This window comes from Amblyomma mixtum, chromosome 3 (genome assembly GCF_055824585.1).
Source record: "Amblyomma mixtum isolate Tamu chromosome 3, ASM5582458v1, whole genome shotgun sequence".
In the NCBI taxonomy this organism is placed as follows: Eukaryota; Metazoa; Arthropoda; class Arachnida; order Ixodida; family Ixodidae; genus Amblyomma; species Amblyomma mixtum.
This window is the reverse complement of record NC_143014.1, coordinates 271555102-271686101: the sequence shown is the minus strand read 5'-3', so window position 1 is coordinate 271686101 and position 131000 is coordinate 271555102. Positions and strand designations below refer to the sequence as shown.

General features: G+C 45.9%; 1 protein-coding gene across 2 annotated transcripts; it reads left to right on the top strand.

Moving 5' to 3' along the window:
* Positions 1–53673: 53673 nt before the first annotated feature.
* LOC149354757 (uncharacterized) lies at positions 53674–130212 on the top strand. 2 transcript variants are annotated; one of them, XM_089577549.1, is made up of 7 exons: positions 53674–53848; positions 73508–73623; positions 75492–75628; positions 77051–77284; positions 97364–97499; positions 109781–110063; positions 130132–130212. In XM_089577549.1, the coding sequence occupies exons 4-6, from the start codon at positions 77085–77087 to the stop codon at positions 110006–110008; spliced, it is 564 nt and encodes a 187-aa protein (XP_089433675.1). In that variant the 5' UTR covers positions 53674–53848; positions 73508–73623; positions 75492–75628; positions 77051–77084; the 3' UTR covers positions 110009–110063; positions 130132–130212. The 2 variants fall into 2 exon arrangements, with proteins under 2 accessions (XP_089433675.1, XP_089433674.1); XM_089577548.1 differs by lacking the exon at positions 73508–73623.
* The last annotated feature ends 788 nt before the right edge of the window (positions 130213–131000 follow it).

Genomic DNA, 131000 nt, shown 5'->3' with positions numbered 1-131000 from the left:
AATACCAGTGGGTATTAGAAGCACAATTCAGCTCAAGCCTGCGTTTGTAGGCGACAATAACCTGAAAAGTAAAAAATGAAAAGAGGGGAAGCGAAGGCAGGAAGTTTTGCTGTAGAAAAGAAGGGACAGAAAATACCATAGCTTTGTTTAAAAGGAGCAAGCATTTGGAAACACACTGTGCATTGCGTTTCATCGCAGAGCGCAGTTTACTCTTAATATGCATATAACCACAAGAAGTTATACTTACGGTGCAGCCAAACGAGGCGTGCCACACACACTAGTGGCAAGTGCGCTGTTTTGAAGAATGAAAAGAAAGGGCCATTCGCGAAGGCAGCGAGACAGTATAGCAGCATCCCGGATGGGGATGCTGCAATAATGCAGTGAACTGCAGACGCAGTGTCCAAGCCACTATTGTCATGGCTACGAGCACAAGCTTACAAACACAGCACAGATACACAACGTGCTTTATTTGGAAAACAGCTTAGCGCAGGCCCGGAAGCGCTGGCTCCACTTACGAGGGGTACCCAAAAGAAACCAAACGTATTTTTTTTTAACCTATTAATTCACATTTTAAATATAGACCTTCAATCTCCTTCAAAGTACTCTCCACTTGCTCTAAATCTAAGCTTTCATTCCACTTTTCAAAACATTGTTTAAATTCATCTTTTTTGATGCTTGACAGCGCCTCCGTCGTTTTTTTCTTTACCTCTGCAACATCAGGAAAACGCTTTCCTTTCATGTGTTTTTTCATTCTGGGGAACAAAAAAAAGTCACACGGGACAAGGACCGGTGAGTATGGGGGGTGAGGAACAGCAGTCATACCATTTTTGGTCAACTATTGTCGCACAGACAAGGCTGTGTGAGCAGGGGCATTGTCATGATGGAGAAACCAGTCACCCGACTGCCACAAATCAGGCCGCTTCTGCCCCACACTGTTGCGCAATCTTTTCAAAACTTCCAAGTAGAACGCCTGGTTAACTGTCTGACCCTGCGGAACAAACTCTGAATGGACGGCTCCTCTCACGTCGAAAAACAAACCAGCATTGTTTTGAGGTTTGATTTCACCTGACGAGCTTTCTTGGGGCGAGGCGAACTTGAAGTTTTCCACTGGCTTGATTGTTGCTTTGATTCAGGATCGTAAGCAAGGCACCAGGTTTCGTCACCTGTGATAATTTTTGAAAAAAAGTTTGGATCATTTCGGGACTCTTCTTTCAAAGCACAGCATGCTTCCACACGACCTTGTTTTTTTTTCAGGAGTCAGCAGTCGTGGCACGAATTTGGCAGCCACCTTTTTCATTCCCAAATATTCTGTCAAAATTCGCTGCACGGAATTCCAAGTCACTCCCGACAGCTCCACAACTTTTTCAATCGTCCGTCGTCGATCTTCGTTGATGATTGCACGAATTTTTTCAACATTTTCAAGTGTTCGGGCCATGGAAGGACGACCAAAACGAGGTTGACCATCAATTGACATTTCACCATTTTTGAAACGGGAAAACCAATCAAACACTTGAATTTTCCCCATAGCATCATCCTTGGACGCTGTTTTTAACATTTCAGAAGTTTCTGTTTCATTGTTTCCGAGCAGAAAGCAGAATTTCAGCGCCGCACGCTGTTCACGAAAATCAGTCATTGCAAAAACGACACTCCCAGAAAACAGTTGTCATTGTAAACTCTGCCGAAGCTAGTACGTCTGACCTTCAGCGACGCCACTCTGCTGACTGACTCTGGAATGTTCACTCTATTCGCTCCTGGCGGCAAAACACGGTACTACGAAACGCTGCCCACCAAAAGATTAGTTCGGTTTCTTTTGGGTACCCCCTCTAAAAGCGAGGATCTGTTTTGCTACATCCGATAAAGCTCGGTAGGACATCTGATAGGCTGCGCTCGGATTTGGCTTTGTCGCTGGTAGGAAGCTCACGCCGAGCCGCCGTTCTAGCTGCTCTTGGGTCCGTCGTGCCGGAAGCTTTCTATGCAAGCAAGCGCATGCACCGTGGCATCTGTCACGGTCTTCGTCTGCTCTGTAGCTCTCCACTGGCGCGTTGCTTGCGTCTCCTGCGTTGTTGGTCACCACCAGAGCTCTTTAATCTTACCACCTGGGACACTTTACTCAAGGTTCAGGTATCAAAAAACGGCGCACCGAGTTGGCCAAAATTCAAGTGTTTATGGACAACAGGGGCCTGTCCTCAAGAATGCAAACTGCGTTCAAGTTGCAAACTGCGAGGTTGTTGGTAAACGCGCAACCGCCCGTCAGTAAAATCAGTGAAACAGATACATTAACAAAAATGTACAGACATAACAGTTTGGCACGTAAATTAAGACCTAACTGAAGGAAAAAAAATGCAGGACGCTGAAGCTGAGTGGAACGCGACAGCGCGTCGCAGCGCTGCCAGGATATTACTAATGTACGCGTCAGTAGACAAAGACACTTCACGAAGTCAAAGACCACGACGCATTCACTAGGCCCACTTTTAATCAGTTCGACCAAACGAGCATTGGTATCGGCACCCGCTGCTCGCTCCTGCTATTCATAGTTCGGGCCTACTAGCTAACTTCACAGTTCTTATAATATCTTTATATCATACTAGCTAACTCTACAGCTCTATACCATTATCAGATGACGAGTGTGCTATTATCAATGGCCCCGTCACGTTGGAAGAAATATAATAAGCAATTGATCAATGACCTCTCACCAAAACCCTAGGTCCTAATGGCATCTCATGCGAGTTTTAAAAAGCTTTTAAATCTATGCTGACCTTAGTCCTCCTCAAGATTTTCGCTCTAAGTTTAGAGGTAGAGGTCCTTCCTCAGCCGTTTACTAGGAATCCCATAGTCTTAATTCCAAAGAGCAAAGGAAAGTTGCGCTCTGTGGACGGCTGCAGGCCTATCACGTTGGCAAATTCGGACTGTAAAATTTTCGCGACAGCTATATCAAATCGTCTGCAACCCGAGATGCCACTTCTCACTGGGCCTCATCAGACGTGCGCTTTGAGAGGCCGCTCCGTAGAAAGTCATACATATTGTACGTACAATTCTCGAATCTCACTCCGGCTCTTATGAGCAGCTTGCTTTACTGCAGATTCACTTTGCGAAGGCGTTTGACCGTGTCCGGCATTCGTTTGTTTTCTCTTTTCGAGCGTGCCAATGATGAATCAACTGTATTAAAAGGGGTGAAACTTTATTGCGAGTACTGTTCCACTCGCTTGATTGTTACCGGTCACCTTTCAGAGCCTGTACCAATTCGGTCATCCGTGAAGCAGGCTGTCCTATGTCACCGCTACTCTTTGCCCTCTACCTAGAGCCATTACGTTTGAGAGTGCTTTGAAACAGCAGTATCCATGGTTTTGTTGTCTTTGGCAATAAAGTCAAAGTGCTTGCGTACGCCGATGATTTGGTGTTTTTCTGCATTGATAAACCCAGTATTGACAAAACTTAACCACTATTGGGCAGTTTGACATTTTCTCTGGCGCTCAAATGTATAGCTCTAAATGTTCGTGTCTACGGTTCGTTTCATGGGGATCAATGCTGACTCATTACACTAGAATTGAATAGTCTCATGTCCCTCCCCCAAATATTCTGGAGTTCCACTTCATGCGTTCAAGTTTAGTGGGCACTACTGGAGGAAGCGGGTCCCGGCCCTTAAGAGCGATGCTCAGACTTTTAACCGCCTTTTAACTTTTGGTCGAGCGCAGACCCACTGCCAGGTATTACTCATTGCTGTGAAATATTTTTGGAACGTCCTCACTCCGCTGTTTTGTGAGGCCTCTATAACGACCTCCGAATGGCTGGCGCGCGCACTTCAAATGCGATTGCCTGAGCCTTGTGTTTCTTGCCAACGTGACTAGCCTTAGGAAAGTTTTTAGTGCCTTTTTATGGCGCAATTTCAATTAATCGCGTAACATTCAATTTAAAAAGAACTGAACTACAGAGCTGTGCTGTTTTTGTTTGACTGAGTCATACATTTCAGGTTTTGTGAACCATAATGTAAGCTAACTATACTTCATAAATATATATGTTTGGACAAAATTTAACGTTTTATATTATGATATACTTTAACAACAATATAATTAGCATAGCTCCAGATAGCGGCTGTTTGGCTACAGCCCCATTTCAATCGAAACCAAAATTGTTTAATAGAAAGGGCCTTAAAGACCCGTAAGAACGTAACTAATTAGACATCAGAGAATTAGACATTCGGAGGTCGTGGGTTCGGATCCCACCGGCGGCATGTGGTTGTTTTTTCTTCTGCTTTTCTAATCAATTAGCTTTAAGCGACAGTAATATTCTTACTTGATCAACACCACAAAAAAAGAAAAATAATAATAATAAATTAATTAAAACATCCCCTGTGCTCCTTGGTTTCTGTGGCTGTTGGCTTCTCTCATATTTATAACGAGCCCCTCATTCCCCTTCCCTTGTTTGCTTAATTAGACATCAGTTATGGGAACTGATTGAGATATACTGAAACTAATTATATTTTTGGAAACATGACGAAGAAACACATATATACACCTAATTTAATTTCGATCTCTTTAATAATAAAAATTTTTATTTCAAGACCCACATCTCCCCTTAACCAAGGCCAAAAAACTTGGCTATTGAAGCCTTAGCAAGAATCGCGTTTTTGAAGAGACATCACCTTTGTGTGCTCGGGCGTACTTTAGTTCAACTACATGAGTTAGAAAGGATTAGCCGAGGTGCCTTTGTAGATGATATCACTACCCTAAAAGCACAGCTCGAACAGTTTCAAACTGAAAGATAAAAAGGCTTGATAAGGTCCAGGTCCCGTAGGTTTCTGGATCAGCAACCTTCTCTTCGGGCCCTCACTGATAAAAAGAGACTGCGCTTGGGAAAGAAATATTGGAAATTCAGTATTGAGGTTGCACTTACAGCGATGCTCCGTGTATTCTTGATGCTTTCTTTTACTATTATCGTAAGCTGTTTGAAGGTTGGGGGAGGGGGAGGGCGAGGGCAAAAATGTGGGAGGAGATTATATGCTGCCTCGAAGCCTTTCCTCGACTTGACGATGAGCAGCGTTCTGTAGTGAAGGGACCTAAGACATTGGACGAAATTAAGTGTGCAATTTCTGACCTTACGGCTCACAGATCTCCTGGGCCAGGTGGTATTACTAGCCAGTTCTATAAAGCATTTTCCCTTTGCCTTGCCTCTGCTATGATAGAGGTTTTCCAGGCTTCTTATGATTTCATTTCATTTCATTTCATTTTATTACTCTCAAGGCCGGTCATTCGTTACTGAGAAGAGTAGGGAATAAAAAAAAAATAAAAAATAAGGAATAAAAAGAAGCAAACAAATAAACAGTTACAATTCATAAGCATTAACAGTATCCTTGAATTTCTCAGAATCCTTGATGACGACGACGGTGGAGGGCAGGTGATTCCAGTCCGAGGCAGTTCTGGGGACGAAGGCATTAATATATTCGACAGCCCTGCACTGTAGAATGTGCACCTTTAGGTGGTGATCTCTGCCGGACGATATGTGCACTGGAGGAGTAAACAGGGACTGCGATAAGTTTTCGTTGCCGTAATATATTTTATGAAATGTTCAGAGGCGCGAAATGCGGCGCCATATGGCCAGATCCGGAAGATTAAGCGTTCTTTTCATTTCTGAAACACTCGCATGGCGGGAGTAATTAGACATTATGAACCTTGAAGAGCAATTTTGGATGGATTCAAGCAACACAATGAGAGAGTTAGTGTATGGGTCCCACACTGGAGCAGCCTACTCAATTTTTGAACGGACGAGTGTTTTGTAGGGCAGTACTTTCACAGGGATGGGGGCAAGGGAAAAGTTGCGGCAGATGAAGCCGAGCATGCGGTTGGCATCGTTAGTAACATATTCAGTGTGAGCCTTCCAGGACAGATCATCTGCTATTTGAACACTTAGATACTTATACTTGTTAACTTGGGTCAGTGGGGTGTCATCGAGAGAGTATGAGCACGGAATGTTGTGATTAGTCGTGCGCGTAATTCTCATGAATTTACATTTGTTAACGTTTATTTTCATAAGCCAGGTATTACACCAAGTTCCAATTATGTTCAGATAATTTTGAAGAGCGCATGCATAATCTTGGTTAGTAACTTCTCTGTATAAAACACAGTCATCAGCGAAAAGTCTTATTTTGGAAGTAACTTAGGAAGGAAGATCATTAACATAGATAAGGAAAAGAAAAGGTCCTAGAGCTGATCCTTGTGGAACGCCAGAGGTTACGGGGGAAATGGGGGAGTCATGATCGTTAGCATTTACATACTGACTTCGATTACTTAAAAAACACTCAATCCACTTTAAACCATTATCAATATTCAATTTACTTAACTTACAAAATAACAGTTGGTCTGACACAGTGTCAAAAGCCTTTGCAAAGTCGATATATATATACAATCAATGAGAGAAGAGTGGTCCAGTGCGAAAATCAAGTCATTAGTGAATGCAATTAATTGAGTTTCACGTGAATGATGCTTACGAAAACCATGCTGTGAATCTGTAAAAAACGAATTAGATTCCAGGTAGCCAGCAAGGTGTTAATAGATAATATGTTCAAGGAGCTTGCATGGAATAGATGTTACGGAAATAGGCCTGTAGTTATTAGGATTATGAACGTCACCAGACTTGTGGACTGGAACCACCTTGGCGATCCTCCAGTCGTCAGGTAGTGATGCGCTGCGGATGGACTGCGTAAAAATTTCGGACAACATCATGGATGAATATCTCTTCAAGATATTCAAGAACTCTTCAAGAACTTATAACTAATACCGTCGACCCCTGCAGCTGAAGCAAGCTTTTCTTTCTGAAAAAGCCTGGCAACACCTTCATCATTAATAGTTATAGGCTCCATCTGAACCGATTCTGAAACCGCAATATTGGGTAAGGTGGAAACCACGGAATTAGTAAAGGATGAGAAAAATGTATTGTTCAAAGGAATGCAGCACTTGTGAGGGGGAACCGGGATATTATTTATGGAGCGAAGTCGGACCTCTTTTTTTTTGCGCATATTAACAACGCTCCAAAATGTTTGCGGTTTTTTGTTGTTTTTTTGCCTCCCAGTTTCTATTTCAGGCATACTATATTATTTCCAAAAAGGGCAGATGCAACTCGGTTTAAAACTGTTGAAGGATGTCGTCCAATTTTCCTCTGTAATGTAGATTGCAAACATTTTGCCAATATTCTTTGTAATCGTCTGCAGCTAGCTGTCGCTGATTAATAGGCTCGCATCAGGTCTGTGGTATCAGAGGCCGCAACATCCAAACCCACATGCATATTGCACGTACGGTATTGCAGACAGTGTCAGATGATACCAGCCAAGTAGCTCTTATTCAGATTGACTTGCAAAGGCATTTGATAAACATGGTCACGATTTCTTGTTTGTTTGCGGTCTTATATTATGCAAATATTAGAGACGTTTTGCTCAGGGGCATAAGACTGCTCTATAAGGAGTCATGTACAAGGCTATTTTTAACCAAGAGCTAACCAAACCTATGCCACTAAAATTATCTGTTCGCCAAGGCTGTCCATTATCCCCTTCGCTGTTTGCCCTATACATTGATCCCGTTTTCCTCAGTACTGTTAATTCAACCCAACTATCAATGGTTTCTGTCTGGCACAATGTGAAATTAAGCTTTTAGCCTATGCTGATGACGTCGCCCTCTTTTGTTCCGACAAAAAGAGTGTACTTGAGGCATTACATTTGACTAAACAGTTTTGGGAGGCATCAGGTGCGGCTCTTAATTTAGGCGAACCCAAGGGATATTGGTTGGCTCATTGGGGTGCGAGGCCAAGTCATTTTGGTGGCATAAGCTGAGACTGCGGCGCCCTTCAGTACCTAGGGGCTCCTCTGCACCAAATTCGCAACAGTGGAGGCTACTATGATTAACTGATAATGTCCATCAAGAGATACACAGAGGCTTAGATGTGCAGGCTTGGAAATGTCGGTGTTTGCTCAGGCTCAAGCCTGTAAAAATTTTTTATTTGCAAACCTTGCCTATGTGCAGCAGGTTTTCCACTGTGCGAGGAAGAAAGCGCAGGTCACGCACAGAATATAAGCTACCTTCGTATGGCATTCCCAATGGGAACCCATGCTTCGTGCAACCCATTTGTTTTCCTATAGTAGGGTGTAATAGGCCTTGTTCACTTATTCGTGAATCAGCTTGTTTCAGGTATTTTTTTCCGTTTCAAATTGGCAAACAACCCTTTTTAGTAGCTGTGCGTATTAGGAGTCTTAGTGCTGATTTGCCTTTCCTATTCGCACCGATTGGACACACTCGTGAGGGGATTACTTATTGAGAACGTTGCTGACACCTTCAATTTCCTCACTGAGCGCTTTTCTTTAAACTACGTGTACAGCCTTTCCAGAATGCAGATGACTCAAGTACTTACGGAGTTTTGTTTCCTATATCGTTGTACCGACCACCTTTTCTGGAGTTTCTTGACACCAGTGTTTTAAAACATTTAAGCGAATGAGCAGCTCTTCTGCTACAAAAAACGTTCTTCACATCGACGCTGCGTGCCAAGGCATAGCTTCATACTAAGGAGATGTTTGTGCCATGGGCAGTGAAATGTCGCCTGTGCAATACGCAAGAGACCACTGACCATTGATTTATTATGTGAAGTGATGCTATGTTTTCCTGGGACATATTACAGCGAACACTTAAGAAGGACAATGAAGTCACACCCTACAGTATCCGTTTTCGGCCTGTTGAGGAGAACTGTGTTGTGCCATGTGAACTATTTGTGTTGATGGGACTGTTTAGTCTCGAGAACAGCCGATTGATGGACCGCCACGCCGGATTACCGCGGTCATCGAAATCTTTGTTCTGCGAGCAGTGGGCTTTGGTACGGGGAGTATATGCCGCCCCGGAAGAGCCGCCTATAAGTGGGTCCCCTATCTAGATTCATATGTGTTCTCCCAGAATTTTGATGTTTGGGAAGGGGGGTACGTGCAGCGGTATGGTGGAATCGTATTAAGGCGGAAGCCTTTAATGCCCCATCATTGTCGACAGAAGGTTGTCAGCAGAGGTGTCAAGCTTTTCTAGTCAGACCAGAAAAAAATCTTTGTGCACCACCACCCTTACGTTCCGCAGCCGAGCGTGCTAATGACTACGCTACTTCCTGCCAACGCATATGTAGTTCTCCTTGTCTAGGACGCTAGAGTGTGTTTGCAGAAAGGCGTCGAATCAGACGGATGCCTCCAAAACGCAAAGTCTTTCGCCTCACCGAACTTTAGGTCAACAAAGTGCCCCCCTGAACTTTTCTGCTTGTGTCAGTGATGTCGCGGCTGCGACAACTACGCTGGAGCTTGGTTTTGTGCTCGTGACCTTCCAAACTGCGAGGAGTGCAGCGAGGTACGCGTGGATGCGACGGGAACCGCTACCTGCGCTCGCTTTCTCAGCAGCCACCACTATTTCGACACCGTGTATTGTGAACAATGATTTAGTCACTGGTGTTGACGAAGCATTCATCGGATTTGCGTGCAAAGGGTCAGCACATCGTGGGAACCGATTGTGCGACTGTACGTTAACTGAATTTTATTGGTGTCGCATATGTCAGCATGGACAGCATGGACAGCATGGACAGCATGGACAGCATGGACAGCCTTTGGGTGATAGTTGTTAACGCGTACAGACAAATACTAAACAATTTTTTTGCAATTATCTACGATTGTACGGTACATCATGCATGCATTGTACTGCGTGCATTCACTGTCCACAGAGTGATCCTTCTTTAATGTGTGAACATTTGTACGAATGATCGCACATGTATTGAGTGAATGATGCATGAAATGATGTACTGAAAATGTCAGCCGCGCCATTTGAGATAAGCTTAACACCTCAGGTGAGCCTACACACATTATCCGTATTGCACGGAATCATGTGACGTAGACATGTAGAGTATTTTGAGAAAAAATGGCAGTGGTTTAGCTCAGCTAGGCCAGGATACACGCAGCGAAAGCAATTGCGTCTACTGACATTTCGGTAGCGACACGCCGCCGCTGTCGTTCCTCTCGTTCTTCGGGCGTATCGGCCGCCCGCTTAGCCTTTCTCGCCTCGTTTTCACGCTGTCGGCCGGCCCTGTACCATGCGACGGCTTCCCTATCGGAAGACTCAATTTCACGCAGCCTGTGCTGCTGTCGTGACGAGCACGGCCGGTCTCCTTCTTCCATGGTGCGCGTCTGAGGAGCAAGCGCATCGCTTCCGCAGCGCAGGGGCTGCGGCGCCATGGTTGCCATGGTAACGGCGCAGGCGCAGTAGTGGCCGGCACCGCGAAATGCACTTCTGCTAGCCTAGTGTAGCTTTCGCTGCAATATCTCTTTTAAGCTGAAAGTAACGGGAAGACTATATGCGTCCATAAAACCATAAAAAAAAACATGTTCTCTGTTCTACATACATTGGCCCAGCGCTGCGGTTAAAAGTGTTGACCAGCAGCGCACCCTGTTTGAACAATACACGGCCCGATTTTGGACCAGCCCATGCGTGAAGCAAATGCCATGCGACCCTCCGCCCCCGCGTATTTCGCTCGTCTGTGGTCATGGAGATGACTCGTACACCATTCGTTATGAACGTAACTGAAGTAGGAATTGTCCCTGCCGTCTGTAATTCATGGCCTCTGGGAGGTATAGGTAGTTCCCCCCCCCCCTCCTAATGATGCGCAGCGTCGTTGTTGATGGTGAAGCAACAGTATAAGTAACTGATTATTTCCACTGCAAATAAAATGTTTATTTCTTTTTACGTTAGCACTGGAAGGGTCTGTGCAGGCGAAAATGGCGACTGCCGTGACGCGTGACGCGGTGCCAACCTTGTGACGTCACCACAACCTGCCCACCGGGGCAGGTGGCGACTTGCCTACTGGGTTGTGAGGAAACTTTCCACTGTGGTTGACGGACGGCAGTTAAAGGTAATGATTGGTAGCGAGAGGTTGGTCGGGTTGCTCACAAGCCCCCAGAGGTGGCTGTGTTTGAAACAGCCATTTGATGGGGCAGTGGCACATCGCTTAACCGCTGCACCTCTGCGCCAGGAGTAATATGAGGACTCCCAGCGACCTATGAATGTAAAGTAGAGAATGACCAATTTCGCATGTGTGGGCATTAAGCCATTAACTCTATCGTGGAGCTGGTGGAGCTACAACAGATTCAGTAGCGCAGAAAATGGTAAGAGATTCAAACGATCCACAGAGAATCGTTTGCAGCCGTTGCCTTGTCGTTTCAGCATCTGCCTCGCATTCGGAAGGTACGGGGTTCGATCCCCAGTGCCGCCGGGTACCCACCGGTGATAGAATGGGTACAAGATTTTCACTGCCTGGTGCTCGGCTTCCTTAGGGTGAAATGCTAGGGAAATGGGTCTTTGACCTCACTTTGAGAAGAAAAAAAAACCTTGTGCCACGGCGTTCTTTGGCCGCAGATGCCCTTGTGCCATAAAAATTCATCATCACCATCATCATCGTCAGAGGATCGTCTAATAGTTTTTATCGTGAATGAACTGCAGCATGGTTTGGGGGGATTCTTTGTATGCTTGGGGAGGAATTTTGGTGTCGCGAAACTTGGATGTTACGAAGATGTTTCGGTGTCAGAACATCCCCCCCCCCCCCCCCCACCCCCCCCTGACGATTTTACGGCTACGGAGGCCAACGGACGATTTTAAATAATGTCCAGCTTGTAGAGGAACTCACAGAAGTTTCATGCATTCCAGCGACCATATTTTAATAGCGCTCTTTTACCTCGCCTACAGTTCCGTGTTGAATTTCAAACAGTGGCCCTTATTTTGAAGCGAAAAGCTGCGCTAGGCTCGTCAACACCGCGCTTCGCGTGAGCCGTATCCCCCGGACTGACGTCACGCACGGCGCAGGCTACAGAGCATGTGCGCCGCCGCTTATCCTCCTCGCCACCGTTTGACCTTTCGCCGCAGCCGTGCGAGTGCGCATTTGAAAGGAGGGGTATAGACCGTTTACAGAGAGCAGTTTGCTCTGTCCACGACAGATGGTGCCATAGGATGTCTGCCACTTCTGGCCTTCAAAGCCGGCGTCAGAATCATCACCGCGCATTGCGAAACGCTGTTGCGGAGCTTGTGTACGAACGTCAAGTGACTCTTAAACAACCCAGCTGTGATACGGATGTCATGCGTATTGTTGAATTAATTTAGCTGTTTGTTGAATTAATATCTGGATCTAATATCCCTGTGGTGTAGAGTCGGAAAAATAGGCGCGCTTGTTACAAAACAGAAACCGCGAAACAATTACCGCCGTTTTTGGAGGAGCTGTCTTGCGAGTTCATGCTGCTTCCAAGCAGAACGGAACGTTAATGTGTTGTTCCACGAAAAAATAAACATATCGGAAACGCCGCGCGCCAGTTTATTTCAACGAAAGCAGTACCTGCGGGAATGGCAGAACGAGCGTACCTATGCCTGTAACCTTTCTGACCATCGACAAACACTGACTCAATACATCGAATGATCGGTGCGTTTTAGACCTTTGCAATAAGTGCTTCCTCGGCGCCGGCACAGTGCTCACTAAACTGTCGTGCGTACTTAACACTAGCACGGTGGAAGCAGCAACTGAGAGTTTGCAAAAGTCCTCAAAGGAGGCGCTTCAGCATGCAATTCTGTCGCCCAGTGCAAAGCTCTACAGAAGTGCGCTAATGCACAGGACAACGGTCAAATTTATCATTACAGGGCTTCGAACATTCCAGCTTATTTCGTTTGCTTACATCTGCGGGTGCTGAACTCCGAGCAGTTTTCAGTTTTACTTCACGGTCGAACGTCGCTGAGCTTCTTCACGGTCGAACGTCGCTGAGCTCACGGTCGAACGTCGCGAGCACGGTCGAACGTCGCTGAGCTTCTGAGGGGGTCCTTGAAAAAGATCCATACTCTTCCTTTGGAAACCGGAATGTTAACGGAGGACAAAGTAAATATCTGGACAATCGGCCGGCGATCACACGCGCGCGGACGTTCGGCTGTAAGACGTGTGCACAGTGCTGAGCAGCGAACGTTCTTGATAGCTGTGAACACATATTCCTCCATTCGGCAAAAATATCGAGCTCTACAAAGCACGCTTTGAGGCATTGGCCCACTTTTGATCTGCAGTTCGACAACAAGTTATGCGGTCCACAAATATCGTTACGTGGTGAATTGATTGAATAAATATGAACGCGCAGGTAGCTGACCGCGGTATGTTGACACATTCGAGCCGATGCCGGCAGTCTGAAGGAGACGAGATAATCAGCTGGTTGAAGCAAACATTTTACAGCACCAAAACGTTCTATGCGCACTCACAAGAAATTTTTGCGCCGTGCGGCACCTCGTTATCCACAGCGAGAGCCGGAGAAGCGTCTTGCAGCCTGGCACCAGCGCGCCGGCAGCCGTCGAAACGAGAAGGCCCGAAGGACAGCGATGGCGGAATGGTCATGTGACCAAATATGGCGGCGCCCATGCTCCCGCGCTGTAAAGCGTCTATATAAGGCGCGCTTGCCCATAGAACAGGCGCAGACAGTCGCCATGGAAGCAGAACAAGAAGCAACAGACAGTGCGCCAGGAAACTGTCATATCTCGGTGGACACCCGAACCGCGCCGTAAGGGAAGGAAAATGAAATGAAAACTGGTTTTAAGGAAAACAAATGTCTGTCTCTCATACCTTGGTGTACTCCCGAAAGGAGTGACGTCACATGCGGCACAAATAAAAAAAGAAATAAATGACAAGCAGTGTGCCAGGATACCTCCGTGGACATCCGAACCGCGCCGTAAGGGAAGGAAAGTGAAAACAAAATTGTTTTTAAGCAAAGGAAATGACGCCTTTCTCTCTCATATCTCGGTGGATACCCGAACCGCGCCGTAACGGCCTTAAGGAAAATGAAAGGAATGCACACCAAGGAATGCACAAAGGGAAAAGGAATGCACACCACAGTACATGTCTCTAAAGCAACCTTCTAAGACAGCTCCGTATTCACTACACGTGCGGCTCCTCCTCCGCCTAGCCGCAGCTTCTCGCTTCCAGATATACAGGCTTAACCTTAGCTAAGCCACAGGCAATTTTTTGTGTTTCAGTAATTATTCAGGAATGTTCGGATGCATTTGCGTTCTAAGTTTTTTATTCTTGAAAAGAATGACACGCAGTCATTGCTCTACAATAGGAAGCGGAAGTTATGGCAGAAAAGAGTCACTCTTCTTAGCCATCGCACGCCGTATTTCACTCATTTTAACTGTCACAGTTCACCCCATTAAACATAGCTTTTCACATCAGCCGACTTTTTAAACCTTTGCATTCTCCTTGAATGATCCTAAACTATCGGGAAACTAAAAAGTGCTTTTTTTAAAGCGACTTAGCGGCCGGGCGCAGGTTCACATGCTTGAGGTAGAAGTTTTGACAAATGCTATTCGTTCGCAGTTGCTGACTTTATTGCAGAGCGGCAAAAGAGATAATAAATGATCTTTGCGAATCAAGTGGTCAGAGCCCTGCATGCACTAGAACTTTTGGGTACATATTACGGTGAACGAAACGACTAACCCTTCGGCTTCATTAAAGCAGAAGAATGACCATGATATTGTTTGGGCGCAGGCTCTCTTTCTTTTATTACTACTTTTTTTTACCGGCGGCGTATAACCCCCCCCCCCCCCCCCCCCGAAAAGTATTTCTGGCTACTCCACTGTCTTCCAGTCCTTTTACAGAGCTTTCCAGGCAACGCGCCTCATCAGCGCCGATTTTGGGAAGGATAGAGCTGCGGACGGTGAACGGCGGCATGGCCTAATACGCCGATGCTCATGCCCTCCAGTGAGCTTACTCGACACTATGTTCGTCAGCCTCGGCTATACTACTCCAGATGACGCGACGAGAAGTGCGCTCGCCGACCGTGCTCGCCACCATGGAGGAAGGAAAATTTAGGGACATGGAGGAAGGAAAAAAAGAGAAGCCCTTTCCACACGACGCCCTGGGAGAAAAGTGTGGAGGAGATCACGTGGTTTTTCAACGATCGGGAGGCCTTTTTGTCCGGGCAGCTTAGCAACGGCGTCGTAATTGCTGCTTGGAAACCGGGCGATAGCAGACGGCCGCGGCGTAGCATTTGCGATGGGGCGTAGGCGTACTTTTCTCAACTGCTCGAGTTTGTTTTTGATCGTGCTCACAGGCTGACGTTGGTGCCGTTCACTCATATCTCAGGTGGAATTCGCTGCAAAACTCTCGCGGTTGCGTGCATTGATTTCAACGTGCTCGGCGACCACGATCGCACGGGCATTTCGTCTACTGCGTCACTGCTCGGAGCCGTCGGGAGACTACCGCTGCTCACCGAGGAGCACTCGCGCTGTTCGTTCACCAGTGATTCAATACACCGTGCGCTAGAGAGGTCGTCGGCGTATTGTGCGGACGTTTCGCGTCCTGTGCGTGCAGTGTGCGTGCGCCATTCGCGCTCCCGTTTCCATCGACAGTGAAACCTCGTTGCTATTAGACGTGTTCTTGCAACGCTCCAGTGATCGTCACTGGTGTTAGTGTAACTGTCATTTTCATTTTTAGGGATTGCGATTGTGTGAGCGGTGGGGGCCATGACATGGGCGGAGGGCGATATTTTAAAGGAAGCAGCTGCGCTCGCTGTGCTCTTAGTATACTGCAGAAACTTTGTTACACGCCCGTTTCAAGCGTGTAACGTTTGAAGCGTCTAGCGGGCTCTAGCTTCTGGGTCGTGCCGGGCTCAAGTATATTCCTTCATATCGTGGCCAAGTCTGTTCCTGGTCGCGCGCTATGTTTAGACCGGTTTCCTGTTGCAGGTTTGCAATTGCTTTTCTATCTGATGTCATGGTCAAGAAGTGCGGAAAAGGCGAAGCTCTAACTGAATTAGGAGGCCTTTTCTCACGTGTTTATTGTGCTCATGTCCTGCGATAGTGTTATTTGGGGTAAGAAGTACTTAGTGAAATGAGGATCCACATGTGCGCTGAATTTCATTGATGCCTGTGGTTATGTTGAAGAAAAATAATTGGATGCATTCATTACGTACAATATATCGACTTTCATTTTATGTATTGTCGGTCACAAGTAAAGTGTGCTACTATGCAGTGACATTACACGCTAGTATTCCATCAAGTAGCAAAAAGTGGTGCGTACAGCTGCAGCTCTGCACATTAAACATGAAACACATCATTGAAATGATGCACAACACCGTGAAACTTATACTGCAGCCACTGGATACTCCTAAACTTCTAGAAGTCTGAAAAGCTACGGTAATATATATTATGCACAATACTAGATCTGTGGATATGTGAAACATGCTATGTTGCCATGCTACAAAGGGTGGAGTTATGGAGGGGGGCAGTCACATTTTAAACATGTATTTCTTGGACTTTTTTCATTCAGAAAAAGATGTTCACAATGGTTATCCTGTGTAAAATTTCAGATAAATCCTCCCCTGCCGTCTACTATATGCACTTTGGCCCTCTCCGTTTCTGTCACCTGTGTGAATGGCTCTTGGAGTTGTGAATCAAAAGTCATTGCTGGCACGGCCACCATTACAACACGTTATGATATTACAGTTTGCGTTCAGGGTCAAGAACTCAAACTTTTTATTATACTTGCTCATCCTCACTGCTGTATGCGAGAAAGCATTCCTTGCATCACCAGCCACACGAAAACATGCTTTGAAGATAAATATAGTATTTAAGACCAACAACAAAGTACTGCAGAATTTTTCTTACCCCCACTTCTGCAGCAGAAGGCACTGTTGACACAGCCAGCTTCCCAAACATATGCAATGGAAGCAGATTGCAACATTCAGCAACAAGTGCTGCATTAAAAGGCAGGTTGAACACTAAGGTGGGGTGTGACCATGCATGGCAGCATTGTTCACGACTCAGCCGAAAGCAGACAAGTGCACACTCATTCAGCATAAAACTGAGAGGTTTGTGCTATCCACCAGAGAGTGCAGTTAAAGTGTGGCCAGTATATGGAACACTTTTATGCGAGCATAGCCTGCAAACAACCCAATATCAATAACCTTGCTCAGAGATCTCATGCATGAACCTCTAAACTCATTCTAGCAAAGAAGGAATTTTTTTACAACCTCATGAGCACATTTGACAGCTATCCACTCAAAAATCATTATGCTCTCAAATAGAAAGTGTTGCAGAGTACCATTCAAATATAAGCCTCGTGCCAGCAAGCTGGACATGAAAGGCCTCCAGGGTAGCAATATACGAAAACATTTCAGGAAGCTTAAGTTCAAAAGGCAGTACTTTACACTGCATTAAGGTGGGACAGTGTGTTCGGAAGCTTCATGAAATACACTCTGAGATCCAAGACACACAGCATAAAAAAGAAAGAAAGAAAAAAAAAGAAAGTGCTTTCAGGCAATCGGTATGTGAAATCTCTTAATTGTAGAACGTTCCCCAAAGCTCTTATAAAATTTGATAAAATATTTTTTTCAGAAATGAGTAAAAAAACCTGAGCTACCGGTGACTATTGCATGCAATGCTCAGTAAAGAATGCAGGGGCTCGTTCGGTCGAATGTGAAATTTACCGTTGATTTTATATGCGACTATTGTTGCGTATACCTTTATGCACTCGCTGTAGTTTCTACCGGCATCTTGGTTATACCTGCGATTAATTCGATCCCGACTTAAAGTATTCATTGATCACACGAGCCCTTAGGTTAGTCTAAACTTAAGGTAGACACATGCACCAAAGCAGATAAGTAAATTTTTATTCTTTTCACAATACAGCCACTACCAGTGGTGTAGGCAGAAATATTTTTCGGGCAGTGTTATACGACGCCGGTAAAAAGAAAAAAGACCCTGCGCTTAAACAATACCTTAGAGATTTTTCTTCTTTAATAAAGGCGAAGGGTTAGTTTGGTTCACTGTAATATCTACATAAAGATACGAATGCACACAGGATACGGAGAACTCCATTCATAAAAAAACATTGATTTTCTCACAAAAAACAACTCATACGAAAAAACGTGGCTATTTACAATATTTTCGCATCATATACAACAACACAAAAGCTTCTGCTCTACAACAAAGTCATCAACTGCAAACAAATGACAGTTGTCAAAACTTCTACCCCATACATGCAAACCTGCGGGGGCCTGTGCCCATGTGGTAGCACGCTCCTTCGTTGGCTTTGAAACGCGCGCGCAATCGGCACGGCGGCATGACGTCAGCCCGGACCAGATGGCGCCGAGCTTGTTTCCGGCTTCACAAAATGTCACGTGACGGCCTCTCCTCTATTTTTCCTTCCTCCAAGTTTAGGGAAGAGGCAGTCACGTGACATTTTGGAAGCCGGAAACGAGTTCGGCGCCTTGTCATCCGGGCGCGCTCTCGTTTAGTTTTCTCCGCGCGCGCATTTCAAAGCCAGCGAAAGAGCCGGCCCAAAGAGGCTCCAGTGCTAGTGGCGCTGGGTTTCTGGCCATTGTTCATGTACGGGACACTTCGGAAATATTCGTACGAGGGCATTCGGCTGCCTCCAGTTATTGCTTTGAGCCGCGTCGTCTCGTCATCCCCGCTCTCTTATTTTAACGAAACAGTCCGGCCTTGCATGGCCATAATCAAGTAGTATTCAGCGAAGGGGCTTATCGCAGCTGCGGTAAGGCTGGGAAGGAACTTTCACTTATTGCGGTGGCTCACCTTCGTACGCACTGTCTTTCGCCGCTTTTGCCTGCGTCGTTTTGCGGCGCCAGAGGTTCATGTTAATCGCAGGGCTATAAGGTTCGTTTCACTAGATGAGGTGAAGGGCACAGAATTTTAGTTTTATGAAATTGTGTATAAGTGCGCAGCTGCTGCGAAAATATAGCAGAACAAACGAAAACCAAACCTAGCATACACTTTGAAGAGCATGCTTGTTTGAATTCTCTCTTTTTTTATGTATAAACTGTTGCACATTGTGCCACTGAAACAAAACTTCTTACTCTGTGCCGTGTATCATCTTTCATTCGTTTTTTTTTCATACGTGTGTCTTGGATCGTGCTGTGTATTTCATGATGCTCCCGAACCAACTATCCCACCTTAATGCAAAGTACTGCCTTTAAACTTCCTGAACAGTTTTAGTACATGGTTACCTTGGAAGTTTTCCATGACCAGCTTGCTGGTCCGAGGCTTATATTTCAATGGCCCTGTGCAACATTCGTATTTGAGGGAATAATGATTTCTGAGTGCATAGCTGTCAAATGCGCTCATGAGACTGTAAAAATAATCTTTCTTTGCTAGAATAAATTTAGAGCTTCATGCATGAACTCTCTTAGCAAGGTGTTTGATGCCGGGTTATTTGCATCCTATGCTCGCATAAAAGTGGCCCACATACTGACCAAACTTTAATCACACTCTCTGGTGGATAGCAACACCCTCTCAGTTTTATGCTTGATGAGTGTGCACGTGTCTACTTTCGGCTGAGTCGTGGACAATGCTGCCAAGCATGTTCCCACCCAAGCTTAGTGTTCAACCTGCATTTTAATGGTTCTCTTGTTGTTGAATGTTGCAATCTGCCTACATTGCGTATGGTTGGAAAGCTAGCTGTGTCAACAGTACCTACTGCTGCAGCAATGAAGATAAGAAAAATTGTGCAGTATTTTGTTTGTTTTTTGTCTTAAATACTATATTTATCTTCATAGCGTGTTTTCGTGCAGCTGGCCATGCCAGGAGTTCTTTCCCATACAGCAGTGAGGATGGCAAAATGTACTAAAAAGTTTGAGTTCTTGACCCTGGATACAAGATGTAGTATCATAACGTGTTCATAATGATGGCCGTGCCAACAATGAGTTTTGGTTCATAACTCCAAGAGCCGCTCATAGAGGTAACAGAAACTGAGAGGCCAAAGTGCCTACAGTAGCACAGCAAGGGGGTGTTTATGGGGGTGGGGGTGTCCCCCCACTCCTAAACCCTGAGGTTTTACATAGGAAAACCATTGTCAACCCCGTTTTCTCAGCGAAAAAAGTCCAATAAATACATGTCTCAAATGTTACCACCCCCTTTAAGAATGATCCACAAATCCACCCTTTGTGGCACAGCAACATAATATGTTTCACATCCACAGATCTAGTATTGTGCATAATATATATGACTGTAGCTTTTCAGACTCCTTCTAGAAGTTTAGGAGTACCCTATGACTGCGTACTATTGCGCACTGCGTTGTGCATTATTTCAATGCTGTGTTTCATGTTTAACGTGCAGAGCTGCTGCTGTATGCGCCAATTTTTTCTTCTTGATGAAATACTAGCATGCAATGTCACTGCATATTAGCACACTTTTCTTGTTATCGACAGTACAGACAATGAAAGTTTATTTATTGTACGTAATGAATGTATCGAATAATTTTTCTTCAATATAGCCATGGGCATAACTTAAATTCACTGAACACGTCGATCCTCATTTCACTAAGTACCTTTTACCCCAAATACCGCTATCACAGGAGATGGGCACAGTAAACAATTGCGAGATAAGGCTTCCGAATTCAGTTAGAGCTTCGCCTTTTTCGCAATTCTTGATCATGACATCAGCCAGAAAGGCAACTACAAAACCTACTACAGGAAACGGGTCCCAACATAGCGCGCGATCAAAAATACAGAGTTGACCTCGATATGAACGAATACACTTGAACCCGGCATTGCCCAGAGGCAAATACCTCGCCAGACGCTTCAAACGGGCATGCAACAAAGTTTATGTATGCACTAGGAACAAAGCGAGCGCAGCTGCTTCCTTTACAATATCACTCTCCGCCCATATCATGGCCCCCGCCGCTAACACAAGCACAATAACCGAAAAACAAAAAAATGACAGTTGTATTATAATAAACACCAGTGGTAATCGCTGGAGCGTTGCAAGAACACGCATTAGTAGCAACGAGGTTTCACTGCCGATGGAAACGGGATCGCGGATAGCACTCGCACACTGCATGCGCAAGACACGAAACGTTAGCACAATACCCCGACGACCGCTCTGCAGCGCACGCCATATTGAATCACTGGTGAACGAACAGCGCGAATGCCCCTCAATGAGCAGCGGCGGCGGTTTCCCGACGGCTCCGAAAAGTGTTGCTGTAGACAAAATGCCCGTGCGATCGTTGTAGCCGAGCACGCTTCAATCCGTGCACGCAACAACGAGAGTTTTGCACTAAATTCCACCTTGAGATATGAGTGAATGGCGCCAACGCCAGCCTGCGAGCACGATAAAAAACAAACAAAAAAAACTCGAGCAGTCGAGGAAAGTACGCTTACGCCGCACCGCGAATGCTACGCCGCGGCCGTCTGGTACCGACCGGTTTGTAATTAGCAACTACGACGCCGTTGCTAAGCTGCGCCCGAACAAAATGGCTTCCCGATCGAGAAAAACAACGTGATTTCCTCCACACTTTTCTCCAAGGGTATTGTATGGGAAGGGCCTCTTCTCATGCTCGCCGCTATGTTCATCATCACATTTCTGTCTGGCTAAGTGGGGGAGAGGCTTTCGTCACTTAATCTCACCCCCAAAGCTCTCTATGCATGTGCAGCGCACGCGGTTATGCGCATCGTCTGCTTTCTGCTTCCCACTACTTCCCGCGGACTTACGGAGCCACCACAAAAGCACCGCGGCCCCAAAGCCATTCGCGGAGCTGGCGCGCGCTCCAATGCACCTTCATGAAGATGCGCACTGAAATTTGTGGTTGGCGTTATGGATATATATTATTGCAAACTTCGTCCGTTACCTGAACTGCGCCTCGACATGGCGAACGTTAATTGACGGGGGTTCCATGGCAGCGTTAACTGAGTATGCACGTAGGTTGTGGTCGCTGCCGGATCGCATGGATGGCTTTGCAAACCCAGGAGCAATGACGAGGATCTACGCAGAGTCGTACGCGCTGCTCTGCGCTTCGGCGCGCGCACTTGTCTTGTTTTAATTTACATTTTCTTTCAATTTGCATTTCTTTGCCATGGGCAGGCATATACACCATTACGCTTCAGCACCGGGCTATTAGTAGCGGTTTATTGAAAGACAAATACAAGAAAAGAACGAAAGGACGTTGCCCGCCGCGGCAAATTGCTGACTAATATCTTAAGCACCGGGGCTCCTGCCGGCGGAAGTGAAAGGAGCAGGGAGACGGCAGCGAATACAATTATACAATGGGGAGTGACAGCGAGAAAGGATAGGACAGAGCTATGTGCAGTATTAAGGAAATTCAAAAGCTGGACAAGACTGCGCCGTTCCCATGCGAGAGTCCGGGCATTCTCCGAAGTATAGCAGTGCGCGAGCCACCGGCACCCATGTTTACACAACATGAAAATGCACTGAATATACAAAGCCACGAGCACATAGTTCCCTGTCACTAATTAATCGCTCGCGCGGCACACTGAACAAGTGCGTCCCCTCCACACATCCTCTGAAGTAGCACACACGGAGAGCTCTCGTTCACGTCACACACGCACCTAGCAATGAGTAAGCGGGACGTCAAGCACGCCTGCTTGATGAATGGACAGAGGCTGACCACTGTTATGTCATGGGTGTGCGCACTGCCGCTGTGCCATATTGCCACGTATCATTGCAGTGTGTGTTCGTTCACGCTCAAGGCAGCAGGAAAGGGTCGTTATCACTTTTGTTCGTGGCGCGAGAAGCGACCAGACTAATCTCGATTGTTCGCAGCCTTGAAAGGCTGCATCTAGGTTTTTCCAGATTACCGTAGATGATCTTGACCTGTTATCTGGAAGTTTCCTTGGCGGCTTTAAATTGAGCGATGCCGCGAGCGGCGGACATTCGTAGTTCGACGACCGCCGAGCACGCCTGTTGCTTACGCCGCCGCCGAGTGATTCAGTTCTTTTGAGGGCGCAAGTCAGCCCAAATAAAGAGCTTCGTTTGAAAGTCTTCGTTGGTGTCTTCCTGACCGCTTGACTGCCGTCACTACAACGTGACATCTGGTGGAGGTGCTGGGTAGCGTTCCATGTACCGGCCACCCCCAGCAAGCCGCGACGCCAGCCCTTCGACTCATTCACCGGAGGACTTGACTCCAGTCTACCACGCAGCCTCTTGAAGCCTCCAGCCATGACTTACGCCGCAGCAGTGCGCCGTCCTGCACCTCGACGACGGCACCTAAGCCCCTATCGCCATTAGCCAGCTGCGCTGGAGCGCCGCCCTCTCGCCCCAACTCGCCCGTCCTACGAGCGTCGCACACGGCCTAGGAAATGCGACGAGTGGAAAACACCCGACCAGCGCCGCCAACTATGCTTCCACTGCGGAGAAGCCGGTGACATTCTCCGGTACTGCCCATACAGGAGAATGGGCATCCGAGGGTTCTCTTACGGCGCCCCACGACCCCGACCCGGCCAAAGACCAGCCGAAACAGAAGATTTTTTGCGTCGGGAAGAATGCTCATCGCCGAGCCGCCTGAGCGCAAGAACTAAGGTCCTCCATCGACGAAAACACAAGACTATGCCTCAACTACGACGAGAACTACGACGAGAACTACGACGAGAACTACGACGACGACCCTACGACGACGACGACGACGACGACGACGACGACGACGACAACTACGACGACGACGAGTGATTCAGTTCTTTTGAGGGCGCAAGTCAGCCCAAATAAAGAGCTTCGTTTGAAAGTCTTCGTTGGTGTCTTCCTGACCGCTTGACTGCCGTCACTACAACGTGACATCTGCCACGTATCTGTGTAATGCCACGTATCATTGCAGTGTGTGTTCGTTCACGCTCAAGGCAGCAGGAAAGGGTCGTTATCACTTTTGTTCGTGGCGCGAGAAGCGACCAGACTAATCTCGATTGTTCGCAGCCTTGAAAGGCTGCATCTAGGTTTTTCCAGATTACCGTAGATGATCTTGACCTGTTATCTGGAAGTTTCCTTGGCGGCTTTAAATTGAGCGATGCCGCGAGCGGCGGACATTCGTAGTTCGACGACCGCCGAGCACGCCTGTTGCTTACGCCGCCGCCGAGTGATTCAGTTCTTTTGAGGGCGCAAGTCAGCCCAAATAAAGAACTGAATCACTCGGCGGCGGCGTAAGCAACAGGCGTGCTCGGCGGTCGTCGAACTACGAATGTCCGCCGCTCGCGGCATCGCTCAATTTAAAGCCGCCAAGGAAACTTCCAGATAACAGGTCAAGATCATCTACGGTAATCTGGAAAAACCTAGATGCAGCCTTTCAAGGCTGCGAACAATCGAGATTAGTCTGGTCGCTTCTCGCGCCACGAACAAAAGTGATAACGACCCTTTCCTGCTGCCTTGAGCGTGAACGAACACACACTGCAATGATACGTGGCAATATGATCGTTTTGAGTCCGGGAGGAGGCTCAGCGCCTTTTTCAGGTGCCAAGAATTTATTTGTAAGATGCAGTTGACTCAACGCCCGCCATGAAGAGGCGCAGGGCTGGTAACGGACGAAGCTCGCAACGATTTATATCCGTGCCGCCGCCCGCTACTTCGCCGCGAATGATCGAGCACGCGAATTGAACTTGCAATGTGCCTAATTCACCGCGAACGGCTTTGGCGCCACGGCGCCGTGGGAAGCAGACGAAGCGCGTAACGGCGTCTGCGTTGCCATAACAACGCTTCCCATGCGCAGAGAGCAGTGGGGGTACGATCTAGTGATGAAAACCTCTTCCCCCATTAAGCGCGTTGCAAGTTCAAGCCACGTGCTTGATCATTCGCGGCAAATTTTAGGGTGGCGGTACGGATATATGGCGTTGCAAGCTTCGTCCGTTACTAGCACTGCCTCTCACTACGGCGGGAGTAGTGTGAACGGCATCCTAAAAAGAAGGTCTTAAAAGAAATCTGTTGAATTTAAAAGTTAAGGGAACATGTGGACAGAACATGCACCATATCGCGAGGCGTTTGTGAATCTTTAACGGGACCTCGCCTCCAACAACATAGCTTTCCGAATTGAGATCACTCTGTCTAAAGAGTTCGTGTCTGCGAACTATCATGGCTGCATTTCTCTTGACATCGTCCTTGCGTCGTGGAGCCAGCTTCTAGCTCGCCAGACGAAAAAAGCATACCGCGTGCACTGCGAAAGGTTTTGACGATATCAAGTTACTGTCAAACAAGGATACTATCGCCATGAAAAAAAAAAGTGAGAACATGGAGCGCCTGTCTTGCAGCCCAATCGGCGCAGCCACAAATAGCTGGTCCGAGATTAAGAGACTGCGCGCCTCGCAGAGCGTGGATTCAGTATTTGTGCCCAGTGGGTGCGCGGCCATGCGGCATCGCAGGCAACGAGGAGGTCAACGATCTCGCCAGCGCCGCACATCAGCTTCCTCCTATATAGCGACGTTCCGTCCGCCCTGGGGGACGTCCGCGTGATGATCCACGACACGCGTGTCAACAACACCCAAACCAGCGCATGACGGAAGTAGAGCACATCTCCGTCTTCGGCGCACACTCATTATTGTACTACCTCCAGCGCGCGATGATCTTTCGAATTCACGTCGGCTGCGCGTGGCCCAAGGTAAGACGGGTGCGCCAAGTACTTTCGCTCAGCGATGCATGCGGTGTGCTTGCGGTGCAGTGTGCTGCTTTCGCAGAGCCGCGTCGCGAGATCCTCGGGGCGTACAGGCCACTGGGTATCATCCCGGACAGTCTGAAAACGCCCCTGTGGCCGCGCGGTCATGCTCATTCACGTGACATAAGAGTGGTCAGTCTCTGTGCATTCATCGAACAGGCGTGCTTTACGTCCCGCTTGCTCATCGCCAGGTAGTGCTCGTGTGACGTGAACGCTCCGCGTGTGCTACTTCGGACGGTATGCGGGTGGGCCGCTTATTCACTGTGCCGCGTACATGATTACCTAATCAGCGACAGGGCACTATGTGCGCGCGGCTTTGTATATACAGTGAATTTGATGTTGTGTAAATATGGACAGCGGTCTCTGGCGCATGGTTATACTTCAGAGACACTCGCGTGAGAGCGGCAAACCTTTCTTCAGCTTGCGCATTTCGTTAATACTGTGAATAGCTCTGCCCTATCCTTGCTCGCTGTCACTCCCCATTGTATACTTGTCTTCGCTGTCCTCTCCCTGTCCCTTTAACTTCCGCCGACAGCAGCTCTGGTGGTCAAGTTATTAATCACCAATTTACCGCGGCGGGCAACGCCCTTTTGTTGTTTTTTTGTATTTTTCTTTCAATAAAAAACTACTACTAGCGCGCGGTGCTGGAGCGGACCGGTGGCTCTGCTTGTCCTTCACAAAGAAATGCAAATTAAAAGTTCTCTTTTAGAAGTTTAAACTCTCAAAGCAACTCGGGCTATGAGGGAAGGCGTATTGAAGGGATGCGGAAATTTCGATCACCGAGAGTTCTTCAATGTGCTCTGGCATCGCATAGTACAGGGGCCTCTAGAATTTTGGCTGCATGGAAATTGGCCCCGCGTTTGTCGGTTCAGCAGTCGAGAGTTATAACCACTGAGCCACCGCGGCAGCTAACAAATGAAAAGAAAACGCATATGAAAACAAGACAAGTGCGCGCGCCGAGCAGCGCGGGGGACTCTGCGTAGAAGTTTGTCTTTGCTGTTGCGTTTGCAAAGCCATCCATGCGATCCGGCAACGACCACCACCTACGTGCATATTCAGTTAACGTTGCCATGGAACGCCTGCCAGTTAACGCCGGCCATGCCGAGGCGCAGTCACGTAACTGACGAAGCTTGCAAACCTATACAAACATTCCCAATCCAAGCCTCGGAACACCTACTGTAAAAAGCGGTGAATAGCATTGGCGAGATCATGTCTCTCTGCCTGATACCCTGCCTTAATGGAATTTTATTGCGCCCTTTATGGAGTGCTATGGTAGCTCCGCAGTCAGTACAGATTTCTTTCAGTATTTTCACACAACACTCTTCAACACCCTGATCAAGCAATGCCTGCATGACTGCTGAGGTTGCCACTGAGTCAAATGCTTTCTCGTAATCAATGAACGCTATATATAGGAGCTGGTTATATTCTGCGCATTTCTCTATCACATGATTGTTAGTGTGAATATCGTCTATTGTTGAGAATCCTTCACAAGAGCCTGTCTGATCATTTGGCTGATTGAAGTATAAGGGGGTACTGATTCTATTTCCGTTTACCTTAGTGAATACTTTGTACGAAAGAAACAGTAAACTGACTGGCCTGTAATTTTTGAAGTCCTTGACGTCTCCTTTCTAATGAATTGAGATAATGTTGGCGTTCTTTCAAGCTTCTGGTACACTGGAGCTCATAAGGCATTGCGTATACAGGGTGGCTAGCCTTTCTAGCACAATCTCCCCACCCTCTTTCAAGAGATCTGCTGTTACCTTATCCTCCCCAGCTGCTTTGCCCATTTGCATTGCTCTTAAGGCTTTATTTACTTCCTCTTTCGTTACTGGAGGTATGTCCCATTGCTGCACTCTGCTGTCTCTCTCATTGACGTTCTGATTACATTGGCTACTGTATAGATTCGGCCACTTTAACTATCTTATCCATATTACTAATGGCATTGCCCTCTTTGCCTCTTAGCGCATAGATCCGGTTTTTACCTATGCTCAGTTTTTTCTTCACTGCTTTCAGGCTACCCCCATTCTTTAGAGCATGCTCGATTTTCTCCACGTTAAGCTTTCTTATGTCGGCTACCTTGCGCTTATTTATTAACTTTGACAGCTCTACCAGCTCTATTCTGTCCGTAGGGTTATACGGTTCCATGCTTTGGCGTTTCCTAATCAGGTTTTTTGTCTCGTGAGATAGCTTGCCGGTATCCTGTCGAATAATCCTACCGCCTACTTCTACTGTACACTCCCTAATGATAGCTGTGAGATCATCGTTCATTCTTTGAACATTCAGATAGTCTTCCTCAGTTAGAGCCGAATATCTGTTCTGCAGCGATATCCTGAATCCCTCTACTTTCCTTCTTAGCGCTAACTCACTAATTGGCTTCCGTTTCACTAATTTCTTCCGTTCCCTTCTCAGGTCCACGCTAATTCAAGACCTTACCATTCTGTGGTGGCTACAACGCACCTTTCCGAGGACCTCCGCATCTTGCACGATACCAGTGAGCGCATGCAGTAGGGGATTAGAGTTAATAGAGAATACCTGAGTAATTTGCGATTAGCTGATGACATTGCCTTGCTAAGTCACTCAGGAGATGAGCTGCAAAGGTTGATCAATGAGTTAGACAAGGAGAGCAGAACGGTAGGTCTTAAAATTAATATGCAGAAAACAAAGTAATGTTTAACAGCCTCGCAAATGAACAGCGGTTGACAATTGGTAGTGAATTGCTGGAAACGGTAAGGGAATACGTCTCCTTAGGGCACGTAGTGGCCGCTGATCCGGATCATGAGAGGGAAATAACTAAAAGAATAAGAATGGGGTGGAGCACATATGGCAGGTTCTCTCAGATCATGAACAGCAGTTTGCCAATATCCCTCAAGAGAAAAGTATGCAACAGCTGTATCTTACCGGTATACTTAACCATGGGGCAGAAACCTGGAGGCTGAAGAAAAGGGTTAAGCTTATGGTAAGGATAACGTAGCGAGCTATGGAAAGAAAAATGATAGGTGTAACATTAAGAGAACGGAAGCGGGCAAAGTGGGTGAGGGAACAAACGCGGATTAGTGACATCCTAGTCGAAAACAAGAGGAAGAAATAGGCTTGGGCAGGGCATGTAATGCGAAGGCAAGATAACCACTGGTCCGTAAGTGTGATGGAGTGGGTTCCAAGAGAAGGCAAGCATAGCAGGGGGCGGCAGAAAGTTAGGGGGGCCGATGAGATTAAGAAGTTTTGCGGCGATACGGTGGCTGCAGCTGGCAAAGGACAGGGTTAATTGAAGAGACATGGGAGAGGACTTTGCCCTGCAGTGGGCGCAGTCAGGCTGCTGATAATATCAATTCTGTCGTCCGCAAATTCGGCGGGAATGTCCGGGAACCTAACTTGAACTTGCATCGCTTGCTTACACTGCGAACAACTTCAGGGCCGCGCCGCCGTGGGAAGCAGACGACGCACGTAACTGCCTCACCATCGCCATAACAACGGTGCGCATTCGCAGAGGGCAGCTGGGGGTAGACCATGTCATGGAGGAAAAACCGATGGTGAAACCTCTCCCATCTAAGGGCTCTTAATCTGCCAGGAAGGCGCCCACTTCGGTGCGCGCTCCGGTGCGGGCTCAGCTATTTTTGCTTGCAGAGCCATTGACCCTCAGATTTATTCAGAGGCAGCAATGGATTTTCGTTGCGTTGAAAATAAGGAAACACTTACTTCGTGATAATGAAGCTACAATAAATACTATGGACGCGATGTCGTGAAAAGTAAAATACTTTGTTGCCTCGAGCATTTCGTAGTAGTGAAGTTTGTTACATCGAGGTTTAACTGCAATAAGTCACATGTTTCGCTGTGATTATTAAATATCTTTAATTACCGCATGTGTTGGAACAAACTTCAGTTAGTCTCAGGGCTTTTTTTCTGTGACGAAATTAACTTTGTAAAATTTTGGGCTCGCTTGATAGACGGCTGACTTAGGTGTTTCGAGACAAAGTGGTTTCAAAAATATAAGCAAATTTACGTTGTTACCTGCTATATTTCATTATTGCGGAAACGTATGTGAAAATTAAAACATAGAGGCTCGCTTGTTGCTGTAGATATTGGATATATTTAGTTTCTTTAGTATTTAAGTGCCTTATTAACCTTGAAACATGCGGACAACGAGTTCATGTAATTATTTACATCGTACCCAAAAGCATAAAATGATGTGCCTGAAAAAGGTAGATTAATATCACCTGCATACACAATTAATTTTGAAGAATTTCATACACTGCGTAAATTATTGCTGTAGAGATTGAGTAATATCTATCCATGAATAGAGCCTTGCGACACAACAAGAAGTATATTTTTGTACTGACGAAGATGCATTATTTAGGTGAACGTGCTGTGATTGAGCAGTTAATTTACTTCCATTTCTTGATGGCAGCTGGAAGAAGCTCTCTGGAGGGCGAGCCTTGTTACTGTTCTTTAAGGAACGCAGACCGAGAGTCATCAAAACCAAGCATTTTGATGTCTGAGTTCATATTTTTATACCTTGGCGAGCAAGGCATTTTATTTTGTTTCACTGCATGAAGCGGTCAGTTACGTTGAATTCATTGTTGTGCGAGGGCTGTGAGTCCTCTCTAGCTCAGCGTGGCGACGCGAACCGTGAGGTTGGCGCTCGGATGACCCTGCGTGCGTTCACCTTGGCGCAGGTAGTCCTCTATTTCTATAAACTTCCTTCAATGCTCCTCTAGCGTTTCTATAACGTATAAGACGGTGCTATTGCGCGTTTGCTTACGCTGCTGCCAAAGGTTTTAGTATTGTTTACTGCTGCTGTTCGCGTTACTCTGTTGGGTTTATAGCATTGTTCTGTCGTATAGAATCATTTATCGCGCCGCGCTCCATCCTGAGACAGGAATTGCACGCTTTTTAAGCTTAATCTTTAGGTGTTTCCACATTTTATTTCGCACATTTGAAATACGCATTGCATAGAAATCAGCCATTCCACAGGGTACGGCGCCACAGTTAGGAATGGATGATGAATTCAACCCCTGTCACCCTGCAGTCAACAGTTGTCCGTTAAGTCACCTAGCACAGCGAGTGAGCTTGTAAAAGCTTTGGTCGCCCTTGCACTTGTACTTGACAATGACTGATTAACCAAAAATGCGTTTAATCCACTTTGTTGCGGCTGCAGGCGCTGTGGCAAAGGGAACGGGCTTATATACGGGAAGGTGGGATGCTGTTCATGGCGACAGGCGCCGCCGGGTCCAGGATCAGAAGATCCCGCCAGAGGCTCTTCGCCTGCTCACAATGGGCTCTAGAAAGAACCAGGTCGTGAATGAGTTGGGCCAGGCTTCCAACCGCACAGCGCTGAGGGCGCCGAGGAACTGTGCACCTGAGGAAATCCCAGAGAAATTGGTCCTGGTCAGCCCCTATGGGGCAGGCGGTGCACACGACCGGAATATCCGGCAGTGCTCTGCCGCGATGAAAGCAGTAGAGCCGGAATGGAATCAGCAGGATTAGCGGCATCAGCCGTAGGTTTGACAAGAAATCGCCGATCCAAGGAGGAACAGAACCATCGCGAAGTAGACGGTTGAACTTGCGAAACAGTTTAACGGGGGAAACGGAGAAAGAATGCTTTTGTAAAATTAATAAAAATGACTATGTTTAATTGGTAGTTTATGCTTTGGGTTACGCCGTGAAGAGCAGGGTGACAGCTGACAGACCATTTCGAAAACCGTACTGATTTGGATGCAGAAGAATATTTGATTCTATGAATTCTCGTGTTTCAAAACAATGTGTTCGAGAGTTCAGAAACACGCACAAGTTCCCCAAAAATAAAAAAGGAACACAAGAGCGCAGTAAAACTTGAACCTTGGTGAGTGCTAGCAGCGGACGCACAAGTACGCAGCAGGGGGCTAGTAACACATTCGGACAAGCGGTACTACACTTTTGAAGTCCATTTTATCAACGGCGCGGGCGAGCAGCCCAGCGCGTGCGCCGTTTTACTTCTGGGGCACCTCTACGTGATAAAGAGGAGGGCCGGCAGTTAGATAGAGAAGGTGAATCACCTGATTTTAGTTTCGGAATAATTTGTGCAACCTTCCACTCAGCTGGAAGGTGGCTTCGCAACTTACTTTGCGTACCTTTTTAACACGATATATGTTTGAAATTAGATGTGGGCTACTGCTTTTCTTTCCACCCAGACTGAAGAAAAAGAATATAATTCCAGAATGCGATTTTGTTTCAAGTGCTCCTAGCTGCTTGTGGCTATGCGGCGGTCAAATAACCGTCGAAAACGGCCAAAACAGACCAGCAATAGCGATTGAAAGAATTCATTTTTTCTTTAGCATCCTGAGCTGGGCGGAGCTAGAACTTTCGGCGCTTAAATACCGCTAGAATTTCTAAGGCGAATTCGTGACGAAGCTGTGCAGTGAATATTTTGTAAAATTATTTTTTGCAATACTTTTTAGTTTAAATGATCCTGTTAAAAGTGTTATTTGAAAATCAGGTTTCCTACACGGACCTGGTTTTGTTATATTATTAATTTATGCTTGACGTGATTATGGGTCAACATATACCCGAGGACTGTACTGCAGTGATCTCTTTAACTTGCAGAATAAAGTTTTCTATAAAATGCATCACTACAAATTTGAATGCAGTCCACACTGCGGTTCAGTGTCCGTCGGAAGAGAGGTTAAAAAGCCATTTTTATAAGTAAGATAGGTCATTTCAGCAGCGCTATCTGATTCGTTAAATACGGTCACTTCATAAGACCGACTGGTCATAAAGGATTACGAAATTGAAAGAGTACGAGGTAATCATGTAATCAGATAAGCCTTCTATATGTACAACGTGCGCGGTACATTCGAGGAAAGTGGTCTCAGAGGGAGCTGCAGCAGTCGACAACCCTTACAGGCGAGTCGACAATTTGCGTCAGGTTTAATGTAAAAAGAAAGCATATACGATACCGCATGTCCCGTTTCCGCGGTGTTAATCTCCTTCTCCTACCACAAGTTATATGCTTTTACTTTTTCATGCAACGTTGTTGTTGTTGTTAGTGGCTATTTAATGTTAAGAAAATAAAAAAAATAAAAATAAATATGGAAGGAACAGTTGTTGCTAGCCGCGGGATCTGCCATCGAAACCTGAAGTACCTGAGCTGCGGCTAGCGCGAATAAAAGACCAACCGTATCTAAGCAGCCGTACGGCATTAATGGACAGACAAAAGACGGCGCAGGGAGTCCTGGGAGGGCATCCGTGCCTCCCTAGTTGTAGCGAGGGACACTGCAAGGGCCTGGCGTCTGTTCCAGCCGCTGCTCCAGCCCGCCATCCAGCGTGTCCCATGTCTGGTCTCATCGCAGTAGTCACGCGCATCAGCTACCAGCAGCTGGCAGAGAGACTGGCCGAGGCCTCCTTCCCGGCTGAGCACCCACCTGCTGACCTATGCCCCCACCGGGTCGCCCCACCACCGAGTGCCTCCCCATATGCCGACGACGTCAAGGCTGCGTACGACGTCAAAGCCCCGTACGCCCTTCACAACCACCAGAAATCACTGCGATTTCTCCTTCGTACTTCACTCCACGCACGTAACCCTAACGACTAGCGGACAACCGACAACAGGCCCATTTGTTTCCTCTGCCACCGCATTGGCCTTATCTCCCGTCATTGTCGCAACTATTGGTCCCGTCGTAGCATATACAGTACTCTAAGTGCTCACCGCAACGACAAACAGCGTGGCCACTTCACGCCCCCTGCACCCCAGCACAGCGCCACCGCCGGCGGCCGGATTCCCCGCTCCAGCCGCTACCCGTCCCCCCTACGTCGGCAGTCCCGTTCACCCCAACGCCGTCGCTCCTCTCCAGGCCCCTACGGACGCTCCCAAACGGAAAACTAGATGCTGCAGTGTCTGGAGGTGATGCTGCAGTGTCTGGAGGTGATGCTGCACTATAGCCCCAGTCCCGAAATCCTCGCTTAGCCCTTCGCGCACACCATAATTTGCTCGCCATTCATGTCGATGGAATCCCTGTGAGAGCCCTGATCGATACGGGCGCTCACGTATACGCCATGAGTTCTACCCTACGACGCCGCCTCCGAAAAGTACTGACCCCTGCACCCACAGCCGTTCTCCGCGTTGCAGACGGCGTAACGCCTCCTGTGGTTGGACTATGCCCAGCCCGTGTGACCTTATCCGGCCGCCGTACATCCATTCTGTTCGGTGTTCTGGTACCCTCGCGACATCATTCTTGGCCTCGACTTCCTGTCTGAGCATACAGCCCTCATCAACGGGGCAACCAGTGTTGTTCAGCTTGACCTCCGGTTTCTGCTGAGTCGCCGTCCTCAGTTATACCTCGTTTTTGTGCTGTCGACTTTGTCCGCCTGTCGCTTCAAGTCTAGCGATGGAAAACTATCGATAGTATCGATAGTCCTTTCGAAACTATCGATAGTGCTAGTATCGATAGACTATCGATAGTATTATCGGTAATCTACTATCGATAGTAATACTATTGATTCAACTGTCGATAGTATTACTATTGATAGTAGATTCGATAGTATTACTAGCGGTAGTACCGCTATCGATAGCAAGGCTATCGATAGTGAAACTGCCGATGGTAAGACTATTGATAGTAACAATATTGTGGTTATGCATTTGTTGGTCAGCGATATAACCTAAACATTTGCAATACCTGATTGGTTGCATGGTCTCATGAGACTGAACGTCCCAAATAGGCTCAAGCTATGAGGGATGCCGTAGTGGAGGTCTGCGGGTAAATTTTGACCAGCTGGGGTTCTTTAACATACACTGCGACAGTTCGGAAAAATACCTGGAACTGCATCCGATGAAAGAACAAACAGCACAAGTTGTGCTGGCTTACAAGATACTATCGTGCACTGCAGACGTCGTCTTGCTGACGTAACCGCTGCAAAAATGCTTTTCGCATACATGCTTCGCAACTAGGACATTCGCACGCTAACATTTTATCCAGCAACTTTACGTAGGGAACGTCTGCAGAGCTCGGTGACGCGTAGGTCGCGAAAACGGACGAGTCCTGTGAGTTACTCATACCATCACCTCCATACCACACACTCGGGAAACCAAGTTTAGGATGCAGTGGGTACGCGTGGTTGCTTTTATCGAATCGATAGTACTATCAAGTAGTATCGATACGGCTATCGATAGTACTATCAATAGAACTTTTAAAAGTACTATCGATAGTACTATCGATACTACTATCGAAAGTACTAACTATCGATACTACTATCGAAAGTACTGACTATCGATAGTACTATAGATAGTCAGTACTTTCGATAGTCAGTACTTTCGATAGTACTATCGATAGTCCTTTTTACCATCGATAGTTCGATAGTGACTCAACTATCGATAGTATCGACAGCACTATCGATAGTTTTGCATCACTACTCAAGCCGCAACTTACATTTCATTCTCATCTGTTCCCCCTGTCCCTGATGGTCACTGCATAGTCACTCCAAAACATGACATCGCCCTCATGCGAAGCATTCCGCTTGCGCACACCGTCTTGACAATGTCGGCAAACCGAGCGTACCTTCCGGTCCTGAACTTTAGCTCGTCCTTTCAATCGCTCCAGCAAGGCATCTCACTCGCCACGCTGTGCCCTGCTGCAGAATGTGTCATATCAGTGGTGGACAGCTGTGTACAGCCGGCCAAATCTTTTACCGGCGTGCGTGTCCGCCGCTTTTTCTGCGCTCCTGCGCTTTGCTACGAAAACTTGCGGAAAGCTGAATATTACGCATGGGCTTAGTGAGCCTGTGCTTAGATTTCATATTTTCGCAAGTTTGCCACGTCATAAGCTGTAGGAGCACGGAAAACGCGGCCGTCAAGCACGCCAGCTAAAGATTTGGCCGGCTGTACCTTCGACTCATCAATGCATCAAGTAAGAAACCAACGGAAGAATACGCCAGCATGACCGCTTCTGACCTACCACCGACACAAGCTCACGAACTTAGGTGCCTATCATTTTTTCGCGACATCTTCGACTTTGGTGCCTGTGTTTTGGCTCGTACGTCTGTGGTGACGCATCGCATAAACACTGGTGATGCCGCTTCTCTCCACAGATGTCTTTACGGAGTGTCCAGCGCTGAGCACACAGTCATAAATCAACAGGTGGACAAGATGCTCGCAAAAAACATCATGGAGCCCTCGTCAAGCCGTAGGGCTTTACCAGTCGTCCTGGTAAAAAGAAGGACGGCAGCTGGCGCTTCTGCGTTCATGACCGGCACCTAAACCACATCACCAAAAAAGGACATATATGCTTTCCTAAGGATGGATGATGCATTAGATTGCCTCCACGGCACAAAATATTTCTCCTCAATCGATCTTCGGTCGGGATACTGGCAAATTGCCGTTGATAAAAAGGACCGCGAAAAATTTGCCTTCGTGACGCCTGATGGCCTATATCATTTTAGTCATGCCATTCGGACTCTGTAACGCACCGGCTACCTTCGAATGAATGATGGACTCGCTTCTTCGCGGCTTTAAATGGTCCACCTGCCTCTGTTACCTAGACGATGTTGTGGTTTTCTCGCCTACTTTTGCCATGCACCTCGAACGCCTCACCAGTATTCTGACAGTGTTCCGTAACGCCGGACTCCAGCTCAGCTCATCGAAATGCAAATTCGGTCGCCGCCAACTGACTGTTCTCGGACACCTTGTTGACGCTTCTGGTGTACGCCTAGATCCAGTCAAAATTCAAACCGTCAAAGATGTGCGTGCGTCTTCCAAGGGCGTCCGCAGAATTTTTTTCAGGGGGGGGCCCATTGGTTGTTGGCGCCGGAGGGGGGGGGGGTATATTCGTAGCGAAAAGGCACTATTTGCGGAGTAAATTTATTTATTTATATATAAATAAAAAATAAGTAAAATACACACATGAAAGAAAATTACAAGCAGCAAATTAAAGCGCGGATTGTAGAGATACATTGGAGTTTATCAACAAAGAAACAATTAAAATTAATAAAAATGCAAAAAGATACTATCAATACTCGAAGTGCTCTGTCTTACTGCATACGGGTTCTCGACTCACCCGAATTGATGACCAGCACACAGCGCAATATGTTCACAAACACGCAACTACAGTCACTCAGTCAGTCTTCCTTGAACAGCAACTGTAGGCGCCTCGGATTTTTCTGGGCGAATTGCGTAGTTACACGGGTGATAAATTCATTTCTGTGCTTCATTACACGCTCTCAGTGCACAGTCATCATATATATTGATTGGAAAAATGGTTGAACGAGTACGTTGAAAACAAAAGATGACTATATACAACGAAAACTTATTTACAAGATAAATGCACGCTCGCAGCTTCATACACCTCGCTCCATCTTGCTCGCGCATCCGCACAGTCGAGCAACGGCACACACACTGCTCGTCGCTCGTCGTTTTCTCGTCCGCTGTCTTGGTTGTTCTCACCTTCGTTGACAACCCGCCACTAAAAACACCGAAGCACAAACACAGAGGCGCGCACATGTGCAAGGGCTTACTTGCCACAATATCCACGAATGCGCACTTTTGGGGTGTAAGGAACGCCGCGCGACTTCCGAGGGGAAGGGACACCCGCAACTAATTCGGTCGGAAAATTTGTTTTTGTGTTTTTATGGGGTTCAGAGCCCCAAAACGACTCAGGCTATAAGGGACGGAGTAGTACAGAGTTTCGGATAATGTCGACCACCTGGGTCTCTTTACCATGCACTGACACGCACAGTACATGGGCGCTGTTGTGATTTGAGGCCCAGCCAGAGGTGACAGGCGAGCCAGGCAGGCGCCATCGGGCTGCGTTGACCAAAGGCGCTGGTTTTCGGAGAAGACGCAAGGAACGCTGGTGTGGGGGCGCCTCTGGAGACTGCGTCGCCGTGAACAAAAGCAGCTAATCCCCTTTGCCGAAGGTTCTGAAAGCGGCGCTTCTACCGCACTGAGCTCTCCCGTGGATCGGAGGAGACAGCGAGCGGCGGCGGCGCCAACTCGTCGCCCGCTTGCCCCTGAGCAGCCCGACAAAGCGGGGGTGGACACGGCTGATTTGTCCTTCCCCCCTCAAGAATTCATCGGTGGCCGGCGTACGAACGTATCCTGATTCTAGCGAGCGACCTGTGCCCTCTTAGCGCGCGAGCGGCGCGAACTTGATTACTTTTGTATTTTGTAAATAGTGTACAAAGCTCTCCCCTGTCCTTTCTCGCTGTCGCTCCCCTCTATACTTCTCCTCACTATCCTCTCCCTTTCCCTTTCGTTTCCGCCGGCTGCAGCTCGGGTGCTTAAGATATTAGCAATTGCCGCGGCCGGCAACACTCTTTTGCTTCACTTTTTATTTTTATTTATTTTTTTAAAAATAAACCACTACCACCACCACCACCTGTGCCCTGTGCACTGTCTGCCTCCGTGTCGCTATCTCTCTAGAGATCAAAGAAACAGACACCCATCTCGAAACACATGCTCGCCGGTGCCGCTGCATGTCTGCAACAGGTCGTCCTTCAGCAGAGCTGGCGGTGGCGTGGTTTGAAAACGGCGGAACGACGCGGCATTTCGCAGATGTGACCAAGCGTCGAAGCGGGGCTGCTTTTACCCTTTTGGCTGAGCGCACCACCGCCCCTGGCGTGCGGCCATCACTCACGGTTCGAGTGAGTGATTTTCCAGGGGGGTGCAGCCGCCCCCCCTTGCCCCCCCCTCCGGACGCCCATGGCGTCTTCCGTCTTCCAAGGTCGTCGAAAAATGTGCGTAGCTTTGTCGGTTTGTGCTCGTATTTTCGCCGTTTTATCAAAGATTTGGCCGGCATCGCTCGTCCCCTCACCGACCTTCTTACGAACGACTCACCCTTTATCTTGGGCCCTGCCCTAGAGAACTCATTTTCCTCCCTCGTCCATTTGCTGACCACTCCGCCCATCTTGGCCCACTTTGGCCCCGTCGGATCTCACAGAATTTCGCACCGACGCCTCCGGATATGGGATCGGCACCGTGGTATCCCAACGTCAACAAGGTCAAGATAGAGTCATCGCTCATGCCAGCCGCCTACTTTCCACTGCAGAGCGAAATTCATTTGTATCAGCAGCGCGAACACCACACAGGAAGAAGAAGGAGAAGAAGGTGTGGTGTTCTTCTTCCTGTGTCTTCTTCCTGTGTGGTGTTCGCGCTGCTGATACATATGGATCGCAACCAACTAGCCCGACAGATGGTGTTATTCGAAATTCATTACTGAGCGCGAGTGTCTCGCCCTTGTCTGGGCAGTAGCTAAATTCAGACCCTACCTGTTCGGCCATTCATTCGCACTTGTCACTCATCACCACACTCTCTGTTGGCTGTCGTCACTAAAAAAGCTCACCGGTTGTCTTGGTCGCTGGGCACTGCACCTCCAAGAATATTCATACTCTGTCGTGTGCAAGTCAGGCCGCTACCACCAGGACGCTGAATGTTTATCCAGATACCCTGTGGAGCCACCTGACCTAGAATGTGGGTCTGAGAATGCTTTTTGTGCACTGTTGTCGAGCCTGAGGCGTGCGTGAATGCTCACTTATATACTTTATCGCCTTTTCGATGTTTTGCGTTGGTACCCCCCGTAAACCTGACAGATGTGTACACACAGTTGATGCCACTACTTTCTTTCTATTTTCTTCTTCATTGCCATGTATCACTGATTGCGTAGCCCATGTTGTTTGTTTGACATGTATGTAGTATGTACCCCCCCCCCCTGCAATTATGCTTTCACGGCGCTGCAGGAAATTCAAATAAATAAATAAATGAAAGAAGCTGAGACCCTGCCCTGCCTCTTAGCGATCTCTGATCTCACCGATATCAGCAATGAAAGGCGCCATGACTCATCCTTACGACCAATCTTTCATGGCCTCAGCTCTGCAAACCGAGCTTCGCCTCTAAAAGTTTATGTGCTCCGGAATGGCATTTTATATCACCGCAACCTACGCTCCGATGGCCCTCCGCTGCTGCTCGTCATTCCCCAACGTCTACGCTCTTCTGTCATTGAAGAATTCCACGATATGCCTACTGCCGGCCGCCTTTGTGTGTCCCGCACGTACGCTCGGGTCCGGCACTGCTTCTTTTGGGCTGGTCTGTGTCGCTCCGTCGAGCGTTACGTGGCCGCTTGCGACTTGTGTCAACGTCGGAAAAGGCTTTCCACTTTGCTTGCCAGTCTTCTACAACCCATCGACGTACCTACGACACCTTTTCACTGAGTTGACCTCAAACTTCTTGGCCCTTTTCCACGTCCCTCTCCGCCATCAAGTGGATCGCTGGCGCAACTGATTATACGACTCGGTACGCCATCACGTGTGCTTTGCCTATCAGCTGCGCTACCGATGTCACCGATTCCCTTCTACAAAGCGTCATTCTTCACCATTGCGCTCCTCGTCAACTACTCACCGGCCGCGGTTGTTATTTTCTCGCCAGAGTAGTTCAGGACATTATTCGTTCGCGTGCCACACAGCACCACCAGCTCGCGACAGCATACCGTTCACAAACGAACGAGCTTACTGCGAAACTCAACCGCATGCTCATCGACATGTTAGCAATGTGCGTCTCGCCAAACGACCGATATTGGGATGCAGCCTTGCCTTATGTGACCTTAGCATATAACTCTTCCCGGCATGGCCGAACACGCTATTCTCCTTTCTCTACCTTTTGTTTGGTAGGTACCCCACCTTGCATTTGGACACACTAGTGTCGCCTTCTCCAGTCCCCACAGCTGCTTACGCACGAGACGTCATCGCCCAGGCCAATCTGCAGCGCCATATAGCCCGTAGTCGGCTCCATGCCTTTCAAGCTTCCCAAAAGTCCGCCTACGACCGCCATCGCCGCGCAGTCGACTACAACCAATGATCACTCGTCCTTCTGTGGTCGCCTTCTCCCCGCGTCGGTCTCTCCGCGAAGCTTCTTTCTCACTACCGTGGCCCTTACTGTGTGGTGCGCCATGTCACCGACGGGAACTATGAAAGTGCTCCCCTTGCGTCCTCACTATCATCCTTCGGCCCCACCACAGACATCTTCCATGTATGCCGCCTTAAACCGTACCGTAACGTTCATACGTCACCGAGACAGCGTTTCAGCAGCCGAGGTCATGCGCGGGTAGTAGACGACGACGACAATGAGAGATTGCACGGGCTGAAGGCAGACGAAGACGAATACGAAGTTCTCGCTGTGTTCTGGCGCCGCTCGCAGCTGTTTCCTTCGCTTGTGTAAATATAACTGTAAATATATCTTCCTCGAAACATTATAAAACACGCATTCGGCCCATCCTCGAGTAAGCTTATGTTGTTTGGAACCCCTGTTAGCAGTGGGGGATCAACCAACTGGAATCTGTGCAAAAGAAGGCCGTGCGCTTTGTTTGCAGGAGATTTGACATGAGTTTTTCGCCTTCTATTTTTCTTCCCCAACTAGGCCTCACTACCCTTGCCACTAGTCGTCATCTTGAATGCCTCAAAATCATGTGCACTTTAGTCAATTCATCTTGTTTTTCTTCACTAAATAAATTATCTGACATTTTTAAAACCTTCATCTACAAAGAGCCACCACGTCCTAAACATATCGCCATTTTAAGCCCGCACTAACTTCTTTAAGTACAGCTTTTTCCCTCATACCATTCAAGTTCGAAATTCCTTTGCCGGCAACTTCCGTTCTTTATCATTAGAAGAATTATTACTACCCTGTTCCTAATGTTGTATGATTGCGTTCTTTACTTCTTTGTATTGCTCTTTGTAGTGTTGTTTCTTTGTATTCTACCCGACTCCTGCAATAGCCTCGCTAGAAGCTGCAGTATGTAGAAACAAATAAATAAATAAAATGAAAAAAATACAACAAACAAAGATAAAGGCGATGGTGATAGGATAAAAAACACGGTATGAAGTGTGCAAAAACAAACATGACAGGATAGAAATGACATGGAACGTGTCTGTAGATGAACATTAAAATCAGATGAAAGAATACATTTTCAGGTCTGAAAAACAATTTACCGCCAAATGCGCTACATGAAGCAGATCACAAAATTATAAGTAGCGTTGTAAAGAAAATTTCATTCTGTGAAATCGAAATATACGGAGTCCTGACACATATTTTACCAGTTTTGATAATGTAAAAACTTCGGTCTTCTCTTTTGACCCGAAAAAAAAACATGGTCTTACGTAAGAACGCAGTTTAAACCACTTTTTTAGTACCCATATTCTTGCCGTCACAATTCCTACAAGAGTGCGTTAGGTGACCTCCAGAGCTATTCTTTATTGCCAGGCCATTTTCACGTGCCCGTTCATTAAATCATCTACAAGTCTGATCAAGTAACACCTGTCAAATATGAGAGGAATTTTGTACACAATACCTGAGGCGCACTTCGTGAACTTTTTTGGGGGGAGCCATAATACACAGCGGACTGCTTTTCTTTTCTTTAGATACCAAAGGCCCTAATCTATTCAGCGTGCATAGTGCCGAGCAAACCATCCTGACACCGGGTTGGTTTGCCACTTTTTTGATGTTGTGTGACACAGTGTATGTACACAGCATCAGGTGCAGCGGCTTTTTCTTCGAACTTTCGTTGTCTTCTTGCGGCCTTTCAACTTCTGTAACAAACTCTCACACGCTGGGGTGATCAGGTGGGGAGGGTAACCAACGCAACGAATTAAAACACAGTACTTCTGAAGCACTGTACTGAGCTTGTCTTTACAGCAAGCTTACGTTAGCTCGTTTTGCCAGACTGGATTGTGCGCTTCCAAACGGCAGTGGGTTCTTTTTTTGTTCTTGGGGTGTACGGCCAGCAAATAGGTTCAGCCACAAATTCAATCTTAAAATCAAGGTATTGCAGTCTACTTTCAATGTCCAACACGTAGGTGAAAGTGAAGCCCCCGGAGGAGGGTAAATATTCGTAGAACGTTAGTGACGACCACGTCAAGGTTATCTTCAGAGGACAGGTTAAATACAACGAGATATTCATCCACAAATATGAAAACACCCGAAACCTGGAGCGGGAAAATCTTTTTTCGACACGCTGATGAAACACTGAGAAGTAATTATCACCAAGGACAGGTGCTACACATGAACCGATACAAATTGCAGCTTTTCTGAACAAAATATTTTCCTTTTGGATTCAATAGCAGGGGAGCTGAGACATAACCTCAGAACTCTAGAATATGCTCTGTGCCCGAAGGTGCCCTATTCTGAAAACCTACTTCGCCATTTTCGTGTATTTTTTTTTGGCGCATGGCATCGAACGAGCCGACATGTGGTACCGAATAAATAAAGGTCCTCGACATCGATAGAAAAAGCTGTTGTTGCTGTCGGGGGCCTTGATCCAAGCACTTTACTTCACTTTAGCTTCGAACTAAAAGTTCGTCCTTTTAAACAATATTTTAAAGGTTGCATTGTAAGCACTCCCTAGTTATCGTTTGCCAAGTTTTTTTTTCAGAAACAGTAGCTCGCAGCAGGCACTCTGTTTTGTAGCTTTTGCCATTAAAGAACACACGGAGATTAATAGCTTCGTTCTTCTCAAACTTTTTGTCCAATGCTTCCAGGTTCAAATTCTTGAGTGCTTTTGCTTTTTTGATTTTTTTATAGAAGAATTCTGTTGGCTTAAAGTTCTTTTTTATAGCTTCTGTGGCCGTTTTGTCAAATGAACCCACAGATAAGACGACGAAGCCGCCTTCCTTGTTCAATTGGACGACAGTGAGACCATTTTCTTTCAAGTAGGTCATAGGTCACTACTTTCTTGATGGATGGCTTTTTAGCTGGCATCTCACTTACAGAGCGCTGCAGGCAGTCCACTCCGCTACCGATGACTCGCTCCCGCTCCTTCTCCGGAACACGCTCCAGCACTCGTCGCACAATGGCGACGAGGCGTGACCGCTTGAAGGAGAACTAGGGGCCTTTTTCCAGGATCCGCTGTACGTTTCCAGGTTGTGCGGCCTCTTCAAGGACAGTGACGGTGCTAGGAGGCGGTGCGCCGTGAGGTTTTGTGGAAGGGCTAGTCTCGCACGCTACGACAGGAACTCTGTGTCACTCGCTACGAGGCTCCTGTACTCAGTGAAACGGGTAGCAGTGACGAAAGCATCTACCTCATGTTGAAGGGAAGCCTGCAGCCAGTCGGAATAGAGCCTCACATGTCCCCAGCACTTCGATTTCCACACCTTTCATATCCTCCTGACGAGGCCCCAGGATGGTTTCAGCTCTCCGAAAAATACTTGGACTTGGAGGCGGGGGGGGGGGGGGGGTACTAACGCGTTTCAAGCAGTACGCCAGAACCCGAGAGTGGCAGGCAGTCACGGTGATGAGGTTCACGCACGGAATTGTAGCATCTTTCTTAGTTTGAATTCAGAATACGGGGTCCAGGGTATAAGAACTATGGAGTAGTAGAACGTTCTTGCGGGTTAGCCGGTTAAAAAAGAAACAAGATCGAAACTAACAATCAACATGGTTAAAATAAAACGCGGGTGACGCTGTAAATGACAGAATGGAAAACAACAATGAACGCAAATAAAGGTGTTGGTGATAGTATAAAAGTATGGTAGGAAGTATATATTCGTTATGTATTTCATCTGTTTTTAATGTTCATCTATACACTTGTTCTATGTTGTTTGCATCCTATCATGCTTGTATTTGCATGCTTTATACCATGCATTTATCCTATCACCAACGCCTTTATTTTTGTAAATTGTTGTTTTCCATTCTGCCAGTTACAATGCCGCTCCGCGTTTTATTTTAATCAAGTTGACTATAAATTTAGATACATGTTTTTTTTTTGCTTTCTTGCTTTGGCATGAAGATCCTAGAGACACGATGTGTCGTTGTCCACTTGTTTAATATAGCCTCCCGCTATGATGCGGTTTTGGTTTTCCTGTTTTCGTTTACCCAAGGAAAGAAGAATATGATCACTGTGTGCTATCTTATATCAGTAACTCTGCGAATGACGAAGGTGGTGGTGCGCTTCCGTTCTGCGCTTATACAACATGTGCTTTCACTCATGAATAAACATTCGGAGGTCTGCGCCCGTGGTGTCGTTTTCGTCTCTGTCTCCTGTCCCGTCACAGTCACGCAGTTCCGCTTTTTATGAAAATCAACCACCTAGCCCATAAGAACGTTCTGCTACAGCGTTTTCAAATAGTTTTCGAATAATAAACACGATTTTCTTATTAGGCCACGCCGCAGGTTTCACCGACGGCTTTTTCAGAAAGGGGGCTTCTGAAACTCTGACTCTTAGCAGCAGGCTGTCGCAATTGGTCTGCACGTTCAGCGCCGCGACGCGATTTCATTTGTGTGGCGGCGTTGATGATTCTAAAAGATATTACCGCCAAGATTCAGTAATGCGCCAGGGTCCAACCAGGTTTAGCAAACCCTGCCTTGATGCCTAATATTGGAGGCCATGGCTCATAACTCTTGTCGCTCTCATCTACTGACTTGTGGTGCTAGTTTGTTCGTTGTTGTCGTCAGTAACGAAAGGTTTGACTGCTTTAATTTTCATGATGGTTACAGGGTTAATATACTGACTTCATGCTGCATGCTGTATAGTGGACATCACTGTTGCGTCTTTCGGCAGCTACAGCTTTAAATAAGCTGCCACTGTCTCTTCGTTCTTCTGCCTGCATGAATATTCATTTGGTGGTCCGAACATTCGCACAAGTAGCAAATAATCGTACCAATATCCGTTTCTATTCGATGCGGTTTTTGGCTAGACTTTTCGTATTCGACTCAGTGTCGAAAGAGAGCTATTCGCTCACCCTATATTGGGTGGCGCTTCTGCAGGGTGAAGGTGGGCGGGGGATCGAAGGTGGCGGTGGATGAGTGGACAGCCCCCTAGCTAGGGGCTGGGTAGGTGAGTTGCCATAATTTCGCGGTCGGGCCGGTTGTGCATCAGATGTGAGCGCCGCAGCATTTCAGCGGATTTCGCTTGCTCTTGACGCCGAATGTCAATGTTTGAAAGTACCACACGCCACCTAATCTCGAAGGGGGATGATGTAGAAAACCGGAGGAACATTTTGATTGTTTGCAGTATCGAAGGCACAAAGGTAGAGCAATAGCAAACCCTCGAAAAGACTGTTTCCAAAGACGACATTTACAAGCTCCCGGGTGTAGCCATTGAAAAATTTGATAGAGTTGGGGACCCATTCAGAACAGGAATCGACCGACTATCTAAAAGTTGGACGGCGGAAGAGGCAGGGCCAGGAGCCTCAAAAATTGCAGTAAACTTATGAATGCGTGACAAGCATAAGTACCTCTGGAGATCTTTCGCCGTGCGTGCATTCATTCCGAAAAGAAGCTCTGCTGTAGGATGAAAGAACGTAAGTCCTAAGGCGACAAAGTTGGACTTTAATTTGATAAGGTAACGTTTAACGAAAAACTATTCCAATGGGACACAAATGCAAAGTACCTGTGTCTGCGCGATGGCAGGTGCGCCCCAAACGACCACTTTCCGATGCTTCTTTCAGCAATGATCTCTCATCGTAGAGTGTCCTAAAATTACTTAGAGGGAAAAGTGGCGAGTTTGATAAAGAGCGCTTCATTCACTGCGGGAATGCCGAGAAAATGAGATTTCGTATTTGGCTTGGCTAATTTTTGGACGAAGACGTGGACTTTTCCTTGGAATCGGTAACAGTATCGCGATGCTCTCCTCTGGGCGCAGAATAAATTGTTTTAATGGTGCGCTTCTCACTGTTGGAAAAAAAAAAAGACATCTGAGCACACAAGTGAGCCTCGAGAACAGTAGTATATTTAGGGCTCAATGCACGTTGCATGCCCAACAACAGCCAAGTGAAACACAGGACCACATTATTCCGGCATTCATGCTTCTTTAAATGGTGCATAAACTAACGCAGAGGCACATTTTCCTCCTGGTAATAGACGGAGCTGCATCCCTACAACTACAGGAGGATAAATTTGGTCTAGACTCAGTTTTACTCCTGAACGTCAACTCACGGTTCATTATAAATAAATAAATGTGATTAGTTTAAACTCTCCTCCTGACACATGAATTTACTAGAAACATTGCGTGATTTCCTGCATGAGCATCGCAAACACTACACTAACGTTGCCATGCGCCGCGACTTTAACCTGCCGGAGACAAATTAGGATTTGCGCTGTGCGTATCCTTCCTGGTGTCCATTGCCCAGGTGCAACATCGTGTCCATTGTCCCCGAAAGAAAGCTACCCGCACAGTTTTACTAAATGTTAGAGGCATTTTTGCAGCGGCGACATTGCAGATGAAATACGACGTGCCGGAACAGAATAACAATCATTGTATAAAAATTTCAGATTGAGATTCATTGTTAGAAATGCAAACAATATGAGATATGCGGTCGGCATTCTCATAAGCATATTTTACGCGACAAGAACACTAGATAAGCGAGCAAATGTTACGGAAACTGGTTAGTATAAAAATTTTACACAGTGTCGCAAGTGTTTGGAATTTTGGAAGTGTTTGGAAGTGGAATTTTGGAGGAATTCGGGAGGCACTGCTTTCCGAGCAGCTCTAAAAATAGAAAAATACGGCTAACAGGTGCGCACCAAATTTATGAGGTATCTACCAGTGGCGAGCCAGAAATATATTTCGGGGGTGTTATGCACCGTCGGTAAAAAAAAAAAAAATACGAAGAGAACCTGCGCCCAAAGAATTCTTTCGTCATTTTTCAGCTGTAATAAAGCCGAAGGGGTAGTTGTTTCTTTCACTGTAATATCTACATGAAAACGCGAATGCACACAGGACTCCGAGGACTTTATTCGTAAAGAATATTTATTTTCTCACAAAAAGAAACACTCGTACCAAGAATCGCGGGTATTTATAATATTTTCACACAGTAAACAGCACAAAAGCTTCTGCTCCGCAACAAAGTCAGCAACTGCGAACGAATGGCATGTCAAAACTTCTGACCCATGCATGCCAACCAGCGCCCGACCGCAGCAGCGCTTTAAAAAAATGCATTTTCTATTTTCGTGATAGTTTATATAACGATAACTCAACGTAGCGGTGCCATCTGGTGTTTAGAACAGGAACTATTTTATCAACAAACCGACGCTCTTATTTTCGTTTTTACATGTTAATATGTCGGCGCTGTGCGTAAACAGTACGGGTGAAAAAAAAAAACGCCGAAATGAGGTGGGGAGGGGGAATACAGCGCTCAGAAAACTTCGGGGGGTGTTGTGCAAACAATATGAGATATGCGGTCGGCATTCTCATAAGCATATTTTACGCGACAAGAACACTAGATAAGCGAGCAAATGTTACGGAAACTGGTTAGTATAAAAATTTTACACAGTGTCGCAAGTGTTACTCCGGTGGAATAAATATAATATTTTTTTAGGTCGTGGTAGATAGTACGTTAATGTTTGGAAAATATAAATGGTGCGCGTTCGCGGCACACACCATTCTCATATGCCCCGAGTTTGATTTTATGACTTTGCAATGCAAAGGCACCCAATTTTTTCAGAAAGTCATCATACTATGTGTTTGGAAAATGTATTAGGTAACAGATGGTAATTTTGCAGTTGTTTTATGCTAATTAACTTGTCCTAAGTAATAAGAGAAAGGGGGGATTGTAAGAGACGTTACTAATGCTGCGAACAGCTTTCTGCTCAAGCCTATGTAGTGCTGTAATATTTTTTCGCAGTCGTGCTCTAAATTAACATGCAATTGTTAACGTGGTACCAAAAGACTGAGTGGTATTAACTGGGAAAATAGCGCTGTATTAAGGTAAATGCAGAAGAATTCCTGAATTTACATGGACGAGGTCATAAATGGCGACACCACGGGAAAGAGACATCATCGCACTGTCTTGGCGAACCACGGGCGGGTAGGGCTCACAGTGACGGCTGCGGTACATACAGCTCTCGACGCGGGCTGCCTCTGGACTGTTTTCGCCTCAAGTCATGGCCTGATGTTCTTTCAGTCGACGTTCTTGCTGGAGGAGACCTTCACGCATGGTATCTGTAGGTGACGAATCTGGGTTGGTAAATTCAGCAGTTTTTCGGTCACGATGTCGCAGGCAACGTCCCACAAGTTGCTGCTGGCACACACGGTGGCTTGGTGACAGAACTGGCAGCCATCCTGGCTGGAATCTAAAGTGTTTTCTATGGTGGCCTCTTACGTGGCGATTTCGGAGGCGGTAATGAAACATGACAGGCATATGTAGGAGCGCCACGCTGTAATTAAATGATGAAGTCATAAACAATAGCTTTGAATGTTTTTTATTGAGCAGGCTGCAGAGAAACCCAACGGCCCAGGACGGACACTTTTTCGCTGAGACGTACCATGCCAGACTGAATATCAACTGACGCACAGAAAAAAAAAATATGCAGAAAAGTTCACACCAGCGGAAGCGCAGAGTATCACCAGACCAATGCCGATGAAAGTCCTCCTCTTTTGCGAAACGACTAGCATTGTATATGGTCCCCAAAGGACCTCGCAGGGCAACCAAATGATTTCCGTTTATTCCTAGAATTTATCGTCACAGTAAGTAAACTGCTCTGAGCTTTGCTTATGTAATAGAAGTCTCTGTAACAGTCTAAACTAGACGGGAAGAGTGGACGGGATATAAAGGCGCTGATAGTAAGGCCATCTTACTAAACAAATAGAAGCAATGCAGAGGAAGGTGGTCAGTTGTATATTTAATAAACACAGGTTGACAGACTCACCAACAGAACTACTCAAACACGCAGGACTACTAACCCTTCAAAACAGAGCAAAACTAGCGCGCCTTAAAACCATGTATCAATTCGTACACAATCAACTAAAGTCGACACTTCAAGATACATATCAAAATCACAAACGCGACAAACACGTAATAAACACATACACACTCTAAACGAGTTTTCATTCCGTACTGACACTTTCAAATATTCATACTTCCCTTGTGCTATACGCGAATGGAACACCTTGAACACATCCATTGTTAGCAATCCATTATTAAATTCCTTTAGCACACGTGTGGAAAATCAACTACTTATATCTTAGTATTTATTGAGTTCATATATGTCATTACGAAGTTATTCCTTCCGTTTGTGTTTTCACTTGTGGTATTATTGTCCACCAAAATCATGTCACATGCTCCTCATTCTGGTTTATTTGTTATACGTATCTTCTAATGTATAATCTCGTGTCAAATTTTTATGTACTTTGATTAATTACCATTGCTATTTTTTGTGTGCCTCTGTACTTTTGAATGCCCTCCCTGTTACGATCCCTGATGGGATTGACAGTATCGAATAAATAAATAAATAAATAAATAAACAAATAAATAAATAAAATCTATAGATTGTAATTTTTCAGAGAGGTGCGCACGTATTGCCAATAGAGACCGCCCGGTTTTTTATCTTCTAACGGTTGGTGAACTATTTTTGATCTTTAAATTTCGATATCTTGTGCGGACCGTTATGTGCTTTGAAAGTTACAATTTTGTCGTGACGGTCGTTATGCGATTTTAAAAGTTTTCACTTATGACATGCCTCTTGTCTTTCCTTTGTGTCGTCAGTTTTAACCTTCCCAAATTTCTGCTGTATTTGCTTATCTTGTTATATATGTATTTTTTTTTTCAATTTCTTTTACCTGTTCCCACCTAACTGCCTATATACTCAGAATTACCTGGATTTTTTGTCTGCGTACAGCTATTCTAAGCTCTTTATGTTTCATTGCCACCCCCCCCCCCCCCCCCCCATGTATTTTGCTCAAGAGACCTCAGGCTATCAGAAATGAATTAATAAAATATATGTATTCGGCTGTACATTCAATGTTCCAGACGCAGGTATCGCTGGAAGTCAAATCCCAATCCGTATCTAAAAATTCCTTCAATTAGACCTGAAATACTCAGGCCCTTTATCCCTGCAACAGCTTGAAAACTCCGTCAGTTTAGAAAAAGTGAGAATTTCACTCGCTAAAATTCCATGAAACCCGATAAAAATCCTCTTTTCACCAATATTTACCCCTCAAGTTTCCTGAAAAAGGGAAAATTTTTTCATTGGAGCATGACTGATCGCTGGTAAAATCTGCTTCTGTGAACTAGCTTTAGAAACAGGAACGGGAAGTTTTAGTTCCCACGATACGATACGTTGCCAGTAATAGCATAATGCGCACAAAGATTTCAAGAGCAAATCAACAGAACCCGTGCCAAACTGTAGTTACAAATATTTGTAAAATTCCCCGTTATCTTCAAACAGATTTCGGCCTAGGTGAGCCATTTCCTGTGCATCAAAACGCAGGTAGGCGCACATATTTCCAATCAGAAACGCCACCACTAGTTGGCTCAGGAAGCTGCAACTGTAGCACGATGAAGAATAGACTTAGTGACAAACCAGAATGGCGGGTCATTGGTCGCTGCATCGTGAAGTGGGAAGGCAACGCATCACAACGATAAAGCGCAAAAGGGCCATCACCGCCGCACACTTATTGTCTGACAGGCAACGATCTCTGAGCGGATGGCAAGTTCAAACTGCGGGCAGCCTCCAGTGATTGGCTGAAACATGTCACGAGGTATTAACGCAGTGAAGGCAAGAACCCCTGCCTCTAGCAGGGCTTTTGTCAAGTGCACACACACACACACACACAAAGGAAACGCAAAAAAATGGTTAACAACCCCGGTGGCGCTCGAGCTGCCCTGTTTACTCTCGGGGTGTGGAACTATGGGTGCTTCTTATTTTCTTTTTTTTTTTGGAGTGTCTTGAGGCTCTTCCCGGCGCTTCAGCAGACGACAGTTGAGAAACGTCGGCTGGACGAGCGTTGGGGAGGCTGCTGCAGTGTTTCTATGAGCGCTTATAGTGCCAACAATAAAACACTCTGGAGCAATCTTCTACTGCCAGCTTAGCTTTATGAGAGTGGTTCGTGCTTCCCCGCTTGAAATTCCGCCATAAGCAAGGGTTCGGGAAAGTTGGAACGATGCGGATTTGCAAGCTGAAATAGGCTACACTTTCTTCTGGTGTGTTACGAGGCGTGAGCAACGCTCAGCCCCTAAGCACGGCACGAAACCATTAAATTGCGGCAGACGACGGGAGTGCTGATACCCCAAAGTCCGCGAGTGCCCCTATGTTTGTAAACACAGTATTAGTCAAGAGCCGAGGAAAACGCAACATCAGTCATGCGCAATATGCCACGAAGATCAGAAACGCTCTAGTAAGGCCACCTAACTGCGCTAGAGTGTGACCGACGATTCGCTCATTCTTTGATTACGGATATGGAATTAACTCTCTTACAGTCACACTTGGTACCGAAAACACTGGTGTCACACAGGGAAGCCGTGAAATTACATTTCCTGCAACACGCGGCTCTAACGAGTGATTCTTTTTATCTTTGCGCTGTTTTATAAAAAAAGGGAAGCTGATGGTGACGTGCATGCTTCCTTCATTGAGTATGTTTTGGGCTCTGCGCGCACAAGACAACAATACCGCAGCTACAGTTATGCGACTAATTAGCCAAAATTTGTCAATTAACGTTTGATTACTGACATTACACTGCATGTTGCAACCGCAGTCTTGAAGACTGTATATGTGAGAGTTAAACTCAATTTATAGAACATATGAAAGCACAATAGGCCTTGAGATATTCATCAATAAATTTTCTGCTTTTCCGGACCTCATTCTGAAACTGGGCGCTGAGTGTGCTCCAAATTAGGCACTATAAATTTTATTACCCTTGAATGGATACAGTTCGAAGGCAACATGCAGCATAAAGGAAATAATTAAAAAAATTAACACATTTAACATGTAAATATCAACATTAACATAAAAATTTCGACTAATTTGCAGACCGCTATATCAATATGAAGTGTACGCCGAGCCCAACGCACTCAGTAAAGAGGGAATCCGTGAGTCCATAAACGTCGTACCCGCTTGATGTCTGAGTGGCTTTGGCGCTCGGCTGCTGATCCCAAATTGGCGGGATCCAATACCGGTAGCGGCGGCCGCATTTCGATGGAGGCGAAATACAAAAACGCTCGTGAGCTATGCGAAGTCAGCGCAAGTTAAAAAACACGAGGTGGACTAAATTAAGTCAAGAGCCCTCCACTACGGCGCCCATGATAGCCCATATGCCGCTTCGGGGCGTTAAACCCCGCATGCCGATACCATCAGCGTCGTACTTTTTCAAAGCTGCTAAGATTAAGAAGAATGACCCGGTATACCACGCATAGCACGTTCAGAAAACGGCAAGAAGATGTTGCACTGAGCATCTTGGGGAATTTTGGAGGAATTCGGGAGGCACTGCTTTCCGAGCAGCTCTAAAAATAGAAAAATACGGCTAACAGGTGCGCACAAAATTTATGAGGTATCTACCAGTGGCGTAGCCAGAAATATATTTCGGTGGTGTTATGCACCGTCGGTAAAAAAAAAAATAAATAGGAAGAGAACCTGCGCCCAAAGAATTCCTTCGTCATTTTTCAGCTGTAATAAAGCCGAAGGGGTAGTTGTTTCTTTCACTGTAATATCTACATGAAAACGCGAATGCACACAGGACTCCGAGGACTTTATTCGTAAAGAATATTTATTTTCTCACAAAAGGAAACACTCGTACCAAGAATCGCGGGTATTTATAATATTTTCACACAATAAACAGCACAAAAGCTTCTGCTCCGCAACAAAGTCAGCAACTGCGAACGAATGGCATGTCAAAACTTCTGACCCATGCATGCCAACCAGCGCCCGACCGCAGCAGCGCTTTTAAAAAATGCACTTTCTATTTTCGTGATAGTTTATATAACGATAACTCAACGTAGCGGTGCCATCTGGTTTTTAGACCAGGAACTATTTTATCAACAAACTGACGCTCTTATTTTCGTTTTTACATGTTAATATGTCGACGCTGTGCGTAAACAGCACGGGTGGAAAAAAAAAAACGCCGAAATGAGGTGGGGAGGGGGAATACAGCGCTCAGAAAACTTCGGGGGGTGTTGTGACACCGACCCCCCCCCCCCCCGGTACCTACAGAAACGAAGACGTCTAGTCCCCATTCTCCGTAATATTAGAATGCGTGCTACAATAGCACGTGCCGAAAAGGGCAGCTGCTTCTTTTCTATTTTTCTTTCTTGTGGCAACTGCAGCAGCCTATATTTATAGACTGTTGCACACAACAACGATGCACTACGCTTTGTACCGCGCCTTATCTCCTTTTAAGTTTCCCTCCACAACGGCGGGAATCGCACGTTCCCTCTTAGCACCGATGCTGCCCTTATTGCTCGTGCGCTGGCTTTGGTTAGCGCGTGCACACGAGGAAGCACACCGACCTTAGGCGTCCAATAATGCATCTACATCGCAAGATCTCTCAGGATTTTTCTGCCAGATCTGCCGTTCTACGAAAGTGGCACCGCGCTGACCCTAGAGGCGGCGAGGGGGCGCTCGTGAACGACGCCCGGCGGCGCCTATTGATCGCCAGAGGCAGTCCAAGCTGGCGCGTCTGCCGGTCGCCGGCAAAGCTGCTGTGGCCGAAATCCCTCGTCGCCACCGTTGGTGCCTGCACAGTGAAAGGTAGGTTTGTGCCTGTCTCAGTCAAAACGGCGCTGTGCAGAAGGCGAACACGCGGCCGGCACGTCTGCCGCCGCTCACGGCATGTGCGGGATGAGGCACGCTTCGCGCTCCTCCTCGGGAGCGTGGCGCGAACGTGGCTTTGAAGCTGCCCTGCGCGATTTCGCTGTGACGTTTATGAAACAAGCCCGCTCTAAATGGCTTCGTAATACAAGTGCAACAGACTTTGCAACGGGAAACATTTTTATTTCTGTGTTCTTCTATTTAAATATACTCATCGGAGACAAATACGCATTCGTCAGCCTGGTTTTTCCCACTGCTGGGTCCCATTGACCCGGTCCTGCACCAGCTGCGGCGACCCTGGCATATTTTGCAATCTCCGCTGCCTCTCGCTGCAACGTTTCGTTCCCTTTCATTCCATTCCACCGCCCAAAGAGCCGTCTGCGTTAGTTGTTTTGGAACTCGCTTTGGTTCCCTGACCAACCCTGCTCTTCTTCCTGTACTTTTATTTTAACCCCGATCATTTTGCTTTCCACAGTTCGCTGCGCTTTCCTCAATTTAATCTCGAGCTTTTTCCTTAGCCTCTGCCTTTCAGCCCACTTGCGAGTGCCGCCAAGCTGCACCTTTTCAATGCTTTTCTCTGGAGGGATATGTGTGAGGTCGTGTTAATGACCTGAGAGTGCTTGCCCCGTTCCACCCAGTACTCATTCTGGCAGTTATTTCTCTGTCATTATCTACGCCAACTGCTTTCCCTAGATAACAGACTGCCTTCCCATTTCCTCATTGCTCACTGCTTATCGTGAACTTTCCGAGACTGTTGAGCAATAATTTATTTTCTTCGTGCGAAGTTTTTTGCCCCAAGTGTATATTGCGTGACTTCACTCATAGGCTGCAAGGTTTCCAGTTAATGTGCTACCACACTGGAAAGACTGACTGAGTGAAGAGCAAAAACGAGTCCCAGAACACCCCGGCCACCACGTCCCATTACGGTCTATCAATTATGCGTACACTCTATTAGTGATATCCTCGTCGGGACAAAATCAACTCTTCCGAGATGTCTTCGAGGTAAACTTGAGCGCGGAATGGACTCGGTGTTTCGCCAACCGAGTAGCCGTGTCCTGCCGACGCCCATCCATTCATGTGCTTGCGGCTTTCTTGTTGGATTAAAGTAGCTGTATTTGTTTCCGCCGCAAATAGGCCGAAATCACGGCAGCACCTGTTGCTCCTGACCGGTAGTCGGCTGATGTACGTGCTTTCTATCCACACCCACGCATATACCCATAGAATGTGTGTGCGTGGATGAAGAAAGCCGCCTAGAAGTGAAGTGTTGTCTCTGCATGTTGGCACTTTTTTGCCGCAAGCATGAAACTGCTATACAGATTGCTGTGGTCACACTTTTGCAGTGCGGATTTGCTAGTATTGACCTCGCCTGCCTTGATTTTGAAGCTATGCTTTCGTAACCGGAGTGCTCTTTGAAGCTGCATTTTGTCCGCGATGATTGTTTTAGAAGTTAAAGCAGAGCAAAAACTAAAGATCGAAATCAACATCAAAGGGCGTTGATTGCCCGCTGATCCTCTACTACTCTATTGTGACTTCCTCTTTACAGGAATTCGTGAGAGTGCCGCTCAGTTTGTGGTACTAAGGTTTCAAAATGCCACAGAAGTTTGCAATGACAATTTTTGTTTGTGTTTAGATTCTACCTTCATTTTTATGTCATTAATTTTGGTAACTTATTTTATTTAGAGAGCGTGGCTGATCGGGCCAATTGGTGATTCATGACAGCTAAAGAGCACAGCGCTGTTGTGTCCGCCTTTCTTCGTCCTTGTCTCAAAGTTGCGCTGTGCTTTTTAGCAGTCATTTCTTTTGAAAAAGGTGACATTTGAATTAGTTCTTCTACTTCTCCCATATAAGCTGACATCTTTGTGTGTTGAAATGACATGAGCATGATGGCCGATATAGCTGACTCAGCCGCGGAAAGCTTCATTGTTTCTTGATTATTTTGCTGTGGTTTTATGGAATCGGCACTACTAATTTCGGCGAAGGAGAAGCTTATGCTCCTTAGCATTCTTAGAACCAATCCTCAGCGTCTGGCATTCACTTACAAGCTGCTGCAATGCGTACAAAATCCACTGTGGTAAGGGTGCAAGCTAGATGGTGATCCATGACGAAGAATTGCCACAGCGCTCGTGTGTCAACGTGTCTTTGTGCTTTGATGCAATTCGGCGTCATGCAGCAAATCTAGTGCCTTGACAGTGAATTGGATGTTTCGTTTAACGACAATGTTGTTCGCTGTTCAATCCTGAAATTAGTGAAAGAGTCATGTCGTTCAGCAGTGGCTTTTCAAAATTAGCGAGACACGGCGCTGCGATGACGTCCCTTGATACTCCTCTCTCAAAATCGTGGCTTCGCTGAGATGGTAGAGTGCGCGACGCAGGCGTCGTCCTGGTGACTGGAAATCTTTGCTTCGAAATCTGAAACGACGGGAAGACCGGAAAGATAACGGCTTAGTAGAGGTCATTGCGCACAGACACAAGCAGCGCACAGCAGAAATGCGGTCGGTATTCCGTGAATGTTCTCTTTTTCGATAAGAATCATGTGACGTTGGTTTACCGATCTCCCCCACACCTGTGCGCATCTACGTTGGCCACGGTGAAAGGTAGGTTATACCGCGACACTGATTAACTGACCGATCCTTTAATGAGGGAAATTGCGCAAACGTGCTCGTTGCGAATCATTCCAAAGGGCACCTGAACGAACGTGGTTGTCAGTCTCAGATCTGAAAAAGGAAACGAGGTTAAAAAAAAGAGTAAAAATAAACTAGAAAGATATTATTGACATCTAAAGCTTAAAGGGATCTGGATACGGGTGCGTCAGCGCAGCACCCGTCGAACTCGGCGACAGGGATCTAGGTTTTTTTAGGATACGTGTAGATCTGGCGGTGCGCTGACTGGTTGTGTTCGTTGCGCTGTTACACATTGTCCGCATCTTTTTTTCTTTGTGTCTGTTTTATACTGGTTTTCCTATTTCTGGTACGTTTTTATTAGTATTGCATAATTCCACGGACATGTGTAAAAATTGTCTCTTCAGTAACCCAGTTGGCGCCTGCATCGTCTTACTTCCCCCTTTCGTGCCCTTTTTACTCTTTTTTAGAGATTAGAGGCTGTTTTCCAGAAACATCTCCTTTTCGTAATTAGAAATTTGCGATCCCTCCATTTGTGGCCACTTCAATATGTACTCAGTTTTCCAGTGACGACCGTATAGCCAAGCGGACACTACCGACGCGCCTGGAGCATTAGATTAGCCATGGAACATTCACCACAAACTAGACATGAAAATGAAAATGAATATTGGTTCTGAGGAAAGAGCGCTAAATCTGTCTCACTTCTCGGTAGACACCCGCTCCGCATTGTAAGAGGTGAAGGAGGGAGTTAAATTAGAAAGAAAGCAAGAAAGAGGGAAAGAGAAAACCACCTGCTGATCTTTAACACGAAATGGAAATTGCGCACGAAAGGAACGCTTCATCACGCGATGCTTCGTCACGCGATTATTAAATAATGTCGGAAGAGGCTGTTCCAGATCAAACACCCCGCTCGCTGTCATAGACGGTGCGCCTCGCTTCCTTCAGTTTCTAATCGGGAGAATAGTTGAAAGACAGTGACTATAAATTATGATGCGGGGGCACCGGATTTCTTCAAAGAAACGGAGTACCAAGGAGTGAGTAAAGCAGCAGAGGCGTCCCACAACCTTGTGACGTAAAAATATTATTCTTATGTCTACAACAAATTTATTGCTCTCCTTTTCTTCTCAACAATGCCACTAATGAAACTAACCCGGCACTCTATAAAGAGGGGCAGTGCACTTCAAGTTTTAGAGAAAGGTTCTCGATAAAAACAAATCATAATGTACAAGTTATACTGGCTATGGTTTCTCGACGTATTTAGAGCTTTGCATGCTCGAACCCTGAGCAGCATCATGGAAAGTACACCTTGTTAAGAGTTTATGTTCGACAACCTGCAAGCCTGAAAAGAAGTTCAACATATTTTCCCCGAAAATTGTGTCACAAACGTCGTTTCTTTTGAATGAACAAATTTTTCTCCACTAGTTTAGATCTGAATTCTTGTAAAGTTGGAAATTATTTTGTTCCATACTGGCGTTACTTCACTGAGTTGTGAGGTTACTGTTGAAGTTTCAGTGTTCCTGGCTTCATTGTAAGATCGGATTGAAAACTGAAATTTTCGTACAGCCAAGGGTCGCGTTCCAGCTCGTCTTCTCGAAGCTTCTAAGTGTGTGGATGTACAAGGGCAACTTCGGCGCTTGGAATAATCTCTGAACTTCATATATGACTATTAATAAACGCGAGTCACTTAATTTTCCATGCCAAGCAAGAATTAGCTCTCTAGGCGCTTGTATGGGTTGGCGCCTTTTGCAGGGGAGCTCAACATATGGATTCATTTCAAAGTGCGAACTGCAATCGATGCTTACAAACGGGGAATTAGGCTATGGTGGAACATTGTAAAGAGGTAACAGCGCCTCTTTCGCAAAGTGCAGACGTATCCAGATTGCTAAAAACCGTTGCGGTCATTGACCGAGCTGCAGATAGATGGGCCAGCTGTACTGCCGCTTACGTTTATTTCTTTGAAAGTGGTTACCACTTATTACGGGGGCCAATTAAAGATAATTAGCAGGGTGCTCTGAAGTCAGTGGGCAAAGTGGCTCTTGGATGATGTATTCGTGTGCATGTTTTCACTTTCAGTTTTAATGTTTTTTCATTGCATCATCCTTTAAATGGCTGCGCCCGAAGCGCGTTGGCGGGTTATGTAATTGTGCCCAGAGTTCTGAAGCCAGTTCGAGCAAAAGCTGCTTTTTTTGCAAGTCTTGATAACACGCACGTTGTAACGCAAGCATAATTGTTTGCTCTTATCGTATTTATTTCCTCTTATAGGGTAGTGCTCTGAATTTTACTAATGTGATATGCACTTGAATCATTTACGTATGAACAATAATTATTTCATTAAGTTTTGAATCATTGGGTAAGACAGCGCAGACACTAAAATAGAAAGCGTTACGAAATTACTGCAAGAGTAAATCGCTTTTTTTGTGGTATAATGCCCGTGCTGAACTGAGATTTCAGATACGCGGAACCAAACGTCATTCGACTCAACAGCCGCTCTTTTGCTGCCGTACAAGGTCTTTCAACGGCATTCGATTCAGATGTCAGTTCAGTCGACGGAACACTACGGAGAAATTTGAAGAGCTTCAAAAGCCCTTGGACATACGAATACGCGCACCGTCGTGCGCAGTGTCTTCGCGCCATAATTTGGGAGAAAAAATGACGAGTAAAAGGAAGTTTAATTAAAGAAATTTCTACACACATCACATGAAATGGAGCTTTCTTTTTTTTTAATTTATAGTGGCCACACAACATATCGATACCGGTGGTCATATTAGGCCCCGCTAAATTTTTTTCTCTTCAGTGTCCGAGTTCAAATGCGCATTAGCTGCCGTGCTGATAAGAAACTGAAAGCTTTCATCGGTGGTGCTTCTTTTAAAGTAATTTGCAATCGCAGACGCACAAAATAAGCGAGCAGTCAACTACGCGTACACACAGAGCGATGAAAAACCAGTGTTATTTTTTCATTATAAAAAAAAAAAAGCAAAGTGAAATGGTGTTCGTAGCATTTTAGCTATACCAAAGATTAAATAAGAGATTCAAAACGAAGCTCGAAACTACACCAGCGCCACTGCAATAAGGCGAGGGAATGTTGAACCTTTCGTCTGTTTTTGCATCGTCGTGGAGTACCACGAAACGCAGTCGATTCCGAATGTCAGCACGAGTCTCGAATGCCATTCTTCTGAAATGGCTTTCGAACGTGTCCGTGTAGCGCGGGTATTGCACTGAAGCTCAAATTGTCTAAATTGCTCTTCTGTGCCCAAAAAAGGTTGGATTTCTTTTGTCTCGAACTGATGAGCTTTATTGCTGTCGCATACCACTCAGTTGAATGCACGTGCGCACGTACTATTAAGGTAAATACGTTAACCGTCTGCACAGCATTGTTCGCAAAAAACGCATCGGCTCTGATATCGATTTCCGAGGCGAGTATGGCGGTTGTTTTTCCAGGCTGAGCCGGACTGCTGGCCTTCCTGTCAATTTCGCACAAAACACCGCTACGCTGCTGCGGCTGCTAGAACGTGATGAGCGTGCAGTGGCCTGGAACCGAGGACGGCACGTGACAGCAGTGTGGATGCTTTCTGGCTGTTTTCGGAAGAACGATTTAGCTGGAACAAGGTCGCAGAAAACTGCTGTTTTTATGCATTACCGACCTCTGTGACTGTTGGGAATAAGGCGACTGTGGAAAAAATGCTGGTTTTTTGAGAGACGTGTTGTTCCATCGTCCCCAAAGCTTAGTCTTCGGAATTAATACGACGGTTCATACCTTGAACTTCATTAAGTGGCCCTTCCAGGAATCACATTTTTTTTATTTTTCGTGAACGTTGGCTCAGAATTTTGCCCTTAGATTAGTTTTATTTGCTATAGCTTCAAAGAGAATACCGAAAAGTATACATGTTTAGGAAATACGGTGCTGCATCGTCGGCTTTTCGCTAAGCATGCATGAGCTCTTTCCTGCAGCAAAAAGTGATTCATTGCGTCAGCAATTAAATAGAGGTCTAAACTGACCTTGTTGCCGTCGAAAACGCGCACGCTCTAGGTCGACTGGGCCTCAGGAGGCAAATATGCCGAACTTCAAGGCCCGAGGATTAAAACGCGCAACTACTTGGTATCGCATGACCGAAACTTTATGTCCTGGCATTTTAATTTGCATTTTTACGTTCATATTAAGTTTCAGACCGCAGCTCTTAAGCGCCCGTTCGTGGGCTGAGCCGAGTCGCCGCCGTTGGTGCAACCGAGCCAAGCCATAAATGCATTGCTGTGACTGGGATTCGAACCCCCCGTGGTGCGAACAGATCAGCTTCGCTGACCACTGCACGAGGGCACTACGCTATCGTCACAGTTTTTTTTTTTTTTGCATGGACGTACACCCACCCTGGCATTCTTCAAGCCCGACTTAACAAGGCCGATCACACCTCCTCCTAAACTGCAACGCACTCTCATGCTGTGCGTTGAGCATCGTCGCCTTCTCCTATCAGTACTGCTATCGAACTAATATACACATTCTCGCGCGCTGTGCACTGCAACTAGTATCGTCGCCAGACGTGCTGACAACCCAGCAAAGCACAACCATGAGCCCACAAAGCCTGAGACACCTACACAGCTGCACTCGAATTTCGAATTAGGGAGTTTCGTAATCGTCCTTAGAATTTTTTCACCTGCGGCAAGCGATCAGAGCAATGGTACCACGGTATTTCTTGTTCAGGTCCCAGTACGCTACTGTCACAAAATTATAAATCGCGACAGCTAAATGTCGGCGCCAGTACCGTTAGCAGAACGAAAAACTTTTTTTCGCGCGCAATGTGTAACGTTTATTCTAAATTTCTCTAGTCGAAACATCGTTTGATTGTGACAAAGGAAGCAAAGCAGCGCTTGAGAATGTCCCGCAAGTGTCACGTTTTTGACTGCTGAGGAATTTGATTTAAGAAGCTGACAAACTCCAAGTATTTTTTTAATAAACTTTAGGGAGCGTTGGTCGACCCACTTCGCTAGAAATGGATTGACTCTTACGGAAAAGGAATTAATTTAAAGAAAAAAAAGATGTGAATCATAATTTGAAAAGACTCGCCATTGCAAGGACACTATAAACGCAATAATGAAGTGGTACGTACATAACTCTCTTCATTGCAAAGCTGGAAGCCGCTGAAAGGCGCCCATGGGGTGAAGCAGTGCGCGACACAATTCTTCTTACCATGATTGCAAAACAAAAAAGAGCGTAAAATGCAGGCAATTGCAAAGAGCTATTGAAAGTTCATTTCTGAGGAGAAACAATGAGATCCAGACGAAAGACGACCTTGCGCATGTAGGCCTTGGCCGGCTGTAAACAATTGGTGCCCGTGGAGAGCAGCGTCACTGGCCACACGAGCGCCGCTCTATCGACCGGTGGCACCCTTGACCGAGAGGAACGAATGAGCCTGTTGCGGCGCTGCGCGACCCACTTTCGGGAATGCGGGAGCCGCGGTCACGGTCTCCACGCGTGCGGTGCCCCTTCGGACGCACCTTGGCCGCTCTACAATCGATCCACAGAGCCCGCTCGATTCAAGGCTCTTCGCGCCGTGTCCAAGGCTGGCTGTGAAAACTGCCACTTCTGCTTCCCCAGTGGTGCCACGCTGTGTCGCCTCCTTCGAGATCGAAGGACGATTGTACGGACTAGCACTGTCGGCGAAGAATTGACGAGAAAAAAATGGCAAGATGACAAGCACGTGCAGACGAAGCAATTTTGAGGTTCTGGAAATGTTATATATTATCAAAGATTCTACATACTGAATACTCAGAATCAGGAATCTGAATCAACTACTGATAGAAGGGTCTTTTTTCGTTATGAACAGAAATATAAAGGAACAAGAATAAACCAGCAGTCGTATAAAAAAGGGGAAATGAACTAATTGGCATAGATTATTTTCATTAAACAGACAGTAACTGATGCACAATAAAGTACCTAGGAATTAATCTAGCGAGAGGGAGAAGAAAAGCGCGCAGATTATTTTGGAACAGGCGCAGAGAGATGAAATCGTTGATGCAATTCGGAAAGCTATTACACGCTGAAGTAGCGCAAAAAAATAATCATGTTTCTTTCAGTTAGATAATAGCTCTCAGATGCAAAGCGCGTCTCTTTGACATGCATTGGCGAGTTAGGTGCTGGGCAACTTCTTGTTGGGAAATTCGAATGCTGGACTATACCGAGGGAATATTTAATTAGGTTAAGAATTCACCGTATTTTCAGTTTACAGAGCAATGGCGATGCAGTACGTGAACATGAAACGAATAGAAGTGAAAATTGTAGTATCTTGCAGTGGTGAAAGATGCGTAATGTGAGTGTTACTCTGTGATGTAACGCAGTAAGTGAAGGAAATGAAGGTTTAGAAGAGCGAAATTAGTGTGTGTGTACCTTGAAGTGAGGTTAAAGTCAAAGTCACAGTCATTGTTAAGCCAGTCTTTATTTTATTTGGACCGATAGCCATGTGACTAGTAAAACTGTCCAGTGCAAAATATAATACACCAGGTAGCCGTAATTAGAAAAAGAAGATACAAACAGGAATAAAAACGCTTGGAACAAAGTACATGCTTGAAGCAACGATTCATAGCGAAGAAATTAAAAACAAAACCACAGAATGATAAGGAACAACATAGGAAAGTTCGCAAAGGTCAGCTAACCATAAAAAAAATGGTGGTGGGGTCAGGGCCCTTCCTGGTTGCTAATATAACAAAACTTCCAGCAGCGCTTAAAGTTATTTCCAAGCTTCACGTTAATAGGCGCTGCAGTCCAAACTTTTGCCCCGGAAAATTGAACTAAGTGTTCCTTAGATACATTGCGACAGGCAGGCAAATTGAAATTTCCATTTAATGCACGTCTTGTGTTACGATTTGACAATAAGAATTAAAAGACTTAGTGGTGAGGGGTACTAGTATTAATTATATTATTTACCAATACACAGAGTTCTCAATTAAGCATGGATTCAAATGACAGTACGCGATGCTCCTGGTATAGACAGTTGTAGGTGTTGTTTGAAGATGCATGACCTATTACCTGCAATGCACTCTTGCGTAGTCTATCTACAGGAATAAATACGTTCTGCATTTCTGGCCCTCGATTCGCAGCAGGTCTCAATTTCATTGGTATGCTTATTTCATAGGCTGTTATTTTTTCGTTATAGAAAGAACGTGCTCTCAAAATTTGAGATGCTTATCGATTATAAAACCAAGAAAAATGTTTGATCGACGTCTGTTATGACAGTAGATTTAAAGGGACCAGGAAATGATATGCACTGTGGTTAGGAGAAGCCTATGAGCGATCGGTTGTCCATCGCTCCTCACAGCACTGCAATTTTTTAAGCTATATCCATTATCACCGAAGATATTGGCGATTAAAAATGACACTTCTCCTCGCCCCCCTCAACTCATATACGCCGACGCGCCAGAAAAAAAATGAAAACAGGTAGGGACTGCAACCCTACGTGCCCCGTCCCGCGAGGTGAGTGCGAGGCTATTCTGAATGGCCCTTGGGTTTCCAGTAGCCATTCCCGAACCTCCATTGAGTCGATGCACATCGAGTTCAATGGTCATTTAAAACCACCATGCGGCACTGGCTGATCCTCATTGAGTTCAATGTCCACTGACTGAATGGGCATTGAAACTATCATGCGACAGGCGTATTACTCACTTTAAAAAAAAAAACGCGTCGAACATTCTCGGACAAAAGTTTTGAAAATTGGGAAATTGTAAGACACTGTTATGGAAATATTGAAGGTAACGGCCAATTCTTCTGATATGTATCAAAATCTTTTTTTTAAGGTGCTTTCATAGATTGCATCGAACAGTTAAGAAAACCAATGCGGAACACTTTTAACGATAACAAAAACTTTAATAGAAAGAAAACAAGACTGCCGTGAGGTGATCTGCGGATATATTGACTGTTATAGTGAAATCTTACCCTGATTTTTAAAAATGCGTTCATAAACGGTTTTTCGTTAAAAAATGCTCTTGTCCAGAATTGTTGGGCATGAGGAGGCATATTCCAGTTGCTATATACATTATAAACAGTTACGAATTAATCAAAGCGCGTGTCAAGTAACGCCAAGAGCTTGCAATTTGTTAAATTATTTTATGCTTGACTGAAGAAAGAGCAGTGAAAAAGTCGGTAAGTAGTGCTCCGTCACATTCGCCAGCGCCAATGGCAGATTAAACTTGAAGAGTGAACAAGATTAAAGCTCACTCAGTTGAAAAATCAGCTCGGACCTGATCAGCTCGGACCTGAAACTGATTCGGAAATTAAATGTGTTAAGGTAATTGTTAAGCTGTGAAAGAAATAATTTTTCTATTAGTTTACTAAAAAATGCTGAAATTGCGCTTGGTCGACACTTGTATGATGACCTTTTGCCACTTTCTTTATGAAAGTGAATAGTATGAGCTTTTTTGTGCTTTGGAAAATATGTGTACTTCAAAAATCGGGTAACATATGCCAAAAACTCATGAGAGGTGAGGTGGGCAATTAATTTTGAAAGTGGGAGAAATTACATAATATAGGACTTTTATTAAGCTGGAATGCGGCGTTGGACACTTCATAAAGAGACAAGGTACCGAAAAATCTATGAAGCAAGCTATCGAATTCCTCATGCCATAATACCGAGCGATCTCTCCACGAATAAAAGTTTTTTTGTGATTGCGTTAGTGACACTGGATGAACTGTAGTAGACGTCGCTGTTAGGGCGTCATTGGCGCGTTATCGCAGAATTAGTTGATCTTTTCAAAACGAAGTTTATGATCTTCCATTGCTTCGGGATGTTATCAGCGCGTTCAATATCGTTTTCTTTGTAACTATGTTTAGATTCCTTGCAAAATTCTCCTAGTGTGTCCGCATAGCATTTTTAACGTCGAGTAAAGATCTTTTTTTTTTCCAAACACTCGAGAGCAATAAATTTCATCCAGAGAATGGTGGAAGTTTTATATTTATTGTTGCAACAAGATATTGTCGATGATCCGTTCAGTACATTGGAAAGTAAGTTAGCAAAACTGCGAGACGCTACATCAGGGTCGTCATCATGCATTACTGGCCACTAGTCAGAACTGACCACACGATCCAGAAATAGAGATGTGTTTAGTCACCTCTTTTTGGATTGCGCGCGAATCTAGTTCTAGTTCGAGTTAATTTTTATGTGTAATGATCTATTATCAGAATTTCAGAGTTGGTGTGCCAGTATTCGCCAGTTACAGAACGCGTAGTCTATGAGAGATTCTGGCCAGGTAGAGGCGCACATCGTCGGAGATATTATGCGGCATTCCTAACCATCTCCATTAAAGCAATTAGTGTATTCAGTATAGGAAGAACTACTACATTCGGGAGGTTAATATTTATGTCAGAAATAATAATTGCTTTATATGCGTTCAGCAGCTCATGAATCAAATGGTGTTGAAAAGGCCCGGCAGAAATCATTAACCCATGGTAAGGGTGAACGGTATATGCAAAGGACGAACAAATTATTACCTCTTGAATGGCACCATTCATTAGAATTAATCCATACCATTTCGCAGTTATAAACATTTACAGCTAAATATGGTCACTGTTCAATATTGCTGATTATTAACCTAGTCTAAGTTACTCTCAGGTAAAAGAGTGTTAAGCATCGCTTGAAGAGAACAACAAATTAGTCAAAAAGAGAGTGAAAAGGAAATTTCGTAATTATACATAATGCTACAGTTAATTGTTGCTAATTTTAACTGTACAATTTGACCCTAAATGAAGTTTTAACTGGCTGTATTTGTATCGATGCAAATTAGCGACTATTGGCTTGATCAAACGAAGACTTTGCTGTTAAAACTAGCTTTCCTTGAAACACGTACCGTATACGCGCCCTGTAAAAATATACTTCTCAGCGATCGTACATGTGCTGTTTTGGTCTTGCTTTGATTAGAGGAGGCAAAATCAATTTTGGGGGTTTTAACTTTTCTACAGCAGGGCATTTAACAGCACACAAACGTAATGTATAATTTACACAGGACGTCGATACAATAACAGTTAAAAGTTATTCTTTTTAATTCGTTGCTCTTGCGCACAAAAAAGCACACATTCAATACCGCAAAACTTTCACGTCCGTTTAGAAACACCGCCCACAGCTTTCAGGCCCGAAAAGGGCCATAACCGCTCACATTTAAGAAATAACAAGCGCAGTGGTTCCGAAAAACAAAAACTCAGCTACTACTGGATAGATTTAGACTTCTATGAAAGAAGATGTTCCGCGAGGACAGGCGTAGACGTGACTATATCACCTCTGGTTTCTTCTGTGTTCGATTGTAGTTTCCCGCCTTCATGTGTTGCATCAAATGGCCCCTAAACGTACTTCTGTAGACTGGACAGTCTTTATTGCACGAAAAGGAGGTCCTTTGATACAAAAGTTATGCGCAATTAATTTTTGGTACCGAATATTATATCAAAATATACATGATCAAGTGATCTGGGTCATGTGATCAGATATGATGCTACACCAATATAGAAGCAAACCCGGAAGACCCGGTTCCTGTGATGAGTGCAGGGACTCACGCATGGTGCTCGTCGCCACTTACGAAGAAGCGAACATTGTTAATATCCTTGGATAGCATTTTAAGAATACATGGATTTTCTTTTGTGCCCAAAACAGCAGCGCTCTTTAGCCGGAGCGGATAAAAATATTACGAAGGCTTCCAGAAAGCTACCACATCGTAAATCGACATTTTTTTTTTGGCACGGACTGTCAAAGACAACCTGAAATCGTATCGTGTAAGACACTCTTATCCAAGAATAGTCTTCTGGTGGGCTAGTTGGTGCTTTTCGTTCATGGTTAAACTGCGCGAAGAAAACACGGACAGAGACAGAAACACACGTACACACTGAGCGCAGATCCCGTCAACATTCATTCATTGCAAGACCGTTACATGCTGATACCTTACACCCTAATGATAGTCTGGAGATATTACAAAAATTGATTTTTCTTTCGCTTTTCTTGTGTTTACTGAGCAGACTTCCTTTTAATATTTTTTTTCATCTTCTGACGGAAAAGTCCTGTTTGAACAGGCTTTGTTTTACCCTTGAAAAGCATACAACGTGAAATCGTATCGTGTAAGACACTCTTATCGCAGATCCTGTCAACATTCATTCATCGCAAGACAGTTACATGGTCATACCTTAAACCTTAATAATAGTATAAAGATATCCCTTACTAAAATCGATTTTTCTTTTCGTTTTTCTTGTGTTTACTGAGCAGACTTCCTTTTTATATTTTTATTCATCTTCTGACGGAAAAAGTCCTGTTTGAACAGGTTTTGTTTTACCCTTGAAAACCATACAACGTGAAATCGTATCGTGTAAGACACTCTTATCGCAGATCCTGTCAACATTCATTCATCGCAAGACAGTTACATGGTCATACCTTAAACCTTAATAATAGCCTAAAGATATCCCTTGCTAAAATGGATTTTTCTTTTCGTTTTTCTTGTGTTTACCGAACAGACTTCCTTTTAACTTTTTTTTTATCTTCTGACGGAAAAAGTCCTGTTTCAACAGGTTTCGTTTTACCCTTGAAAAGCATAAATGCACTTCTTCCCTTTGCTCTTCTGTATACAGAAAATAACTAAATGGCATAGGTTTTTTTTTTTATTTGTTCTGGTTCTCGGCTTTCTCTGCCTGCAGCATTAGTTTAGCTATTTTGTTTCGTCCTTTCACGAAGCGGTTCATTTGAGCTGGACCTTTCAGCCATTCGTAGAAAAAGAAATGTGCATCTGTTTCCTCCTTTGTCCTGGAGAAAAATGTGATACGTTTAACTGACGAGCAAGTTACTGTATCAGCGCAGGTTCGCTTCGGTAAAGGAAAATTTACGTTTAATGGCAATATACGATGAAATAGTGCAATGCCTCGTCCGTCGCAGACACTGCGTGTAGCCAGCAGAGGTACTCTATTTTCGAGCAGCTGATGAGTGAAAACAGCTCAAATAAAACCAAAAACGAAGAAGAAGTAGTGAACCATTGTGCGCGAAGAAGAGAGGGGGAAATGCTGCTCCGTGCCTCGTGACTTTCTCACGGTGTCCTCAAATTAGCCCAACTTCACAGACCTTCCTGCTCCGCGTTTGCATTTCTGAAATCTTTATTGGGGAGTTAACTATGTTAGTGGCAACCTGTTTACCGATTATGAAGCTGCCTGGTCCGTTAGGAGATGAATGTTAGCTGTACAGCTCAGTAACGAAAACAAGTCCTCTTGTCCAAACCTTGGCCTGTCGCCCCCCCCCCCCCCTCTCGGCTCTTCTTCATTTTGTTTTGTGTTGCCAAGAATACAATCTCCTTGCCTTCTCTCCTCAGTGTGTAACATGAATTACATACCCCGGGAAAGCAGGGCCGCAAGCCGGCGTTATGAAATTTACAATGTTGCAGGAAATCTGAACTGCGCTTGAAGATTCCGAGTACTGATGGCCCTAAGTTCCAGCTGATAAATATGTGCTCTTTCTTGTTTAGCTAGATAAATTCTATCTACTGCATGTGATTTTATGGTAGTAGCGAGGCGCTACACTTTTTGAGGACAAAATAAAGCGAAGACACATCGCGAAGAGCGCGAATTGACAACTTACTTTAATGGGTGTTGCAGGTTTTCCTTTTAAACGAAGGGACACAAGTGCCACCTGTTGGACACGTGAAATGAAAGACGAATAATGCCGCAGTCGCCGCAAGAAGATTCGCACATCGATACACACTCACCGCGATATCTACAGCAGTTCCTGTGCTGTAGATGCTCTTCTCAGCACCAGCAGATTTGATTTCAAGAATCGCCAGTACAAGAAGTGGAACTGCTGAGGTTATCGCGACGAGTGTGTATCGATTTGCGGATATTCTTGTGACAATTGTTTCATCATTCTTTCTTCATGTTATGGGTCCAACAGGTGGCGGTTGTGCACCTTTGTATAAATGGAAAACCTGCATCACCCATCAAAATCGCTTATCAGTTCGCGTTCCCTGGTTTTCTTTCGATCGCAGAAAGTTTAGCGCGTTGCTAGCGACATACATGACCAACTACGCCCAATATTTGCACTTTTAAGTCATTTAAATATCAGTACAAATTTGAAATCATGCGCACACGTAGAAAGCGAGAATAATAAGGTCTTCTTTTTCCGAATTTTATCTTTTGAGAGCAATCGTTCGTTGTGCCTTAAGCTTGTTCATGGGTTGTGGATGGAAAGCATGTATTGAATGTAAGGCCGCTATGATACAATTATTTCTATCCGATTCTATTCGCTTCTAACTATCCGCCTGGCTGGCTGGTCTCAGTGACAGCTAAGGATTTGGTCAGGCAGAATCAGAATGAAATGAAAATTGAATGAAACCAGTATATCATTTCCGCCCTGGATAACGAAACACATGATGTAATAAGGCCTGTCATTACTAAGACAGTCATGCTCAAAGCTGGTAGCGCTTGAAATGTGCCCGTTATACCCCTTCTAGACGGGTGCTTTTAACGGAAGTGCAGTTGACTCTCAAGGACCTAAATGACACTTAACGGTGTTAAACAGCAGCACCAACTGACGTTGAGATATCAGCTGAAGTTCAGTTTGACTGAGGTCGGAGGCCTCTGTTGACGGGTCAACTGTCGAGATGGCGGTTGGCGGAACTACCACATCGGCACTGCCATATGTTCTGAAATGACGCCAGTGGTTGTTCTTTTCGCTAGAATAAATACCAAGTTATAGCCATCATCATTTTAATTAGTATAAAAACGAAACACGTGAAGCGGCATCAGAAAAATGACGAATAAGCAATGAATCCGAACATGTCTTTTACTGTATTGTATTGGTTATGTGTAATGATCAGCCGTGGTCTATACAGGGCAGAAAACTTGCTCAGAAATTGCAGATAAAGTTCCTGAAGAACTGAGTGAGCATATGTGCTTAAGAATACTGATATGCAAACATTTTTTTATTAATAAATTGGCCACATGTGTTGTGACTACATGGCTGAGAGGTTGAACTAGTTTTCACTCAACGTGCGGGGTAAATGCAGCTGACTTTGTTCATTTCGACGTCGTCAGTTGGAAAACTAGACTCCCGTTCACCTGAACGGCAACTGAAACTGCCCGTGTAAGAGGGGTGCTGTAACGATATTTGTTTACGAACAGAGCCTTGTATATGCATTGGCCATTCTGGTCGATGCTAATAATATTTTTAGCAATTTAGGCACGGTGCATTAATGAGAACTACGATGTCATAAAAACCTTTATTTGCCAGTGGAACACTTAGGCCATGAAGACGCCGTAGTGTAAGGCTCAGGGCTGTGTAAACAAGGAGGAATGAGTGCAAGAGACCTATTATTCCACTGAGCTGACATGTGGCGGGCCACGTAAACTCTTTGTGTGTACCCCCATAACTGTAAACGATCAAGGTGCGACGTCACTTACTGGCCGTCAAGTCCCCGTCTGTAGAAGTAAGCACTATCTGTGGCACAGGTCAAGAGCGGCTGTGACTTATCTCATTTGTTTGTCTTTGTTGTCCGTCGATGCTTCCCTGTCAGCGGTGATGGCGTTGCAAAGAGCGAAGACTCCGATCGGCATGGCATCAGAAGCGGATCATTAGACGGAGATTAGTGGCGGGCAACGCAGTTTACGTTGAGGTATCAATGACGTACCGTAATAAAAATCCTGTCTCACCAACCGGCGCTCTCATAGTCGGCGATTTCTTTTTTTTTTTACTTGCGCGAACGACGAAGCAAAAGAAAGGGCATAGCGCGGTTCACTAGCACAGATGACTCGAATTAGCCGCCGTAAGCACTGCGGCGCGTTACCGACGGACGTTGCGTTTGCTCTGAACGCCGTGCGCTTTTCATGATGGGCTGTGCGTGTGTGTGTGTGAGTTTCTCCTTTGTATGCGGACTCCCCTTAATGGCGGCTTTTCGTTAAAAAACAAAAGCTGCATCAGTGTTATGCGATGCGCTTTGTTGGTCACTTTAACTGTATTTTGCCGGCTGAAAGCTTTAGCTGGGAACATATACGCCATTCCAAGCACAACTTTATTTTTTTTAGCTTCCAAAATTGGGTTGTTGACGGCGAATCGATCAAATGGAGAGTAGATAAGGTAGTCACGTTCAAGTGACATTAGCCTCAGTTGTAAAGGTCACGTACGATGTAGGGGTTCATGCTACTACAATTCACATGGACTTGCGTTTGAGAAATGCATTCGGATAACGGTGGAGGGTGGATTCTTAACAACTTCCTCTTTTAACACGTAGCCTTAGGTGCCGATGGCGGCTAACTTTTCTCTCGGGTCGCCTATGCTTAAAATACGAGGTGGAGCGGGGAAAATAAAACGGGAACGCAAGCTGCCAGTACCAATCAGTTGCAGTTTGCTGGCGTTGGGCTTACTCATGACCCAAGAACAGGATTAAAGAGGTAGAGACACAAACATTAGAACTCAAATAAAAAAACGATATGATTTGTTTCATGGGCGTAAGAATATGCCTTCTGGCAAGTTTCAATTGGAGGCGTTAAATGCAGTATAATTTAATGCGAATTTGAATATTATCCAAGAAGCCGCTCAGCATTTCCGCTCACATCGATTGGCGTCAACTGAGAACAGCCCAGTGGTTGATCCCAGGATCAACCAGGGCCTGCCGGTGGCACCGACGTCATCAGTATGGAGGTAGTCCTGGTTGGCCGGTCAACCGTAGCGTCCAGGTGCACTCCAGCGCTGGCGCCGACAGAGACCGAAACTGCCGGTACGAAATCGTTTGTAATTAATTATTAACGCTGCGCACTGCTGCATTGAATTCTTATGATTACTAGGCCCGAAGTCCTCTTCCAAAGCAAAAAAAAAACGCATACACAAAAGCTTTCTGTCTGTACCCGTTTAAAGATAACGAAAAAAAAATTGGCGACGATTACGTTACTTCCTATCCGAAATTTGAGCGCAGCTCATCAACTGTTTCAGCTTTTCAATAGATTGAGGCAAATAATTCGAGCAAGACATGTATGCACAATTACAGACAACTTATTATTTTGCTTTCCAAGCTCCCGCTTCGTTGGTTTCGCATGTTAAAGCGCGACTAAGGTGTCACTGCTGGTTACAACGGACAACGGCGACGCCGCGAAACGCAGAAACGGGCGCCAAAGAGCTGCGATCTGATATACAAAATGATGCATAGATAAGTGCTGGTATATGATGAAGTGCTGCGGGGAAAAGATACATAAAATGTTGTTTCTTTGGGTCTCACTAACGGAATTTTCGTTTAGGGCAGGAACGTCACTGAACACCAAGACCATAAAATCCGCTTTTTTCACAAAGACGCTCGGCACATGCGCGCTTCTTATCATCCAGCTTCATTGGCTGAACATGAAACTGCCTGCTTCTAATGCGCATGCGCAGTTAATGTTAGTGACAGGTGCATGCGACAGATGGGGGTGCTGTCAAGCACACGCACGGACACACGCACGCGCACACACACGCACACACGCGCACTCGCGCACGCGCGCACGTGCGCTTGGAATTGGAACCTTGCAACGTAGCTCGTCGGATCATGGCGGCATGCAGTGTAGCTCTCCACTGATGTAAACATGCTGTAAACAATGGGAAAATTGTCGGGTTCGGAGCATTTCTGATGGTATGCAGCTTCGCGTACCTATCGTAACTTTATTTGGGTGCCTTTTTTCTTCTGAACTGTTATTTGAAGATGAGTACGACGCTTGGATGAGTGAAGACGCTTGGAGTGTATTTCGTCAATCGAGCACACGGGATTATGAATGCCCTCGGTTGCCAATTGCAAATACACGTGGGAAATTCGCTTTGGCCCCAAGAGGACGAACACAGCTCCGAAAGGAAACGAATTCCCAAAGTAAATGGAGCAACTGCTCCTGCTCTACCTGATTTCTTTTGGACGGCCAGCGTTTTGTTATAGTAAATGTCGAAGATTTGTTTAGCTGCCGCGGGCCTCATGCATTTTTTTTTTCACCTTTCTCGTTCACCGCTGACGACGGTGCCGTATCTTTTCTGGAATAGGACGAGCTCACAATGGGATTTTTCGCCCACAGCAATGCTCACAGCCTCATCACGAACCTGCAGAACCTCGATGTTCCTTCTAGTTCTGCGTGAGGCACAGACCAGACTTTGACGAGGTCGGTTGTTTTTGAAATCTTCTCCGGTTATATATCGGAACTTGCTTGAACATTTCCAATGACTAGAAGCTCACTGTTAGTATTTGCTCATTATCCCGTACCTTTGCTGGCTTCCACAGAGTGCGAACGTTTTAGTGCATGTTTCATTTGGTCTGCGTAACTTTCGATGGTAATAATGAAAATGGTTTTATTCCATATGGTGTAAAAAAACAAACCTAACTGCATTAAGAAAGCGCATTATTATTTGCATCACTCATGCCATTTATGCACTACAGGCAACTAGTGTTAGCTTATTCGGCTAATATAGAATGAAAGTATATATATATATATATATATATATATATATATATATATATATATATATATATATATACTTTCATTCTATATTAGCCGAATAAGCTAACACTAGTTGCCTGCAGTGCATAAATGGCATATATATATATATATATATATATATATATATATATATATATAGAAAGACGGAATATAAGTTACACTTAAGAATATGCAAGTTTAATATATACACAATGTACAAAGCCCTACTTATACACACTAAGAACATCGTTCCGCTCAACGAACCGCTCGCGCACACGCTCGGACCCACACTGCCGCACAAAAACGTCTCGCTCGTTTCCCGCCCTTGCTCTGGGCTGCACAAAGGGTGATCTGCTCTGTGTCAAAGTTGACACTCTCACAGTTACAAACACACAAATACGCTCAGAAAACACATAACCACACAGAGAAAGGACGAACACGTGCGAGAGCTTCCCTTCCAAGAAATGTCGGGGATGGGAGCGGTCCCGCGTCCGAGCCTCGGCTGTCCCTCCGAAACGGGAGCACTGCTTGGGGGCACAGCGCGCACCGCCGCAGCTCTCACCCACCGACTCTCGCGCAGGGGGAAAAGACACGCACCACCTCGCTCGTAAAAGAAAAGAAAAGGGACAGACGGTCCTCACAGAAACAAATAGAAAACATGAAAATGGCGCCCGCTAACACTAGCTTGTCGTACTCTGCTAGTGTATATTTTAAAACCTGTCACCTGGGCTAGTTCAGCGGCCTCTTGTTGCATCACTATTCTCAGTCTTAATTGTGTGGCGCTTTTCAAACAATATACGATCATGTTGAATAAAACTTCACGCAGTCGCTTCTTTTTGTGGCAGGAAACCTCGATTAACTCAATTATGTCACAGCCCTTTGCCGTCAGGTGCTCGAAAATAGCTCCCAAACAGGGAGTCAGTCTCCTAGAAGAGTGCATCTTGAAATTAACCTTGAAATTAAGCGCGACACACGAGACGAGAACAAAGGAAGAGGACACAAGTACTGCCCATCTAAAAATTGTGTTGCTAGCCAGCAGTCATGTCTGCTTTCGTCGTCCTTGTCTCGTGTGTCGCGCTGAACGTCGAGGTGTTCGATCATTTTTTTTTCCCTACCTAACAACGCCTAAGATTAGACGTTACGTTGTTTAGTTTAAATTATGGCGTCATTGTTAAGTTTTCCACTCACTTTGAAAATGGCGCTGGCTCCGCATCTCATGCCGCCATGTTTTGAACGTACGGGCTTCTGTGCAAGCTACGCTGCCACACTACATCTACAGTGGAAACGGCGCCGCTTATGAGCCGTGAAATACTGTGTCGTTGCCTTCTTCAAGAGTAACTACTCATCCTGCATCTTTTATATATTTTAAATAAATGAGTATCGCACCTAACGATCAAACGGCGGGCCGATCTTCATTCTGGAATGATTCGCTAATGAAACCAGCAATAATTATTAGGTTAAACTTGTGAGCATTTCACTGCGCAAATTAATGGCGGATTTGGTAGCGGCGGCATCCAGCCAGCGTCCCTAACCCTGACGTCACGACTGTGCAGGTACAAAGACGGGCAGCCAGAATTGTCTAGCGCTGCCCAGTGAAGGATGCCACCGGACACGGGTGACTGTCTGGTGTTCCCGCCTGCGGAAACCGCTCTCCAGATCTTCTGGAGACTGTGACTACCTTAACCGCTAAGTACGCTACTACAAGCAGCGACTACGTTGGCGTGCTTATCTGACGCCTATGTTGGTGTGCCTATCTGAAGCGTCGGCTGTGTATGCGATCATATGGCATCGCCGGCAGGATCCAGCCAATGTCGCTAACCAGCACTTTGCGTTTGAACTGTATTTATACTTTCTTTGTTGACGTCACTGTAGCTGTACTGCTGCCATTGTTATAGACCACCTCCTTGTATTATTATTCTCTTTTTTTCCATAGCGCCGAAAACTATTCCCGATGTCTGAGTATTTTGTAGAACGGCACTCCGTGAAGATGTTATGATATGTCGGGTTTAAAGTCCCGAAGAGACACAATGGCTATGAAATACACCATGGTAAATCCTTCCAAGCGACAGTGGTTCTAAAGTGTAAAGAACTCTTGAAAACATTCATGTGGCTCATGATTTTGTGAATTTTCTTCGCACGATGACAGCTTTCACTATTTTACTATTTATGAACTCCTCATGAAATGGGGACTCAGTAAATAGTAAAATCGCAGAGACAGCGCTCCTTCACTGCTGCCGTGTTTTGTTATTGTCTTCTAAAGCATTTCAGTGCATGTAGTGTCAATTCCGACTCCGAGAGTACCTGCTTGAGCTTGTTAGCTTTGTAGTCAGCTTAGGTTAACTTATAGTACGCACAGATGGTTCCTGCGTTGCTTCTTTTTGTAGCAGAGGATAAACCATAAATAGCCTGAGCATGTTCATGCAACCTATTTCTCTGGAAGAGGAACAATGTCGGCATGCTTGCGAGAATCAGTATGCTCCTATATTGTTTTTGCCTTTGTGGTAGTAGCTCTTTCCTTAGCTAGTTTTCTTAGGCTCACGTATATTTGAGCAACAGTCGTGTCTCACATGAACCGTGAGATCCTATGTGAGCAGCGCCGTCAGTAGAATCGGGATTATATTTATTAATTTTTCTTTCAGAGACTGTTCGCCCCTTTTTTGACCAACGCGCATGTACCGTTACTATGTGGCCGTGCAACGAAGCGTGCGTAATGGTCGGGGGTCTCATGTCTAGACCAAACTGGGGAAAGCGACCGAAACCCACTAAATGCAGAAGTGGGCATCGAACAACGGCCACAGACTCCATTGTTGCAGCGTCGTCATTGCTTCTCGGAGGCCAGTCTCTGGCCCTCGATCTTTGCGCGCTTGTGTTATTCAAGGAATCAGTTCTCTAATGCGTTTTTTTTTCGTGCAGGGTTTGCAAATTCTCGGTAAAAGGGAGTTATACAGCTCGTCACAGCAAGGAGGCGATAACTGAATCAGGCTTTTTTTGCTCAGTGCTGAGAAAACTAAGGATTATCGGATAATTTCGCCAAACCATACGAGTCGGTAGGACATCGAAAACAATACGCGCTTGATGTTTTCGAAAGTGAGCGAGTTTGCTACCGATGCAGGTGCCCGAGAGGGAGCAAGCATCGTGGAGTCGGGATGATCGTACTGCACTACCGGAACTATGGGCTGAGCAGCATCGACGAGTACAACTACCGAGGGTCGCTGTGCAAGTTCGGCGTCGGCCTGACGCTCGCCTTCATTGGCCTCACCGTTTGCTTCTCGCACCTTGTGGCCGGCGTTGTCTGCCTCTCCTGTGGACTCGTCATACTCGCCATCCCCATGCAGTACCTTTCCAGGTTGGTGTTCACATCTCTACGCACTACGCAATAAAAATAGGAGCGATGACAAAAACAGCCGCTCGTTGCGCGAACACGCTAGCGTGGCTTGCTGCCCAAATGTTATTTGTGCATCTGGATGCACATCGACATCGATGGCGCAGGGGAAAAGCTTCGCTGGAACGAGATCTGCATTTGGAATCGCAGCGCAGCCGAAATTATTCACCGAGTTGAAAAAATAACATTGATCGAATGTCAGTGTGCGCGACGTGTCTGAGCCATGGGTTTCTCTATGCACGTGTCTTCCTCTAAAATTATGCAGCGCGGCGCTCACCGAGTCTGTGTAGAGACCAACAAGATCACAGTGAAGTTCGCGGTGCCGTATGTTGTTTGCTGCATCCGGTCGCTTTATGGGAATGCCCATTACGTTCTTTTTCTTGGGCCCTCCGCACAACCACACAGGAAGGGGTCAGTCAACCCGGCGGGAAAAGAGGGGGCGCCGAATGGCGGGGGATTACAGGAGACTTCAAACTCCCCTTATGGACGGAGTCGTTAGGCGGCATCCTGTGTGCACGTGTGTACGGCGAGGCTGACCCGCGTCACAGTGCGTGGCTCTTTGTACCATGTCTGCAGCGGCATGCTTTGACCTATTGTCACGCTAGCTGCAGGCATGAGGAGCGACGACGAGAAACATGAGTTGAAATGGCGTTCCTCGAACTTGGCGGCAACCGGACCTTGGGAAAGCGAGTGTTCGCGAAGCTCGCAGCGGGAAAGCATAATTATCCGAAATCGTGATGGTGGAAAGTGTGCATATGTGTACAGTGTCGCGATGAGTTACCTTCTTTCCACAATCATTCATTGGTTGTGTTATTCTTTCCCCAACTGCTGATTTGTGGTATTTTCCTTTCCCCAATAAGTTATTGGGTGGATGTTTGTATAGTACTTGATTGGTTATTCTCCCACCGAGGGCGGGGACATTGGTTTTAAAACCAGCTGCTTCGGCAGGACCGAGGGCTGGTTTCGTCACCTAGAACTGCGAGCCAGTCAAGTGTAAATATGTTTTCTCCTTGCTTGTATCCTCCTTTGTGCTTTTAACTGTTATAAAAAGTTAACCTCTCCTAAAGTGTCCTCTTGCAATGTGATTGAGCAATTCGAATCTTCAAGACGTCAAGAATCCTTCAATCATCATCTTTAACCCAATTTCCCTCTACGAGATCAAGAGGGAATCCAACTATCACGTTACATTTTTTATCGAGAAACCAGGCATGGGATATTGCCTGACCCCGGTAAACAGCGCAGAAGACCAGTGAGTTTCTGATAGTGCATATGCCAGAACAGAAAAACTCGTCCCGTCACCACATGAGTAGCCGCTCACCGTGGCATACTACTAGACCATTCATAATAATCTACCAATTCTTATCTGTTCGCAGACATACATGCAAGTCCCGAAACCCATAGATAGAATAGAACTAGTAGAACTGTTAAAGCTCATGGAAAATCTTAAATTAAGCGACTTTAGGAATTACAGGATGCAGATGATCGAGCAAGCTCTAAAGAACGGAGTAAGCCTAAAGGCGGCGAAGAACCAATTACGCGCCAAGAATCATCAAATGTACGCACTCACAAAGAGGGCAGTTTCATTAGCAATATCGATAAAGTTGTTAAAACTGCAGATCAGTTCTACATAGTTTGTAAAGTAGCTCAACTAATCATTGCGCAAAATGATAGAGGCATTGGTGCCGAGGGAGTGTATATCGCCCGTATAACGAAGACGGGAAATGGGAAAGCCAAACAAGCAATGAAGTGAGGGAAATCGGCGGGAGATAATGAGGTGACCGCAGGTCTGTTAAGGAAGAAAAGCTTGTCACTGTACGTATGTTGACCTGAAGCATGTCTTATGCATGGAAGAATGCCATTTGATCCCAATTCATCGGAGAAAGGGTATAAAATGCCAGCACATTATAGGCCGATTAACACAATATCCGCTGGATACAATCTTTTTCCACAATTAATTACTAATTGAATTAGAACAACCTTAGACGGCAGTGAACAAAGAGATCACGATATCAAAAAGAGTGTCAGATAATGAAATTGAATCACACTCATATCATTAATGAGGTCACAGAGGAATGCCTAGGTGTTCCATGCCGTAACCGAATATTCCCTTACGCCATTTTGGAAAATTCTTGCTTATTGCCCTGGCTGATTTTAAAGCAGTTTTTTTGTTAACGGTTCTAGTTCGTCGAGGTTAATGAAGGCCAAAGTGACAAAACATGCCTAGTACTACTCGTTACGCCACTTCGTGTTTCTTTTCGCAGTGAACCACGTGTTTGGAATAAAGGTAACCTGTGAGGAAGGTTGGCCGTCATCACCACCTAAAGCTGTGCAGTTAAAAGAAAATATAAGAATATATGTTCGAGCTTTTTGCAATTAAAATGCATTTCTTAATAAAAGCAAAGGAAATGAAACAGCGATGCAAGTCACTAGCTTAAAGTTGTATTTGGTAGATGAATGTTGTAATGTAGTGCAGTTCTGACTCAGTACGGTTACTGTGTTTACTCGGTTGATCTGTCGTAGTGGGGGACACCCTAACTTCGGGGACTGCAAAAAAGTGAAGTTGAGGTTTGAATGCAAGACAGGTCGCCGATGGAACGCTGTGAGTCGTCATAATGCGATTAACTTGCCCGGAACAGCGCATCGCATACTGTCGATGCAGCAACGCTGTGGGAAACACGCCATCGGAGATAGTGCTGTATAAGCGCTCAGGGCAAAGACGAGCGCAAAAATTAGCTGTGGTTCAACCAGGCTTAACCTAGTAAGACGAGCGAAAGCTCTGTTAAGCATGGTTAGAAATGGTTTAGGTTCGAATAAACTTTAGTGCATATTAATAGTTTGGCTTGGACGGCGACGATACATCGTCGAAGTACTAGTTCCGGCACTTTGCTCATCCATGGCATTGGGTGAAGGTAACCCCATGCCACGCGCTTCTATATAACGAACGGTGCGTCACGTGATTTCCGGCAGTTGCGAGAGTGCCGTCGACTCAACTGCCGCAGTTCTGGCGAGGAGAGTCACGTGGCATGACGTCAGAGCCAAGCTTCCACTCCTCCTGGTTTCAAGGTCAGATTTCATAGCCACATGAGCTTCAGCTTTATACGGGAGGAATAGAGCTTTCGCTCTAAAAACGCGAATAACAGGAGAGCGTGACATAATACGCGAAACGCACCTACCTTCTTTTCGTTCTATCAACGTTTACCAGATAACCTATACGTACACAGCGTCAACGCAGCCGTGCATTAATATTAGTAACATATCGAACAACGAAACAACGGTAGAGCGAACGTGCTTCACGGTAGGGCTCAGTGCAAATAACCGTACCAGCCTAATCTATAATCATTTTTTGCGGCTCTCTTGAGAACAGAGGGTGCGTAAGCCTTTAGGAAACAGCAGGTGTAGCATCTGTCGTATTTCGACAAGGCCAGAAGACGATCGACCGTAAGGAAAGGCTTTGCATGCCGGCATCAATTGCGTCGCCGTTATTACCCTTTCTTTTCGGGACTTTGAGCCGTGATTTTTATCTTTAGGTGAAAATATCCTGAGCCAACAAAAAAATTCCCGTCATTTCTCTGTTCATTTTGAAAAATCGCTGAAAACTCATAAAGATTCCCTTTTTTCTTAGCCCCATTTTGGATAGAAATTTTCCTGAAAAAGGAAGAATGAACGCCGTGAATACGCCAAACTGCGCGAAGGGACTCCTTTCCAAAGGCACACCATGGCAGTGCCTGGGCTCGGGTCGAGAAGCCTTCTGCGATCATTATCTTACCGAGATCCAGAGTAGGCGTACGTTCATACAGCAGCTAAGAGGAAATGGGCGATCAAGTAGGGGAAATGGGCATGCGGAGATCAGATGATCGCTCAGAGTAACGTAATGGATTCGAAGAGAAGCCAAACACAGGATCGGACTGCTGAGAGTCAGGCAGAGAGAGGAGATTGAGAAATAAAATAGCCACAGATGATGCGTTGGCTATCAGTGGGTGGTGCGTATGCTCTGCAGGTGGACGTGAGTCGGCTGAAGTTGATGACTAACGAGCCCCTCATCTCCCTACCCTTGGCTATAGATGTTTTCTCGTTACGCCTTGCAGAACTTGGTTTCATCCACCAACACGAACACTATGGCCGGACTGAGTTTGAATATGATGATAGAGCAAAAACAAATTTGATATTGTTGCTCGTTTGGCCGCTACAGGGCTTGACCAGAACTACGCTGGGTGAGTCCTCCAGCCATTCACTCAAGTATAAGAAACGAGACATTTTTATGCAGTTTCCATTACCTTTAACAACTTAGATCATAATCTGCATCTATCACATGTGTATGTATTATCCCTTGGGTTAAGAAATAAACAAAACACATTCCACATGGAGCTCTATGGCAGCGTGGAGAAATACAAAAACATAGCGCGGTGAGTGTGACTGTGGCGTTTGGGTGCTTAGTGCAGCGCCACGGGATTGAAACCCGGCCGCGGCGGCCGCTTTTCGAGGAAAGCGAAATGCAGATGTTATCATGTGCTCGTTAAAGAGGCTCTGAGGCAAACTCAATACAATTTTAATGATTGGGAAAACTCGACGCCCTGGCTCTTTCTGAGTACGTTAACGTTTCCGTAACATCAAAAGACGCATTTATGGCTGAGAAAAGTTCACCAGAAAATCCCCCCCCCCCCCCCTCGATTCAGACTCTTTACATCCGCATTGAAATTAACTGCGTGCCCGCCGTTTCGAAGACAAGCATGCTGTAGATTGGCTTCTGGGACACAGTAGTAGAAAGAGAGATGATCCGACGGCGGCCCGAGGTATAGTTAGTGTGACTTTTACGCAATGCGCGGCCGCGAGGGGCAGAACCCGTACAAGGGGCCTTTTTAACGCGATAGCGTTAACGAGCTCGTGGCGCAGAAAATCCGACGTCATCGGCGTCGCCGCCGCTGACCATGAGCAAAAAATCCACGAAAATCCTTAGAAAAACCAACCCCAGGAGGCAGTAAGCACTCATGGGCCGCGTAACCTTGTGGCGTCATCACAACCTGCTTACTGGACTGCGAGCAAACTGCACACAATGACCGGTGGCAGTTAAATTAATAGACACCTTTAGCATACCGTGTACCATTTTGCCGTTAGCGTTACCGGAGTACCGAGAGCCCACGTTTAGCCAATGCGCATGCTCGAATCGCCTTGACGGCGCCAGATGGCGCCAGGTACCCGGCAGGTGCGCTCGCGCCTGCATTATCGGGGCCAATCAGCGCATGCTCACCGCCGGTGGGCGAGCTCCCGGTACCCCGGTAACGGTAGAGGTAACACGGCACATGGTATATGCTAAACGTTGCTCGACAAAAGCAATCTGGGTCGCGCAAGGCCCACCGGTGGCAGCGCCTGCCATCGCAGGACAGTGGCGTACCACTTAACCACTGCAGCGCCAGAAGTGGTAGGAGGACTCCCAGGGACTTATGAATGTTAAGCAGAGAATGATCAATTCTGTAAAGCTGAGATCTGGGCGAGTTGGTATGCATTCATACTGGTGAACAGCGCGAAAAGGCGGGACAACGACAAGACAAGCGCTGACTATCAACTGGGTTTATTGAAGGACAGAAGGATATATATACGAAAACATAACACAAAGAAGTAAGAAGAAAGAGTGAAAAGGGTCGTCAAAAAAGGGTCGTGATTTTCAGCTGGCGGGCAAGAAATAAAAATAGTAAAGTGGCGGGGCACGTCCAGTTAAGTCGCCTGCAAGGCGTAGGTTTACAAGTTAGACACGATTGGTAAACTGCATTTCATCCGCTTCGCGCCTGGGAATCGGATTACCGGCAAGTGAAAGCAGGAACAGGAGCCTGCGTCTACTACTCGCGCCGTCGCGCCTCCGAAGGCGCGCTCCGATTCGATGGTACCGAGTTCACGGCGCAACGTATAGACGTGAGCAGGCTTGTACCGGAGCGCTTAAGCGGTCCCTGCATGCAGAGCAAACGAAACAAAACATTGCAGCAGGGACTGGTTTTCACTGTCGGCGCTTGTTCTGAAAGGACACTTGCTGCTTATATGGTTATTTTCCATGCCTACACGAACCAGCACACAAGAACAGACGGAACACAAGAACAAGAAGAGCTCTGTCCTCTCGTCCTCCTTCTTGGGGTGCGTCTATCCTTGTGCGCTAGTTTCTGTATCCTGAAGCGAAGCTGCATAGAAATAAAAGCAAGGAACGACCGCACTGCCCCTAACACTGCCCACACTGTCATGGTTTGTTCCGCAGGGCACCACTCCGGCGCTGTAAGCAAGTCTGCTCATGAATGTACTACGTACAAGGACGTTGCTTGCTTGACTGAAGTGATGGCCACACGCAAATGCTACTGGGATTCAGCTAGCTGAATTGGAATCCAAGCTGACGACGGACGAAAGCGAAACCATCGCAAACCTTTTAAGCCTTGAGCGCTGAGCAGCTAAGAATCTCTCGGTAAAGTCAGGTGGGCGGATGAGATTAAGACATTTGCGGGGACAGGATGGCCACGGCTGGCGCAGGACAGGGTTAATTGGAGAGGTGTCGGAGAGGCCTTTGTCCTGCAGTGGACGTAGTCGGGCTCATGATGATGATACTTACCTGTAACAATGCAGCAGAAAACCCGAGACATGCTTGAATTTTACTGACTCTCTCGCCGTAGGTGTTGACATCGCTGAAGCATCTTGGAGGTGAGCGACGATCGTGTATGGTTCCGCTTGCACGACGGATGTTTGCAGACGCAGGTGGGCGATCTCCAGTTCGTCATCGGTTTTGTGCGTTACGTCGACTAATGCAAAGTGTTTAGCTAAAACTAGGTGCTCACCTTTAATGAAAAAGCGTGACTAAATCTTGCAATCATGGAAACTTGTTAATGTGCCCAGGCTGATCGCAGACGGAGTCTTCTTTACAGTTCATTCCTTCCTCCATGCCTCTTTATTGCCATCTTGGCTCGACTGCGGCGCCGCCTATTTTCGTGAAAATCGCAATTAGGCCTGACTTCAGTTTGTCAAATCTCCTCAGTGCTTCGTTAAAGAACCGCGGATGAATAAGAATTTCGATTTTAGCTTCTTAGTCTTGCTTAGCGGACAGAAGCAGTAATCCGGAGCCCTCCACGTTGGCGTCTGTCATAACCCGTGTGCAGCTTTGGGACGTTCAACCCGCCAAAAAGTTTGGGCTAGCACACACGGGTCAGACCGAAGCCGCGTGGCCTGGGGGCGCGCGCAGCCACGCATACGAGCGCGCGTCACCAAACGGCGCGCGTGTCGCATCCGTTCTCCCCGCTTGCCTCTCCCTCCAGGGTGCGGCGATATATGAGCACGTGACTTTTCCGCTGCTGTGCGAAGTAGGCTATAATCGGACACAACTGAAGAACGAAGCAGCTTTTTTCCGCCAAAGGACCCCATTGGCGAGCCAATGGCGTCGACCGATTCTCATAAGGCTAAGTACTGAAGTTTGGGCCAGTTGGTGTGGATACATAATACAGGAACTTGTCGCAGCGCAAACGAAAAAGGGGACAACGAGAGAGAACAATAGGCGAGTACCGGTTATACACAGCTGTTGTATACTTTTCACTTGAGGGATATTGGCGAACTGCTATTCATGACATGAGAGAACTTGCCGTGTGCGCTCCCCCCCCCCCCCCCCCCCCCCCCCCCCCCCCCATTCTTGTTCTTCTAGTTACTTCCTTCTCATGATCCGGATCAGTGCTCACAACCTGCCCTATGTAGGCTTATTGCCCTTCCACTTCCAGCACCTCGCTGCCAATTGTGAACTCCTGTTCCCTTGCGGAACTGCAGAACATTACTTCGGTTTTCTGCATGTTAGTTTTAAGACCCACCATTCTGCTCTGCCTGCCTAACGCATTGATCATGCTTTGCAGTTCATGTCCTGAGCGACTTAGCAAGACAATATCGTCAGCAAATAGCAGGTTACTTAGGTATTCTCCATTAACTCTTATCCCCAACTCTTCCCAATCCAGGCCTCTGAACACCTCCTCTAAAAAGGCGGTGAATAGCACTGGCGAGATCGTGTCTTCCTACCTGACACCCTTCCTTATTGGAATTTTATTGCTGACTTTATGGAGGACTATGGTGGCTGTGCAGTCGTTGTAGATATATTCCGGTATATTCACATAAGGCTCTTCTACTGCCTGATTCCGCAATGCCTGCATGAATGCTGAGGCTTGCACTGAGTGAAATGCTTTCTCGTAACCAATGAAGGATATGTATAGGGAGTGGTTATATTCTGCGTGTTTCTCTATCACCTGCTTGATAGTGTGAATATGGTCCGTTGTCGAGAACCCTTTACGAAAGCCTTTTGATCCTTTCTTTGATTGAATTCTAAGGTTGTTCGGACTCTATTAGTGATTACCTCAGCAGATACCTTGTAAGCTACGGACATTAAGCTGATCGGTCTGTACTTTTTCAAGTCCTTTACGTCTCCTTTCTTATGAATTAAGATAATGTTAGCGTTCTTCCAAGTTTCTGGTACGCCTGAGGTCATAAGGCATTGCGTGTACAATATGGCTATTTTTTCTAGCGTAGTCTCCCCATCCGTCCTTAAGCACATCTTCTGTTACATGATCCTCACCCGCTGCTTTAAACCTTTGTGTTGCTCCTAAGGCTTTCTTTAATTTTTCTTTCGTTACTGGCGGGATTTTCCATTTCTGTGCGCTACTGCCTCTCTCATTAACGTTCCGATTACGTTGCCTACTGTATAGATTTATGTAGAACTCTTCGGTTACTTTAACTATCATATCCGTGCCGCCGCGGTGGCTCAGTGGTTATGGTGCTCGAATGCTGACCCAAAAGACGCGGGTTCGATCCCGGCCGCGGCGGCTAGAATTTCTTTGGAGGAGAAATTCTAGAGGCCCGTGTACTGTGCGATGTCAGTGCACGTTAAAGAACCCCAGGTGGCCGAAATTTCCGGAGCCCTTCACTACGGCGTCTCTCATAGCCTTAGTCGCTTTGGGGCGTTAAACCCCATATACCAAACCAAACTATCCTATCCATATTGCTGATTACATTGCCCTCTCTGTCTCTTAACGAATCGCCGCCTCGGTGGCTCAGTGGCTATGGTGCTCGGCTGCTGGCCCGAAAGACGCGGGTTCGATCCCGGCCGCGGCGGCTGAATTTCTTTGGAGGAGAAATTCCAGAGGCCCGTGTACTGTGCGATGTCAGTGCACGTTAAAGAACCCCAGGTGGTCGAAATTTCCGGAGCCCTCCACTACGGCGTCTCTCATAGCCGTAGTCGCTTTGGGACGTTAAACCCCGTAAACCAACCAACCAACCAACCATCTCTTAACGAATCGTTTTGTTTTTCACCTATGACTAGTATCCTCTTCACCGCTTTTAGGCTACCTCCGTTCTTTAGCGCATGCTCGGTTCTCTCCACACTAAACTTCCTTGCGTCGGCTACCTTGCGCTTATTTGTTAACTTTGATAGCTCTGGCGGTTCTATTCTGTCTGAAGGATTAGCCGCTTTCATGCTTTGGCGTTTCTTAATCAGATCTTTAGTTTTCTGAGATAGCTTGCCAGTGCCCTGTCGAACGATCCTACCGCCTACTTCTACTGCGCACTCCCTAATGATAGCTGTGAGATTATCATCGATTGTTCGAACGCGAAGAAAGTCTTCCTCGGTTAAATCCGAATATCTGTACTGCAGCAACATCCTAAATTTCTCCCCCTTTCCCTCTTGCCGCTAACTCGTTAATAGGCTTCCGCTTCATTAGTTACTTTCATTCTCTCCTCAAGTCAAAGTAATTCGAGACCTTACCCTTGTGTGGTCACTACAACGTACATTTCCGAGGACCTCCACATCCTACACGATACCAGGGTAAGCGCATAGTATGAAGCCTATTTTCTATTCATGATCCGTAAATTATTTATCTCCGTGAACTCTATTAATATAATGGCTTAGGCTTAGATAAGGTTAAGCCTAGTCAGATGCGAAGCATATTGATGGCTGGGCTTGGTAATACATGGCTTTCCTTGGTTGACGTTCATCTCGCTCTTCATCGGTCTCTGTGGCACGCTGAAGCTTTCGCTTCTCGTTCAAATCAGCCCTGCTTCTAGGCGGCATCCCAACACCTGGCCGCCTCGTAAGTGCCCGGAGAGCGAGGCAAGCTCAGCTTTATACCGCTGCTGTAGCGTCACGTGGTCAGCTGCAGCGCCTCTGATGTGGAGCCTCCACCGCCGCGGCCGACCGCGCGAGCCGGCAGCCCATCTCTCCTCTGCTGTGACGTCATGTTGTCACGTGGTCAGCCGCCGCGCCTCTGATGTGGAGCCTCCACCGCCGCGGCCGACCGCGCGAGCCGGCAGCCCATCTCTCCTCTGCTGAGACGTCATGTTGTCACGTGTGAGCCGCCGCGCCTCTGATGTGGAGCCTCCACCACCACGGCCGACCGCGCGAGCCGGCAGCCCATCTCTCCTCTGCTGTGACGTCATGTTGTCACGTGGTGTCACGCGGTCACGCTCAAGGTCAATGGTAGCTTCACCGCCGCGCTCGACGGGCTGTAGTGTAGCTCTAGTAATATGCTTCGCATAAAATCCCCGTGCTATTCCTGGAGCCTTTGCCATAGTCGCCTACCGCCTGGTCTCCGGCCTGCTTCTTGCCTACCTTCGCATTGAAGACTCCCATCCCTATTGCGAGTACCGGTGTCTTAACGATGGTTAAAAGGTTGCCTTTTTTTTTACGAATATGCATGGTTAAAACGTTTGTTCAACAAAAAAAACTATGTCGGCTTGCTAAGACTGCGCACACGTCTGCTCGTTGGGAGGCTTACTCTACTAATGCAGGGTATATGGATGCCATCCTGGTAAAAAAAAAATGAGTTTCAATATCGAACCTTACCGTCCGTCCTTAAAAATGATCCAAAACATTTTGCACTGTGGTCAGTAGTTATAAACCCAATATCGTAGTCTTTTACGATAAGTGCAATTGCTTCGTGTTTTTCAACTGCTTCCACAAACAATCATCCGTTGTTCGCAACTGTGAATTTGTTTCAACGTATGCGGCATTTAGAGATTCGGGGGGCATTGCCTCTCTGATTGAAAAAAGCCGTCTTCCTGCGCAGGCACTAACGGTATAAATATCAAACTTTTCAAATGTGCAGCTACATATTCGTCATTGAGTTTGCTTGAAATATATACCCAGTCTTTGCAGTTTTGCAGTATGGCAAGTGATTGAAAGGCAGGGAAGGCGGTTATGTTACATAAATCCGGAAGTATACACTCACATTTCAATTATAGGCCCATTTCATTGACTAGTGCTTCGTGGAACCTCCTTTAAGACGTCATGTACTCGCAGCTTGTGTCTTCCCTTAAAACTAACTCATTTTTCACGTCATGCCAACATGGTTTAGAAAAATATTTTCCATGCGAAACGCAGCTGGCATCTTTTACAACATAGCGTAGTGGGTGAGGGGGTACTGCAACTGCATGTTTCGTTCTTTCAAGATGCAATACCAACTCTCGCACTACGCTATGCTGCTACAATTAATTTCTTGTACGCAGAGCTGAGGGCGTGTGTGTGTTTCCCTTCCCTGGTCCTGACACCTTCAAGAGGTGCGCCTACGACTGTGTATAAGCCCCTCCTATCTGTAATGCCTTCTGGCCTTAAGTGTACGTAAATAAATAAATTAATAAATAAATAAATAAGTAAATAACACGCCGATGGCACTAAGTTTCCTGGGCCTGATGATTTGAAGGCGCTGAAGTCATTCAGTGTGTGTGCGCGAAATTTTTTGACATTACTGTGACGACACGCAGACAGGTAAATGAAACTTTCGCCGGCAAACTAATGGCCTTAACATTGGTGAAAACAGCGCGAAAGAAGAAGCCCGAAGGCGAAACGAGTAAGTGACAGGAAAGAGCGCTGACTGACAACTGAATTTATTGAGCGAAACTCGCGCAATATATAGGAAGGCAGTGCCAAAGATAGTCAGATGCAGTCAACGTCACATGGTGCAAAGAGCCATAAAAGCGATAAAAACAAAACAAGGTGAAAAAGCTAACAGTGAACTGAATATCAAAAGGGATGGTACCAAAATGAAAACTACACTCAATGACTATACACAGTTAATGTCACATGGTGTAAAGAGCCATAAAAGCGATAAAAACATAACAGGGTGAAAGGGCTAAAAGTCAGCAGAATCTCAAGGGGATGGTAACAAAAAAATACATGATGACTTAAACAGTTAATGTCACAAGGTGTAAAGAGCCATAAAAACCGATAAAACATCCATAGCAGGTAACAAGGGTAAAACCGATAAAAAATGACGAAATGGAATTGTGGAAAGAATAAAAACTAACTGAATGTAACAACGTATGGCTAAAACATGCACATACCTTAACAATAAAACGATGAAACAGTGACACTCAACGATTGAAACATGCGTAGTCAACAATAAAAATTTAGCAATGTTGTTCCAAAAAGGCAAGTTCACTCCTGTACAATGATTTTGACACGTCACTGACACATTCCAAGCCCTTTCTTTTTATAAAGAAAGCCTCCTTCAACTCCCGGGCTACGCTGTCTCTACTCCTATCAAGAACAATAGTGTCGCGTAATCGAGGCATGCATTTACAATCTTTGCAATGAAGCGCTAGATTAGAGCCAGTGCCTTTTTCAAGTGAGCGCTCATGTTCCCTTAAACGTTCGTTCAGGCACCTTCCGGTTTGACCAATATAAACTTTGTCGCATGTAAGCGGAATCTGATAAATCACACCTTCCCTACACCTGACGAACATGTTGGCATGCTTTACGCCACAGGTTTGCTGTCTAGGCTTTTCATTATTTATCCTGTGACACAACGTAGCTAGCTTGCAAGGGGCAGAAAAGACTACGGGAATCTCATATTTATTTGCAACCTTTTTCAAATTATGTGCTACCCGGTGGGAATACGGGATAACGGCAGGCCTCACCCTCCTATTGCTTTCCTGAGTAACGTTTTTCTTCTTGCCTTTAACTTTCTGAAGCAGAGCTTCAGTCACTGCCGAAATCACAGTCTGCGGAAAACCTGCCTGTATTAACCGTGCGGTCTGCATTTGGAAGCTCTCTTGCATGCAATGCTCGCATGATTTTGTTAGTGCAGATCTTAATCCTGATGTGGCTATGGCTCTTTTAACTGTTTTTGAGTGAGCTGACTCGTAGGACAACAGCTCTTTTTGACTTCGAGGCTTGTACATCCAACAGAATCTATCTCGTTCCAAGGAGAGTTCCAAGTCCAAAAACTGTAACTTGTTGTTTTGTGGAAATTCACAAGTGAATTCCAAACCATGGCTCAGTTCATTAAATGCATCTAGAATTTCATTTACAGTGGCTCTGTAAGCTGGTGCGTCTTGCTTGGTTAATACAACTAAAAAATCGTCGACATACCTGAAAACCTTTAATACTTTGCTCTTGTCGAACCTATCGTCCAGATCTTTGTCAACTGCTGCGAGAAAAATATTACTCAACACTGGCGCTACACAGGACCCTATACAAATTCCTTTCTTCTGTATGTACACCTGATTGTCAAACTCGACCACAGTAGCACTAAGGTAGAATTCCAACAAAGAAAGAAAACTCTCCATTGAAATACCCGCTGAATTTTGAAACAACACACCTTTCTTTTCAATGCAAGACTGAACAGCTGAGAACAACTCTTTGTGTGGAATGGAATAGAAAAGGTCCTTGGCATCTACCGAAAACACACTTCCAATGCCTTTGCAGGATTGAAAGAAAGCAATAATTTCCGTCGAGTTCTTCGTACAGAAGGGATCATCAACGACAAGAGAGTTTAAATGCCTTAACAGGTATTGGCTAATAAGCCTTTGGTAAGTGTAGCGCTCACTAACAATACACCGGAACGGAACCTCCTCTTTGTGAGTCTTTGCAGTAAAAAACATGCTAAGAGTCTTTTCTTTGCACTTACTTATAGAATTTGCCAACTGCTCCAGTTCCAAGTCCTTGCAGAGGGCGACAGCTCGCGATTTCACTTTACTCGGCTTGAGGTTCGTCTGAGTGAAGTTCTTTTCCACCGCACAGCGGGTCTTTTCTCCGTAGACTCCGGGCGGCACCACGACAAACCCTCCTTCCTTGTCTGATTGCAGTAACCGGAGATGTCTATCCTTGAAAAAAGTGACGACGGTGTTGATTCCGGACCGGTCGCTTGGGGATTTCCTCGATACTGTTCTTGACAAAGCATCCACTCCGTCCAGCAAGCAGCGCTCACGGTTCTCCGGGGACGCTTTTCCAGCAATACACCTATTCAGTGACAGGTGCTCGTGTGCCCTAACCGTAGGCTCAAGGCTGAACTTCGGTCCTTTCACAAGAACCCTGTTTACTTCGCTTGTGATCAACACCGTCGTCACTTTTTTCAAGGATAGACATCTCCGGTTACTGCAATCAGACAAGGAAGGAGGGTTTGTCGTGGTGCCGCCCGGAGTCTACGGAGAAAAGACCCGCTGTGCGGTGGAAAAGAACTTCACTCAGACGAACCTCAAGCCGAGTAAAGTGAAATCGCGAGCTGTCGCCCTCTGCAAGAACTTGGAACTGGAGCAGTTGGCAAATTCTATAAGTAAGTGCAAAGAAAAGACTCTTAGCATGTTTTTTACTGCAAAGACTCACAAAGAGGAGGTTCCGTTCCGGTGTATTGTTAGTGAGCGCTACACTTACCAAAGGCTTATTAGCCAATACCTGTTAAGGCATTTAAACTCTCTTGTCGTTGATGATCCCTTCTGTACGAAGAACTCGACGGAAATTATTGCTTTCTTTCAATCCTGCAAAGGCATTGGAAGTGTGTTTTCGGTAGATGCCAAGGACCTTTTCTATTCCATTCCACACAAAGAGTTGTTCTCAGCTGTTCAGTCTTGCATTGAAAAGAAAGGTGTGTTGTTTCAAAATTCAGCGGGTATTTCAATGGAGAGTTTTCTTTCTTTGTTGGAATTCTACCTTAGTGCTACTGTGGTCGAGTTTGACAATCAGGTGTACATACAGAAGAAAGGAATTTGTATAGGGTCCTGTGTAGCGCCAGTGTTGAGTAATATTTTTCTCGCAGCAGTTGACAAAGATCTGGACGATAGGTTCGACAAGAGCAAAGTATTAAAGGTTTTCAGGTATGTCGACGATTTTTTAGTTGTATTAACCAAGCAAGACGCACCAGCTTACAGAGCCACTGTAAATGAAATTCTAGATGCATTTAATGAACTGAGCCATGGTTTGGAATTCACTTGTGAATTTCCACAAAACAACAAGTTACAGTTTTTGGACTTGGAACTCTCCTTGGAACGAGATAGATTCTGTTGGATGTACAAGCCTCGAAGTCAAAAAGAGCTGTTGTCCTACGAGTCAGCTCACTCAAAAACAGTTAAAAGAGCCATAGCCACATCAGGATTAAGATCTGCACTAACAAAATCATGCGAGCATTGCATGCAAGAGAGCTTCCAACTGCAGACCGCACGGTTAATACAGGCAGGTTTTCCGCAGACTGTGATTTCGGCAGTGACTGAAGCTCTGCTTCAGAAAGTTAAAGGCAAGAAGAAAAACGTTACTCAGGAAAGCAATAGGAGGGTGAGGCCTGCCGTTATCCCGTATTCCCACCGGGTAGCACATAATTTGAAAAAGGTTGCAAATAAATATGAGATTCCCGTAGTCTTTTCTGCCCCTTGCAAGCTAGCTACGTTGTGTCACAGGATAAATAATGAAAAGCCTAGACAGCAAACCTGTGGCGTAAAGCATGCCAACATGTTCGTCAGGTGTAGGGAAGGTGTGATTTATCAGATTCCGCTTACATGCGACAAAGTTTATATTGGTCAAACCGGAAGGTGCCTGAACGAACGTTTAAGGGAACATGAGCGCTCACTTGAGAAAGGCACTGGCTCTAATCTAGCGCTTCATTGCAAAGATTGTAAATGCATGCCTCGATTACGCGACACTATTGTTCTTGATAGGAGTAGAGACAGCGTAGCCCGGGAGTTGAAGGAGGCTTTCTTTATAAAAAGAAAGGGCTTGGAATGTGTCAGTGACGCGTCAAAATCATTGTACAGGAGTGAACTTGCCTTTTTGGAACAACATTGCTAAATTTTTATTGTTGACTACGCATGTTTCAATCGTTGAGTGTCACTGTTTCATCGTTTTATTGTTAAGGTATGTGCATGTTTTAGCCATACGTTGTTACATTCAGTTAGTTTTTATTCTTTCCACAATTCCATTTCGTCATTTTTTATCGGTTTTACCCTTGTTACCTGCTATGGATGTTTTATCGGTTTTTATGGCTCTTTACACCTTGTGACATTAACTGTTTAAGTCATCATGTATTTTTTTGTTACCATCCCCTTGAGATTCTGCTGACTTTTAGCCCTTTCACCCTGTTATGTTTTTATCGCTTTTATGGCTCTTTACACCATGTGACATTAACTGTGTATAGTCATTGAGTGTAGTTTTCATTTTGGTACCATCCCTTTTGATATTCAGTTCACTGTTAGCTTTTTCACCTTGTTTTGTTTTTATCGCTTTTATGGCTCTTTGCACCATGTGACGTTGACTGCATCTGACTATCTTTGGCACTGCCTTCCTATATATTGCGTGAGTTTCGCTCAATAAATTCAGTTGTCAGTCAGCGCTCTTTCCTGTCACTTACTCGTTTCGCCTTCGGGCTTCTTCTTTCGCGCTGTTTTCACCAATGTCAGAATGGACCAACTAGCCCAGCAAAAAGTTCTGCTAGAATGGCCTTAAAGGGGTAGAGGCACCGATTTTTAGTTTGCCTTTTTTTTCAAATTCAAACGTTGCATATTGCAATACAGATCTGGGAGCACATTCCAATTTATTTCTAATTGTATGGGTATGTCGGGAAAACCCAGGTCTCGAACCGATAAGTCAACCAAAGATCGAGAAGTGGAAGAATGCGCTGTCTAGCTCGGACATCGCATACCAGCAAGAGTTGGTTGGAAGGGGCCCGGGCTGCCGCGCGCGCCAACGGAGTCCTAGAATAGGGGAACCGACGACATCGTCAATCTCTTTCAATAAAGGTTCGGTTCCTTCGTTTTCGTACGCATGACACGTGCTCCAGGATTCATTTATGCGCGGTAAATAATTTATTACTACATTATTTATATTGAATGACTTCGGTTTCAGTTCCTGAGCGCCGGGCTGTGCTATAACGTCAGAACATAGAAGAGCAGCAACACTTGTCGCGTGGGTCCCGAAAGCTGTGACGCACAGACTGTTGCGTAGTCTGCTTTCATACATACTTGCTGTACATATCAGCGCCTTTCGAAATGCCGACAAACTTTCCCAGCCAGGCAGTGTGCTGAGAAAAGCCAAGTGAGTTAGGAAAGCCACCGAGGTCTTAGACCAGGTGACTCACTTGGGAAATCTTAGTCGGCAGAGCGTCTGCCAACGCGTTTTCTGCGCTGTCGTCGCCTTTTGTCATGCTGCGCCAACAGCGCGCCAATGGGCGCCGGAAGGATCTGTCAGTGGCCCGTAGCCGAATGCGAAGTAGTCGGACGGCAATCGACCGATGTCTGTGTTACATTACAGATGCACATATGGTTGGACCAGTTGCTGTAGATACGTGTTAGATATATTCGCAATGCGAAATGAACGGAGGCGCAGCTAGGATACTAACACAACAGGACCAGCGCTGCACTTGTTACTGAAATTTTTGCAAACTAAACCTACTAAGCGTCCGTTTTTCTTATAAAATTTCAGTTGTAAGTGCAGTGGGCCTCTTGTGTTTCTACTTTTTCTGTGTCCCCATTTATTTTGCGCTGCGAACATTTCTAAGATGCCACATTACGATGAGACGATTACAATGAAGCATTACAGGTTTCATTTCGATTTTATTTTATTGCCTTCAAGCGCAGAAACATAACAGAGGTGAGTTGCATAATATATAGGAAAAATAAACAAAACACAATAAAACCTAAGCCAACACAAAAGCCAATAGAGAACACAAATACAGGCACAAAATAGTTAACCAAATAAGTGTAAAGGCAGAACAAACGGAAAACCAGAATAAAGGGAAGTAATAGACAGTGTCACACAGTGCATGAAACAACCGCAAGCGGAGCAAACATGCACATACAACACGAGGAACTGCAAACAAAATAACCGGCTACTACAGGAAAAAATGTCGCGGATAAGCTTCAAGATATCTTACGAGCGATGAACGTTACATTACGAGGTCACCACTCCGCGAGTGAGCTCCAGATTCAGTGGAAGTTTTCAATTTCTTCTGTTCACTCTTTCCTGCTGCTTGTTTAGCAAACCAGTAAGTGTATTCGCTAAATGAGTGCTTCAAGGTAATACTGCGTGGTTCAGCAGCATTTATCGTCCCTTTTTCACCAAGTGTTGTTATTATGTCATGCCCCCTTCACTGCTGATCTTTGCTGCTTGTGTCCTCCGGGGTGTACCTGGCACCTGGCCGACCAGAATGACTGAATCCTTCTTGGTTTTTCTTCTGTACTGTGTGGGTCAATACGCGCCTGCGCGCTTACCCTGTTTTCTTTCGTTTTATTGTTAGTTGCCTTGACTTGCGCATGTGCCTTACAATCACGGGTTTTGGGTGCGGTATAAAACGTGCGGATCGCACTCCTTCAAAATAAAGTTGTTAGTTCAGCGCTCTGTGTGTGTCGTCTCTCCTGTGCCCCTCGTCTGCCAGCGCTGCATGTTCAGGATGTCAAACCAACTTGCCCAGCAACACACCCTGCGCATAATTACTTAGGTAGGCTTTAGTACATATCTCGAAGATACTTTTTTAAGAACTGTGCGTTCACTAACGGTGCCTTTATTCAGCTTCAAACGCCGAAGTGTACCGGAGTGGCAGCGTCCCTTTCTTGTGCACGTCGGCGGCCCGGTTTAGATTCCCGCCAAGTCACCAATTTTGTTTTACCCATTCATTCATCGGGAGTGATGTCTTCGTGCGGACAAGTTCTGCGTACACAACAGAGCTATATAATGCTTTCTAATTAATTATGTAGCGCAGATGTATTTACTGACAACAGCATTTTTATTTTTAGATGTTGGAACACTGAACTTCGTTGAATTACAGAGTTATAAGCCTTACAGCTCGACGAATGGTTCGTACCAAAAATATGACAGGCTGAAATAGCGTTGAAACAGAGTTAATTGGGACCAACTTTATAAATCTGAACTGATAAAAGGGATGTGCCAAGAGTCACCGCCTTCAGAGTTCCTACTCACAGGTGTCAAAAATCTAGAGATCCACGACAGTGGATAGCAACAGGTTCGTATTAATATTCGTTAACTCTTGCAGATCAAGCGTCACCAGTTTGTTATTCGCCTCTCACGTAGTCTTTTTTGTTTCACGCTTGCGCCTTAAGGCGCATTCCATCTTATACAATTCGCCATCAGTGCTGGCGTATCCCCAGTACTTTCTTCTTGTTTTTGGACCAAACGTTTCCGCTTCGTCTCCGCTTGTGCCAAAGGTTTCCGCTTCGCGAACTGTTCGGAGCTCCAAAACAACGCTGTGCAAAGTATTTGAAGCTCAACCACTGTATACAGTCACCACTCCGTGATCACCGCGTTTCCACTGAAGCATGCTAGAGAAGAAAAATATAATGCTTGTGAGCACTGTCCTTGACATTCCAACAGGTCTGAGTACGCGCGTCTTTTCTAATACTTGAAGTGTATAGAGAAAGGTTCGGAATCGACTGCGAATAATAAAAGTGTTCTTCATTAACTCTGACGCATAGCTGGTCTCTTTGCAACCCTCCGAATACTTCAATAAGCTTGCACAGAGGAACAGTGGAGACACTGTGTCACTTTGTTTGAAACCCTTTCTGACTGGATTGTTATTAATGTCCCGAAAAGGAAAGGACTATGGCTACAGTGCAGTTCTTGCAGATATTATCGAGCGCTTTTATTTGCGTTTCCTCTGGACACACGATACATGACTGCTCACGATATATGAAAATAACACATAAAACGAACTTACGTAGTTCAGGGTGCGAAAAATTCCTTTGCGCGGGCAAATCAGCAACTCTCATAAGGCGACAAGAAGCATACTGGGCTTTCTTGTGAAGAAGTGTCACCTTGTGTCCTTTCTAATACTGCAGGGCTAAAGCATCGCCATCGTCTCCGACCCCCTTCCCGAGCCGCAGCCCTCTCCTCGAGATGCGGCCTCCAACAGACAGGCCTCCACCGGCTGCAGCTGTCCCGTCTCCGGTGGAACCGCCCGATAGGTTTCTACAGGTGGGCGCCTTACTAGCTTGTTTTCGCTTCGCCTCTTCGCTGAGTTTCCTCGAACATTGAGGCAATAATAAGGTGGAGTACTAAGTGCAGCTATTTTATCTTTACCGAAAGCGGAGAGCACGTGAAGAAGAACAGTGATGTCTGCATCGGTGGCTCATCCGTTGCGTTAACAGAAAAGCTTCTTATGGCTGTATTTTTGAGTGTAGAATATGACTGCTCGAGGCTTACTATAGCATGCTTTTGCAGAAACTTTTTGTATTTTCTGCCGTGTGCTTAGAATGCCGCGTCCTGCGTGGGAGCGTTCATTTTTTGCACGTGACTGCTGTTCTTGATATGAACAAACTAGCCTGCCAACAAGTGTTTTGAAAATAATCATCACCATTCCTATGACTTACAAAGACCCCTAGAAAATATAGTAGTGTGGGGCGATTTCCAAGTAGTTAGGTAAAGTAATGGATGGCTGGCCGACATCTTTGATCTGGCTAATACTTTTATATGTCATTATCTTATTACTGGAAAGAAGGAGTCCAATCATTTTTGTGAAGAAAACTTTCGAACCTCAATAAAGTTAGTAGAGCTAAGGTCACCGGCTTAGCGCATTATTCAGCGAAAGCTGGTCGGAGTTTACGGCGTTTTCGGTAGGTAAGGTCGGCTTGGAGCATGCATGCAACGAGGACGATAGCGCTGGCACAAGCATATCTACAGTCATTTCATGCACGCGATGAGCCAACCTGAAACACAACTAGTTACTTGGCTTTACTTTGCGATTTCGCGCACGTTTACCTACTTGGCTTCGCCTTTTGATTCGACCTCTTCGTTTCGAGTGCGTTCAGGTACTTGGATTAGCCTCTGATTATCGAACTGATTTGGCCACCGGGATTCGCCATTTTATGAGCCAGCACCACTGCTAATGGTGAGATCTTGCACATTCAGCTCGGATATCAACACGCTTTCGACTTTCCTGACGGAATGGAGATTATCCACTTCTACCGACATGGTGAATCTAAGACCATCCCGCAGCGCACATTTTTTGCGAACATCCATCGTGGGCTCTTCTTATTCGCATCTTGTCAACGCAGCATAGAATTCCGCTGCTGCGTCTTTTGAGGAAAGAAAATGGCACAGTGACCATCTCATATATCGGTGGACACCTGAACCGCAGCCACTGCTGGCGTGGCGAGGAGGATAGGGAGGAAAAGAAGGACGAAGAACAGCGCCGGCGGGTAGTCAGGAAGGTGAGAGTGAACGAAGAAAGAGAGAAAGAGATGCCGCTGCTCGCCGAGGCTCCGGCGGAGCCCTCGACTACGGCACATCTGTCTCCCTTCCTTCTTTCACTCGCTTCTTTACCCTTTTCCTCTAGGCGCTGTTCTCCGTAGTTTGATTACGCTTCCCGTGACTCTGTCTCTTGAAAGCTTCACTGGTGACTGCAACTGACGTTCTTAGCGCTGCAGTCGCATAAATTCTCTGTGAATCCGCTTTCGCAGTGTTGTTACAATGAAGTGACATTAAACTCACGCGTAGTTGGCAAAGCTAACTGCGGTGATAATGTGAAAGGACCGTCAGAATAAAGGGCAAGCATCATTTTTTGAAACGCGTTTAAGCAATATGTCTCGCATGTAGCGGGTCCTAAAGAAATGTCCGGAGATTTTGGAAGCCCACCACTTTATGGAAGGAGCCTGCAAATGGTGTTTGGTAGTTTCGCAACATTATACCATTGGGCTCAGCCCGCCGCGGTGGCTCAGTGGTTAGCGCCCCGGGCTACTGAGCAGGAGTACCCGGGTTCGAACCTGACCGTGGCGGCCGCGTTTCGAAGGAGGCGAAAGGCGCCCGCGTGCTTTCACTCTTTCCAATCGACGGGAGAGCGTGAACGGTGGGAGGGAGAGCTGCCGGTTGGGTTAAAGGAAAGGGACATCACAGTAACTGTCTCGCTTCACGGTGGACATCCCAACCTCAAAAGCGTTACGCGTTCCGTGTAACGCGTTACGACTGCTGTAGTACCCCCTAAATGGCTTATATAAAGCTAATGCAGCGTTCGCTGCAAAATTCTTGATCACGAAGTTCTTTAGCCATATTGGCGGCCACGCCTGTTCCGTTTCGAACACGACAGGGCGTTATAAAATGGAAGTGCATATGGCCCGTTGTAGTCAAAATAATTGAATTAATCATGGAGCAGTCAGAGAGTAGCTCCATGGCCGCTCAATCTTCAGGAATTGTGGTGGTGTAGAAAAAGGAGAAAAGGTAAGGAAAGAAATGTGCTGATAAGCCGATAACTGCCGATTTATTTATCGGTATAGTTCTACACTATGCTTCTTTTCCATTGAATTCATCCAATTTTTAACTTCGGCGTTTTTAACCTGCCGTTTAATGCTCGTTCTTTCTCCATCCTCATGACCGGAATACTTACTGGTTAGTTTTCTAGTTCTTTTCCGCCGCTGTGAGTCAACGCTCTTTCTGTATAAGTACTTAAATACCTTAGCTGCCCACCTGTTATCGTCCTATTTCCTCAGGCGTTCTTCATATAGTATTTTGCTGTTAGCTTTTTCGTCACCGCCATAACGGCAAACTGTATAGCGACCTATAATTAAGAATAACAGTTCGAAAAAGACAGATGTCAATCGTGATTTTAGAAATCACATGATGAAGTCCACCCTCAATAAACAAACCGGTATGTGAGACAATGAATTATCAAACTGATCTGCCTTCAAAAAGTAGATATAGTATTAGATGAAAGGTAAATTCCTTGAACGCAGGCGCCATGTATGCTTGTATATAGACTTGTCTGAATGTTGCTGGAACTGCTGAATCTAGTAACGCTACACTTGTCTTGGAGCACGGATGCAAACCACAACTGGTTCACGTTGCATCCTAGACGCTAAGGAAATGGGAAATGTGAAAATGCAGACGCCGACCGTAAAACAAGACGTACCGGTTCCCGAACGGGAGCCTTGTTCGTAATGAAATGACACAAGCAGAGATTGGAGATAAAATGCACTGGAAAAGAGGGCGCAGGGAGCATGTGCATACAGGAATTGTTTTCCATCGACGCGATTTTTCTTGTGGCTAGTGGTTTGTATGATTTGTCACTCCAGGTGAAGGCGAGGAAATAACTTATTTCCGGCTGCATGCACGTGCGCCTTGCCGTAGTCGATGTCGTGGCGATGGAGCGCTCGGCGATAGTCATGGAAGCAGCTTTTTTAGTTCTGGCATCGTTACAATGCTCTTTTCGGCACCTCTTGACGAGTACTCTGAGTGTCCAGTCTTGCCAATGTAAACGTAGTCGTAGCTTGTTTTAGACGAACAATAACCAGATGAGTTTTCCTTTAACTATCGACTTCAAATACGAAAGGCCCCTTAACTGATGGTGGACGCGTGCGATATGGTTCACAAAATGCTGAAAAAAATTTACTGTATTTATCAGTATGGCTTGTGCTTCCCATTCGGCACGTTTTGGAATTCTTGCAACACAAGGTCTTGATAATATACATTGCTATGACCAAGTTATACAGTATTATGGGCGTGCTCCTCGGTGACTGATGTATAGTTTGCGATAACGCAATGCTCTGCGAAAGTAACCCGCTTCCAGATCTGAGTCCGTCTCTTACGCCTGCCTTTATGTCTAGTGACACTAAGTGCTTGCTTGCTCAGTAAGGGCTTTCGCCATCGCCCTTATTTGCTTTCATATTATCCCGAACCGCTGTTTTCGTTGCTCTTTATTTATGATGTTTTTGTATGGCTCGCTGCGGACGTCCTTATTACTTTGTCACGCGAGAGATAGGGACCAGCGACCGTTTTTTGTAACGACCAATTTCAATCCCACTTCATTTGGTCGTCTTCCGGGCCGCCGCGGTGGCTCAGTGGTTATGGTGCTCGGCTGCTTACCCGAAAGACGAGGCATCGATCCCGACCTAGGCGGTCGAATTTCGATGGAGGCGAAATTCTAGACACCCGAGTACTGTTCGATGTCAGTGTAAGAACTCCAGGCGGTCGAAATTTCCGGAGCCCTCCACTACGGCGTCTCTCATAGCCTGAGTCACTTTGGGACGTTAAACCCCATAAACCAAACGAAACCATTTGGTCGTCTTCCATTGGTAGCTGCTCTCCATGTGACGTAGGGCACGGAAGAAGACGTTGCGCTGGTCGTGGCAGAAACACGCCCGTTATTCCACGCACTTGCACGAACGCGTACCAGGCCGATGTTGCACTAGCGTCGACGCCTACGAATGACGGAGCACGACGACACGCTTGACACACCTGACGAGCTTTATCGGCGCTAATCCACTCCAAGCAAACAAACTGGGCGTTGGTTGTGAGACAAATCGGGGCAGCCCGATCAGTACGGCTCCACCAGACTTGATGTGTTGGTAGGAGGGTATCTAGAAGCGGCGCCTCAGCCAGGCAGGCCTAGTCTGTGATTGTCCGTTTGCTTTTCTCCCAATGGCGAAGTGAAAGTGAAAAGGACCAGAATTCTGGCCCTCCCCGACCATCGAGAGCAATTGCTGCCATCGCCTCCGTCGAATTGCTTTCAGTTTGTGGGCATATCATAGCCTAACAAACATTTGCAGTTCTGCGCCAGCCTATCATCTGTTGCCTCCTACAGCAACGTGTGACAATATCCCGTCATTATTGCTTCTTTCAAATCATGTCTAGAAAAACAGAGACCTTTCTAACATGGGGGCTGCACTTGTCAGGAGGGGTGCCGGTCTCCATTCCGATTCCATTCCATTTCTATTCTCCGGAGTGTATGTTTTCATTGCGATTGTTTAAACAATGCGTCTTAACCTTAGACATGTGGGCTTTACTCTCGCCACATAATCACCGCAGTCTGTATGAGCAGTTTCAGTGCTAGTTGCATTGATAAGGAGGCTTTAAATAATCAACAAACAGTGTGGGCATTTAAATTGAATGCACTGAGGCCACCTAGCAACACATGCTGACATCGGTTACTGGGTTACAATCAGATCGAGTTAATAGGTTTTTTCTGAAGCAGAGACACTGCCTGTCCTGTCTGTTTTACGTCTACTTGTCTGTCTTTAATTTCTCTTTCAATAAATGTGTAGCTTCCTATTGGGAACAATTTGCGGATAAATGTGGTACAAGAATCCGTTAATTTACTTCCTTTCAGTTGCTTCCTTTGCGAATTTGTCGTCGGCGCGATCGCTATAAAATTGCACCACATTCAACACAGAACGTAAACGCATGACGCTGCTGCTGTTCATGCAGCTTGCGTGCATTGCTTAAGCGAACGCGTGAATGCACTGCTAGATTTGGTCAGAGTCTGTAGTTAAACACGGGCTGATGGTAGTGTGCTCTGCTGTATGCTGGTAACGCGGCCCTGTTTTTTTTTATTTATAAGCAATGCTAGTCGTTGATGAACGACGTGCTCGGCGATCTCACGTGACCTAGCTAGGTGTGCAGGTACGCGTGGCTGTTGCTTCTCATGCAGTTTAGAAAGTGGAATGCAATTGCTGCGGAATATCATTGCGCTTTTTCGCAGTCAGAGAAGGCATCTTTAGCGATAAACATGTGTCACCTTCTACACCTGTCATATACGGCCACGTCTGACTCCCTCGAACAGAAGTGGCCATGGATTGGAATTTGGCCGGCTTGGCTTACTTGCGAAGGACACGCGTTGGCCAAAATGAGCACCGCAACATGGTTCAGAAGAGGCGGCGTGGTTCTCAACTCGAAAACTTTTGAGCTACAAATACTGGCACGCTTTGACTTCAGTGGATACGAGGGGAATATAGCGCGCATGTGGGTGTCATTAACAACACTTTGAAATGAAGCCAACAACGCAACTTTTTTTAACAGCTGTATAATTGAGCAGCAGAAAGTGAACAAGGACGTTGAAGAAACATACAGACGAGGGCGATGCTGCACTGACAACTGCAGAATTTTTTTGAAAAACCGCATATTTATCCTGAAGAACAGGCATTCCTTCGAAAGATAATCTATCGACTTCTGCTTACATCGCCGCGCAGATACTCGACCTCTTTTTCGATAGGCAAACTGATTGATGGCTTGCTGACGCATTGCTTTCCCGAATCTCGGATGGCTCAGGCTTCCAGGATCTCTCGTGCCAGCTGGTCTTTGTTCTTTTGCAGCATCTGCACGTGGTGAAGGTCAGCGAGGCGCACGAAGGGCGGTACAAAGGCAGAGACAAACACAGAGCTGGCGCTGTGTTTGTCTCTGCCTTTGTACCGCCCTTCGTAAGCATGTGTTGCTGGCCTTTGCGATAAAAAAAAAAATGACAACAGTGTTAAAGGTGCAGTGAAGAGGAATCTGAACTCGTATTTTTGCCGCGGAAACTCAATCTACACGTTCCGAGCATTCTTAGAAACTTCGGCTTATTGCCCTATGTGGCCGATTTCTCTAATTAAATCGAATTGACGTCCGGGTCCCGCCTTTTTTTTTTAATTCTCCCCGTACGGTGGGCGGAGTCGACCAACGCGTGGAGTGCCTTTCAGCCAGCTCCGTGGAGGCTTTGCTTTCGCTTTATTTTGTTTTTTTTTTAGGTTTCCGTGAATAAATTCATTCGCAGATGACATAGCCGCAAAACAAGCCCGCAGAAATAAAAATACGCGCGGTCTATTTGCTTTCGCGTATTACTACGTATTACTCCGCCGATGGCAGAGCGGCAGTAAGAGTCGCAGAGCGGCAAGCCCCCACGGAACTGGCTGAAAGGCACTCCACGCGTTGGTTGACTCCGCCCACCGTACGGGGAGAATTAAAAAAAAAGCGGGAGCTGGACGTTAATCCGATTTAATTAGGAAAATCAGCCACACAGGGCAATAAATCGAAGTTTCTAAGAATGCTCGGAACGTGTAGATTGAGTTCCTGCGGCAGAAAGACGAGTTCAGATTCCTCTTCACTGCACCTTTAACACTGTTAAACGGAGTTGGACGTATGAAAGCACATGGTTTCGAATTAGCTTGACTGTTTCCTAAACACTGCGTTAACTCGTCCTTCGAGTCCGCTTGACCTTTGCCCAGACATTGCCTGACATTCCTATCTCTTATTTCCTGCTTCGACATCTCCAAGGCAATTTCTTTTAAACTTTCGCACCACGTGACCTTCCACTAGCCACACATGTATCCATGTCATTTCATCTCAGAGGTCAAAGGTCAAGGGTGAAAGGTCAAAGATCAAGAATCAAAGTTGAAGGGTTAAAGGTTGAGGCTTCAGAGACCCATCGGCTTTTTCAGGATTGCTAGTGAAGTAATGCTTTCGCACTACAAAGCTTTAGAATTTCTCGCTCTAGTTTGCCATCAGCTCTCTTCAGGAACTACACTTCGTTTAGCAGCGGCTTCCAAGGTCACTATGATGACTTCATACTAGACCGAAGGCTGTATGTGCGTTTTTGAGAGTTTTCGACCTAAGTGCTTCAGGGAGAAGCTTGCTTGTGGTGGGGAGCAATCGGAGATGTTTCTAAAAAATATGTTTCTAAAAAAGTATCCTGAGTGGTGTGCCCGCTACCTGACTGTGATTTTCCAAAAGTCCCTCCTATCCGAAACCGTTCCACAAGTCTGGAAAATAGCTAATGTAGTACCAGTATTTAAGTCCGGTAATAAACAATGCCTCTCCAATTATAGACCAATTTCCTTATCGTATACTTGTTGCAAGGTATTAGAGCACATTATTCATAAACATATTGTGTCGTACTTGTCTAACAACAATCTTCTCTGTAATAATTAGCATGGTTTCCGGGCTGGATTCTCCACACTCACGCAGTTAATTGAATTCTCACACGACATTGCATCATGCTTAAATAACCGCGGTCAGCTGGACGCCATTTTTATCGACTACTCCAGAGCATTCGATTTGGTTTCTCATAGTAAACTCATTACTAAACTTGGCGCTTTTCTCAAAGGAACTCACGGTGTTCCACTACTATTCTTGATCAAGGACTATTTACGGTTAAGATCCCAGTTTGTCACCTTCAATCACTCTCAATCAGCGTCTGTCTCTGTAACATCTGGCGTCCCGCAGGGATCAGTTCTAGGGCCAATTCTATTTCTCATCTACATTAATGACGTCGTCCAGATAACTGCTAACACACCTGTTAAAATTCGTTTATATGCAGATGACTGCGTTCTGTATTCAAACATAAATAATGCATGCGACCAGCTAATTTTAAATAATGTGTTTTCTTCATTCTGTGCTTGGAGCAACACATGGCAGATGAAGATAAATTTCAGCAAAACTGTGTCGATGACATTCACTAACAAGAAGAATCCTTTGCGTTTTTCGTACACTAACAGCACTCATCAACTAACGCACGTAAACGAGTTCAAGCACCTAGGAGTAACCTTTTGTTCTAACTTAAATTGGTCAAAACACGTCGATTTAACTTGCTCCAAGGCACTGAAGAAACTCGTATTTTTAAAACGCTCCGTAAAAGATTCGACTAAAAACTGTAAGTTGACGGCGTACAAATCTCTGGTAAGGCCTGTGCTTGAATACGCCTCGGCATTCTGGTCACCGCACTTCGCTAAAGACATCACTAAACTAGAAAATGTGCAGAATAAAGCAATAAGATTTATATATAAACGTTATGACCGCCAGTTCTCTCCCACAGCTCATGCCCGCACCTTATCACTTGACACACTTCAACACAGACGCATATGTGATCGCCTTATCACTCTTCACATGATCATCAACAAATGCATTTGTGTTGACGCCCCGCTTTTCTTTTCTTTCGCCAGTTCTTCAGCACGTGTCACTCGCCGTACTAACCCGCTTAACATTGTGCCGTTTATGCCGTTTTTGGACTGTTTCAAATATTCATTTTTTCCTTCGACAGTCGAGCTATGGAATAATTTGGATATTACATTACGTCAGATGTCTGTTGACCGCTTTGCGCAAAAATTGTCTAATCATGTATTTTCTTATTAATAGCACACTTTTCTTTATGTAAAATGTCCGATTCACACTTGTTTATGCACTTTCCTACTGTTTTATCTGTTTTCCATCCTCTGTACCACTCCTGCAATGTCCCAACTGGGATAGCAGTATTTGTAAATAAATAAATAAAAGGAGAAGCCTTTGTACTGCAGTGAACTCGTTTGATGACGAGGAGGCGGCTTATGTGCCATGAACGATGGGGAGCTCTGATGTACGGGTGGCTTCAATATGAAGATGTACACATTGTGAGCATTCAACCAATAATTACTTCGTAAGTATGAGCGAAAAGCACACTTTATCCTTTGTTCTGTATAGTTTTACTTTGGACGGATAATGTTCATGAGACATTTTAAATTTCGGCCCAGAATTAATGACCATGGCACAGTCTTTGTCAAAAGTTTAGAGCTCAGGGGGCTTGCTTCTAAGCCTCGCAGTGGGACTCCTGTAGCATTCGTGGTAGTCCTACCCACTGGAGGAAGCAGGTCCAGAAATATTCTTACCTTCAGCAAGTTTGGAGCGCTGGAGATGCATTGCCAACCAGATGGTGTGCTTCAGAAGCAAACCTCCTGGGCTCCAAACTTTTGACAAAGGCTGTACGTCTCCATTCCTCCTTGACTAACATTGCCAGGTGCTGCCATGATAGAGGAATGGAAATAAACATGAAAAAGAATCCACATCTATGAACATAACTCAACAACGGGTGTCCCTAAAGTTTGCTTATCATCTAACTGGAGTGCAAATAACAGAAACCGACGCAGTTAAATATTTAGCGGTTACCATCACAAGCACATTGAAATGAGATGTTCGCGTGAATGAAACGCGCACAAAAGCGTTCAGACAGCTCGGATTTCTTCGGAGGAAACTCGCACGTGCGAATAAAGCTAAAGTAAAGCTAGCAAGTTATAAGTCCCTTGTACGACCAGTCCTTGAATACGGCAGTATCATTTGGAATCCGCCCCAAGCGCATCTTATCAATCAATGAGAAGCGATAAAAAACAAAGCCCTTCGATTTGTTTTTCACAGCATTCGCGGCACATCAGCACAACCGCACTACGCAACACAGTAGACATCTAAAATTTGAGCAGTCGGCGACAAGATGCTTCTTTAAAGTTTCTTTACCTTCTCTATCATGACAGCATTAATATCAACAAACACGAGTACCTGAAACCCCCACACCAGCACACAGCCCGAACAAACCATGACAATCAGGCCATTTATCACCCGCTGCAACACTTCCAAGTGTTCTTTCTTTCCGTCCACCACAGAATTACGCAATAAGCTGCCACGTGATACTGGAACCTCGATATCTGCAGATGAATTTGCTGCAAATGTGGTATTGTTTAGCCAGCAAACTGCAACATTGTGAGCAGCCGCATTTATAATTAGTGGCTGTAAAGCGCCAATTCACGGAGTGGGTTTCATGTGCATGTACTCGTAGGTCTTTCCGAAATAGCTGTATAATGCCCAATCTTCCTTGTTATTCCTTTTTTGTTTTTGTTTACGCCAGGATGCATTGTAAATTGTCTACAACTGTGATTTTGTACCCACTCCTGTATGAGCCTGTGAAGGCTTGGAGTTTTAATAAATAATAATAACAGCAGAATCCGTACCTGTTTAAACTGACCGTTCCCCTTCACAATGGAACAACCTGTACGTCTGTAACACAGCGATTGCTGTTCTTAGCAGCACGTACAGCGGCAGGAAAAGTTTGCGAAGCGCAATATTAGCGGCAAAACCTTATTTGAGCACCGTCGTTTCACGCAGTCCGGAATAGAAGAGTAACGTAATCAAAAGTGCGGCAACAACACAGTTCACCGTTAATCTCAAGCGTTGCGATCTGGACGGAAAGAATTTCAATTTATTCGTCAAGGTCTTGTCCCATAAACTTATGACGGTGGATGCACATGAAGTGTACTCTAGTTATTGCGTTGTAAATTAGAGTCACTTGAACTGTTACGTCTTGGAGTGTCCTGGCATCTGTTGAGCATCTCTTGAATGTTCTACATTTACTATTGAATGTTATTGAATGCTATACATTTCAAGAATGAGGTATACAGTAGGTGCCAAAATATGGCGTGGTTGAGTTTTCTTTGGAATCTTGGTCGCGGCAGTGTCACCTGCAGCTGACAGGAGGGATGTACATGAGATGGACTGCGCGCCCTTCACTAAAGGCCGATTCACACGACGGTCCGTTCGCCCGCGGCCCGCGCACTACGTGTACATGCGTCAGCACATTGAGAGGCGCGCTGTCGGCCCGCGGCCTGGTCAGCGCGCCTCACAATGTGCTGACGCATGAACACGTAGTGCGCGGGCCGCGGGCGAACGAACCGCCGTGTGAATCGGCCTTAAGGAGTACGTGCAAGCTCCCGCCGGCAGGATTCCTTTTCTCTGACGTTACCATGGTTGCCATCTCAGAGTAGAGGAGTAGGCGTATCGATGCGCTTGCGTGGATGCCACTGAGTAATTACTCCATTATTACAAACTTACTCCGCTTTGGAGAATTTCCTTAAACTTTTGACCAGCAGAGGAGGCGGGGCTTTTTTAGTATTCTGGGCCGTATTGAGCGAGCATGAGATGGGGAAAGAGGGGCGCCACATGCGGGAGCCAAGAGCATGCCGTGACAGGCGCCGTGCGCATATGAGGGGTGACGAATTGGAAAGCCAGCTCTGGTTCACGAAGTAGAGCTGGAAATGTAGGTTTCCCACCTCGCTTAATACTAATCGAGCGTCATCAGTGCTCCGGTATAAACCGACTGCATAGCGTTTTCTTTCTCAGAGGCGACGCTAAAGGTGGCAATAACAGACCTTGCTGCTGCACAAATGTGGCCCAAGAGAACTTCTTCACAAATGGGACCCCTCCAGCTGTCGCTGAACTTTGCGTTACATTGTCGTAATCGTGACGTCCGCTTTCCACCATCGGAAAACTACCTCTGTCGTGCAAAAAAAATGAGGGCAATGCCATGTGATAAATCTGCGTCAGCAGGATGTCAACCATCTCGCTTGCGCTTCTCATTTTCTATGTATTGCTACTTATTCGGCTGCTCGAACCGCTGAGTACTGGCGTCTTGCTTTTTTCCGGTGTCGCCGCAATTCGGCACGCCGGGCGGTCGCGACTTCCTCTCTGGTTGACGGTACGAGAGCATCCATCGCTAGCTTAAGGCCGAACAAGAACTATTGCAGGGGAAAGGCGAGCCCTTAAGCTTCAATGTAGCAATAAAATTAAAGTACGCTTACGCCTGTGGTACGACGCGTGATCACTTTTAACCGGCTAACTGGCGAAATAAAACTGATATACGTTAGAAGAAGCTTTGAGACGACATATTCCAGCTCAAAAGTCCACTGCTGTGTTGTGTGCAGCGACGAAAAATTTGCGCGCAGGTTCCGAGCACTCCACCGGAAGACGACGAAGACGGCGGCATGTACGGTGACGTGGGGAAAGTGGACAGCGCGAGCCTCGTGCACCAGTACATCGACCGTGTGGGCAGCCTGAGCACGGAGCGTGAGCCCAGCTGGCACTCGCTCTACCTTTCCCTTAGCGAAGACCATGACCAGACGACCGCGCCGGCCGCTTCTGGAGAAGATCTTCAGACGGCGGCAGTCTCATGACGCAGGCTGTCCCTCGTCTGAGAGGGAGCGTCACGACGCTACGAGGTTAACCATGGTGAGCACCGTTTTTAGCTCTCTCAGAACCTTCGTTGGCACCCAAAAGTTACAAGGCCTTCTTAACCATAATATTCGCTGAAGTGATGTTCTTACCTCCCTCGCACCACCGAAATCAAGATATGTTGTTGACGTTAGCCAGTGTACAGCAGGCAAGTTCTTTAACAGCGTCGCGCGATCGCCTCCCGTCCGAAGGGTCAGTGCCTTACCAAGGCGCGGCGTAATCGGCGAGAATATGCGCGGAAAGCCTGTGCCAGCAGGATCCTCGTCTCCTGGGTTGCACTCACGCTCAGCCTTTTCACAAGCTACAAGTATTAGCAGACGAAGCGTTTGCTATTACTACTCCGTGATAGCAGGTTGTCTCGAGAACAGGAAGAAAAGGGGTGCCATTTTTACAGCACGCTTGATAGTAGAGCACCAAAGCATGAAGGCCTATAAGCCCTAGGACAGAACTGACAGAACTGCAAAGCTATAGAAGAAGCGTGAGTTTAACGACATGAGGAAATTTAATATATAGAGCAACGAACAGGCTCTTAAGAAGGGTGGTAGCCTGAAAGCGGTCAAGATGAATTTAGTAATACCAAAAATCAAATTTAAACACGCCAGTCCTTTAACAGTGCCACAACAGTGTCAAATAAACGGCGTACAGTGCTCTACAAAAAAAGCGGAACGGCAAAACAGGATGGAAACGGCAAAGGCTTTGCGCGCATGATCGTATTCTCGGCTTTTTCTCCACCTTGCTTCGTCACCAGTCCCTTTACGGCCGTTTGTTCGACACTCAGGCGATACCTTTAATAAACTGGCCATGCGTATGCCCTCGAAAGACGAGGAGGGCGATTCCATTACGATTATGGACAAAATAATCAAAATAGGCGAATAATCCTGCACAGATCTGTACTGTAGCTGAAATTATCAGGAAGTGAATGACGCAGTCAGTGGTAGGAAGGAACTGCAAGTCGCACACGTAAAGAAAGATGTAAAAAAAAGCCTTAAAAGCTTTGCAAAGGGTGAAAGCGGCAGGTAAGTATCAAGTAACTGCATTTGTTGAAAAACGCTGGGGACATTGTGCTAGAGAAACTTCGCACACTGTATACGCAGATCCTCACAACCTCTAAAGTGCCTGAAACTTGGAAGAACGCGCTTGCATAATCTTCGTCCATAATAAATGGAGCGTAAATACCCATGCGTAACCTTAACCGTAACCTTAACCTTAAGCGTAAGATAAAAAGGTTAAGGAAGAAAAAAAGCAGGGCAACAGAACTTTCAATAACCAAACAAATGCTAAAATCTGCATTGGTGGAGTCGAAGAAAACGTTCTTCAAGAAAACGCTTACAAACTTCCTTAAAAGCTCGCCACAAAAGTTTTGGCGATATTTCGCAGATAGAAAGAATGAAATAGAACAGATAGTGGATGGCGACGCAGTCGTGACAGAAAAGAAAGATATTGCAAACGTATTTAATCATTTTTTCCAATCAGTTTTCACGAAGGATAGATGTGACAGTGACGGTGATCCTTTAGTCTGCGCAATACAATACCCAATGGAAGACCTACGCATTACAAGGGAGGGCGTGTTCCAGCATTTGCTTAGGTTGGATGCAAAAAAATCGTGTGGCCCAGATGAAATACCAACGGTATTTCTTCAACGGTACGCTGAATGGATGTCGTATTATTTGCAGCTTTTATTCGAAAAATCTTTGCGGGATCATTCAGTACCTCAGGACTGGCGCGATGCCACCGTTGTTCCGATATTTAAAAGTGGCAATAGGCTATGTGTAAACAACTACAGACCGGTCTCACTCACTTCTGTGTGCTGTAAAGTCCTAGAGCATGCAATAGCAAAACATATTCTGTATTTTTTAGAAAAAAACGATTTATTATGCCCAGTTCAGCACGGTTTCCGATCTGGCCTTTCGACGGTGACACAGCTAATCGAAACTGTACATGACCTTTGTACAGCTACAGATGAATGCCAACAGGTAGATGTTGTATGTATAGACTTTGCGAAGGCATTCGATAAAGTTGCACATCATAAACTACTTTCCAAATTGAGGAGCCTAGGAATTAGTGAAAATGTAGTATTGTGGATTCAGGCATATTTAAAAAACCGTTATCAAAGGGTCAGAATCGGGAAAAGTGAGTCGGGGAAGTGTGAAGTTGTGTCTGGAGTGCCGCAGGGGTCTGTTTTAGGCCCACTTTTGTTTTTATTGTATATTAATGATATTCCGTCTAATATTAACCCACCTGTAAAAATTAAACTATTCGCCGATGATTGTCTAATTTACACGCGTGTAGCCTGCACGGAAGATCAGATCAAACTAAATAAATGCCTACAATCATTAAACTCGTGGTGCCAAAGATGGGGCATGGTAATTAACTACAATAAATCTACATACACTCACGTAACTAAAAAACAGAACGTTATCAGATTTGAATATAATATTGGAGAAAATACCTTGGTCGAGGTGCAGAGTTTCCGGTACTTAGGGGTGACAGTGACGCATAATATAGACTGGCGTATTCATATTGAGAATATCTATTCAAAAGCGTACCAGAAGCTTTGCTTTCTTAGGAGAAAACTTCCAAACGCAACTAGAGAAATTAAGTTAGTCGCCTACAAAACGTTTATACGACCAGTTCTGGAATATGCGAATGCTGTGTGGAGCCCTCACCAAAAATGCTTAAAAAAGAAGGTAGAAAGAGTACAGCGGATTTCAGCACGTTTTATATGTTCAAAGTATCGCCGTACTGACTCGGTTACAAAGATGATGCAGCAGTGTGAACTGGAAACGCTGGAAATTAGAAGAATAAAACATAGACTCAAACTTTTTTTCCAGATAATGCAAGGGACATTAAAAATAAATAAAGAACATTATGTGAAAGCGCCTCTAAAACGTGGTTCCCGGAAAAACCACAGCAAGGTACTACAGCCTATTAACACACGTACGGATGTGTACCGGTATTCTTTCTTCCCTGATGTAATTGAAATGTGGAACAGATTGCCAAGTGATGTTGTAGAGAGTATGAACGTGCAACAATTTGAGCTAGGTGTTGATATATTTTTGAGAAATGGTGCACAAATTTTCAACTCTGACTCATGATTGCTCATTTATGTATTTGTTTTTGTTCCCTCCCTGTAACGACCCTCATTTGAGGGTTAACAGTATGACCAAATAAATAAATAAATAAATAAATAAATGAGCCTACCATCAGTGTTTTCCAAGGGATTTACTAAGGTAATCGCAAATCGCATTAGATCGACGTTAGACTACAACCAACCAACGTACCAGAGTGGATTTCGGAAGGGCTACTCGAACCCGCCGCGGTGGCTTCGTGGTCACGGCACTCGAATGCTGAGCCCGAGGACGCGGGTTCGATCCCGGCCGCGTCCGCCGCGTTTCGATTGAGGCAAAACGCAGGGTGACTGTTTTGTGTCATGTCGGTGCACGTTAAAGAACCCCACATGGTCGAAATTAATCCGGAGCCCTTCATTGCTGCGTCATTGATAGCCCAGGTTGCCTAGAGACGTTAAACCCCACATACCATACCATACCATACCATACCATACCATACCATACCATACCATACCATACCATACCATAATATGCCATGCCATACTGAGGCCTATTCGAAAAAGACCACGTATACGCATTATTTACCAGGTCATCGAACAATGCGCAGAATGCAACGAACCACTTGTATTAGCTGCCATAGATTACGAGAAAGCATTTGACTCAGTCTAAACCTCATCGGTCATGCGGGAATTGCATAACCAGGGTGTAGAAGAGCTGTACGTGAAGGTACTAGAAACTGTGTACAGCGGTTGCACAGTGACAATTGTCCTTCACGGGAAAAGGGATAAAACCCCAGTCATGAAGGGTGTCAGGAAGTGAGACGCGATCTCTCCAATACTATTTATCGCATGTTTAGAGCAGGGAGTATTTGGACAACTTGACTGGAAAGATTTGGGAATAAACCATAATGGAGATTACCTTAGTGATCTCCGATTTGCTGCTGACTTTGCCTTGCTAATGAACTCAGAGGACGAACTGCAAAGCATGATCGAGATGATAAGAATGGGGTGGAGTCCGTTTGGCAGGTACTCTGAAATCATGCGTGGATGGCAGTTTACGAGTACCTTTCAAAGGGAATTAAAGTATACAGGAGCTTTACTTACCGGTACCGACCTATGGGTAGAAACGTGAAGGGCAACGGAAAGGGTTGAAATTAGTTTAAACTGAGAACACTGTTCGAAGAACACAGCAGGGTTAGTTACTACCACAATTGGATAGTCACTACCACAATTTATCAGCCCTCCTAGGATGTGTTCGCCTTCTCCTCTGCTGCCTTTGATGCCTACGTAAACTCTTTATGAACACTGCATGTTGTTTGCTTATTGTGCAGCATTTCCTGTAGCCAAGCTTGCTATTTCTTGTCTGTGCGTATGCGGGCCGCTTTGTCCTTTTTGTACCTGCCATTCAACGTAGGGCTGCAAGAGTTGTCACCTACCTAATAGGTCCGAAGCCTCTGCTCCCGCACCAAATTCCATGATGTCCCCAATCCTTACCCCCAATCCGACATCCGAATTCCCTTCCCATACAACCAATCCCCTACAACTACGCCCCAGGGCAGATTAAAGGATTCTGCCCGGGCCCGCTCCCTCGTCTGTGGAGGCGCTAAGTAGATTTCGCCATAATATTTCATTTTTGATACATTGTGCGCGCAAAAACTAATTTGTCCGCTACACGACATATTCCTTTTTTAAATGATTTTAACTTACTGCAAGCCGCGCAGAGGCAGTATTTTTCTTATTTGCTTTTAAATATGCCTTAATGTTATTTCCTACACTAGTCCTCTCTTTCTGCTTATTTCCGCTGTTTAAAAATTTACGGCACACTTGTAAGGCATGTTAAATGAGCGGTTTCAACCGCTATTCAGATCAATGGCAGTTCAGATTTCCAATGATGCTGAAGTGAACGGCAGCCGGCTGCAGCTACACGGCACCTTCGACGAAACTCAATTAACCCTCTGCATCAGGTAATGATGCCAAATTTGATTTGTCTATATTTAAATAAAAAATTTGCTTGTATTTTGATATGTCAAATTTCATACATTTCTTCTACACTTCAATTCACTGATTTGCAATTTGTGCGCCAGTTTTGTGTTTACGCACGCCGAAGCTGAACATCACATAAAACCAAAACAATTCATTAGGAGCTCGTTTGGTTGATGTTTCGCCGCAGTTTTTACTCTCAGCGCTTCGCAAGTTTAAACTCCTTCGATAGGTGAAAATTGTGCACTTGGAATTATACTGATCAGGGCAGCAACCTTTCGCGCCATTTGAGTACATATGGCAGTGAGAAATCCTGCCGACTCGACCGAAGTGACAGGTTCGTCTCGCCAGTTGCCCCGTTCAACTGAGGCTTCCGACCTCAGTCTATAACTCAGTTGCCATTGGGGTCTAGCCGGCGTTTGTCGCTGTAGTGTAACACCGATTAATCCTATCCGGTTCAACTGACAGTGAAGACATACGTGTAAAAGGGTGTATTACCTCGATGGATGGATTGTAGAAGCGTCCTGTTCTCTGCTTTTCACTAACCTCAGTCGAACGTCGTCCGGAAATTCTAAGTTCACTAAAAAACCAAGACCGAAACCGACGACGCTGTAATTTTCTTTAGAAACAAATTCATTAGCAGGAAAAAGATTACGGAGCGCTCCGAGCTGGACACGAACCGACCGCAGCGCGGAGCTAGTATCCTGACTACTCAGCCAGCATAACAACAGTGCGCGCATTGTTGCTATGGCGATTTTCACGAAATGGACGCCATGCTACTGCGGCGCCGCGAACTAGTCGGCGGGGACACATGTGCGAAAAGTGCGTGCGATTCGCTGCGGCGCGTCGTTGCGACCGTCGTCGCAACGACCGAACGCAGCTCGTCGCATGCGTCCAACCTGCTGGATGCCAACGACGAGCCGCATGCGACAAACGCAACGACGGGAAGCAGGAGCCAATGCGAGCGCAGAGAGCGGCAGCGTCATGATGACGTAGAGCGCGATGCTCAGGGCGCTCGGGGCCGAGCCATCCCGTCTGCCGGTGTCATAAAAACGAGCTAAAGCGTGTTCTTGACTTAAATAGTAAACCCTAGGATGAGAAATGTGAAAGAATATGTCATTTTTGAGGATCGCTGACCAATACTGAGCTGCTGCTAAAGGTAACGACTGCGATACAAGCAAACTTCTTTCCACAACCGCTTCGCAGCTGCCGCTGGCCGGCTCGCCTGGCGCCCGCTCGCTTCGCTGCCGAAGGCGTCGCGGAAATTGACCATATTATTACTTTATTGTGAGATCATGCTGTTGACAGTAGAGCGATGTGTGGAGTAGGCCTTTTATTATAGCTCAGGCGACTTCCGAAGCGCCGGCCGCTGCGGCTTCGATACGAAAGAGGCTATAGGCCTAGCGACGACCACGGCAGCCAGGCAGTAGCAGAGCTCGTCGCCCAGAGCGCCCGCGAGCGATGCCGTTGCCGAAAGCTCGCAACATAAGCAGGCATGCTTTGTCGCTGCTCGAGCAGACTTTCTGATAACAAGGCAATCTTGTATTTTCTTGGGATATTTGTACACGATCACAAGCAGCGCTGAGGCACCGCTGCACGGCGGCGAAGTGTGACAGCGGTTGTGGGCGGAGCTTGGGTAGAGCGGCGCAGCGATGCTCACCGCTCCGTGTGTCCCTGCTTGCAGTGGGACGGCAGATCGCACGCGACGATCTTTGCGGCGCGTAGGCGAAGTTGTCGCACATGTGTTCCCTGCTTTGCGCGGACGCACATCATACGCTTCTTTGTGAGTGCTTCGCCGGCGCATTCAAACGTTTTTGTCATTGTTTTCTTACAAATTTTGGTTATTTTCCCGACATATACGCCACACCTTGCAGCCACTCCGCAATCCCGTCTACGGAGAACTCGTCCTACAAATTCGCGCTGCGTGCCGCTTATGCTGTATATCAAGCACTTTCGGGTGTTTTCCCGGAGCGTCGTGGCAAAAAGAAAGCTCGGCAGCACTGCTGCGCGCCTTTCATTATGTCAACGAGATGGAAAAGCCAGAAGGTATCATTCAATTGCTTAACCACTGATAACAGCCCGAAAAGAAGGCAGTTTTTGATGCAGAAACTGCGGTTTGGAAATCCAGTCTCAGCATCCATGGTCGTGTGTTTCGGCTTTGACGACTTCTTTAATGCTTGGACTTGGTGCCATTAGAACTTTGCTTGCTTTTAATTGAACGAATACGGTGTTAATCGTGGCTGGTCGTTGTAATTGCTGCCACAATGCAATTGTAACCCAAGCTGCAATTAAAGCTCCGGAATTATATTTTTTCACTCTGCGTTTTATAATTTCGCATTTGTGTCTGTTCGTTCTAAACACTTGTGTTTCACAATCCGTGGAATGAAGCCTCAAAGAGAAATGACCACAGCGGCGAGATGCCAGCGCATTTGCGAAAGTATGAACCAGCGGGCAAGAAAAAAAAAAGTAAACAGGGGAGGCAGGTCTAATTAAGGCGCCTCCAAGGGGTAGGCTTACCCGCTAGACCCTATCGGTAAATTGCGCTGCATCCGTTTCACGCCTGGGAATCGGATTACCGGCAAGTGAAAGCAGGAACAGGAGCCCGCGTCTACTACCCGCGTCGTCGCGCCCAACGGTCGCGCCTCCGAGGGTGCGCACCGACTCGATGGTATCGAGTTCACGACGGAACGTATAGACTTCATCAGGTGTGTACCGGAGTCCCGGAACGCTCGGCCGTTCCTCTGCAGAGCAAATGAAACGAACTTTTACAGCAGGTACTGCTTTTCACGGTCGGTGCTTGCGCTGAAGCGAAGCTGCATAAAAATAAAAGCAAGGAACGAGAACACTGTCAACACAGCACTTGCGCGCAATCAATTGTTCCGCAGCACACCACTCCGGCGCTGTAAACAAGTCTGTTCATTAAAACGTACTGAGTACAAGGATGTTGCTTGGTCGACTTAAGTGATGGCCATGCGTAAATGCTACTGGGATTAAGCTGGCTGAATTGAAATTCAAGCAGACGACGGACGAAAGCGAAACAGTCGCGAACCGTTTTAGCTTTCAGCGTTATGCTATGATTTCGCAAAGCCTTGCTTGCCTGTAACAGTGCAGCAGTAAACCCTAGATTTGGTTCCATTTTTCTGACCTTCCCGCCGTATAGCAACTCAGCGCTGGCGGTGCTGACGTCGCTAAAAACGTCGTAGAGGAAGACGACGATCATGTGCGGTTCCGCTTGCACGGCGGATGTTTGCAGATACAGGTCGATGGTCTCCAGTTTGAGATCGGTTCGGTGCTTTACGCCGACTAATACAAAGAGACTAGGCCCTCACCTTCAATGAGAAAGCGTGAATTATTCGTGCAATTAAGGAAACTTAATGATAAGCCTAAGCTGGTCACACAAGGAGTCCCCTTTACGGTTGCTATCTATTCTCGACTGCGGCGTTGCCTGTAGTTTGTGAAAATCGCCATAGCATAAACCGCGTCACTCGCTAGAGATTACTCGGCCGTATTGACAACAGGTAGCACTATTTTGAGGGCCCTAACAGCGACGTCATAAAGGCGTCGGTCGCGATGTTTATTGGTTTGGCGCAAAGGGAAAGCCATATATTTCTCAGAGTACGCAGTTGGTAAGGGGTGAATAATTCTATAGCGCTCCAAGAGAGAACCGTCATCAGTCAACCGCATCCATCGACGCGTCCTCGGCTACAATAGTGCGGCTGCCGGTCGATGAAAAACCAGCAAGAGTTTTCAGGACGTGCTACGTGGTTGGGAGCAAAGAAACGCTCTGTCGATCGACAACGGCACGTTTGTGCGTCACAAAAAGACCGGGCGACTGCCGGCCTAAACACGCATGTGGCCTGGCCGATTCATGCAGTGCACAACCTATTCCCAACCACCATTGAACTTGTCAGGCCGGTACTACAAATCATTTCTCGCTGACAGGTACACATGACGATAAGATGGGCTAGATATTCTTTGTAGTTCTGAAAATGTATCCCGAAGCTTGAGAGTTATGGCGTTGGAATCCTCTTTTATTTTTAATATTAATAGTTATGACTTGCTGCTGTGACACGTTGGTTTTTTTTTTTTTTTGTTGCTGTTACGTCACCTGGCAAGGATCCGACTACAACTTTCGTCTACAGAAAAGAGCGTTCCTAGTTTGCCGTTGGATCGGGTCGATAATCTTGTCGCTGGCTACAATAGCGGCGATGAGGAAGCGCTCGTGTTGTCCAAGTCTCTTCTCTGTCCGTGTTTTTTTAGCGCTTGTACGTGTCTGCTATGAACCAACTAGCCCAAAGGTCTGGGCTCATGAGGAAACAGCCCTGTTGTGCTAGGCATTTCTACTACCGCGATTTGTTCGTTGACGACCAAATTTATGAATGCGACTGTTTCCTTTTTATCTGAGTTTTCACAAAAATCAAGATAAGTGGCCTATTTTTTTACCTTCCTAGAGGCAAATTTTGAAGCCAGGGATATCAAGACAGAGGATAAGAAATGTGCGCCACTGGAGTCTGCGCTCGCGAAGAAGTCAATTAGCGTTCTTTCTAGAAAGTGCGCTCCATTAAAAGTGATTCAGATTAATTATCAGGAAGGAGTTTGGTTCTTTAATAACCACATTGTGCCGCAGTGAGGCAGCGCTCCAATTATTTCCTAGATATCAGGGCGCAAAAGTCTGCGTATGCGCAGGTATGAATTCTCAAGCTTGCGGATGAGCATAACATCGGCTTCGCATGTCGCATCGCTTGTGGCATCTTGAACTACGCTATTCAACATATGCTGCTCACGAACTGCGCTGACACTCGCCTAAGCTGAGACTGCTGCCGCGAACGCAGAGGCAGCCGCAAGGGAAGTGAGCGCCATGACACAGCCTCTTGGCGAGGCAGCGCTGTAAGCTTTAGTTGTACAACCGCGCCGCAATCATTACCGCACTTGAGCTCAGATGATTTGGTGACTGCGCGCTCTGCACAAACCTTGCTCAAATGAATGCCCGAATAAGAGAGAGAGCAAAACTGGAAGGGACACTTAAGCTCCTCCTTAAGGGTACGACGCGATAGCGTTGCTGGGCCCATATATGCGGAATTCGCCATTCTCGACTTCACATTCGTAGATCCCTGGGAGTCCTCATGCCACTCCTGGCGCAGTGGTGCAGAGGGTAAGCGATGCACGTGCGATGCAAGTGATGCCACCAATGAGGCTTGTGCTACCCACGTTGCTCTTCCCGAGCAACCTCTCGCGATCAATCATTAATCTAACTGCCGCCTGCCAGGATGTTCAGTATGATCACAATCCGGTGGGCAGGTTGCGATGAGCCACAAGGTCACGCGACCTAAGCGTCCTACCTAGGTTGCTTCTCCGGGAATTTTTCACTAACAGCACCGACGACGACGACAACACCGGATTCTATGCAGAATGGGAGCCTTAACGCTATATATTGTTAATACTCTCGTACGTGCAAGATGGGTAGATTCCCTCTGAAAGGCCGCTCGCAATCGTTGTTTCGGACCGGTCGTAGGTATGACCCTCACCAGAAAACAGGAAGGCTCTTCACAATCTCCCAAAAATAGCCCATAGGGACATTTGGAATCACCCCAGGGGAAGCTCATTTTGCCCGAATACATCCGAAAACGTTCCCGCAACAAGTAGTGTCGAAAGCGTTGTGCGCCCTAGGAAAGGCCCCCAAAGATAATTCGTAATTTTTCGGATGTGGTCTGACACACTTTGTTCTTTTCTGTTGTACAGCATTAGGAGGGCTGTAAAGACGAGAACTGTCCGGCGTCGGCGTCTGTGTGAAGCCTTTACCAGCAAGGTGGTGTTTAGGGAGATTTGACTCTCTCTACCTGCCACCTGTCAACCGTTTTCCTAATCTCTTGCCCTTCTCCTCTGCCCCCTCTCCACCTCTAGGTGAGAAGAGGGAGACGCAGCGTGCGAAGAATGACTCAGCAAAAGTGAAAATGACCAAGAACAAAATGACTCGGACAACAGCAGGCCTACGTGCAAAATATACAGATGTGCAAAATTGAAGCTTGCGGGAGCTGTCCTAGAAGCCTTACGGTTAGCTGTGCTTGAAACAGCCACCTGCCAGTGCAGTGGTGCATCATTTAGCCGCTGCGCCACTGCACTGGTAGAGGTACGAGGACTCCAGGCAATTTATGAATGCGAAACATTTTGCCTATTTGCACTGTCGAATTCAAAGGGAATCGGAATCGGAAAGGGGAGAACTGAAATAGGATCAGAACTGGAATTGACTGCTGAGGGAAAGAAGCATACTACTGCATTTCCTCTGCATGAATTACATTGAATTACTCTGCATGAATTACATTCTAAGGACTACGACACTATTTTGTAAACAAGAGCAAACGCTTGCAAAGAGAAACTTGGGAGGCCAAAACAAAAGAGACGGGATCGGCGTACGCTGCAAATAAGCGGCTTCAGGTCATCGATATTATACAAGTTGAACCCCGCCTCCCGTAGAGACTCGCACGAGTCTCGGTGCAAGCTTCATCGAGGTGTATCAAAACAGAATAAGAAAACTTATTTCAGTTCTCCTCTGCGACAGTGAAAGTACTTATTAGATCTGATCTTACCGCTCTAGCTCATTAATCAGCCAAAGCTAATTAATGAGCTTTTAATGCTAATCTGCTAATGCTAATGAGATATCAATGGTAATTTATTGCTCATTAATGCTAATCAGCTTTAGCTGATTAACAATTAGTAGCCGAGAGGCCTGGAGGGGCAGTCCCCTTCTGACGTTTCACAGGCGACTGCCCGGCTGAGCATTTAACCATTAAACAGGCCCGTTTTTGCGTCTGTACGCTCATGTGCATACTCGGCCTTTTTCCGCTTGGAGTGTTCGTCTTGATCACTTTCCCGGAGCAGTTCACGGACTCCAGGGCCCGCTTGCACCAAGCGAATAGTATAGTTCCCAGTGTTGTCTTATTCGCGGGATAAACCCTCTCTTGGTTATGAGGAAAGCAACAGGTTTTGAGGAAAGCGACGACTCAAAAACTATTGTGAGACATTCCAGCGGCTAAAAAGACACGGACGAAGGGAGACGAGACCTTCTCGTCTACCTTCGACCGTGTCTTTTTAGCCGCTGGAATGCCTCACAATAGTACTAGCAATCAACTAGCCCAGCTTTCTACGCTTAATGACTCAAAAACAGGTTTTTGCGCCGGGGCGGCAGGATTCGCTAGCATTTTCGCTTGCATGTGAAACAGGGTTTACGCGCAACGCATTACATGGCTGCCGTTGTACCCCCTAAATTTCTTCTAGTAGATAGCTTGTACAAAGCTAATACACCTTTCGCTGTAAAAATGTGCCTTAGGCAACATACCTTCACGGCGTTGCTAACGGAAACCCAGGGATGAAAGAGAAAACTGTGACCGGGAATTCCATACACGCTCCAGCGCATAGCTATGAGACTGCGACACTTGATGGGAGTACCGTTCCTGCCACCCCTTGCTTGTCATCTGTTTTGGTCTCGGCCTTAGTGAAAGAGACTTACTTGGCGGGTTGCCACTACTACCGCCTCCTTCTCTCGCTATCCGCCGCATAGGCTCCAGACGACTTCGTGGGCAGCTTTTCTGACCATTTCAAACGTGTGCTCGAGTGCACCCGGGCGTTAGCTGTGAAATCAGCCCTGTGAGAAGGCGCACAGCCCAAGATCCGCAAAGCATGACCATCTTCATGCGAAAGGGGAAGCCAATTGAGAATGCAAATGGAGGCACGCTGTCGTCGACAGCGCACTCTCAGCGGTCAGTGCCACTGTTCCAGTCATGAAGCGATACGAATCCATTCGCAGCTGTGTTGAGGTTTTAGGCTTATTTGCTTCTTATAGCTTAAATTATCCGCGGCATCTAGATTTGCAAAACTTGTTTACATGCGATTTTTGCCTATCCTGACCTCACTATCAAGTCGCCGACGCGCTTCAGTCGCCGACCTTCCACATGGCACTGCGTAAAACGCTTTGCAGTTTCCAGTGCGGTTTCTGCAGTTTGGCGCACTGACGACTGCGCTACCACTGGAAAACATCAAACCTGACGTCACAGGTGTGCGCGGAAAATGTATGAAATGTAGCCGACAGCGCGGGCTCACATGATGCGTCGAGCTGACAAGGGTTCACTCGGCACTGCGCCTGTGAAGTCAGCTTCTCCGCAGAGTGTTGAATACTTGACGTCACGAAAATCATGTGATCGCCTCTCGGCGAATGGCGTTCGGAGCGGCGAGTGAAAACAGACGCGCAACTCTGCTCCCTGCGGGAGCATATACAGGAACACTAGGGTACGCCACAAATGTCCGAAATATTTATGCTACAAAGAGTTTGGCTGTTTATGCGTACAATTTTGTTTTCAATCCAGGGAACATAAAAAATACATCTGATCAGGGTGTGGTAAGATTGCAGATGGGAATGAACGACAGAACGTGTAATGCTCTTTCCCTCCTTTGCCCATGCCTGTCATCAATGTTACATCCGTAGTGAGTCGGTAGCACTTCGCTGCTGCAACTTGCTTTTAACTACCAGCACACCAAAATCCATTTTCGCCTCCCATGCTATCTTCATAGAACGTCTTACGTTTATTGTCAGTCAGTACAATAGAATACGAAGATGAGGTTTCACTAATTTTTTTGATAATCTCCAGCCACTCGGCACCAAGCGCGTTTTGCCCAGTTGCCATTGATTCAATGCTGGCGGTTTCATTCATACCCAAGAATTCTGGACAAAATCATTTTTTAGCTGGAAACAGTTTATGAACGCAGTTTGTTCATATAATGTAATTGAGTATGATAATTTAATATATCTGCCGACCACCCCAAGGCAGTCTTGAATTTTTTGTTTTTGTTTTTTTTGCGTTCTTGCTATCTTTAAAAGCTTTCCGCATTGGTTTTTATGGCAGTGTTAACTGCTCGGTGCGGTCGATGGAAACACCTTAAAGGAAATATTTTGTTACACATCAGAATAATGGACCATGACCTTCAATATTTCCATGAGAGGATCTTACAATTTTTGAATATTCAAAATTTTTGGCCGGAGAATGTTGGGCATGTATTCCCCCAAAGCACTTCACAACGATTTCTTTGCCAGGCCTAGGTCGTGAGAACAGAGAGCTCGGGTGGAGCGAAGTTTGAACAATGTTGAGAGGCCATATCATCTCATTATAGTACCAGCATATCTGATAATAGTCATTTTTACAGGTTGTATCAAAGCTATTTATCTCAGCGACGAGGAAGAAGTAGCTGGCGTCGCTAAGTGATCCCATTAATTTAAAATAGCTCTACGTAATTTCAACGCCAACAATTTTACTCACTCGAGTAATAGATGACAATGTCTCGACGAATAAGTCACAGGTTTAAAGTATCGGCAACATATTAAAGGTTGCGTTTTGCATGGATGACCTCGGAAGCCTGGGCTCGCTGTACAGTCGGGGACAAAAGTCTCCGGACCACGCGTTCCTCTGACAAAGCCGATAGCTCTGCTATTTTTCGGCGGCTGGAGACCACACTTGTGGAGGTAAAAGTTAAATTTTTGTTCTTTCATCTCCATAAGTCCAGTCTCCAGCCGCTGTCTGAGAGTAGAGCTATAAGCTTCGTTTGAGGAACACGTGATCCGGGGACTTTTGTCCCCGACTGTACGTTCAGTGATGCCTTAGCAGCTTTAGGAAGCGAGGGATAATAGGGAAAGGTTGGAGTGCGCTGTCGAAAGGCGTCTAGGATGAGCACGGAGCTTTCGAAAGTCGGTAAAGCCGAACAAGTATCGCCAGTGCTGATGAGAGCGCACTTAATTCTTCCGAGGATCCATGCGTGTTCTCAGGATATGTAGACTATTTTGCAGACCGTAGTATCCGGGCTGCTCTGGTCTTGCAGTGGGGAGCCATCTACTTCTTAATCCTCCTTTGTGTTTGGCCAGGTGTGAGCTGACGGATCTGCTCGTAGTTGGGCTTTTCTGATTACTCGATGATCATTATCATGGTCTTCGTCGTCAGCTAGGCTACGTTCAGTCCACGACAAAGTCCTCTCCGGGTGATCGCCACTTACCTACTTAGCCCTGCCGCACGAAGAAATGCGACGTTTTTTTTCCCCCACAAAACCCAAAGAAGGCATCAGGTGCGCAGGAAGTTCGCTAGAAATGCAACGCCCACTGATGACGCATTGCAGTCCTTGTGACACCCTATTCAAACTGCCTGCGTTTTTGTGCCACTGCATATATACCTCCTTATGCTTCGTCGCTTGGTGCAACAAAAGGAATATACAGCATGTCCATCGTCAAATAGAGAGCAGCCATTTTTAAGAGCGAGGAAGTAAAATAAATTGCATCCCGCAGTACAATAAAGCAGGCAGTCTGAACTGTGGCCGCAGTAGCCATTGCAACATGTCACCATCGGACGTTGCGTTTGCGCTGAACTTCCTGCGGGCCATATGGCCAGAGTTCTACTTCTGTAGAGAAAAAAGCACCAGATTATGATCGAGCTGCAAAGCTTTATTTAGCCAACTACTTGCTGTTCGTTTCAAACACTGATGTGGAATCTACTGCCCGTGGCTACGAACTCGCCACTGGCACTAATTACCACCAGAATGCGCTAATTAAAAAAAAAATAATTCGCAAACTGTTGTAATATAGCTGAGTAGACAGCATAATTTTTAAAACGACTGATCCCTCCGTGACTGACACTTTGTTCCTGAGATTTTAAGTCTCTTGCGATCGCCCTATTTTTAGGATCGTTTGAAATGGAAATACCCGGCGTGAAGGCTAAACGTAGGAGCTTGGTAAATACTGTGCATTGCACTTTGGCCTGACTAACGACGGCCGCGATGGCGTAGTAGAAACGCATCCGCCTCGCGCCCAGGAGGCCTGTGGTTCGAGCCCTGGTGGCGCTTCATTATTTTACTGGTATAAAAAGAAACGGTGCTCATGAAATCGAACGACCATGCTTCGAGAGCTGCATGATCTCGGCGTAGCGAACCGAGGACTAGTGAGGCTATGCTATGCCAGATTCATCTGCATTGGAAAGGCCCAATGGGGGAATAACGACAGCGCGGCCATGTGTAGAACTGGAGTTTCCAGCCCTGGTGTAGTGCTTGGCCACATCCTCCCACATGAATCTATCAATTAATTTGAGCTGCTTTCAACAGGGTTTCTAGAATTTGAAGATGGGAAAAATAACGTAATCGTGAATAACTTCTTTTGTGAATGCGAGAACAGGAAAAGGACATAAAAGTGTCCAAATTGAAAGAAGAAAACAAATGGATGTCATATACTGCTTCCGCCCTGGCATCGGAGAGGCTGCGGAGGGGCTGGGCAAATTGAGGTTTAGCGACAGTAGATGAGCGAGTCAGTTCTGCAATTACCTAATAATAAAAATGAAAGGGCAAAGTAGTCAATAAGAAGAACATCATCGAGTTAGCCATAAAACTAAAAATTGAGTCCACAATATCGGTCAAGAAGAGATATTCTGCTTCAACTGAATTAAAAAGTCGTAGGGCGGTAGACTTGAGACCGCATGCGTTCATTCTTCAATTGGAGGGCACATTTACGCTGCTTTAAGGGTATGACGCGATAGCTTTAGTGGGTTAATGCCCATATATGCAGAATTGGTCAATCTCTGCTTAATATTCATAGATCGCGACGAGTTCGCATACCACTACTAGCGCAGCAGCACAGTGGTTAAGCGATGCGCCACTGCACTGGCAGGCGGCTGTTTCTATCACAGCCACCGGCAGGGATTGTGCTACGCATGTTGATCTTCCCGAGAACCAATAATTCGGACGCGCCGCGCTCCACCGATTTTACCACAGCTTACCTGAGTAATCCGGCTAAGTTCGGGTTAGTTTGGAGCACAAGACAAGAAAGGAACAGGATAAGATAAGATTCTTGCTCGGGATTGGTGCGCCTGGAGTAGTGCTATCGCATTAATAATCTTATCATGGGAAGCGATAAAATACTAGTGTGTGCTATAGAGTTAGGAAATAGGGCCGCTATACCGGAGAACGGCGAGTCTGCCGGGCTACAAAGCATCTCATTAAGAAATGACACATGATGACAGTCTGAAACCCGTAGAGAAGATAAAACTAGGTCAACTGGCAAAGCAATCACTAAGCATAGAGGAAGCGACATAAAGAAGTATATAGGGAGTATTGTGCAAGCTCTGAGGTACGTACGGGGCCCAAAAGCAAAGAATAGAAAATTGGGCAGGAGCAGAAATCAGAGCAACGCAAGAAGACACAAGTATGAATGTCTGCCGTTACAATTACATAGTCGAAGTAATCGAGATGTTCTAGGCGGATTTGTATAGTAGCTGATATAGTTATGAATTTAATGATAGAAGCAGAATGGCCGAAGAAATGAAGATCCACCGGTTATTGGAGGGGGAGGTAAAGGGAGTCATATAATCAATGCGAAGCCGAAAAGCGACGAGTGAAGATCATATGTAACTTCAGATATGTTAAAAGGCGATAAAAACTTGCTACCCTTTATGCGCCAGGGGCTTGAGTGTACGGGAAGCATGGAAGAATGCCAACGTTATAGTAGTTCATGAGGAAGAGAATGTTAAAGAGGAGGAAACTTATGAACCTAGCTACCTTACTGCACATTCCTTACAGAGTGCTCACTCCAATATTAGCTAAAAGAATTAGGGCAACAGCGGACTGAAGTCATCCAAGGGAAGAAGGCAGTTTTTGAAAGGAATTGCACCGCAAAAGACTACATATCCACCATCTATCGCGCTACAGAGAACTGTGCAGATTATAACTGGCCTCCGCATACACCCGTGATATATAGTATCAACAGAAGACTTGATTCAGTAAAAACATCAGTAGCCGCGGAGTCATTGCGTAGCCATTGTATGGAAGAGGTATATGCAAATGTACCACTAAATATCTGTAAACTCTGAACAGCGACCAGTGTGCTCCATAGGAAGGGTGAATCACGAACAGAGCTAGACACGATCTCTCCGTCCGTATTCAGCGTATGCTTACATGTATTCAGAGAAACGAACAGACAAGAGGTGAGCATACTACAGAACATCTTTGTAACTTATGATATCTTTATGAGATTCCCTTCTAAGTAATTCGGGGGAGAGCCTGCGGCGCTTGACTGCGAACCTAAGGACTGAAAGCTGAAACGCGGGAATGGGAAATGTGATTAAGAACAGTAAAATGATCTTCAAGAGTCTAGGAAGAATCCCAAGTGTTAACGACAAGCAGGAAGGTGTTGGAAGCTGTAAGGGTGTCAGGGTGTCAGGGAAAGTCGGGACCACGGAGCCGGACCGTAAGGAGGAAGTAGCTAGGAGAACGGGAATGGGTTAAAGCGCATTTGGGAGATACTCAGAAGCTAGAAACAGCGGCTTACCAATATCTATCAATATCAAAGTATACAGTAGTGATATTTGCTAACCCTCACCTGTTGCGGAGAAACAGAGAAGGTAACGAAACGATGAGTTTAATTTGGTGAAAACGCAGCGAGCTATGGAATGGAAAACGATAGATGTAACGCGAAGAGATAGGAAGAGAAAAGGGTGTGGTAGTGAACGAACGCGAGTTGAAGATATCCAGCTGAAATTGGGAAGAAATCGGTATAGGCAGGGAATGCAGTTCGAGGAAAAGATAACCGGTGGTCCCCCAGGGTACGTCTTAAAAAAAACGCATGAAATGGTACACAGGACAATAGAAATAGACACGGCAACGTGTATCGTTTCATTCACTTTTTTAAGGGACGATGATAATTAATGTTCAGGGTGCAAAGGCGCACATATGGCCAGAGACGAACATGACACATAGTATTTTAGCGCTTTGGCACTTTTACTTGCCATTCCGAACGTTTATCTCTTGTGAGTTTGTTGGTTTGTTTGAAGCCCGCTTTGTGCTAGGCTGCCCACCTGCTCACCCCGCCAGGTGGCAGTTTAATTAATGACTGATCGTGAAAGGTTGCTTGGGAAGTCTAGCCTGGGTCTCACATGCCCGACCGGTGGCAGCACCTGCCATCGCAGGGCAGTGGCGCATCCCTTAACCGCTGCACCACTGTGCCAGGAGTGGTATGAGGACTTCTGGGGATCTATGCATGTAAAATAGAAAGTGACCAATTCTGTATAACTGGCCATTGCGCCCATTGCAGCTATTGGAACACCGGAACCGAAGTGAAAACCGAAGTGCTCGCGCACCTAATTCGCATTTGACCTGACTATAGAAATGAGACCGTAATTTTTCTCCTTTTCAGACAAGGTGGGGACAACGATCCGTATCGCAAGAATTTGTATCTTGTACCTTGTACCGTATCTTGTACCTTGTACCCTAGTAAATCTTGTGCCCGTTGTATCACCAGTGGGTACGCGGTGGCGCTGGAGTTCGAGCCATAGGCTGGTGCGAGGCTGCTGCTCAAATCACCTGGCCACCGCTGCTGCGCATGTTTTTTTTTTTTTCAAGAAGTCATCAACCAACTCGCCCACCAGTCGATTCTTGTGAACTCCCTTACGGTAACGGACTGGATTCGAAGGGAAGACAGCTAGAGGAGAGGGCGGCTTAGAGTCGAGTGGGTGGATAGGATTAGTCCAGGGATGCGGCAGCTGGCTCAGGACAGAGCCATTTGAAGGCTATTGGGAGAGTGCTTTGGCTTGCAGTGTATATAATTAGGCCGATGAAGCTGAATCTCTCTTTTGCTCAGCGAAGGCTTAGGTTGCTAGGGAACCGGCAATGAAACGCTTTTTACCTTGACCTCCTTTCGAAATATTGTGAGAATCGAAACGAAGTTAAGACAACGGTAAAGGGAAGTGCTTGATGCAAACGAACCATAACTCATGCGAAGACTGCTGTTAACGGATCAGTGGGTTTGTCGTCCTCGGTTACATTAATAATATTATATGTATTGTAGTTACGGTTGTTTTGCTTCCAGAGTATTATCCTAGAGGAATATTGGAGATACGTCTAGTACATTCGGAGGTTGTATTCTTTTTACTTTGGAGTTTGCTTAATATTGTCGAGATCTGAATGCGAGAAAAATATGGTGATATTTCTCTGTTGTTCTATTTTCAGACGGTGAGGCGCCCTACTCCCCGTGGCCGCTCTCCGTCATGCCGCCAGCCCAAGAAATAAAGAAAGGACGGGCACACTTAAATATGTCTTGTATTTGTGACCTCAGTTCTTAGTTGCTTGCTGAGAGGGACATGCATATGAGCTTCAGTACAAGTCATGTGTCCTTTTCAAGGGTTTTCTACAAGTTTCGCTATATGGAGGTACGGTCATGGAAAACAGATTGCGGGATGCAGGTTCATTGGAAAAAAATTCTTCCGGTGCTGTCGGGCAAAGCAAGTCAATGAAAAGAACTGGAGCATGAGGGCCCTTGCGTGCTCCATCTTCTGAAAACATACCGGCTGACTGATTATCAAGACCACGCAGAAATAAAGTTTTTTCCGCGTATCCCCATCCCCTATCCTTTTCTCCATGACTGCACATGTCAACCAACATAGCTACTTGCATGATTTTGTCCCGCGTAATGTGGCGATAGAGTGGTTAAGAAATGCGGAGAATATAACCGAACCCTATACATACCCTCCGTTGATTACGAAAACGCATTTGACTCAGTCAAAACCTCAGCAGTCACGCAGGCATTACGAATCAGGGTGTAGATGAGCCTTTGAAAAAATACTGGAATACATTTATAACAGCTGCACAGCGACCAAAGTCCTCCACAAAGTCGCCAATAAAATTCCAATACGGAAGAGTGTTAGGAGTGTTAGACATTGAGGCACGATCTCTCCAAATCTATTCACTGCCTGGCTGCAGGAGGTATCCAGGGCCTGGATTGGGAACAGTTGGGGATAAGGGTTAATGGAGAATACGTTAGTAAACTTAGATTCGCTGATCATATTGCCTTGCTAAGTCACTCAGAAGACGAACTGCAA

Bases quoted from the DNA above. Each gene is read 5' to 3' on its own strand.
- LOC149354757 (XM_089577548.1), top strand. From the start codon at position 77,085: ATGATCGTACTGCACTACCGGAACTATGGGCTGAGCAGCATCGACGAG. The intron at 77,285-97,363 runs GTTGGTGTTCAC...CTAATACTGCAG, and splicing joins CCCATGCAGTACCTTTCCAG to GGCTAAAGCATCGCCATCGT. The intron at 97,500-109,780 runs GTGGGCGCCTTA...ATTTGCGCGCAG, and splicing joins CGCCCGATAGGTTTCTACAG to GTTCCGAGCACTCCACCGGA.